Raw genomic sequence first — 114,187 nt, 5'->3', positions numbered from 1 at the left:
TACCATTTATCTGAAAGGGGAAAGTTGTACGAGGCGGAACTTGACCGAGTCCTGCACAATCCACAGTCATCCTTTCCATGTCCGTCCTTTCTCTAAGCAGATGGGGCCACTAAATGTCGCCATTGTCCGTCCACACACACGAGACAGAGCCTTTGCTTCCCACGATCTGGATGTGAACGTCACACCCGTGGAAGTTGCAGTCTGCAGTGCTGTATAGTTGATCAAGCGCTTGGAGGAAGAACAGATTGTTTCTTCAATGTGGAATCAGTTTCATTATCACAACCAATGAAAACTAAGTACTTTGAAAATGGGATTAGCTACAGACGTTTATGCCGCTAAACAGGGGCGGAGTCAAAAATTTTTAAAAGTCAAATTAGCGTTTTTAAATTTTGATAGGAGTCGAAATAATATCAGTTTTAAAAAATTTTATATTGGATAACTGAAATTTTTTAAAATTTACATGTAAATTAAAAAAAAAAATTGAGGAGGGGCTAGGGCCCCTTTGGCCCTCCTTGGCTTTGCCCTTGCCGTTAAGAGTACGATTAAGTCTTAAGTTTTTAAGTGTGTTTTTCTCGTGTTATAAAATGACAATTTATTAAAAGTTAAGGTAGCATTTGGATGACACTCTAAATTAGTGGCTCTACACAATAGAAAGGCTTTGCTAAAACGTAGGCGGCGTTTGGATGCCACTCCAAAACCACTTTTTTGAAAGTGTTTGGATGACAAGAAAATGGGGTTTTGGGTCTGTTTTTACAAAACTGGATTTTCACACGATGATCTAAAACTTGGTTTTTAGTTGGTCATGCAAACATACAAACTAGGTTTTCGAAAAACTCATTAAAAAAACAAAAGTCTGCACAAAACCTGCTTTTTTTTTTTGCGAAAACCAAGTTTTAGAGAGTGGCATCCCTTGATCTTTTGAGGAACTAATATGTAAATAAATGAATTTGTGTGTCCGTATAGCTAGCAAACAAGCCCACACTTAGCTCCGCCGCTAGCTGGTACCAGTTTGATAAGAATAGTCAAGTTTGTCATGTTTACGACAAATGTTGCGAGCAAAAGTAAGGATGGCAGCATGTGATGAATGAACGTTCAGTAGGTTATTAGAATGAGTGTGGATCTTTGAAGGCAGTAGCTGCTAGATGCTCCTTTGATCAAGGCGACGGGCACAAGGGTTTGCCAACCACTGAGCTAGACTGGCATGATCCATCTCCACGCCTTACTTAATTAAAAAAAAATAACAAAAGCTTCAGGATTGGAAAAGATGGCTTCTTCGTTTGTCTGTCTGTAAGGTGTCAAATGAGACTAATTATTGCCGCAATCTGACTCAATTATCTAGACTTAGTCACGAAGATCAAATCTGACTAGTAATTAGATTTGGATTCGAATTAAGACCGTGCGTTTGAATCCGGCTCGTAGAATGCCAAAATCCAGGAAACTTCCGGCCTTCGACGCCGGCTTTTTAGTCCAAAACGTTCCTCTGAAAACCCTACAAAGCAAAGGCTAAAAGCTAAAAGCAGAGATATCAAATTCTAACCGTCGAAGACTTTTTCCACTAAACTTTTTTTCCCACGAGGAAAGCAAAAAAGGCGATTTGCTGTGAAAAATTGAATACCAAGAAACAGAAACAGAGAGAAGAAGCAGATCGAGAACCGGGATCTTCCTTTTAGGCCAAAAGTTGGAAGGAGACAATTCCTTTCAGACAATAAGTAAATACTTCTCTGCGGCGATGTTGCTGCCAGATGTGGAAGTGCTCTGAAAAGCTCAGTCAATGGTCCAAAGGACGGGACGGCGCTCTGATTAACGGAGCATCTGCGAGTTCACACGAGGTGTGCTGTTGAATTCACGACTTTGTGCAGCAAAGGAACGGGCAATGGCTCTTTTCTCCGTCCGCCATTCCAGTCTCCCTGCAGATGCCATTTGTGGACATGTCCAGATCGACCATATTATTTTGCTTACAATTTGCTCCCTTCCCTGTCCACTGGTCCAAGCTTCCATGTCAGTATGCTGAGTTGGTCTTGTTTTCTTGTTCAAATCTGCATTTGACACAGTTGTTTATTATAATATACAAGGGAACAAATTGGAATTGTTTTAGTTCCTGTTAAGTTTTTGTTTCCTAATTATATACTGTTTGTTCGTATAGCAGAAATCAGATTTTAAACGGACGGAATGCATTGTAAGTATTGATGGTTGAAAAATGCATCAAAGTTTGCAAAAGCTTGAAAGAACACGAATAAAGAATATATATGGATGACTTAGAAAGTCTTTGGTCAAGTCGTACGCATTTACACGGTCGAATCGCGCTGGACAAAAATATGAAGACAAAAAAAAAGTCTCAACTAGTTGCATGTACAATCATTTCTTTTTTGTATACATATAGCATGTACAATTATTTCTTTTATATGTAGAACTAAGACGGCAAAGTAAGTCCGTAAAAAAGTGCCCATCGGTACAAGATACACCTACCCCTTTACGCGTGTGAATTCGTGTGTATATATATATAATATGTCATATACACCCAACGTTAACGACATTTATTACTTTAACATTGGTGAAGGAAAGACTATATATGTTAAAATTCAAACTGCAGCACTTGTTTAGTAAAAAGTACACATGAATTACTATGTATTATCGGAAATCTACGTAGAACTAATAGTTTATTACTTTAATGTTCAACACTTAACAAATAACACACACACATATATATATATATATATATAAACTTATTTGTATGTATCTTTTACAAGTGGTGCAGTAGAAGTTTATATGTAGTTTCAGTCGGCTGAGCGAGAAATTTCGGAAAGGGGAGGCAAATATATAAATTTTTAGCTCAGAAGAAGCAAAACGTCCCGTTTTTATTTATTACAAGTATTTTGGCAATCAAGAACCGGATTTGCTGCCCTGGTCCATATGTGCAGGCTCCACCACTCATCGTGATGTTTTGAAAATTGACCATGTACAAAGAAATGTTGCATAAGAAACAAAAACTTGCAATTGGAATCTCAACGCTTGTCGAATTGGATCCATTAATGCGACCAACATGGTGCTTTTAACTGAATATTTAAATCGCCCGAATCTGACCGGTGTGCAGGATCTTCCAACAACCAAATTGAAATAGACAGCCTAAGTTTTTTGACACGAAAAAGAAATATATATCATGTTGTAAGAAAAACGACGATTGAACTTTTGATTCTCATGGACTCAACCTAGCACGCCATTTCCGTCTACCACTTTGATTAAGAGAATCCAAAACAACGAAATTTTTCATAGGAAAACTGTGAAGATAAAGATACACAAAGTCAAATGGTCCTCTTATTCGCCATGGGAGAAAATGTTTATTATAGGAACACCATATTTGGCCTGTGCAGAAAAAAGAGATTTTAGAAGAGATGAAGGCAAGCATAGAGCTGCTGTATAAGGTGGACACCAGATTTTCCCTTGGACTGTTCAATAGTATGTGAAGAAGAACAACACTGCAATATGGAAGATCTTCTGTTTTGCCATATGGGAAGGAATAACATATAGCACTCGCAGACCCAACTAGCGATAGATGTGAACACTTAGGATTTTGGTTTCGTAATTTTAGTCTTCTCGCCATACCAAACTCAAAACCGAACCCAATTTTAAATGTGTAAAGATTATCGGAGTTCAAACAATTTACATCATCCGCCAACCAATCCGATTTAGTAAGTAACTCATCAGTGTTAATGTGTCCAGTTTATTTAGACAAATTACATCAATTCTTCTTTTCCTACCCCAAGCTTACACCTTCATTCTGTTTTTCTTTATGGGCGAAGCATTTTAAAACTCAAGGAACAAATCAGCATGCCAAGAGGAGCAACTTATATCCATTTAAAAACTTCCTTGTGTGCCATGCTCTAGAAAAGACAAACGATTCTACAACCTCTTTGTTGTTTTTTTCCATAGGAAGGCAATGAAATAGGTGAGGAGTGATGCAGCTGTATGACAGAAGCAGCACTTCTGCCTAACTGATAGCAATGAGCAAGCAAACAAGAAGAATGGCATAAAATTTTTAAGAAACGGAAGGGGTAAAAAACGTTTGTTACGCATCAAATGTCCCCCTTTTTCTTTCAAATGTAGAGAGACCATGAAACATCAAGATCAGGGTGGAAGAGGAAGTGAGAAAGAAACAAAGACACCTCTTGACTACTTGATTTGATCGTTTGAGAGTTCAAGAACAAGCAGCCAGAGTACAGTGTGGTTTTTTAGAGTAATCTATTCAATGAGATCTAGAAAGGAGGTAAAAAAAAAAAAAACTTCCTACCCAAGCGGCCACAGCAATCCAAGAGTCTAATGGTACTTGCCTTGTATATTATCAAGCATATACATCTTTTATGACATAAATGGTTTGATGGTTGGAGCGACATAACTATTTGATGGGTGGAGCGAATATTAGGATAAAACTATACTACAACTGTTATGTATAGTCCATTCGACACTGTGCTAAAATTGTAACACCCCAGATGTTTAGTCTCGTATCGAAGATTGTGAGGGATCTTCAAGGGCTTATAAAGGGAGGCTTTAATGAGATGATTGTTCTGGTTCTTAGCTTTTTTAGGATTGGAACCGAAATCACTAGGGGGCGGGTTGGGATCCGTCGAACCAGGGGCCCGAGCCCGGGAGTGGGTCGGGTTGTTATAATGGTATCAGAGCAGTTTCAACACTCGGACCTAGGGTCCCACACGCGCGGACGCGTGTGCCTTAAGGGGGGTGGATTGTAACACCCCAGATGTTTAGTCCCGTATCGAAGATTGTGAGAGATCTTCAAGGGATTATAAAGGGAGGCTTTAATGAGATGATTGTCTTGGTTCCTAGCTTTTTTAGGATTGGAACTGAAATCGCCCTTATATCGGAGTGGGTCGGGTTGTTATAAAAAGTTTTACCAACTTTTGTTTCTTTTTTTATTGTCAAGCTAGGACACTCAAACCAGTTATAATGGACAACTGCTAATCTTTTTATAATAATTTCAGTTACTATGCCTATGTAGACCTATTTACCGTATATCAGACTGGCTTTAGTTATACAGTATTACGTAACCTGACATTGCTAGTAAATATAATAGCGAAAATTGCTACAATATGGCATATGATGCTATTAGAGAAAACGTATTTTGCATGAACCTGCTTGTTCATGTTCATTGATGAGTGATTGGCCGTGATGCTTTTACGATTTGGAAATCCAGCTGCACACATCTTCTCTACTCCCTTCAAACACAACAGCATGCCCTGAACATTACTTCACCTAACGTGCCCGATCACATGAGGATTTCCGTTCCAAGGTTGTGGAATGAAAAGACAACAAAAATTAGCAACTATTTGGTTGATCGTGCATTTTTGTATTCTGAATTGAGGGCAAGCCCCGCCCCCGACCGACAAGCAGTAGCAGGACGGCAGTGTGGCAAAGCAGAGTTCAATATGCGGTTTGGTACCCTTCAAGTCCCCTGCTTACCACCTGTACTGCTTAGATCTGATAAGGAAACTAGTATCTGATTCACAGTCTGGATATGGCTGGTTGTCCATGCACCTTAATTTGCATTAGATCATAGTCATACTCCAAAGTGGGTGCTATTCCTCTAAACTGCAAACAGTGACAGGTGTTACTCTCAAGCTGATGCGAGTAACCGTAGGTCCTGAAGCAGCCTTGGACCCGAGGGTGGGGGAGGCTTTGGCGGTCTCAACCTCTTACCGAATCACGAAGTTGTATGCATGAATAGGCATATTCCGTTCTAAACATTGGAGTCCAAACTTGGGATCAGATCAAGATCCATAACATTGCCACACTAGATCATCTAAATGGTACAAGGACATGAGTGGCGCTCCAGAAAAATCAGGTTGGATAGAAATCAAGATCCACCTGGGTTATGCCACTCTGCAGAATTGCCCCAGTCTGGAGGAATTGACCATCTTCATGTTGGGTGCTAGGATGGAACCTGACCTCTGGATCCACTTCATGGCTTCAAATCCGTATCTTAGCCAGCCAACTATCAGGAACATTCCAACTTCTTCCCATTCCTAGCCAAGCTTATGGTAGTCAGATCACAGCCATTTCATCCCATAGGATAAGGTCCTTTCCGTGGGATAATTTATTTTTCAAACTCAAACTAGCCACTGAACTGGTAGTTAAACTTCTTTACTACCTAGGATCCAGGACTAGGTTCGGTCTAGATATTTTGGGATTTATTAACAAAGGAGTAAAGTGTATTCTGGTTATTTGACCCGTAACCTTTCTACTTACTTTTTATTTTTCCTATTGAAAAAAAGTACTAAAAGACAATTAATATTTGAGCAAATAATAAATCACTGATCAACTTCTAAAATTTAACATATAAATGTTCAATTTTTCAAAGGAACTTTCAAAGAGCTGCCTACCAAAAAAAAAAAAAATCGTGTAAAATGATAAATATCCCTCATAAACAACTATTGTTCCTTTGGCTGAAGAAACGTGCTTTTGTTCCTAGAAAGAGTGTTTTTCTCATTCTGTATAAAAAAAGTTAATGCTTTGGTTCAGTAGGCGGCTTCTTGAGAATTTCTCCCAAAAGTTTGAGCGTTTAGCTTTCAGAAGTTTGACTGTAATTTGTTATTCACTCGAATGTTAGGTGATTTTTCATAATCTTTTTCTTTTCCATTTTATGGTTGAAATGAAGCTGGTGTGAGAGAGACTCGGTACCTGTTCACAGATTACATGAATGCACCTCTTATTCTAAGTGGAGTAACTTTTAGCCCTATACAACACCATTTTCCCAAGAGAATAATTCGTGAAGGCATGTATTCTGAGGTCCTTGGTCCTTGATGCACTACCATGAAACATCATCTTGTTGTAGACCAACTATAAGTTCCATACTGAAATGTGGAGCAATACCCACCAGTTGACATTTTTGTGCATTACTATGCCTTTCAGAACCTCTCTTCCTCGTCCGCACGCTTCATACTCTTATGCTTGAGAAAGAATCCAGGGGGGCATCGACTAAGCAAATATTCTTACATTAATAGCTGATAATTGACAGTTATGAAAATTTTGATGCAGGTACTAATATTGGCATAATTCTACCTTCTTAGCCGTTTGTCTAATTCACGTTACCAGTGGGATCAAGCTCATGATTAAGCCGATCATACTTCTGTCACCTTAGGTATTAATAATCTTACGTGTCATGATCAATCCGATCGATTTGAAGGCACAGATTGGTAGATCCATGCTTGGTAAAAACTGTCAAGAGTATATCCAGGAGCCAAGAGAAGCCTCTTGTAGATTTCCAGCTTGTGCCTTCTAGTCAGTTTGATGACCTTTACAAGTTGCACATGCTAACTTGAGGCAGAGCCTTTAAACTGCTACATGAAGCACTTGCACATGCCTTGGCCCTGGAGTAATTAGGCTTTATAATTAGAGCACATTGTGAGCAGTCCCATATACATTAACATGAAATCTTCCAGTTCCCGTTGAACTTGGGGATTTGGTTCCAACCATTGAGAGACAAACGTGGGCAGGCCTGTGTATTGATCACTGGCTACAGTGGGAACAATTTTAGAAGATATGACAAATTGGAAGTAAGGACTCTCAAGAAAGATTGGAAGGATTTTCCTTTAGACGCACAACTGCCTTTTAAGAACTCCTAGTTCCTATGGCTATACTGATCTTATTTGACATAAAGAAACATTCATATTGTCTCTCATTTAAAGCTAGGGATTAATCCCTTCGTTGAGTCTTTTTTCATTTTTCTGGTAGTTCTGCTGAAGCGAAGAAGGGAGCTTGATGGCCCTTCTTACGCACTTGTTGGAAGCAGTGAAACCATGCACATGAAAGCAATGGACTTGATTATCAACATTTTTGCTTCCAAACATCAGAATGCCTGGTGAAGGCCACAATATGCTTCCGATTGGCTAGTGTAATACCTTGCTTCCATACAGTGCCTAGTGGAATATGCTGAATGTGAGGAGGTTTTCAGTTTGGCTGCATTATGTAAGGAGGAATTACTTATTGGCACCGGCTTAGCCAAGAAAATCAGGCAAGCATACCAGGGTATGATTGGACAGCCACCCACTAATGTCTATATCGAATATTTTCCAATCATTTTCATTGAGTTTGGAAACCACAACTTGCATGTTGTCTAAAAGGGAGATGCCATTTGGTTATCAATCCTGTTCCGTTAACGACAACAGGGATCAAAACACTTCCAATTTCATCTTGTTTATGAACTTCTGCTGTTTCTTCAACTCAATGACTTTCAGAGGTCACCCCCTGTCAAATGAAAGGCGCCATTGGAGGCTCTTTGTAGTTCCTTTTTTCATATTCCCAAGAGTGAGCTGCGGCTTTGTATTTGGAAATTATCCTTAAACTATTATAATCTGAGTTGCCACAGATGTGCAGAAAGGACGGCGTTTAGTCTTATGAGTTATTTTTCGAAGCACGGCTCAGTTGCCTCTTCAGCTATTGTGTAAATGATAATACATCACAAAAGGAAGCTTTCACTGAGCAATTGCCAGACTGGAGAATTATTCTTTTTAACTCAACTTTGTTGTGCTATTGAAATCCATTAATGAGAGATGCTGAGTGTAAGAGACTACGGGCTTGACATTGTTTCCTTAATTGCATTCTATAACTGCCGCTATAAGCACACCCTATGTGCCCTCTTAATTGTAAAGTACTGCTTATGTGGATTGCAGCTGTGGACTGTGGAACCAAAATTTATTTATTTCTACAGAGTTACAGTCCCATAATCATGATTAGCAGATCCTGGTCCTGATTGAATCCACTGTATGATTGACTGCAGAAATAATTGCATATCTCTTAGCTTCTCCAAGATGTAGGCATTCTCCTGGCAAAACAAACCTTGACTGCATTTGGAACAAACCAGACTGAGCCCAAACTATCTTACACTCGCTATTGTTAGCCTCTCTGCAGAACAAGTCGATCATGATCAGATTTGTTAATTGGTAGGCCTACAGACTACTGCAGCCCATGTGAATCTGGAGTCGCACAAGGTTGATGGAGCTTGTCCACAGAGCTTACACGACAAAGTTGGGAAATTGAAGATGAGAAACATGTCTAAATGTTGAATGATATTATGGCACTAAAATGATATAATGCAGTGTTCTCCCTCTTCAACAATTTTCTTGTTTTTCTCTTTTCCTTTCCATGCTGTTGAAATAAATGCGGCTCTTGCGAATGGAAGACTAGAGAAAACAATAAAAGCATCCATTTATATGCAGATCTGTGAATTTTGGAGAAAAGGGTCCATTTTTCATTTAATTAAGTATGATTTGTGGTCTGGAAGACCATGTCTACATGCCCTGCTATTGGATATATATCTGCGTTTTGGACGTTTGGAATTTCTTCAGTGTCATGAAAAAATACATGGATTAACAATATTTATTTTCCGTTTTCTGCATCCTACTCAGTCATACACACCTTGTTTTTGGAATGGCGATCCAAATCCCCATTCCAATGATTCCAGGATCAAAATCTTCAGATGTTGATCCCAAGATTTTGTTCCTGGTGCTGCCAAACACTACCGATAAGTGTTTGCTGGCCGTGGATTCCACTGTTCAAATGATATCCCAGCCCACATTTCAAGGGGAATTTGGTATTACCATCTCTCTCTCTCTCTCTCTCTCTCTCTCTCTCTCTCTCTCTCTCTTTTTTCAGGTCCCTGTTCACGGCAGCTGCATTTCACCTTCATCCCTCGTTGCGGCAGCTGCCTTTCACCTTCATCCCTCGTTGCGGCAGCTGCGCTTCACCTTGATCCCTTTTTGCGGCAGTACCCGGCGGCAGCGAGTGCAGAACTCACCGCCAGGTATTCACCATCCTCTCACCCTCTCTCTCTCTCTCGCTCGGGGCTCGGATGCTGTCAGCCGTCACTAAGGGGCGATGGCTACGGTGGCCTTTATCTGTTCTATGTACGGGTTTTATTTGTTGACATTCTTCTTTCTTTTGCCTGTTAGAGCATCGACTTCACAGATTCAGGATAGGCCTTCTACCGCAGCAAGGGAACATCCAACAACGACCCGCCCTTCTGCTACCGGCCTCCATCCACCAGTGTTCTCCTCCTATCGTAAGGTGCGGCCTTTCTCAATCTATGGCCCTCTCTCACCGGAGCAACTTGGCGTTTCCAGTATCTCAATTACAACAAGAGAATGCTTCAGGAGACATGTTGTTCTCTGATATCCTTTTCTGCGTTTTTGTTTAAAAAGCCATTTTTGTTGTTACTTATTTTTTAAGTTAATTATTGTAGATTGGAATCATGTTAACTTCACCGACTCTTGGAATGGAGTATGGAAGGGCGCCTTTTGCTGCAGTAAAGGCTGAAGCTTCAGCTGCTCCAGCTGTTTCATCTAACGTTGCACACAATCCACTTGAAGAATTTTTCGAGGCAGATTGAAGCGAAGAAGTTGACAAACCTGTTGTTTATGGTAGGATCATTTGATTTTGCTTTTTGTTTTCTCCCCCTTTGTTGATGCTTCCACATCGTGTTCATCTCTAAATGGACGACGTCATCTTGATTGCATTTGGTTGGTTGTGTTATTCTTGATGATTACTTAATTGAAAACTGTTTAATGTATGCAATTGAACCGCTTCACTTTTTCCTGCCTAGTTGGTTCAGCATTACCTTGTAGGCATCGCTACGAGTTTGATTATTGAGTCCAAGTACTTGATGAACTTCATTCTAAACATCATTAGATGTGTACTAGTGTTTGTTGAATATGTTTACCAACATCGTTGGCTGAAGGAATTGTGCATGACATGGATTAACAAAATGACCCGAGGCACTCCTTTCTGCATTTTTGAAGAAACAGGACTCCTGGATCTCATATAGTTCAGGAATCAAAGTTTCAAATGTGCCTCTTGAGGTCTTTGGTTTTAATTAACTTAAGTGTTGAAAAGTGAAGAATATTGTTAGATGTTGCACAATTTCTCGACAGATAATTTCTTAAAAGAAAATTTTCACAGGCCACATTTTATAAATCGATTTGTCAATAATGTCACTTTTCTCTCTCTCTCTCTCTCTCTCTCTCTCTCTCTCTCTCTCTCCTGCACTGCTCCCTGACTGATCGTGGGCTTCGGTCCTTGAACGTCACTCTCCCGTGCAGCTCCCTAACTCATCACCACCCTTAGTCCCTGAACATCAAGCTCCTGCGCAACACCAGAAACCAACATTTGGCCTTCCAATCACTAAATTCCTTTTGCTTTGCTTCAAGTGGTATTTACCTTTGGCTTAGGTGGCCGAGTTGGAAGGTGGGTTGGCTGACAGGCTTGCGGTCGTTCAAGCTTCCGCTGTCAATAAGCTTCTAGGAGACGTCTGCCTGCTACTATTGCTCCCATCAGAAGGTCTACCAGGGTGGGAAAGACTGAAGTTTATTTTAATTAGCAAGCTGGGGTATTAGTTTTCTAGACACAAATATGGTCTGTCCACAATAGCTTCCTATGGCCCACGAGAAGGATAGGGTACAAGTCTATTGTATGGATCTCAATGGATGCAAGGCTTCTTGCTGTTTCATGATATAGAGTTGACTCTTTTGATGATAGTGATTCTAGGTTTTAATAAATGATCTTTCTTCGGGGTGTTCTTGATTGATAAGGTTATTAGTCCCCTATGGCAGCAGGGTTGAAGAGCCTTCCAGATGATGTTTTTTGGGTGACACGATCCTGCTAATGGTCTCAAACCCTCGTTGGGTGAGTTTTTTGCAAAATAGCATTCATGGTGTTGGAATGTATTGTTTCTTCCCAGGAACTATGCTGGATATATGGGAGATATGTTTGTTATTCTATATGGGGTTTTGATAGTCTGTCGTTACCACTACTGTACTTCCTATTTCTGCTTTTCATGGATTTATCCATCCGATGCTTTTGTATGTGATTTTGTTGTTTGTAGCATTGTCACAAAAAACGGGGACGGGTATTAAACGGCGAGAAAAAAAACGAGTATAATACGGTAAAGTTTTATATATCGGGAATAAAACGGAAAAAGTTCGGCAAATTTTTTTTAAAAATTAAACATTTAATACATCTTAAAAATTATAAAAATAATAATTAATAAAAAAAAGGCAAAAAACGGGAAAATAACGTATAATACGAGTATTATACGGGTATTATACACGTTTTTTTATGTTTTTTTCAAAAAAATGAGAATAGTATGGGTATTATACGGTAGAACTGTTTTTGGAGTTAAATACGCGTTTTTTTAAAAAAAACAGTGTTTTTTGTGACAATGTTTCTTTGTAGGAGCTCCAACATCCTGTATCCTGTTGAACTAGTAATGTTGAATCAATCTCTCTCTCTCTCTTTTCGCTTTTCTCTTTTTCTCTTTATTACACCTAAAAGAAAGGCGAAAAATCATGAATAAATTGTGGAAATTCTCCAAGTATTTTCCTTTTTATAAGTGGAAACGGTCTTCCAAGGATGTTTAATTGTTTTCACTGGTGAAGTGTCTGTTTGGGAATTAGTTTATAAACATCCTCCAATATTTTCACGTTTGCATTGAATTTATTAACGATCTTTTTTTTTCTTTTTTTTTTTTTCTGCAGCTCCCTTGCTATTAACCACTTTTAAACATTTTTAGTAGTCCATATTTACATACTTATTTCAAGCATGCGGGCAGATTTATTTTCTCACGAGCTGCATTTCCTGGTTGGACATTTATTCCAATTATAAAACATGTTTATAATTTGTTTTTCCTGGTTGCTTTATTCAAATAGGCCACTTGCTTTTCCCTTCTTTTCTGCCTTCGCGTTATTGGTGAATAAGGCAAGAACTTTAGTTGCATTACTAAATGTTATGTGGATTTTTCAGGTCGAAGTTGGAAGGCCTCTGAATTTGCGTCTTAAATCATGTGATGATCTTCATAAACTATGGTATGTTCTTTTGAAGGAGAAGAACATGCTCATGACTCTGTGTCAAATGCTCCATGCCCAAAACCTCCGATTTTCCAATCCAGAGCGCGTTCCCAAGGTATGGTCTCATCTCGGCTGTTTGTTTTGCTCTAACAGTGTCCAAATGTACTATTTAGACGACTTTGTCTCAATGACTCAATAGTAAAGTGGTGCAAACAAATACTGAATTTTGTGTCAATGATACTTCGTTCATGTTTTAGTTAATTTCTTCATGCGTGTCTCATTAGTTGTATCCCACTTCTGAAGATGATACAGAAGAAGTGGGATATGCCAACTCTGTCTTAAACTGCTGAACATTTTAGACATGTGTCGCTGGCACCTCATCCAAGCGTCCCAAACACCACCTCAATCTCTAGCTTTGTAACGTATATTACTATATCGAATTGCCAAAAATAAAATAGCTTCCACGGTGTTGTTTGAAGTTAGGCTCACATATAGAAACTGCTGAACATTTTAGACATGTGTCGCTGGCACCTCATCCAAGCGTCCCAAACACCACCTCAATCTCTAGCTTTGTAACGTATATTACTATATCGAATTGCCAAAAATAAAATAGCTTCCACGGTGTTGTTTGAAGTTAGGCTCACATATAGATTTGCTGTACTATGTAGGAGAGTTATAGCTACTGCAAAATTTTGATGAACCTTTATGTGATGCCATCTAAGTTCTTTTCAGGAAGTTGTTGGGACTTCATAAAGGCTGTACATTCTTTGTTTTGTTTTAGTACCTATCACAAATTTTGGCGTGATGGTCATCTCTTCAATGATCTCTTGGTACGCCTTTAGTTGAACATCTTCCACAGCATAATATATTTGCATTCTGTAAATAAAAGGTGAATTCTCATCCCTGGCTGGTCCTGTTATCTTTCTGCTACTTCCAGGAAATGTGGTAGTAGATCCCACTAAACAATTCCGCTGCTTCAAATCCCATCCCTTTGGTGGGTAAGAGAAGAGGACTCTCTCTCTCTCTCCCCCCCACCCCTTTCTCTTGCACACACACACAAAACCAGGGTATTCAATGTTGGAGTTCTGTTTTTGGACAATCTGTGTGGAACAGTGAACTTTTTTTTTTTTTGTTCCAGGTGAGGAAGTCGTGTCGCATCAAGCATGTACTCGCAGAGAGGGCAATAGTAGATCCTTGATCTTAGGAGGTCCTTTGAGATGAAAAGGATGATAAATGCTCTATGAATCCTTTCACGCCCCCATATCCTCTTGGAATTGGAAACATTCATGTTTCGTGGAGGTGGACGTTACGAATTCAGACTCAATCCACAGGCGAAAGAAGTGCCTTGCCGAAACTTGCAGTCTTGATCATGTCCGAGTCTGATCTGGCACTAGTTGAGTCAGCCGCTTGTGATCTTGATGGCAGTCGCTAGGCCTGCATCATCTTAGACAACTGCATCATAGCCAAATTCCTCCCGACAGTCGGACATATCTGTTCATCTAATACTGCTAAGACCGTGTTGCTTCCAATTTGCGTGCATGCGTTTGCGTTAATTTAGTTAATGCAATCCAAAGAGACCAGAAAGATCCCCACCCCCTTCCTTGTGTCTCTAGGGTCTAAAGTTACGTCGATCCTGGGCTGAGTTGGTAGATTGGTCTGATAAACTGATACAACTTGATTTTTTTTTTTTTTAATGTAGATTGGAAAAGAAGGAATCCTTAAGACTGAAGAGGGAATCTGCGTGAGGGTTTGCGTCTGGTTGGTGAGGTAATAGCTGAGCAAGGCGATGATCTGTAACTGGTCTGAGAGGATGATGAGCTACATTGGTCCGAACTATGGACCGAAGTCCTATAGGGGACAGCGGTGGGAACTCCTCTTCTCATTATGTTTGGTAGTTGGACTGCCCAAAACAAGGCCAGAAATGAGAGTAAGCTAGTCGGGCCCTAGTGTGTGGAGATTCCATAATTGCTTCCTTCGTTTTTGAGTGCAAGCTTGAAGAGTTAACCAGCACGACATTGTTGAATTCAAGACCCTCAGTTTATGTTGGTGCAATTATATCCATTTAATCGCAGCGTTAAATTGGAGGGGACACCAACAATAAAGTGCCACCATTTGTGACCAAGTGGTCGACAGACCCTCAAGAGATTGAGAAAACTGACAGAATTTTGGAGTTGAAAAGTGGAAAAAAAATTAGATTGCTTGCCAAGTATTTGTTTGTCGTTGTGTCGTTAAAATGACCTTTACGTAAAAGCAAAAGTTATCCAGACAATCAAACATTCCCTGGGAGAAACAAACAACCAGAATTTGCATTAGATAGACCAATGTGGTAGGCACGCACTTTCCATCAGCCACATTAGTAAACGTATCAAGGCCTGATTACACATAACGCAAGGAAGTTCCTATTCACTTAAAAATCCACAATAAGCAAGTAAACGCTTACATAGCTATAAACTCAAGGTATGTGTTCTGACGGCAGATCGGAAGTGCCTAATATGAACCCCAAGATATACCAACAGCGCAATGTGAACTCAAAAACAATACCATTACCATCAGTACTGATACCTGTGGAATGATCACTAGGGGCAGTGGGAATAGTTTCAGAAGAGGTGACGACTTGGAATTATGGACGTATTACCCTCTTTCAAGGAACACTGGAAGTATATTTCATATATGCATGACTGCCTTTTAAGAACTTCCTAGTTCCTGCTCCTACCATACTGATCTTACTAGACACAAAGGAACATCCACTGAAAGAAGGAATTAATCCCCTAGTTGACTTAACTAAGGCCTTCATTACAAAAGCTCTGTTTGAGAGCTCTGCATTCAGATTAATATGCGGTTCCGTGTGTTGAAAAAGCAGAAAACTCCACCAGTTGTTCAAGAGATTTCTTTTATTTTTCTGGAGTTTTGGTCATGCAATGTGAGCTTTATTGGGAAGCAATGAAAGCACTTCAAAGTATGCGGTCGATTGGCAACATTTGCTTCCAAACATCAAAATGCGGCGTCAAAGCCAATCCGCTTCTGATTGCCTGTAACACCCTGTTTCCAAACGGCGGCTAATGGACAATATGAGCTGCTTTGGGCAAGGTAATGAATGTGACGAGGTTTTCAGTTTGTCTGCATCGAGTAAGGACCAACTTCTAGGCGACAGTTAGCCAAGCAAATCAGGCAAGCATACCGGGGTGTGATGTAGACAGTCACCCACTTAAATATCCATATTGAAAATTTTCAATCATTTTCATTGAGTTTAGGAACCACAGCTTCTATGTTCTTGAAAGATAGGTAGATGCCAATTGACTATTAGTCCCTTTTCCATTAAAGAGAACAGCGATCAAAACGCTTCCAATTTGATCAAATTCGTTTTCTTCTAATATTCTACCTAAGAGAAAAGACATCCCTTCATGGGCTTATGTTGTTTTATGAACTTCTGCTGTTTCTTCAACTTTGACTTTCACAGGTCACCTCTGTCAAATGAAAGGCGCCATTACAGGCTTAGCTCCTTTCTTATATTCCCAAGTGTGAACCGAAGCTTTCTGTTTTGCTAATTATCCTTAAACCATTACCCTCAGGAAGCCGCTGATGTACAGCCAGCCATTGATGTGCAGGCAGGACACCATCCAGCCACACGGGCAATTTTTTGAAGCACAACTTTGTTTCTTCTTCTGCTACTGTATAAATGATTATAGATCCCAGAGGAAAGCTTGAACGAAGCAATTGCTAGACTGGAGAATTATTCTTTGGAACTCAACTTTGTTGCACTATTAAAGCTAATGAATGGGAGAAGTTTAATGTAAAATTATTCCGGAAGACTTCCTTTTATTCTTGTTACATAAGCAATGGGGGATTAGGCAAACATCTAATTACAGATGCCAACAGTGACATACTCCGGGTCTGAAATCATGATCAGATCAACTTAAAAAGTTCTCTTCTTTTAGTCCAATCGTCTAGTCAAGCGTATGGGCTTGACATTGCTTCCTTAATTGCATGATTTATGAACAGTTTTTATGTTTGCAGGCTAAAGCACGCAACCTGCCGCTATAAGCACACCCCATGTGCCCCTCTTAATTGGAAAGTACTGCTTATGTTGACTGCCTCTGCGGACTGTGGGACCTTAGTTTATTTATTTCCAGAGTCACAGTTCTCTAATCTGGATCAGCACGTCCTGATCATGATTAAATCCACTGTACAACTGCCTGCAGAAATAATTGCATAGCTCTTAGCTTCTCCAAGATATAGGCATTCTCCTGGGAAAACGAACCTGAGTTCCTGGACTAACGCGAATCTCCAGATTGGCTTCCGGACCTTTCTTTTTCCTCTAGTTTACCATTGAATCAAAGCGTCTCAGTCTTTTACTAGAATAATCAAATCCAGCGGCACATATGGTCGACAGATCCTTATTTGCATTTGCATAAAATCAGAACGGGCCCAAATTATCTTGCAGTCGCTAGTTTAGCCTCCATGCAGATCAAGTCAGATCATGATCAGACTTATTAACTGGTAGGCCTACAGACTGCAGCAGCCCATGTGAATCTGGAGGTCGCACAAGGTTGATGGAGTTTGTCCACAGCTCTTACACCACACAGTTAGGAACCTGAAGACGAGAAATATGTCTAAATGATGAACTGAAATTATGGCACCCAGGCGATATGAATTATTCTTCCTCTTCAACACTTTTCTTCTTTTTCTTTCATCCTTTTCATGTCTTTGTAATATGCACTGGTTCCTGCAGAATGGAACGCTAGAGAAAACAATAAAAGCATGCATTTATGCGCAGATCTGTTATTGTACTGCCAAGAAGAAAGCGACAAATGAAATGACCACCGAAGTTTGGAGAAAAGGGTCTATTTCTCATTCAATTAAGTTTGATTCGTGGCCAAGAAGGCCTCATCTACATGGCCTGCTATTGGATTTATCTGTATTTGTCATGTTTTGGATTAATAATATTTATTTTCCTTTTTCTGCATCCCACTCAATCATACATAACTTTCAACTATTCATGAGTGCGGTTCCAATCATGCACTGCCGCTAATGGGGCCGGAAAATATTGTCGGTGGTTGAGAGGCTTCGGAGTCACACAGTAATACCTATCTTCTAGCTATTACTATGATTACCTGGGACTCCATTACCAAAATGCAATCCTTCTTTCCATACCGTGTCTTCGGCGATCATCCGAGGAGCAGGGGCACTTAGAACCTCTTTTGATTTTCCCTTTCTTCCTGCATCCACTTCTTGGCATCTATGGCTTCCACTTAGAAAACGCCGTCAGGCTCCTTTTTCTTACAATGCAGTATGTCGTCTTGTTCAACGACATCCTGCAAGAAAGGAGATGGATCCCCATATCGGTGGTCGCATCGTGCTTCTGGCGCACCATTGTCTAGGACTACCGGTCGTGCTGATGATGGCGAAAGGATTAGCATCAAATAAAAATTACAGAGAGGCTACAAGTGTGTGGATTTGATCAATTTTTTTTTGCCTAATGGGTAGCCCGTATAGGCCATGCTAAGTGGGAACGATCATTTTTTCTTAGTTTTAAAGTTAAAATTTAGATCTTCAAAGCCGTCTAGAAAAGTTGCGGCTTAGAAAATATTAATTATGTACCGGCCTTTAAGACAAGGGGTCAACTCGATCGTCGACATGTATGAACAGTATAGGCTAATAGAAGCCGACACTGGTAACTTTCTAGCTGCTACTAATCCTTGGATTATGCAGGAAGTAAGTCTGTTTCTTAAGAAGTAATTTAACAGTTAAAAAACATTATGCACGGCGAAGTCTATCCCAGAAACTTGTACTCTGATCATTTCCCTCTCTCTCTCTTATTAAAGTCGTTGTTGAAAGATTCCTTCCAGTCCAATGCGAATGAATGCTTCCCCATACTGAGGAGATTTGTCCATAACTTGGGGAACAGTGCTCCCTGTTATGGTGTATGGACGCACAAGTTTGCTTGATCCCTTTCATGGCTGTCGCCCTTTTATATTGCAATTTGACAAAATTCTCAATTTTCCAAAAAGAAAAAATTAGGCTGTTCTCCTATTTTTAATTTGTTTTATCTTGTGGGCACAACATCAGCAAATTAAAAAATCCATAACACAATTAATTGTAGTTGAACACAAAAGGATTCTACCAACCGATTGATCAGATCCGAAGCCTCCATCATTCTCCACCATTGCCTCAATATATATATCGAGTCTGCTTTCGGTGTCATGGGGTGATCTTTTAACTTGAGTATTGGTATCATCTTTTTACAATATAGGGAGTTGGCGCCCTCAAGCTTCACAATTAAACAATTAAGTAGTAGACATAAAATCAACAGCCAACAAACGAAGTGATTATGTTAGTATTACTGTCATATGTACAAGCTTGAAGTGCTCTCTTAAAACATCACATGACCCATTATGCTGGACTTTTCGAAATACCTGCTTAACATCTATGGGCAGCCATTGACATTAATGCATCCTTTTATGCTTAGCATGAGCGCACACTCCTGCATGCATAGTTGGGAAACTTGCCGATATGAGTTGCGACTCGTTTGAGTTGGCTAGGACCGGATCGTGCACTTACTAGGTCACTAGTGAGAGCCTGCCGAGTCCGTTGGGATCGTCAACTAATTAAGTGATATTCAGATTTATATTGAAATAGATTTCAATAACAGCAATGATAAATCATATCAATATTAAAAGAATATGTATTGTGCTGGATGTTTCAATTTTCTCCTGTGTACACAGAATGGGAAATTATGAAAATCGTTCAAACCCTGAAATGGGCACCAAAACAATCACCAATGGCTCTGTGGACATCTTACAGAAGCCTATGGCCTACCCATCCTAGATGTTCACCTTTCTGAAACTCTCAACGTAGTTCCCTCTTTATTCTCCCTCTCTCTTATCCTCAACCGCACAGTAAATCCATTTTCGAAGATTCCCTCGCAAGGGATATACTCTGAAGCCTTCACTCATATTCCCATTCTCCTGTCCATCACGTGGGGAGCCATACTCTTTGTGACTGACCACCGACTTGCGCTTCAGCCCCCCCACCCCCGGAAAAGGCCGCTTCTTCCCTTCGTCAATGTCCAGTACCATACCACAGAGATTATAGACGGATCCAGATCCTCCCCTCATGAAGCTGTGGTCTCCACTCACCAAACAACTAGACGTTCTCACGTTTTTCCTGCAATATTATTTATGGCATCATGCGGCCGTCATCAAAACTTGAGGTGAAGCTTATCCGACTCTCATTTGGTCGTTTGTTAATTGTCACCTCCCCTAGGGACAGACAACGTCTCCCGAGGCCACAGTAATCACCATAGTTCGTACTGCAGCTTTCTCCTTCAACAGTGCCTCATAAGAAGAAGCACGAGGGGTTGCTTCCCTAAACTTATTATTGAGCTTAGGTCGTCATCGAGAAGGCTCGGCACCCTAGAAGTTTCTAGTTGAGGGGCACTGTAATCTTTAAGTTTCAAATTTTGAAGAACACTTACATACAAAAAGTTAAAAGGTAATGAAATTTTTATCTGTAAACAAAGTCAATTTTGCTACTGCGCCGCGCCACCATGAGCTATATATATATATATATATATATAGATATATATATATATATATGAAAAATGGGATCTATTAGACCCGCATATGTTAGTCATTGAAAATTGTTTGGGTTGTTCATATTTCAACAAAATAGAATAGTAGAAATTAAATTTAAAAAATAGATATATAATTGTACTTTCAAAAGACTGATGAGAGGTTTCATTCTTTTACAAATACAACTAGTTTTTTCTTTTTCTCAATTTAATCTCTATCATATGATCTTTATCAAAATCAAATGACATATCCAAACAATTATCAACAAGTTTGACATACGAGGATTTGGTAACTGCCCATCTTCCCTATATATAAACCACTTTCATAAAGGCCGTTCTAACTAAGTAAACTAAAGAGAAATCCATTCAAGATATTTGATCTCTTTCTGCAATTCGCCGCACTTTAACTAAAAAGGGTCTTGAGAAAAATGAAAGTTTAAGAAGAAGGCTGGCTAATCGGCCGAGCCCAACATCAAATCTACTGTCCCCCACGCAGCGAGCACCATGAAGATGGAGGTGAAGATATTTACAGAGATCACGTGTGGCCGTGGTGCAATTGGGGGCACACACGCGTGGTTGGTGGTTGTGAGGGATGGATGGGAGTACTGCTGTGGGGGGGTAGCTTCACGTGAGGTAGATTAAAACTGCTTTTAATTACAGAGGGACAGGTCCTTGAGCTGTCGGAAGGAGAGGGGAACTCCTTTTTCAAAGCCTATTCACTCGGGTACAATCACTGCTTCCTGATGCCGATCAAATGGAGGGAGAAGAAGAAGAAGGAGAGGATGAAGATGAAGATGAGGAGAAGAGAAAGAGGCAAGAGCCAAATTCATTGATGGGGACAATTCATTCATTGTCCCCTTCTCAAGGTGTCAATTGGCTCCCCATTATTGCCAACTTAATGATATTACTGCAATTCCAGTACCTCCGAGAGGGGAACACGTGTAGAGAGAGAAAGAAAAGGGAGCCATGAATTTGGTACGCTGCTCTCTGCCAACCCTAAAGCAAAGATGAAAAGCAGATGCTGCAGCAGGACCTGACATGGGTCATAATGTCTATGGGGCCTCCACCAGAGCACGACGACCTCTAAAAGGCACAAACCTAAGAAATTAACTGGACCGAATACGCAATCCCTTTGTGATGGAGTTAACGTGTAAACACTGTAATCTTGTTGGGGGCCCATCGCCATTTTCAGTTAGTAAACTGCTTGGGCAGCCAATATTCAACCCTCTCAATATTCATGCCTCTAATTAAATGCGTTGCATTCGTAAACATCGCCGAGTTCTTGATGGCAATGCATGATGGTGATGAATTTTTATGGCGGTGGTAGTCTGCGGCAACATCAAAGCTAGGTGTACCCTCTCATGGCAGCTTAACAGGACCTCGAGGCTTCTACCTACCATCGTCCTGTGAATCTGTGGCCATATAATGAACAATGATACGGATCCAGCAATCTGGCGGATTCTCTGTGGATGCCGTTAATCTTTGGGTTCGGTTCGATGTGAAGAACAGTTAAAAAAGAAAATTACCATGTTCTGTACAGAGAAGAAGTGCAAGTGACGCCCATTGAAGAAGAGAAGTAAATACAACGAAAATCAGAGACGAACAATTTAATTCCTTTCAGTGTAGAAAAAGGGTCCCATCTGAGATTCCCTTTGGGTCTTCCATTGAATGGTAGGACACAGAAGCACATGGATGGTTTATACATAGATGTGTAGGCATAAATCCGGTCCCCGATCTTGAAGTTTACGACGACCACTTTTACATGGATCCAGCTTTCCCCACTTTCTTGAGAGACTTAACTTGGTTGAATCCCTGGATCTTCCTTTACTCGGTTTTCGTTCATCAATTTCGTCTGAACCAAACCATTTTTTCGTGCTTTACTTGGCTGAACCATGCTTTTCAAAACTAAAAAATTTTAAAACTATCTCGAATAACGTGTATTTAGCTCAACTTCAACCGGCTAGAGAAGCCGGATGAAGGAGAAGACACAAATAGAATTTGGAACGGGGCCAAGAGGTAGATCTGGCTAAAATGCCAAAACAGGAACTTGCCTAAGGATTTTTTCCCACCAACTAGGGTCTGACCTGCTCCAACTTTAGTTTGATCCTTTTTGCAATTTATTAGAATACTCGAAATGGATAACTGATCAGTACAGAATACACGGGTTATGATCAATAACTGTTATATATATATATAAGGGAGAGAGAGCACGTGGGCTGGGAAAGAGTTAAGAAGCACAGATTAGATTCCGGGGTGGGGTGATGATATAATATTAACACCCCACAGAGGAAACCAAGGGTGGTACCCTACGTAGAAGGACCGACCCGTCCTCTTGCCTTTGGAAAGCTCGTTAAACATCCATATCTTCCCACTATTCCCCACTCGACTTTATCCACCCCTCAACCTGTCCACATCATCACATCTAATCCCTCCTTCAACCATATCCTCATCTTCTTCCCCCACCCAATTTTTTTTCTAATTTTTTAAAGTCATCCTGTACCACGCTTAACCTTTTTCTCAATTACAAAAGAAGGCACCTAATGTTTCAAGTTTGAAACTAAAGTGGAGTAATATTCATCAAAATGACGTAAACACACCCTTATATTTTTTGCTTTTGCCATCCGCAGTCAAGCAAGTAGGGCTGCACAGAGTCGAGCCAACTTGAGTTCGACTCGAACTCACTCGAAAAAACTCTGCTCGTGCTTGACTTGCTTATAAACGAGCTAAGTTCGAACTTACAATGATACTCGAAAGGATAAACGAGTCGAGTTCGAGTTTCAAAAATTCGACTCGTTTGTACTATACACGACTTGCAAACTAATATTATATATAATATTACCAAAACTGGTTTCACAAGTTATACGAATTAAACGAGTTACACAAGTTACCTGAGTTAACGTTTACAGGAGTGAATTACCAAAGAATAAACGCTTAAACGAGTTAAATGAGTTAAACGAGTCAAGTTCGAGTTCGAATTTGTGTAGTTGAGTCGAGCTCGAACTTGCTATAAAGAGCTCGAGTCGAGTTCAAGCCAAGCTGAAGCTCGAGTTTTTTGAACCGAGTCGAGTTCGAGGTGGCTAAGCTACAACTCTGGCTATGTGCAGCCCTACAAGCAAGCTGGTTTACCATGTGGAAGGAGTTCGGAGCTTGATCCGTTTTCAGCAATAAATGAAAATTTGAAGCATGTTTTTGGTTATCGTCAAAAGAAAGGGTGTAGTTATGAACGTATCTCTACTTTTTTAGTTTCCAAACCCAAAAAGAAATATCCTGCCTGAATTAGAGGGTACGCAATCCAGTAGCCCTTTTTCAAAGCCAAGCAATTATTCCCCATTGAATATTTGTGGAAGATATTTGTTTTTTTTTTTTTTTGGTCTACCGGTGCACATTTTCTTCCGACTCACCTGCCTACTGTGCACGGATCATTCTTCCCGGGGAAAGTTAAGGAACAACTGAGATCACGAAGTCTCAGCATCTCATCCAAACGGGAACTATAGATCAGAATCTGTCAGTGACATGTGCCAATATCTCTTTCTCTCGCCCTCATTATGCTCGGTGGAGCCCCTTTACTCGTGCACCATCATGGCGGCCCTTACCCTACATTTGACCAAATCGACAGTACCGTGCTGTTTACTGTGGAATTATTGACAAAAAAACTTTCTTACTTACGAACCCAACCTCTAGGCCGTCACCCGTTACAGTCTTATCTTTAGCTGGGATCTAGGAATTGTTCATTCGGCTTGATTTGAAAGCATATTCCATTTTTAAGAGGTTGCGGGGAGCAAGATTAGACAAAGCCAATCACAAAAATTGTAAAAATATTGAGATTGTAGGGGATGATCCACAACGTACCGAGCAAAAAATAATATTAACTAACTGTTGATATTGTTTTTCCTTTGCGGTAATGATGTTAATGAATTAACAACCCTTATCCAAATTGCATGTGGACACTATATTATTTCAATATTCCTCCTTATACGCAGATATGTTTTTCTTTCGCTTTAAAGTTGACAAACTAGTGATATCGTGCTAAAAGACGAATCTTGAGGTAGTCTGCCTTCTTGTAGTGATAAGACATGACTGCCACTGTGTTGAAGCTCATCCATCCTTAAAGGATTATTTATTGAACCATTTATTTTTTTATACTTGAAGATTTCGAGTCTGTCTCCCTAATTAAGTCGAGGAAGAAGGTACCCTTATCTGCGACATGGAGAAGATTACTGGTCTCTGTCATATAGCACCATAGCCCAAAGGTGCAACTCAGAGAGAGATCCGATCAAACGGGAAATTTATTAACAAAATTGGCGACAAGCCATGACTGAACGCAAACAAGCCAAGCAAATGGGAAAAAAAACTGGCCAAAAAATTGATGAAGATAGAAGAAGGAAGATTGAGAACAGAGAAAGAGGGCCAGTCTGCAGAACGAAACAGATGACGACCAATCCGCAGGGCGAGGTGAAGATCACTCCGTAGGAAACGGCAAAGGATTGAACGCAGCAAGACTCGTCTATGAACACTCACCTGTTTCCATCTCACCAGCAACTAATGAGCTTAATGGCAGACTAAATTGAAGAGGGCTGGCGAAGAGAGAGAGAGAGAGAGAGAGACAGGGGTTGTCGTTTGCATAAGCAGCGATGTGGGGCAGGTGATGACGGCCATCTTCTTGTCCGCGCCTGAAACGAAGGGACTCTCACGAGAAAAGGACGTACCGGATCTGTGGCCGATTGGAGTTGATGAGGACATCCCATCACCACCACCGCCTCTGGACCCTTCTGTTTCTCCAAGCTTCACCGCGGTGACCCATGTTTAACTGCACCGCGGAGGTAAAAAGTTGCAGAATTTTTAACTCAGACAAGTAAAATTTTGACAACCCAGAGGTGAAATCCATAAAGCTATCGTCTGGTGCGTATAAAGAAGATTAGCAAATAATTACGTGTCTCTGGAATCACCCCCATGTTCATGGCGCTTTGCTCCCTTAGAAATATGGTAATCTCATAAGAACTCAAAAGCTGAGCCCGAACATCGAAAGACAAAAAAAAAAAAAAAAGAGTTATTGGGGAATGATCCCCCGACCACTTTCGCTCACTGGAAGATAAGTTTCCCCTTCGCCGCTGCCACATGGCAAGTTCACTTTCATGCATCCACCAAGTTCGTTTTCATCAATAAAGAAGTTGATAATCATATTGTTTTACAGAGACCAAATTAAATGCAGCTCTCCTTCGGGTAAATAGACAGCATCAGCATGTTATTTCATCTTGGTATGCTGCGGAGTTACCAAGATTTCGTATGCATAACTTCGTCGACGATCCTGTTAAATCTCCATCATGAATTTCCCGGCCCATCGACTTGAACTGTCAAAATATGAGGCCATATTCATGCGTCCACCAATGGAGGGAAGCAATGATGGTGGAGTGCATTAATTGTGAATTTGCAGTGGCAAATGCCTCCATCTTTTTCAAGTTGGTGCTAGAAAGTTCATTGGGAAGCATCAAAGAACTAAAAAAAAAAAGCAACAGTAGGATTGTGGATAAGGGCGTATTTGGGTGCAACATCTTTAGTTGTCACTTTGGATGTCGCAAAATGTTGTTTTGCTTCTAAAACAGCTTATAAAGTAGGCATTCAAATTGAATTTATAGAACTGTAGTTTTTGACAAAATAACATTTTAAAAATAAAGTACGTAACTCGGCCCCTTCATCAAGCTTCACAGAAAATGTTATTTTAATATTATAGCCCACACAAAAAAAACCCCGAGTCTCGGTAACCGGACCGAGTTGCGCAATTTTTGTTTACCCAAAAAATATGCACACCTCAGAGAAAAGGTGGGGCATTTTAGAAATTTCTCATGGTCAATTGTACTATTTGATCTTTTTATTTTTATAATTTATTTTTTATCTTTTCAAAATCTCCCCCTTTAATTTGATGAGGGGTATTTTAGTCATTGCACAGAACTGTAAAAAACAAGTTAAAAATCAGGTTTTCACAAATCATAAAGGAAGTTTATGAAAGTGTCAACCAAACACAACTTAAAAAAGGGAATCCTCGCATAAATTGACAAGCATTAAAGCAAAGTCTAACTTGTATTTTAATAGTAATCATTTTTCAAATGCTTTTTTTTTTTTTTAACAAAGTATAATGACCGGATCTAAAACAAAGTGCATTCTTTGCAGATCAAAATATCCAAAAATCGAACTTTTTGTGTCCTTCATCAAAATAATATGCATTATGTGTTCTTGCTTGCGAACTTTTATCGTTTCAGGCACATCACTCTCAAGCCAGATGCATTTGTCTGAAAAATATTAAAGCCGAAACGCTTAATATTGTAGCAATAAAGATAGTAATATGGAGCCATATTATATGTAATTATGCCTATTCAAGAAATGTTGGTGATTCATGACAGGTTTATAATGTCTTCTTTTTTCCTATTTACAGTTCAAGTGGCTATGGAAATCAAACTAATGATCAGATTTTCACCAATCCGCAAATCCAGCTAGTTAGCCAGCCCATCAAGGCCTACTCTTGAAATATTGACAGCAAGAACTTTCAAATACCATATTTTCAATGGAATTTGTACAAATAATGCAGAAATCCGGATCTGAATACTAGCGTCTTTTTTTTCAATAGGATGGAGGAACTCAAAGTCCGAGTCGATGTTGGACATTTATCTAGAGCATGTCGAGGGTCAGGTGTTTCCACATGCCGCCACCTGGCTACACAACCACATTCTTATTATATTGAAAATTAAATATGAATTCTGCTTTAGTCATCAGACATCACTCCTCTGAAAAATATCTCCTCCATCTCCAATGGCTTTCTACCAACAATTAAAATAATACATCTGCCTCTTTCACACCCTCACCGTGAATACCATTTCTTGCCGTCCAAATGCCAAACTGATTTAAAGTGACGGGCCTTCCTTCGTGTGTTTACGTGAGATTTGACCTGCTAGAAAGGTGCATATTTCTCAGCACGCCGGAAAAATTTTCCGGCAAAAATTGCAGGCCATGTCTTCCTTTTTTGGACGTAATAGACAAAAAAAAAAAAAAAAAAGTTCACCAGTACCACAGTCGCCTTAAAATTATGGGAACATGCATGGGGAGATGCTCGACTCTTGACCTCCTCGAACGGACACCTGGTTACGTGTTCGAGGCATCTCCGTTATGCCAGGAGCCTTTTGCCGGTAGGTCTTGCGCTCATGCTATTATGAATCGGAGGCAATGTTGTATAAATTTTTTGTTTTTCTGGTGTTGTTCTCGACTAACTGCAGCGTAGATATAGGAAGATATGATATGGAAATTGTTCTATATAATTTTATGGTTTTTTTTTTTCTCTTGCCCTTGATAAGTAAAGTATTTGATTATTACATAATTCTTATGTTGGTCTCTATAAGGGTTGTATTCATTTTACCCATAATGCACCGTAAGGCACAAATATAACATCATCGGTTGACGGGAGAATGGATTCTATATTCTTGTTGTGAAAGGTGTATGTGAAACTTAGTGGCTTTTGGCTTGTAGGTATGGTGGAAGTGGAAGAGGGCCCCCAATTTGACATCAGCCTCCACAAGCGAGGATTCTCCGGAGGATCGGAGGATCGATTTCATATACATGGGAAGAATCTTTCACAAAAGTTAGAAGGCCTACAGGAACAAGTCGTTGGACATTACCGTCGACAAGAACAACGCTAGAGTTGTGTTTCTCCGGCACACCACTCTATAACACACATATATATACATCACACAGTCATCTAACCAGAGCCGTCTATTCAAAACAAATGGACGATTAAGAGAAAAACAATGAAGAAAAGATGTGAACTAATAATAAATGATGAAAATGTCTATAACCGTTTTCTCATTGTTTGTCTCTTAACCTTTCATGATGTTGGATCGGATGGACCTGATTAGATGGTTTGGTGACTCTGAAAAGTCAATCTCTCTCTCTCTCTCACCTCAGGTAATCACAGATCCTTGTATATTAGATTGTAATGGGAACTGTATGAGGCATTGATCCATGGAAATCAAGCAGTCGAGATTAATCACAAATGCAAAAACCTAGTTGTTTTTAGAGAGTTCAAAAGAAGGGGGAGAGAGAGAGAGAGAGAGAGAGGAGAAAGTGGGGAAGAGAGGAAAATTAAATGCTTGTCTTATTTCAAACTTTTTGAAAGACAACTTAACTTCTATACCAACAATTTAAACTCCAGCATATGATATCCTTTTAATCTACCACTTAGATGATTCCCATCAGCTCTAGTATATGAAGGTACAATGGCTATCTATTTTCCTATGTGGTTGCTTTGGAAGAATTCAACTGCTCAAAGTGTCCAAAAATATCATTAAATCTGAATGTGAATACATTATTAGAATTTGATGTGTGGATATGATTTTATTGGCTGACAAATTTAAAACCATGAATTAAACTCAGCAAAATTAACCTACCCCTCGGAGTTTCACTAGTTCTCTCTCACTTGTATAAATCTGACATCATAAATACATCTATAGAGTTAGATTTGTCATAAGTAATTTGAAGGGCGCAGAAAGGTCACCTAAGCTAGAGGGAATAGTGCTTCATTGTTGAGAGCAACAAACTTAGTTATCCATAATATGATGCATGTTGCATTAAGACAAAATGTGCTTGTTAACCTTTCAAACATATAGGATGATGAAGCATCTGTGTACATCTAACAGAGAGAGAGAGAGAGAGGACCGGTCCACTTAGTCTCCAGCAGCATCCCTCAACCCAACTCAAAGAGAGAGAAAGCAAAGTGATGCACGTGAGCGAATTTACTGAAAACTTAAATGCAACCAACGTCTTCACAAGCCCATGAATAAATAAAAAAGTATACAATGTACAGTTTAGAACTTATCCTGATCAGTGCATTCTAAGTACTCAGGCTTCCTTTAGTCGCTTGGCCTCTCAAAAGCCCACTGCATTGATGGGTTATTCAATTTCAATAAACCATTTTTTCCACTCAAAAGATGGTCTAAAATTATTTATTCTAAAACAACGTGCAGTCGAAAGAATATATTACTCATTGGGACTCATGCAACCCTAAGACTTCTCTTCGGTTGCTATAAAAATGCATAGTTTGTGCTTTGTGGACATCCTAAAAAAATGTAGTGTTTGTGAAAACCTGGTGTTTGAAACTTGGTTTATGTTTTCAAATCAAGTTTTGACTGTCAATCAAACACGCCTTAAATGTCCTCCGAAAGGGCGTTTGGAGCTGCCACCCAACTCTTTTTTCCGACCACCTCCTCCCTCTTCTCAGACCCAAAACTTTTACCTACACAAGAATCTGTGATTTTCTCCCTCTACTCACTACAACAAGAGTGGTGCCAAAGTTGCCTTCAAAAAGGACGCCACTTGAGAGAGCATATATATATAAGTGGAGACATGTTTGGAGTCTTCCAATGTGCTCGGCAGCCTTTTCTTTTCGCTGGCGACATCGAACTCGAGCTTCGAACAGTTTTACGCAAGGAAAGAAAAAGAAGGGAAAAAAACTTTCTTAAAATCCTTTCACATGCAAAAGTGACTGTTTCTCCAGAACAATCAAGTGCAGTGCTTGCCTAAAAGCAAAAGAACAGGACCTTGTGATGTGAAAAAGATTGGGTCCTACGTAGTGACCAGCAAGAACAGCCAAACGGGACCTATGATATCTACCTGCCTCCAACTCTCAAATACTTGATAGTTTTATAATGAATCAAAAACAAAGGGAGAAGTCCTAAAGCAGCAGACACAAAACCCGCGTACCCAGGGAACATGTTGCTTCATTAATTTGCTGCAAATGCCAAGTTCGATGATGCCTTGAAACGGCACTACAATTAACGCGATTCCTGGCCCTCTTATCTCTTTCTTTTGTCTGGTCTGGTGGATGCTTTGCTTATCTCATCATGGGTAGCGGTTTATTTACTTACCAAAAGATGCAGAAGCGAGTTAGTTGGTTGGTAACTTGTTCCTGTAGAATGGCCATTAAATTTTCCTTACTAAGGCTCATAACTAGCAAGGAAAAAACTGAGTAAGTATACATTATATCAAGCTAGCTTCTCGTGGCGTTTAATTCAAAGCAGGATTTATTTATTTATTTTGTACTGCCGCAACTCCCGACATATCAAAGATTGGAAAACAAATGCTTTGAAAATAATTCATCTGACAGGGATGGGGCCAAATTCTGCGGCAGACTCTTTAGATGCAACGTTCCCCACCGTCTGTTCCTGGTGACTTGGATCCCAAGCAATGTCAGAGAACACACCCACGACTTCTTCTCAGTGAAAAAGATATCTTGCAATCTCAAAGTAATCTCAAAGCCACTAAAAATGCTTATGAAGCTTAAAAAATAAATAATACGGAGATCCATAACTTGCGATACAAAGACGATAAAGATATATTACTTGTTTTTACTTTAGGGGGAGATGAAGATTGAAGACGGGGAAGGGCGCTTTCTCTCATGGGCCCCGCCCCGCCCCCGTCCGTTCTGAAATAGTAAATGGGAAGAGAGCACTAGCTGCTCGTATTCCCCCAATTTGTTCCGTTATCCAATCTAAATCTGCCGACTGGGGAGCTGCGGACCCACGCCCCCCTCAACTCCTGACAAGACCCCCTCAGAACCCTAGAAGCCAGAATACCTCTTTTATTAATTATCTAAGGCCGCCAAACTCCCCAAGAGGGCTGGGCTGGGCTGGGGCCCCATCCCCCCCAAAACCCTCCCGAATCAAACACGATAAGACAGACGGGATTTTGTATTTGAGAGTAGATAGATGTACAAGGCCACTTCAGTTTTCCTTTTTCTTTTTTATAAACTAAAAAAACACTAAGAAATCCTTTTTAAGAAAAAAAAAAAAAAAAAAAAAAAAAACTCCAGATCCCTTCATCATGACTCATCCCCCTCTCCATAAAGAAAGCAGCAAGATCAAAGGGGCGAGTCGATCGGCTTTAGGCACGTGAAAAGACGCGTCCTTCAAAAGAAATCTCAGTTCCTTCCTGCTTTCATTTCTTAGGACAGGCAAAAATAAATATAGAGCTTTGGGACGGACGAAAGAAAAAAAAAGGACAAGAGGGAGAAAGACCACGGATTCTTGCTCCAAGGGCAACCTCTAAATTCAATCTAATCGCTGTCCGGTCCGGTCAAAGGACCGGATGCCGAAAATGCCCATCACACAAATCGCCATTTCCATGAGAAACACAACAGTGCCGGTCCAAGCTCGATCGAAAAGAGAAGAAGCTGGCCATCGGAACCGGCTGAAGCCCGTAACATCTTTTCTTGATGAGATGAGATGACCACAATGCCCCCACATCCTAACAATATTTCCCCAACAATGGAATAAAAAAGAAAAAATTATCCACAGGGCCCCGCAAAATACAAAATAAATCAAATCTTGTCTCCCAACGAAGGACAAGGCGGTGTGAAAAGAAAAATAATAATGCCATAAATCACTTTCATTCTACTCAGGAAAATGCGTTCGATTACATAATTACATTACACATTTAAAAAAGAAGAAAAAAAAAAAGGGAGAAGGGTTGCCAATGGAATCATAAGATCATTTCGGAATACACAAGGGCACAAAAGGAAACAAAATGAAGGACCAAAAACGTGAATAAAGATAAGACAGTTCCGCTGCCGCTGCTCCTCCTTTCCCCTTTCCCGGCAGCCCCTACCGAAACGGGCAATTTACCATCTTGCTCCTCTCCTGTACAAAAATATTTTCAACCTTCAGGCCAAAGCTGCGTGACATTCACGTCCGTTCCACCTTCTATTTACAAATTTAGACAAATCAAAGAGTTTCCTTGAATTTTTCCTAGACCCCCCTATTTCTTTTTGCTTTTTTCATTCTCTTACTATCTATCATCCATCCCCTAGAAGCCGCTATTCACAAAACCCGGGCGGAATACCAACAATATCCAGCCGTCGACCGCCAGAAATCTCGACGGAATACCCAAAAGGGCCGACGGAAAAAGAAAAAACCAGAACAAAGAAACGCTCACTTGACGAGCTCGGAGACCCAACCGACGTCCGGCGTCTCCGGACGCTCCAGGGAATTCTGCTTGCTGAGCCTCGCGAACATTTTCGCCCGCACGTCCCGACCAGACTCCACCCTCTCCGCGGGCTCCTCCTCCTCCAGGTCCAAACCGAGTCCGCCGCAACCGGCGGGGCCAAACTTACAATCCCAGATATCAGGCGCCGCAGCCCAGCCGGTAGGAGTCGCCGGCAGGCTGCTGTGCCCCGGACGAAGGCTGGAAGCGCCGCGAGGCGAGTTCAAGAACTGTGCCGCCGGCCATGCCGTGGTTTTCGCCTTGCTGATCTGCAGATTGCGAAGAGAAGCCAGCATGTCGCACATTGAATTCGTCGGAAGGGTCCGGCGAGGGGAGAAGGCACAGATGTAGGAAGAATGGTTAGGGTTTGAGGCATCAGCAGGGGAAAGCGGAGGGGAACCACAGGGAGACGACGGCGGGGAAATGGCCGGAGGCGAGGTGACTCCATGGCCGACTAGGATGGAGGTCGGGGACGAGATCATCGCCGACTTAGCGAGATAGCTATCGAGGTCGAGCCCCGCGGCGAGCGCCTGACGGAGCGGGGAACCATCGTAGGAGTCGCCGAGAGAATGAGCAGCGAGGCGAGGGGAAGACACGGTCTGAGCCTGGCCGGGCTGTGTCTGAGGCAGGAGGCGCAGCTGCTCGGGAGTGTGGGCGAAGAAACACACCCTCCGGCGGCAGGCGGTTCCATCCTTGCAGGGCTGTGTACGATAGCGCGCAGGATGAAGCCAGCACTCGAACACGCCGTGCGCGAACTCGCAAGCGTCTCCGCGCTTGCAGCTCCCCTTCCGGAAGTCCGGGCAAGCCGTGCCGGAATAGTGAAACTTACGAGGATCCCTCCGCCTCGCCTTCTCCCCAGGATGAGCATAGGGGCACTCGGTCCAGTCGTGGCTCCGGCCACGGACGCAGCGCCTGACCTTGAAGTCGTACATCCGGAACTCGTCGCACGAATACGCGTCGACCGCGCCGCCGGCCTCCGAGCCCTCGTTGTTCGAGGGGAGGAAGCGCTGCAGCTGCAGCGCAGCGAGAACGTCGCCGGACGAGTCCTTGTGAAACCCGCCAGGCTCGGGCGAACCTCCGCCGCCTCCAACGGCGAAAGCATCGTGAACAAGTTGGTTCTGACCGTGAGGGATGGTGACGCCGCTCACCGGAAGGGTGAGGACGCGGGCGGAGCCGGGCGAGGTCCCGGGGGAGTAGGGCTCTGGGAAGGCGCCGGGCTCGCCGAACAGCGACCATGGCGGTGCGTGGTCCATCGAAGCGCTCTCACCCAACATGGTGTGCACTACACCATACACTGGAAGGAGGACGATCAGAGGATGGATGGATGGTGGTTTTAGGGTTTCTGGTGGTGGGGAAAGGAAGGAAGGAAGGAAGGAAGGAACTTCAATGGCGGTGGCGATGATGGTCTTTCGAGGGAGGGGGGGAGGTGACCGTCTGCGCTGCGAAAAACCAACAACGAGGGTCGTCCCAATATATTAGCTCGGAGACAGAAAGAGGGGGAGTTAACCAGATTCCAGGGTTAGGCGCTTAACCATGGTTAACGACGGTGTGGAGTGTTGTTCCTCGGCCCCACCACTCCCTCGCTAAAATATTATTAACGGTCACCGTTTTGAGGTCTTTGAGGCGGTGGATTCGTATATTTACTGCGGGCAAAAATTAAAAAGATTAAATTCGACGGAAGAAAATGAGGGTCCTACATTCCCATTTTACCCTTCAAATTTCTTCTCCGGGATTTCAGTCCGCCCGCTTCTTGACTAAATTCTTTTAAGCACGGTGGTCAGTCAAGTTTCTCGTCTTTTTTCCTACTCACTCAAATTGGCCCTCGACTCTCCCACTTTTTACACAAGCCCAAGGAAAGAAAAAAAAAAAAATCACACTTTTCACTCAAATATATTGAAAGTTACATATGCTTTTCTTTGAGTTAAGTTGGCTCCAAAGCTTGAAGAGTGGAATTTTGTCAAATTTTGCTTGTTGTTGTGAATTGTGATGAAAGCCACAAGTAAAGGGCAAAAGAAGTTAAAACCATGTTTTTGTTAGGTTAATTGAGTGGATTTGCTTAACGTTTAGTGTAGTGAATTTGCGGCCATGGTTGTACATACTTCAATTTTTTCATTTTCTTGCAACGATTGATTTGACAAGAAGGAAGTGCTTGATGTTAGCATTAACCAAGCAAGGAAAAGGAAACCCCAAAAGCTCTACTGACTCCTCAAATTTTTTTTTCTTTCCCCCTCTTCAACTCTTTTCTTTTTTCTCCAGTAAAGACAAAATTGTTAACATCATTCAAGTTATTATATCGTTACCTGTTAAAGAACTAAAGTTAATGCCACTTTAGCGTGTAGACAGACAGCCTCCTCTGTGGATTTATTGCTAATCCGTCACATTAAAAAGAAACCAAATCGTGGAGGGCAGCACCGAGATTTCGTCAAAAGGCGGAGGCCAATAGAAGGAAGAGGAGGTGCAATGAAGGAGGGATGGGGACGTGGGGACGATTTATTTCACAATTTAATTACTTTCTTTAGGGTGAAAAAAAAAAAAAAAAAAAAGAAAGGGGCTGCCGACGTGGCGTCGAGTTAGGGCTCGGCCATGCGACTGCGAGGATGTGAACCGTCGGTCTCCCCTGCGAAGAAGATATGTTGTCACCACGATTGGTCGAAGGGGCCTCCGTATCGGTGCGCCTGCCCTCAACCCGAGCACCGATTCTTCCAAATTGCGATACGGCCAAGTTGAACGCGAGAACAAAAAAAAAGAAAAGAAGGTGGGCTTTGACTCAGGTTTCCGCGTTAAAATGGTCGCCAGTTGACACAGGATCGAATGGCCAACCGATGGATGATAAATTCCAGCTCCGCCGTGGGGTCAGAAGAAAAGACTCGGATGGGGCGAACCGGATCGGTGGAGGGGAGCAGAGGGGCCTCACCCCTCTGCCTCTCTCTCCCTTGGAGATGGTTACACGGGGCGATCGGATTCCCCGCCACCTAAGCTCCCCCGTCACGTGAAGCGGAGCCGGTGCCCTGCATCTGGCGATCGCCCTCTCCTCTCCTCCCGACCCGACGCTCATAGTTATCGCGCCGTCGTACCGGTTTCAGATCGTGCGGCCACAAACCCTCTCCGTACAGCCGATCGACACGTGGCGATCGATCACGTGGGCGGCCACGGGAGCCTCCGCGCCTTAGCCCGTACGCGTGGCGCGTGGGCCCCGGCTTTCCAAGGCCTCCCGGGATGCCCGCCACGTGTCGACCTCGCTGTGGCCCCATCTCGGGATGCGCGTGACAAGGACGCTCCCCTTTTTTTTTTATTTTCTTTTTATATTTTCGGCCTCGGGGTTGGCGAGCTACGCTTCGTGTACGATAGTCTGGTGCCCGGGCATTTATGATTCGGGTCGGGTCGGGTTGGATTTTATTGTGGACCCTGTTGGGGGGAGGGTTCAGATTCCGTGCCGAGCTTCTTGGAGTTTTGCGTTGGGTGGCATGTGACCGCCGGACAGAGGGGACTTAGATTTCTCGATAGCGGGTACAATGGATTTGTCTTTTCAGTTTTGGTGGGATCCGAAGTCCAATTAGTCCCATGAGCCGTCACGGTACTTTTTTTTGTGCGCCTTTCGATGCGCAAGAGCCAAAACCCTTTTTGCTGTCGGAAATTTTCCGATCGATGCCGAAGATTTTAGCCGATCAACGATGGCAGCGAAATGTCAGCTTCCTGCTTTCTAATATCATCCCAAATGCTTATGTTGCCTTAAAAAAAGAACTGTTTCTCGGCTTCTTTCAATGTTCTTGTGGCTTGGATGAATCGTTTATCTAATTGGACGTAAGATTTCTCTTTCAATGGATGAGTATTAAATCAAATTTTCTTTCTTTTTCGCTTACAATGTCCAAAGCTACTGCGATATCAAAATGGAGTATTTCATCTTACCAATCAAATTTCCTTTCTTTTCGGCCTACAGAGCTACGTTGGTATCAAAGTGGTTGTGAGCTGCATTCAAACATGTACATCACTTCCTTCTCTTTAGAACAGAAGTGTTAACACCCCAGTGGGACTAGCTACCTACCAGTCAATGTACCAAGCTGGTTGCGCTACACTCTAAAATTTGTTGCATTACCTTTTTAAGGTTGCATTTGGATGACACCTTCAAATAAATAAATAAACATATATATATATATATATATATATATATACATATATATTTCATTAAAATAAGATTTGTACAATCATGTATGAGTTTTCTAGAGATGGTATATTCGCTTGGGTGATGAGACTACTAAGACAATGTTTTACGTGAAAAACTGGGGGTAAGCCTAAGGGACTAGACGATTCACTCACTTTGGTAAAAGTTGTTTTGTTGAAACTGGGTGTATCTCAAACACATCTTAAATTTTGCGTTAAAAGAGGCAAAACAAAACATCCCTCCCTCTTCCATACCTAGACGTTTCAATGTATATTATATCATTTGGCGCTACCAGCTTACCACGAAAACCATGGGACAAAACATCAACAACTACTACATGCTTGCAGCAAACGAAAAGATGCACTGGACTGTCCCCTCCACAAGCCTTTTCTCCTTCCTCATTCGGGTCTCTCCCGTCCTGCTGTTGTTAAGAAAAGAAAGAAAGTCCTTCATTCAAACATCTCCAACGACGCTTCTTGTTGTTGGCCTCCAGACTCGCAAACTTTCTCATTCGTATCCTGATTTAATTTTCTAAAGATTATTTGTCTCACGAACGGTTATATGCTATTGTTGTGGATCAGGTCATTCGAATTGGCCTGTTTGAATCTAATTGGTAGCATGTCATTTCAATTTGTGGTCCAATATCAAGGCGCCATACGCCATAAAGTGTTGAAAAATTGTAGGGTTATTTATTTATTTTTTTTATTATTGTCATGTATTTTTTTGTCAATTCTTAATTCATTTTTTTATTATTGATTCAATTCCAATTTTTTCTCGACATGCAACAATCATGCTCAAACAACAAGAGTTCATCCTGCTAGATCTCCACAAAATCGACCGCCCTTCTGCTTTCAAAAGAGTAAGACAATGATATAATTTTACAGTATCGATTTTCTTTCGCAACTTTCAATAGAAACCAGCTTCTGCAAGTCACTTGTACGCATACGACGCGTCAAGTTTATTCCAAAGGTAAGACATATGTTCTTGTCAGCGCAATTTCATGTTTGACAAGCAAACACGACTATCCATGTTTTTAGAACATTATGTTCTTAGAACACATTTTATGTACTTATTTTGAGAATCATGGTGTCGTGTGACATTATGTCTAGTAGCATTTGATTGTAGGACATATGAATAACATTCATCATCGCACCATGTTTACCAGCCCAATATTTGCTCAAAAGATAGGAGTCCGCGTATACATGAATACGACCCAATTTTGGCTGCTACCGAACCTATTACAAGCCTAATAATTGTAACCTATATAGGCTTCTGCGAACTCTTCCCACAAAACATGGATCAAAAGGGATAAGTCTCCCCTTCATTATGCATTATGCAAATATTCATTCCATTACATTTGCATGTAAGAGAGAGAGAGAGAGTCTCCAGATTGGTAGCCCATCGTTTTTCTAGTCAATTCCTTTCCAAAGATTCAGCAGAAAATAAATTGGATCTTGCGCTAGATCCGGAACCGGAGAAGTAGGTGTGACCGGGTCCACCCGGACTAAAATATGGTGAAACTATAACGTGACTCTGTTAAACTTGAGTGGGACCAGATGTGTCACCGATTATGCAGGCATCCCTACCGAGTTCAAACTCGTAGGATCCGTCTACCGTCCACGCGCTCCTCAGCCATACCAGATTTGGACAACTACTAAGACTCGTATCCCGATGCAACCGAGCGGATATCATTTCCGATCATTAAAAATTTTCAGGACCAAAAAGAAACGATACTACCGGGTAAGAACCAGGCCCGGTCCAACCTCTCGCCTTCCTTTCCATGAAGTGCAGACCCAAATCCAAATTATGCCAATTAAACTAACTATTATTGTGATCTCTAAGCCAATAAATTGAGATCAAGCCACCATATTTTACGTGCTCCCCTTTCAATAGGGGACCGATGCGGCTCTCCTCTTGCCCCTTGCTTTCAGAGTCTAGAGCTGCTTTCAGACTTGAGCCATATAGTGTAGGCATTGGGCCAAATACCCGACAGGTGTTCGACAATTGGGCAAAACTCAAATCGACTTCATAAGTTATTTCAATAATATTTTATTTATATATATATATCATTGTAATTAATTATAGAAATTAAATTATATAAAAACATATTTTTTTATTGTAATGTAATCGGGCTAGGCCTCAGGCTGGATCATACAAAGTTGGGCCCGGTCGTCACACATAAGTCCGACTTCTTATCACATCGGTTTAGGCCAAATGCCTAGCTTTAAGATAAAGGGTATCCTGCCCTATAAGTTGGTGTATATAATGTATTGGTGAGAGTATAGATATTATTTGTAAGGGGTTAAAAAGAAGTGTAAGAAGGTAAAACGGATAAGAACCGTGCATTGCCGTTCTTCCTTTTTTTTTTCTTTGCTTTTGGTGACAGGTTAGAACCGTGTTTTAAAAGTAATTTTCACGTGTCGGGGGTGTCCTTTTTCGCGTTTTTTTTTTTAACCCAACTCGTGGAGTTAAATGAAATGAACAGAGCAGAAGGACAAGGGGAATCTCCAATGGGCCAGAGCCTAGGAAAATGAGAGGACCGCACCATTATCTCTTCTTTTAAGAGATTAAATGCCTCAAAAACCCTCGCCCCAGGATTTCAAACTTCTACTTTCATTTTATTTGGTGTTTCTATATTTTTTTATTCATAAGGTCTTTACATCGCCACATTGAATTGAAAAGCACATAATACGCCTTAAATACCATATTAGAGAAAAAAACATCTAATGTTTAAAGATGCTTAAGGGTGTCACTCAATGATGCCCCAAAAAAATTGTCTTTTCTCCTTTTAATAGTTAAAAAAAAAAAAAAAAACTTACAAGCCTATGTGTCTCACGTTTGGCTATGAAAATCTTAACATAAAATGCAAAGAACTTGTACATGACATCGTCCTTTTCCTAGCTGCATGCCTTTTCCCTTTTATATCCTCTCAAGACAATTAAATCAAGCAAATTTTGTCATACATTTGGTGCTCTTTCTTGACTTGATAATAATTGGCACCTAGAAATCTTACGCGTGCATCAAATCCCAAAGCTTTTCCTCTTTTCCCTTTAAGCTCATGGTTGATGCGCTACAACTATTAATGGTACCTTTAATCATGCCTTGCATTTTCTATTTGAATAGCCAGAAATTTGTCGCAGCCCATCATAAATTTAATTTCAAGAAGATGGATCACGATTACGGGTGGTGAGCCACCACTAGATTAAAAAGGTCGAAGTCTCTGCCCAACCCTTCATTCTCTTAAGGTATATGGTCTGCTTTCGGTGCTTCAGCATTACTACTATTGCCATATATCAACTTGTTTGTCGATAGCCTCCTTTTGCAGCTTAAATACTCAATGTCCCAGAAATTCGAAATAGTGATTGGCCTACGAGCCCCACTTCATATGTTGCGGCAACCCCCTCGGAGAGAGGAAGATAGATCATGGCGTGCTTTATTAATGCATTACGATCGTGTCCATTTTATTCTTATGGAAACTCAAACTCATCGCGTCTCAATCCTTGAACATCCAATGCTCGCCAGAAAGAGCACCCTCCCTCGTCTCTGCTATCTAAACAAGGAATGTCAATGGCACAAAACTTATTTGACTGATCCGTTTGCTAATCTCATTTCACTGTGATCCATTTTGAACTCTATGTCGATGCTAAAGGTTGTGAAATTAAGCATTCCCAGGTCATTAAATGTGACAATCTGCATCTAAACAGCATTTGTTATGTCTATCGATAATGCAAATATTTTACATACAAGGTTGTTTTCTGGTCGCCCCTCCATGTGCAATATTACACGTATAGTGAAAGTTTACCTAACTCCAGGTTGACTATCTTGCAACTGCCGCTGCTGTTGCTAGTAGTAAAAAATAATAACCATGACAACAACATGAACAATATTTATTCTTGATCGATTGCGCCAACTTTTTCTTTTTTTTTTTTTTCCTTTTTCTAATCAACCACCTAAAACCCTAATTCGACATGCTTGATAGTTCTGCATCCCTCTGTCGTTTCTTCCATTTTAGTGTGGTTTCGAGCTGAATTTTGTGCTGAAACGTTGTGATTTGAATCTTGCTTTTGTTAGAATTATAGTTGGTTGATGACCCATATGTGGAAGCAAACAACAAAATTAGGTCCTGCCCATTTGGAAACTAGCTTCAAGAAGCCCAATCTGTTCATTGAGATTGACATCTTTTGTCTGTTTGGGGGAGAATTTTTTGGGTCTTTCCAAAAGAATATTGAAGGGGCATTCTTTGCATCTTAACAAAAAAAGGTCCTTCTCTTTTCTTGTTCTTTTGTCATTTGCAAAGGGCATGCTTGTAGCTCTTCCACTGACATAGCAAATGCAAGAGTCATTTCTCAATGCAACTCTTGATGCCATGCTTTATTGCATCAATGGAATATATATGGTAGGACAGCCATGAAAGAATGCTCCAGAGAAACGACATTTGAGAAACCCTCAATTCTTGGTCTAGCTAGGTCCATTGGGCCAGACCCAGTTTTGCCTGGGTTCGCTAAATATTCGCAATGACCAGGAGGAGATGACGGCAAGGAGTGCAAGGTCTCTAAAAAGGAAAAATGAACAAGTATGACGTATAAGGCGGACCCCATTTCAATGAGACCAGGATTCATAATGGCGACATGATGTCTAGTGATTAATTAAATACCTTAGTTGAACACCCATAATGCCCTGAAATTATACAAGAAAATTTCTAGAAGTATGTCCGACATGTTCTTGATTGTAAGATCTCAAATTGCAAGGGCGAAGCTAAAATTTTTGTCTTGGGGAGGAGACAGAACCGCTCAATGGACACACACACACACACACATATATATATATATATATATATATATATCTGTGTGTGTGTGTGTGTGTGGCCCTTTACTCGGCTCCTCCCCTTAACAAGAGAGGAGAACAAACTTTTAAAAAGTAAAACTTGTTTGAACAGAAAAAATGAAATGAGTAAACCAAGCAATGTTCTCAACATTGTAAGAAATCGATCAAATAAAACCTTTGAATTTTTTTCACAGAGCCCATTCATTTTCTCAACAAATTTTATAGGAGCCAAGCTAGAAACTGTCAGAACATTTACATGTAAATTTCTTGTCCAAAGTTTTATTTTTGTGAGGTGGGGAGAAGGGCGGCCCTTTGACTCCCCAACAGTTTATATTGATATAGATTATAAAATCTTGGTTTGTCTACAATTCAAGACACAAGACACTTCTTCATTAGTTATTTTAGGTTCAAGTGAAAAATCAAATGTTTGCATATACAAATATTTTTCGAATGAGACTGCTTTAAAGTGCATAACTATAGGAAGCTTACTAAATTCAAAGCCGCTGTGATTGAATTTGTCAATCACAGTAGGGCGACCAAATTAAACATTTCGATTGCTCAAAAATATTGAATGAAGTCAAAAGAAACGCTAAGAAAAGTGATACGAAATCCTTAGGGTGCCTAACAGTAGTAGCATATCTTTTTCTCGAATGAGAACAATAGCATATCTTTCCATGCATGGATATGATCACCTAATTAATCAATTTTCCATGTTACGTTAAGATTACGATGAGTTGATATGTGTTCCATTGATTTGTGACACTCGAGGATTGTCCGTCCAAGTGTATCTTCATCTATTTGGCCTGTTATGCGAGTTTTCTGCCCTCATGGAAAATTCAAAGAACTTAGCTTATTATTAGCAACAACATTAAGGGGCCTCCACAAGATTGACTTGTGGCGCTATGAACTTTTTTGTCAGCTTTCGGAAGAAGTTTTGATTTTATATAGAGAAAATATTAGTTGAATTAAGATAAGATAAAACCTCCATCATGCTACGTCTCATTTTTGTTTGTGCAGTTGTTTTTACCACGTATTATTATGGCCGAACTGTCCTACTTTTCCAAAATTTTTACTTGCGTTCTTCAAAATTTTTGCAAAATCGTGGTATTAATGCTTATCTTGTTTTGCTAATTGAGGTGAGCCCTGAGTAAGGAAAATTTTAGACAACAAAACGATAGGTTTTAAAGTCTTTCGTGTGAATAATAGAAAGAAATATTTCATTCTACCGACTAGTTGAGAGCCGAAGCCTCCGCCCTTCCCTCGACTCCTTTCAGTGATAGGTTTAAAGTCGTTAGCTAGTAGATACTACTGAAAAAATTTGTCTTTGAGAATCAAAGCTGATCGAAGATCCTGTTTATATATATGGGACCTATAATGTAAACAAACACTAGATTAGATTTTGCCGCTACGTAAAAAAGCGGATTTGAGATCCTCAACTTACAGCCAAAACCTCAGAGTTGTTGTTGGATAAGAGGGAGACCCTGACCTTCATTTAAATCCGTGGATATGAGATTCTCAATTATCTCAAATCACTTGAGATATCGAATCCGAGACTATCAAACGCCTCCAAATTGTTTACTTATGTGGATGAAGAAATTTTGAAAATGTCGCATGCGCACATGCTCCATGCGTTCTCTTAATGAACTGCGAATAAAATAAATTCAATCTCATGCTCATATGTGCATCTTTCTTACTAACGAGTAAAAAATGTTATCGTGGAGCATCTTTTACAATATGAAAACATTACGTTCTTATGTTACAAAAACACTATATTTTTGTTTTAAGAAACATGGTATGATTTTGACAGCGTTTCGTTGTTCAACCTAAAGACGACATGCATAAACACATCATATTTTCTACAAAGCGAATGTATTATTTTTAAATTATGTGTTCTAGAAACATGTGCCTCTAGAACATAATGCCATATTTTCAGGTAAATAATAACACTTTTTCCATGTAAAATGAGAAACAATCAACCATATCCATTAGTAACAGGTTTTTCTGGAAGAAAATCCGCGTTTTCTTGGATTCATGCAAGTTTGTCCATAAGACACATGATCTGAGGTGTATAATGATTAGAGTTACCAGGTGGAGGAGTCAAACTATAATTTCAAAATTTTAACAAAGGCCGAAATAAAAATTTTTAAATTTTTTGTATATGTTAACTTAAGATTTTTTAAAATTTACATATAAATTTTTAAAGTTTTAAAATCTCAAACGGGGATTAAGGCCCTGCTGGCTCCCCTAACTAGAGTAAGTCATTTTTTCCAATTTTTTTTCCCAATAAGTTTGTCTCTGCGGATAAACATAAAGATCATTTTCCCCAGCTAGCTGTTAGACACTAACTGTAATAGGAGGATTAACAAACCGGATGGGCGCTATTCTGCAAAATCCGACACGATGAGTCACCGTTTTTAATACAACCATAAGAAGGAGCTCATTTAGCAATACTCCTTTTTTATCAACAATAGTAAACGGTAACAACTAAGAAGCCAGGTCGCCATAAACTTTTACTTGGTGGTAAAATTCACTTTTGCTTTTTCGAGCACTTTTCTAGAATATGAAGCCTGACGCCTCTTTCAGAACGGAGAGGTTGGAGATCAAACACTTTTCTCATCTTATAGGAAGCTTGTTTCACTCCAGATGAAAACTCGCTTCTCCGTTGATTTATCTTAGCTTCATAGTCGACTTTCCTTCTTCTTTTTTTTCTATTTTTCACCTTACTTTTATTATTTAACGCATTCTATATTTGTTTTTCAAATTTCTATTTCTTAATTAAAAAAAAAAAGAGAAAACCCACGTATTTTTCTATGTCATCTTCCAATTATGTTCACAAAACTTGTAAAACATTGAAGAGGAAGGCGAGTCCTTTTCACCAAAGTCAAGGTCAGGTTTATCTTTTTTCTCAATTCACATGATGATGGTACTTGTTGGAGACCTTTATCGTTCATCACTGACCACTACTTCCATTTCTCATTGGAATTTTATGCTCGATTGATGCAAAAGGTGAGAGCATCAAATATAAAAACCAGTGGTTTCATGAGTAAAACCGTGTGTTTATTTCCGTCCCTTCGATGCCAATTCGATAGGCCGTCCCGCTGCTTCTCGCCATTGGTTATGAAGGAACATCATTGAAGCACGGACAAAGATGTGCCCGAAACCAGGGGCCGAACTAAAGCTCTGGTGGTTTCTCTTTTGCTCATTTTAAAGGTGTTTGATTGTAAATTATGGTGCTTTTGACATTGAATCAAGCGATCGAATTTGTTTTTAATCACGGACCACTGTTTGATTTGTATTTCATGGAATACTTCTGTTCTAGAAATCTTACCATTCGAGTGATTTTTTCGTCCATGTCCATCATTCCAGGGTCTAGAACTGCTTTGGTGTCTCAAAGTAATACCTCTAACTCACAATAATGAGAGGTGCCAAGTTAGAATAAATATAAAAGATTTTTCAGAAACACATCTAAAGTTCAGGCAATAATAAAAAACAGACCCAAGTATTTATATTGTTAGAAAAATGCATGAGGTAAAGTATTTTCTATATCCATTAGTTTGTATTAGCCTCCTTGACCATAGTCAATAGTATCAGCACATATTTAAATGTGTCTGCTTGGCGACCCTTTTTCTATTCGTATCTAAGTGATCTTGTTAATTGATGCTAGAAAGTTAGGCAGGACAAAGCTAAGCGTATTCACAAAATTAGGTATACCCTCATATGTCCTCTTCTCAAGGCCAAGCTACCATTATTTTCAATAAACTAGCAAATGACATGAGAAAGATGAATTTATAGATCTTTTTAATTTACCAATAGAGAAAGTTTAGGTGCTGGGCTGATCACAAAATCTTTATGTGGATATCTTTAAGGGGCTGTTTGGCAACAATTTCATGAATACACAAAAAAAAAAAAAAGGACAGATTCATGTTATACTTGTTACAGTGTTTTATGAATCTATGTCATTTTTTGAAGTAGATTAAACTACCCGTTGAGGTTTATTTGGCAAACAACAGTATGTAACTTTTCTATTAGTATAGCTTCAAAATTGAGGTAAATTCATGGAACATGTTAAAAAAAGTTTTATAATTCCGCTCCAATTATTAGGACAAGTTCATGAAATAGTGACAAATTGTTCCAGTTGCCAAATGAGCCTTAAATATGTTTATCTGTAATATGAGGCTTTTGGTTAGCCGATAAAAACAAATTAGTTTCTATATAACTTATTTAACAGACCAAAATCTCACTATTCAAAATTTTTTATGGAAATTTAACAAAACCATGCAAACATTTTGATGGAATAATACAAGCACACTTGACTTTTGTTAACCACATGTAGGTTGGTGTGGGCAATTGCCCACACCCGCACATCAATTTTATTTTGTTTTTTACATTAAGGTATTCAAATATTTATTCTATTATATATGTGAGTGCCCTTTCACATATAAAAACTTTGTGAATCAGTGTCCCTCCACAAAATTTTCTGGCTCCACTGCTAAGCCGCCAACAAAGCAACCTGTGTTCTGCCTTTTCATTTTCATTTTTTTCGATTTCATTATGCTCTAACAGGGTCTTCATCATTTACAGTCAAGGGTATTTTTGTCATTTCATCCCCAGCACCGCACGCTATGTGTATCATTTGAGCTGAAATGGCTGTGAACTGGCAAAACTTATTAAAAATTCGTTTGTTGAAAAAAAAAAACCTAAATATGTAAATATAAACATATTCTAAGAACGAAAACTGTTAAGTTATTTGCAAAAATATAATAGTTCTAAAATGGCACCATGAATTGGCCATCTAAATGACAGACTTGATTTTGCTTTTCAATTGTCAAATGCCTCAAAGAAAGCCAATATCTTTTTTATATGGGACTCAACTCAACGAAGGGGAGTAAAAGGTCGAGAATTGAGACGAAAAAAGTTTTGATAATACAATTATTTTGAGGGAGACGGCCAAAGGAACAGTGTACTCGTAACAGATTCATCATGAAATGCTATAATACATTTGGTTAATATGTTCTCCACCTTCCTTGTGCCCCCAAGAAAAAGGATGTTCGCTTCTGATTTCATGGTTAATGGGCCATTCATGTGTAAAGTTTCATTAATTCATGCAGTTGGAAGCGCACCGACAATACTACCCATTCCACATTCTCAAACCAAATGCAATTTTATATATACATACATATAGTCAGCGATTAGTACAACACTGTTTTGATACATAAAATAAAATAAAATAAAAAAGATACATTGAATTATGTTTAGATCAAAAAAGGAACCTCCCCGACAGTTGATTTTGGTGAAAGCAACGGAAAATCATTTTTTTCAAAAAAAAAAATCTGTCTAATGCTTCAAAAATAAGTCAGTCCTATAAAACTATAAAAAGTCCCGTCATTTTGAAAAAACGACAAAATGAAAAAAAAATTCCAAAAAAGGTCTATAATGGCACGTTTGTTGCTTTTTTTTTTTGCATTTTCTATTACTGTATCTTTTATTTTCACACTTTTTTTTTTACATTTTTAAAGCTTCTCAAGAAAAACTAAAACCAGCAAGCTAGCTATATTTGTAAACTGTGTGTGAAAATACTATTATCTTTCCCGTTTCTGATTGTTTTATAATTAACGATCAGAGCAGAATCCGTGGTTTCTGGTCTTGTTTGATTTAGCTCTTCTCGAACTACTGGACGGTTGAAAATTCAGGTCATATGAAGCCATTGGAAATGCTGCCAGTTGCAACTGAAAAAAAACGAAACCTTATCGCCTGTGCGAGACGCAATATGTCTTGAAGAAACATATTTTTAATTTCTTGTCAATGCAAATCGTACTCGATTACTGATTCACAGTGAGGCTTTTGAAGTCTTTTCCGGAGGTCATTTTCTCCTCCACGAAACGGACAGTGCTCACAATTCTTCCTCTATAAAACGGAAAACTAGGCGTCTGTTGCCTTTTGATTTGAATGATATGTCCAAAATTGGAGAGGCAAACCAATCGATCTATATATTATCGTTAGTCTGCTTTTTCTCTATTTAGTTGTACAAGGTCCATTTATCCGATCTGTAGGTGCTTAGTTTAGTTAAATCCGACTTGTTTGCTTCCCTACCCAAAAGCCAAACCAGGTGTGTGTATATATATCTAAGCACCTACAGACCCCGACGCCAAACATATATATATATATATATATAACTAATTGACATCAACGGACACCAAACATATACCGTTTGATCTATTTGATGAACGATTGAGGAAAAAAAAAAGAGAAAAATGTGTGAACTGCAAGTGTATAACAAAAAATACCTACCACTTTTTTCTTCTTGTTTGTCTTTTAACTGTTTATCGAATGAATGAGACAAACTAGCTTTGGTGCTTTAGGTATCCATTAGTTTTAGAGTCACCATTATATATATATATATATATATATGCGAATGGACCAGTCTTTGTCCTTTAGCTTGGCAACATTTTGCACATCATTTATCAATTAGACAGTTCGTAGATGCATTATTGATCAGTGATTAGGGTTTTAGATAAGTTCCAATGTCACTTCATGAATTCAGAAAGAAATGGGGAGAAAAACGACAAGCAAGTGAATAAATGGGGACGCACAGTGTTAAATCTCGAGAAAATGACTCCCAACTAAACCCTCATATGACTTCTTAAAATCTAGACCTTTCGTTTTTTGCTTTATTTTTTTTTTTTAATGTGAAAATTTGGTGAGTGGAAATTATGATGCACAAAGAGGGAAAAAAGGATCGACTAGTTCTTAGCTGACTGCAGTTCCAAGATGAAATGAAGATTGAAGGCATTGTGGATTAGGGTTTGTAGGGGTCGTTGTTATATGCAACAGTTTGTTACTATTTCCATTGTCAACGGATCTCATATGCGCTGTTTGGGAACAGTAACCCTATGTTTCTACTTGAAAGTATCCAATGAATCTAATCAATTTTTAAATTAAATACATGAGATAGTGCCATAATGTCACAGTTCCCAACTGGTTCTATAGGATTCTAAAATTAAGCATGGCGATCTTATTTTTGTTGTCTCTTTCTTTCATTGTTGTGAAGCTGCTGATCTGGCAAATCTGCTTGAGTGGGTTGTGAACATGCAGAAAAAATATGTTAAAAACTATTTTTGATAAATTAAATGAAAAATATGCATTAATTGAAAATGGAAAAAACCTTTTATAAGTCTTTTTTGAATTGGTTGAAACAAAGAACACTTAAGTCAAGGTCCCGCTTCCCAAAGTGAAATACCTAAGCGAGCTTGTGCCACCATGTTTTGGAGGAAAAGGTCCAAGCAGATGGTAGCAGACATGGAACTTGACTTCAGTTCTGTAAAATGTTCATAGTAAAACCAAGTGCTTAAATCAAGAGCATAAAGACGTAAAAGGAGATCATGAGCTCACATTCTGGATGATGTAAATCATCTCACCAAGGGGATGACCTCCCAACGTTTTCTCTTTTGATCAGAATCGGCCGGCATGGCCCGATTCAAATTGAATCGGAAGTAAACCGATTCAATCCAGTGGCGGAAAAACTTGGAGAAATTGAATCTTCGGCAGTTTTGTTCATGGTTGAAAAATGTTTTTTATAAAACCTAATAGAAAAACGGCGTGAAATCATACCATCTTTATTATATAATTCAGCTCATATTTTGACCAAGGATTCTGGGACCTGTTTTGATTCTTGCTGTTATCTTTTCTGTTTTGGAATGAATGCTAATCTGTCAATCTTTCCCTTCCCCCAGTGCTCTGGTATCTCATATTTAAACTGGATCTAGAACTTCATTTAAACGATCCAAGTTAGATCCTGCCATGCGGAAGTAGTCCTAATTTCTCACAGGTCGAGCAACAAAGTGATTGAGAGTTCCCGATTCCCTCTACTCTGAAAATGAAAATTATGCATGCATGCATATTCATCATTTTGATTATTTCGATCATTGCAAATCTTTAATCTTTGTCCAATGATATAGAGAAAGAATGTGTGTGCATCATTCACGACGTTCAAGAATTTTGAGAAAGGTCTTACGACCACTGCAATCTGAAATCTACTGCACATTTGAAATATGTTATGGGCTCCCCACCTGTAAGTGATTCACATTATTATTCCTGCAATACCTTGCGTATTTGAATCGTGCACCCGTGACTGTTTAAAGGACCACAAGAGCTTAAGGTTCCCATTTGAAATGTGAATCTTGGAATTCAGGTGTAACAGACAAATATAAACATTAGAACTTTGGAAATTTGTCTCCTAAATTTTGGCATGACCACGTAGGTAAGTACTTCCATGGCCAACTTTTTCAATTATCTACGCCTCCAAACTGTCCCGCATGATCACACATGCATTTCTTTCCTATTTAAATCATCATTTTGTTCTTTTGCTCGAAGTCATTAGCTCCCTATAAAAATAATGTATGTGCTTTTGAAAATAGGATATCTTGTGGGATAACTTTTCTGTGAGTTACAAATAGAATTTTGGGTACAAAAAGTTACGCCTGGGTCTGAATATTTGTCAAGGAAGCACCTAGCTTTGCTGTGTTGCCCATTGTTCAAAATTGAACACCCATTAATCCAAGTATTCCAGAGTTTAATGAGATTGGTATCACCTTTCGATCAGGCAGAGTTAACAATCCAAAATCTGTAAAATTTTTGTTTCTCAACTCTTGGCAGCATTGATTTTGATCAAGGCGTGATCTAATTGATGTTAGTATATTTTTTTTGAGGTGGGATGTCTAATCTTCGCTACAATGGATTGAATCACTGTCGTGGTAAAATCTTCAGAAATGGGATTTGCAGATGCTACAAAGTTCCCCTCTAATACAGCTCAAAGGTAAGGACCAGCGAATATCTACTCAGTCTGTTTCTCACGACATGAAGCTTTATCAGTGTATGGAACAACCCTTTAGAATGAAGCTTCATCTGTGCGGGGAAGAGCCCTTCGCTGGTGGAATGAAGGAAGACGATGTTGCATTTGCCCAATCCTAACACATAATAGAAAGCATCAACTGCTTGTTATAGAGAAAGTTTCACACTGGCCACGGATTTGAAGGCCTCGTTTCTCCTTTTGTTGATTCCAATATCACTTTCATCGCTGAAAAGTTGCAGTGCTTGAATTTGGAAGGTTCATATCTTATAATTTTCCTTATTGAATTAAAATTGGTATCTTTGTTGCCTGTACCAGGCACCTAACACGGAGACTCAGTATGTTTTCATTTATTTTATCTTCTTGCTGATTCACTCAGGATTTATAGTGAGGTGCATAATATGCAAAGGTTTCGACTGTAACATCCAATGGTCAAGAATTTTTTGCGCCTTTAGGTTGACAATAACTTGTTATGTACCAAGGAGAAGATTACTTAATGGGTGCTCCCATTCAGTAGTAATGCTCTGGTAATGATCTCCAACCAGCATGGTTTACAACGACAACATCAAGAGAAAACTCCCACTTACCACTTTCCATGCACTTGCCTACCCGACTTGCTATGCTACGTCTTTTGAAACTTTTTTTTTTCCTTTGAAACTTTTTTTTTTAACTGTGACTTCTAATTTCTGGATAGATGCTTAGAACACAATTTCCTTTTTCTAAGCACTGGCTGGTGGAATCTGATAATCGAAATGAGTCCTTGCCATCGTCCTACCAGTCGATGAGTCCACGCACTCGTGCAAGATCCCCGCGTTTCCCATGATTTGAAAACAAAAAAAGGGTCACGATGGTTCCATGGAAGGGCATGGCGACATGGGCGGAGCCAGGTGTGGGTCATGTTTGGGCCATTGTTCACACGGAGCCCAATCTTCTTCTTTTTATATTGATATTTCTGAGCAAATTTTTTCATTTATATATTGATACTCCTTAAAAATTTAAACCTTTGTATCTAGTGCCCTTAACCTCGATCTTCGGGATCCGCCCTGCATCGTGATCATGGTAGCAGCTCCAGTTGCAGGAAATCAACAATGAAAACATACTCATAAAACAGAGAAATATGAAAGGTATGAACTCGAAGGTCTGAATCTAACCATTCTGTTGTTAGCGAAATGGCTATAAACACACTCCCAATGCAAAATGAAGGTGTTCCACATACTTTAAAAGCGAACACAAACTTCGGCAGGCAGAAAGTTCAGGCCAAGAATGGCTCCCCATTCTCCAGTCGTTTCAGCAGGAATGAGAATCAAACAACCTTTTTATCCTCCTGTCTCAGGCAAGGGGACCAGAGTACTTCGGTCAGAGATAACTCAATTGTACTTATGTAATCAGTTTAAGTTTAGACAACATTACCTAAAACTGAGCTTAAGCCCCATCTAGGATGTCCAGGTGAGAAGGAGAGCGAGAGAATTACAACCCACATGCCCACAAATAAAGCATCCCACTTTTCTAATACTTTTCGGGTCCAAGACTACTTTTAGACGGATGGGAGAAATGTCCATGAGAACTGGTAATGCCTAGATTAATCCCCACCAGTTTATACCACACTCAAGGTGAGATGTCAAAAAATAAAATTTTAGTCCAATAAATCGACAATTAGATATCTTTTGTTTGCTAGATTGACTAATAGATTTTAACTAATAGATTTTAACGAGACATTTCGTAGTTTTGGATTTGATATCCATTCATAGGATCTTAAATTCGATTTTTTAGTATAAAAATATAAAATAACAATCTTAAGCGTAGATCTTATGTCTAACCCATGTCCTTTAATTTGATGAATCGTAGGTTTTAGCAACAATCTTGCCACATGTTCATGGATTTCAAATCCGAGTAACCAAACGTCCCATAGGTGTTCGGATATCTACCCCGTACCTGGCATGGGGTGCAGGGCACCTGAAACCCAAAATTCCTCACGCAGGTGAAGGGAGAAGAGCCTGAGAGAGAGATGGCGGGAACACCCCTTCCCCCACCGAACGTTGGTGTTGGGATGGGGGTTGAAGGAGCACCACCGACGGCGCCACCACCTCCCGGGACTGACATGACGGGGATCTGCTTCAGGGACCAGCTGTGGCTCAACACTTTCCCTCTTGACCGCAACCTCGTCTTCGACTACTTCGCCCTCTCCCCCTTCTATGACTGGTCCTGCAACAACGAACAACTACGCATGCGGTCCATCCACCCGCTGGACCTTTCCCAGCTTACGTCAGTACCGCTAACTCCTCCCCTTCACACCCTGCCGCCCATCCCTCTTCCTCCCTTTCTATACTTCCTCTGGACCGGTTTTACTGTGATTGGGTGACCAGCGTAAGGAGTTGAGATTGATAAAAAATTGGGCTTTCCTGCCCTTTTTTCTCCAAATTGTTGGAATTGGATCTGTTTCCCTTTTTTTTTTATTTCCCTCCCTGAGAGTATTTTGCGATTGATTTAGTTCTGTCGTTTCTTTTGCTTTTGTAGCGAAAATAGTGGCAGCGAGTTTTATTATCTTTTCCTTTATCTGCATTGATCTACTTCGATCCAATTCAGAAATTAGTGCCTGTTTGATCTCCTGGTTTCTTTGTTGCCATCCCCTTTCTCTTGTAAATCCATTAAATACGTCTTTATGGAAGTTCGCGAAATAGTTTTTTTTTTTTTCTTTTTCTTTCCGTTCTTATTCGAGGAAGTTGCACCTTGAAACTTATGATTCACATGGCAGGAACTCTCCGTTTTGCTTCTGAAAGCAACGTAACTCCATTCGCAGTTTATGTTGATTCAGGGGATTTTTTTTTTTTTTTGTGGGGATTGTCCTTGTTGAATTTTAACTATGGTTTCTTTAACAGTGTTTTTTTTTTGTTCCTTGAATAGAAATATGACTGGCACGGAGTACGTGTTGAGTGAAGTTTTGGAACCCCATCTCTTTGTCATCCGAAAGCAGAAGAGAGATAGCCCTGAGAAAGTCACCCCGATGCTCAGTTACTACATCCTAGACGGTTCAATATACCAAGCACCACAGCTTTGTAACGTCTTTTCTTCGCGGATTGTATGTAATATACTTTTGCATGGTTTTTTTTTTTCTGGCATCTTCTTCTTTTCCATTTCAATGGTTGTGTAAGATAACTGTTCCTCTAAAAATGATATCTCTGGTCCCAAATTCCTTGCTTTTTGAAAATATTGTTCCTCGTTTTTTTTATTACCAGTTCGATGTCTGGAACTTCATAGAGTTCATCTTGCTTTACTTGTTATCTGATGAATATTTTACACTTATCTTGGGCTGCCAAAATTGCAACTGTCCTATTCTGAAAGATCAAAACAACAATAAGTTCTAATTGAAGAAACCAAGCACATTTGATTAAATGGCCATAACCTCATGCTCAATTACAATGGGGTCTCAGATGAAGCCTGAATCCATGATTCACAAAATGCTAAAATGATTTTAGTGGCCAATAGAATATGTCTAATGTATTTTTTGAATTGATTCCCTGTGTGATAGATGGAGAATTGTGCACCTTATGGAGCTTCAGATTCGATCTGTTGTAGTATCATATAAAATGCTAAGATGGTGACATATTTAGCTTTAGCTTGTCTTACCATGTCACAAGTAGGATGCAGTCAAGTATCATTTATTTGTGAAGTGTGAAAGCAGTCAAACTCCTAAATGTGTGTAATGAGATTAGTGTTGCTGTGCATGAAGATATACAGGCACTTTTATTTGTGAAATGGGATAACAGTCGACTCCTAAATATGTGTAATAGGATTATTGTTGCTGTGCATGAAGGTATACAGGCATGTATATGAAGGTGCAGGTATATGCATTTATTTATGTGTGTGTCCATGTAAGAATTAGCTGCTTGCAGAGCACCAAACTGTCAAATATGATTTACTATTTAAAGCAAACATATGACTGAGTATGAGTTTTTCATGTTCTTTTAGTCTTTTCTTCTTTAGTGAGATCCTGCAATATAACTGAAATCCCAACTAGCGACCGACTGGTCAGTCAAGTCGCTTGTAAATTGACTTATGTTGTCAAAGTGGTGACTAGTTGGTCACAGTATTAAATAGTCAACCTAGTCATTGTGTTCTGCTTGTGGGGGGGGGGCGGGGTTTGGTGTGTGTGTACAACTGACTAGTCTGTTGGGGGCCTTCAACAACCTTTATCTGACTCTAACAACTTAGCCCTTGAAATACATGGTTTGCTATGGAGAAAGCAAATTCATTGTTGTCTGCTTGCCATTGCTAAGTAGTCTGTTGCAAACGGCTGAATGGTCAGGGACCCTAATGTAAGAAAATTTCATGTCAAGAAAGTTACAATCTTACAAGAAAAATGTCAGTGCGTACTGCAAATACCAGCAAATGGAAGGAACTCAGGCATGTGATCCGACTGAATTATTCTAGTTTCAACCTATAATTTCCAGATTTGTATGGTATGAATAGTAGAAAATACTTGTATTTGCAAATTCAGTCATAAATTTGGGCTCTCATGATAAATGGGTAGAACAAGCAGAAGGGATATGCAAAAATATCCAGCACAATAGACTAACCTTGTCTTCTGTTGCTCTTTGTAATTCCTTTTAATATAGTACTTTGAATTATTCAGATGCTTATATTTTGATATTAGCTGTTCAAAAGAGGCTTAAATTCATTAACCATGAAATTCATTCCACAACTTCTAGCATTTTGTCCCTAATGACTTTGATTTGCTATTGATGGTCTTCAAGTATCATCAAGGTGGTGAAAACTTTGCAGTATGAGCTTCAGTTTTGTGCTTATTCTCTCAATTGACAGGCACGGGCGCTTTATCACATACAAAAGGCATTCTCAATTGCTGCATCAAAATTGGAAAAGATCGGACATGGTATTCAAGCAACCTGTACTATGCTTGTTAATCATCTGTTTTTCCCTCTCTGTCCTTTCCTATAGAAATGTTCAATGATATTTTCATTGTTCTGCACCTACTTTGATTTCCTCTGCTTCTGATCAATCAAGCACCTAGTGCCACTTGGTAAAAGCTCAAACTAGATGTCTAGAGTTATGTTGATGGTTCTGTGGAAATGTATTTACGACTTTATATATAAATTGCTGAAGCATTATACTTTATACTCTTCGTTCAGACCATAAATTACATGGGTCAATAGTGGTTCAAGAGGATATTTGGATGTGAATATGAAGTTTCAGTTGCTATCTGGATATCAACATGAGTTCTGCGTTATGTTGTTTGTGCCTTTTGAATGATGACTTCAATTCACTTCATTTGCTTGCTTGCAATATTGTAGTTAAAAGCTTCATTTGGTGCTTAAGGCTTAGTCAATGGCAGATAACACTTGTTAGCATAGCTAATACTCCAAGTGATTTATGAAATCTCTCTCTCTGTCTGTCTCTCTCTCTCTCTCTCTCTCTGTGTGTGTGTGTGTGTGGCCTCCTGTCCAAAAATACCTCTAGAATTTAATTTTCAATATGAAATTTTCATGCAACTATTCTCGTCTGTCATCCAAGGGCACCTAATCTTTCCCAGTGAGCTCCTCATTTAAGTTTGCAATTAACTTTAATGCATCTATATTCTTATCATTTTCAATGATTGCTTTCTCTGTAGTAATCATTCTTCAATGGTTGCTTTCCCATTATATCACTATAAATTACAATTTGGAAATGTCATAGAAAATAACATTTGCTATTTGTTTGGACATTGGAAGTGATCTGCCTATAAGCTTCCGTTCTGCAATTCCTTTGGTTCATTTATTTTTTCTGATCTTGTAGTGCTAAATAATTATGTCTTTGTTGTTGATAACCTCAGGAAATTGGCTTTGGATGTATCTTTTTTCTTTGCAGTTGATTCTGAAAATGACAGCGCCATTGTGGAGCCAAGAACCACCGGGAAAGATGCCATTGACTTGAAGGAAGTTAAACGTGTTGATCACATTCTTGGATCTTTGCTGCGGAAGGTATCTTTTCTATCTTATTCCGTTGCCTCTGTTGGTGCATATTGACTATCATGATTCCAAAAGGGTACGACAGAACTAATGAGGTCCTTATCATAAAACATGGATGGAACTTGTGGTGCCAGTTTCATATCCGTCTAGCTGCTACAATGTTTGAAAGTAACTGAGCTCTGTCTCTGTGTGTGTGTGTGTGTGTATGCAGCTGCCTCCGGCACCTCCTCCACCCCCATTTCCTGAAGGATACACTCCACCACAAGCCTCCGATGCAGAAAAAGGCTCTGAAGCACAGCAGTCGTCGGATTCACAGTATCCTCGTGACCCAATAATTGATGAAGGGCCATCCAAGAGACCAAGACTAGAAAAGTAGAACCACAAAGGCTGTCCCAAATGCCCAAGATCGAAAAGTGAAGCCCTTTATTCATTCTATAGCAATTCATTCAGGCTGATTTTGATCAGGCAGGTGTTTAAGGAGACATGGGTCAGCATGAACCGCTACCCATCCCTCTGGTGCTTGTTTGGACCATAGGCATCTAGTGGATTTTAAAAGCACTAACCATTGACGTAGAATGAAGTGTAACAATGTTCAAGTTCGCTACATTCATTTGGATCTCACTTACTTTTGGGTTTCTGTTGTTGGTTTGAGTATGTACCCGATATTTGGACCCTTACAAAGCCAATGTCTGACTCCGTGAGTTTATGATATTTGTAAATAATGAAAATTAGGATGAGTTTTAAGTAACTTTAGCTTCCATTGGCAGTAGTTAATTTGCGTGTAAATCCTGTTTGACTTTATTTGAATTTGGTGTCGCATGATTTTTGAAGGTATTATCTTCGAGTGTTAAGAGGTTCACAGCTTTTACTTCGTGCATTGGGCCTCATGACCTCAGCCTGTTTTTTTCAGGAGTTTCGATGCTCAAGCGTTCTTGAATGGTCGAAACGTGCCTCTTACCAAGGAGGCTTAACCCCAAAATGTGTGAGACGATTCAAAGTGGTATGGTGAATGCAGTTACGCTTCAATATTTTCACTTGAAACAAAGTTCCTGGAAGAATTGGAAATGTAATGGAAAGCTTCATTGAGCTGAATATAAAATGTCTGTCTTGTTAAAACGTGCATAGGTCTATCTTCTTGACATTTTGGGATATGCTTCCGGAAAAAAAAGGGACGGACGTAAAATGCCGAAGATTCTTCATTTGTGGCCGACTGAGTCGTCTTCAAGCTCCTTCATTTCCCTTCTTACATTCTCACGGTGAACTAATAACATTTAAATTTTATGTTTCTGTTATTCATTAAGTAAGCGACCTTTTTGTATGGGTGGAGCTCTCCTCAATTCTATGATGCATCGAATCGTTCAATATCGAAAGGACGATCAGACTTTTAAGGAATGTATGGCACATGCTCTCTCATGGTCATTTTTTATCAGGGTCGATCGTTCTTCTTCTAGGTACCCAACACAAATAGCCTGGTCACCAAAAATGTCAAATTTCGTTCCTACTGGCAACACCCGTCACCCATGGTTGGCAATCGGTAAACTTCGAAGTGCAAAAATAAGGATTCAGTCTCATAGCCGATGGTTAAGAAGCAATTCCAAATTGATGCAGCAAGTTTCACTCTTTTCTGATTTTTTTTTTTGGTTCATCTCGTAGTAAAATTTAGAACTTTACAAGTGCGTATCAGAATAGAATTTGGAACCTTGATTTCTAGCAAGGATCTGAAACCTTCTTTGATAGATGCATGGATATTTCATGAATTTATAAGCTTTGCAGCATTTCGATTCAACAGGTTCTCAATTTAGATAGCCGATTATATCTGAATTATTGCAGTCTTATTGGTCACGGTAGACTTGGGAATGAGTAAATTGGTGGTGGAAAATAACAAGATGAACAGAAGGATGCACAAGAAACGATATCAGAAGACCTTTTATTTCATGAGCCCATCCGCCAAACAAATCAAATTTTTAGGAGCTCAAACGCGAAGACAGAAAGCAAACATGAAAACCAAATCCCCGTGTCACCATCACCGCTCGGATCTTTCCTCTCACCATCGGAGTTTTTCCGGGAAATACTGCAAAAAAATAAATCACAATCTTTTGCTACAATGAAAAGAGAGGGAGAGAGCGAGAGAAAGAGAGGGAGAGAAAGAAAGAGAGAGAGAGAGAGAGAGAGAGAGAGAGAGAGAGTACCTTATCAATTAATGACTGGTAATAGGGCTTGACATCCTCGAGGTTGACCTTCACTTTGCTCTTGCTATAAAGATCATATTTGCTGCAGAAAATCAACAAGAAACAGTTAATGCTTTCAGTGACCAAATTAGAGTAAAGAAAAAGGGACTGGGGTTCAACAGGCTACTTGAATATGAGGACCCATTTAAGCATCTCCTTGTCTTCATCATTCATGAGATATCTGTATCCTCCACTCCGGTGCATTGCTGGCCAGAGGTTTTTCTCTCAAGTCAGTTCGCAACATGAAAGATGAAAGACCCACTACTCAGTCTCAAATCCAGAAAGACGAGCAGTGAACTCCTTACCATAGAATGAGTGGAACCTGATGATGAAAAGAGCTTCTGGTGGCAATCTGGTGTTGTTCTGCTTCGCCACCTGTTACGACAAGTTCGATGTGTCAATGTGACCAAACTAAATTTGGATGAACAGAAGTTTCAAAAGGGAAGGGATGGTGAGCAATGGCGTACCCAGTACATGTACTCGTCGTGGCCCCATGTCATGGTGACCTTATCAAGGCCACAGTTCTCTGTGTATACACCAAGCTTTGTGCTGTAGACAGGATGGTTATAGTCCGGGTTCTCCTTGAAGTACTGCACCATATTGAGCCAACGCAATGATGTTAGTCAAGTTAGAGCTAGCTAACTATAGAACCAAACAGAGGAGAAAATTTTCATTGTCTTCGCTCTGACCAGCACCTGAGTGATGGGCCTGGTCCTGGTCAGATCAGACCAGTAAGGTTCTAGCTCAGTAAGAATTGTTCAAACGAAATAGTTACCTTGGAGTAGACTATGTTCTCATCAAAAGCACACCCAAGTGGATAAGTATCACCTGCATTAACGAAATTGGTTATCCGCAAAAAGAAGATCACATTCCAAGAAAATTGTTCTGTCAATAGCCATATATCTTACCAACAACACACCATTGCGGCTGTTCGCCAAAGGTAGGATGAAGCATCACCTTTCCAAGATCTGGCAGAATTGAGCACCAAAAAACAAATGAAAACTTAAACAAATCTAAAGCTTGATGTATTAAATAAAGCTTAATTAATGGAACTAAGAGGACCCACACAGAACCAAGCCAAGACCGATTCAAAATTTCAAGGGTCACTATGCTTGTGCAGTGCCGCAGCAAACGGTTCTTACCATGAATAAGTGCAGTGAGATGAAGCCAATCTTCATCAGGATAATCTCTTCGGATGGCTTCTGCTGTTTGAAGAAGATGCTCAATCTGTGGCTCGTCGAGATCAGGGTCACTCTCATCAACATAGTTGTGAAGGAGCTCACAGCATTCCCAGATGCCCATTACTGCTCTGTCCAGCTCTGCAAACTCGGCCTTCTTCTTGTTGGCCTAATACACAAACGGGGCAGCAATCAGAACCCCCGGCCATATCATTTTGCCAACATGGTCTTGTGACTTGGTTCAGAATAGCTAACAAGAACTGCTGGATGCACCAGCTACCAAATCTACCATATCAATTTTCTGATTTGAAGTTGTTGCTGAGAACCCTAGAACAGCTGAGTGCAGAATGGGTGTAGACCTAAAGCTGAAATCTAGTTAACAAATTACTCGATGTCAATTCAGACTCAACTAGGAACTGGGATTAAGCATGTTAAGCAATGGATTTAAATCCAATGTGGCAACACCAGACCCATGTTAACTTGTTGCAGCTTCTATATAACCCCTAAAAGGAAGCCAAACTAAAAGCCAATGAAATTATGAATTATTAATTTACAAATTTTCTTTCAGCTTTTCTCAACCATCAATATGAAAAAAAATAGAAAACCAAAAGGAATATATATATACATAACGAGAAAGAAAAAGTAGGTGAGGTAGTATGAGAGAAAAAAGGTCAGCCCCGGCCTTGCAGTATGATCTAATATGATTTCAAATAAGAAATTATATTCCATTTCTTAATTGGATATATATATATATATTTTTCTATATCCAATTTTTGTGGAATGGTTCGGTTGGACATCCAATCCAAATCAAACATATTAACATGTCTATCGACTAACTTTTGTCAACTACTCACAGCAATGGGCTGGATGTCAACTTCCATCCTACTTTCTTTCTTAACCTTCTTTCTTTGGGCCTCATTGTACACTAACTACTTCGAAGCCCTACATGAATTAAATGTGAGATATTTCTAAACAACTGGTATCCCAAATACAAATGTTTGAACATACCACAAAATTACAAAAGCCACCCAGCCTTTATGTATTTCCTTTTAATGCCTGTCCTTTTTCCGGAATTTGTATGTGGGAGCTAAAAAAAACCCTACAACCATTTTGGGCAATTTTCGGAAAAAAATACGTACTTAAATTTTTTCTTTTCCGAGAGACAGCAGGTACGGAACAACTTAGAGAACCGAATGAAAAAAAAAAGAAAGGAAAGTTAAAAACTAAAGAAGGAAGAGACAAGAAGGCATACGAATTCATAAGTCTGGTAGATGTGGTTCTTTCTGTAGAAGTTCTCTACAATCGCCTTCCTTTCGCTCTCCCTGTCGTAATCTCTGCATGTGCAAACCGATTCTTAGTATAAAAGAAACAAAACTGAAATTCTATCAGAAAAGCTTCGAAAATTTTGAAAAAAACAGAACTATCATGGTTCATCAGCAGAGAAATCGTCAACCGTTCTTATCGTCCAACAAGAGGCGTGGCCCGAATCTATCTGCTCAATCCAATTCGAGGAAAATGCCACCAATTTTGTTGGATTTCTCAACCAAGGACTGGCCACTAGGTTTTCCAATTATTTGGCTGTTCGTTGTAGGCTGTACTGGCCTATGAAGGAGACGTGTTGCTCCAGTATTGCTTTTTCTTTTTCTTTTCTTTTCTTTTTTTTTGTCATGCAAACAAAGAGAAAGAACATTCATGAAGAGACAGAAAAAAAAAGTAAAGGTGCATGTGAGTTGTTGGTAAAAAGGATCCAAAATTCATTTTGGTGAAACTTGCCAGTTGCAATGCATGCATTCAAACAAAAGCCAAGCGGAAGAACACATCATCGACACGTCGGAAGACGTCGACATGCCCCACATTTTCAGGAAGACCAACAAATACGGAACTCCCCATTAATCTCCATCTTCCAACTCCAAGATGGAGACCCCAAGCCGTGAAAAACAAAGATCAACAATAAACAACAAACTCAGATCACATCAACACAGTAACATAATCAGAAACTAAAACGCCAACCTCGGAAACAATACAAATAAAAAGAACAACAATCACAATACAACTGCGATACCGCAAACAGGATGAATTAATTAACTAACCTGAAGGAGTTTCCAAACGCGTTGTTCTCCGGCACCACGAAACCTCCGTCAAGAACCAGATTCATCCGCATTTGCGTGGACGACTCATCCTTGCTCACCTTCTTCTCTTCCTCCGCCCCATGAACAGGCTCTTCATTCCACACCAAAAAAATAAATCTATTTCAGAATCTTCTCACCACATAAGAAAAAATGGGCAACAGAAAGTTATATATAAGTGCATACCAGGTACGATGACCGTCATTTTGAGGGAAAGCCAGAAACGAACCTAAAAAACAACAGGCAACAGATCAACGGAGCATCTAAGAAACGATTACACAGAACGAAGAAAAAAGAATCGCAGCTCCATCGCGATAATCGCCATCGACTGTTCATTTTCTGGTCAGAATGGGATAAGAACAGCATTTTCCGTCATCGCCATGAGGAGCACGGTCATTATTAATTTAGTGTGTTTCATTATATTGAATTGTCATTGTTATATTTTAATACATCCATGATAAGAATTAAGATAATCAGGACATAGAACAAACAAGATTCGTAACGAAAGAATACAAAATAACTATCCAAAGAAAAAGAGTTACCAAGAAAACGGGGAGTAGAGGACGGCCCGAACGGCTTTGGCGTGGAGATGGCCTCGGAGGAGGCCGCCTTTTATAGCAACCGATACTTCCTATTTGCATGCGCTCGAGCGGAGTTTTACCAAACTGCCACTATTCTCAATTGGCCTAATTGCCCTTCCACTCTGGTGTCTCTCCTTACGCTTAAATGAAAGTTTACAACAAATCAAATCGATGTGGACATTATAGGGATTTCGGAGTTAACCTTATTTTATTCTGCACGCCAAACAATGAACTCGTCCTTTTAAACTTTGTTTTCACGGGAAATTAAAACAAAACTGTCATTTACGTAATTGGTAAGGGTGGTATGGTAATTACGAGAGGGTCGTCGGTGTCATCCTCATCCGTTTGTCGTTTTCTTAGATCTACTCGTACTATAAAAGGGGGCAAGTTTCAATCGTCCGCGTCAACCTGACGTGGAGGACCCACAGGGTGCCTGCCGAGGCGTACGTGGCATCCTCATAGGCGACCACCGGATTATCGCCGGTCTTCCGATATCCCATTTTTCTCCGGTGAAAAATTGGAAATATCTAACCTCCTTGCCCATGTTACTTGGGTCGGATCTAGACAAGTTGAAGGTGAAAATTCGTTACTTGCTTTGGAATTCCAAAGTAAACCAAATATATAAAGTTAGAACTAGATATTCTCAATTGGATGAGATGCCAAACTTTGACTAGAAACGTTGAGGAATACTTTCCATGTGGAAGTATATGGTTATGTGAGTTGGTTTTTTTTTTTTTTTGATAGATAGGAGCGGTTTGAAATCGTATTAATTAACTATAATACGTTTAAAACTGCATTAACTAATTATGACACGAGGTCGAGTTACACCAATTACATCATCATCAATCAACCGATGCAGACTTGATGGATTGGTAAGAACGGTCACTTTAAAGGATTCTTGAAAGACACACGAAGCAAAAAAATCAGCACACATATTAGCTTCTTTATGCATATGACATACGACACACTCACAAACTCGTCTCAGCAAATCTTGACACTGCTTCACTATCTAGAATAAAGGATCATGAGAGCTGCATTTCTTTTAAAACCTTATTCACAGCTAACAAAGAATGTGATTCAACAATAACTTTATAAAAGTCAAGTTTCCAAACTAATTTCAAACTATTTAGAATAGGAATAAGTTCAACCTTGGTTATATGACCATGACAAGTGAAACCAAATAACCATTTTCCATTATCATTTTGAAATAAACCACAAGCCGCTAAGTCTCTTGGATTTGTTCTAGCAGTCGCATCAATATTCAACTTAACAAAACCCAAGGGAGGTGACACCCATGCAATAAAGGTATCAACTTTTCATTGGGGTAATTGAAGTTGGGTCATATGGTTTCTAAACTCTCCAATTTTCTTTCAAATTCAATTTTTGATGTGTTTATATGCGTTGGTGAAAACTATTTGCATTTTCCTCATACAACCCTAAACAGAAAATTATAGAGTTGGTAGGATGTCACGAGTTCAAAACCGACAAGAAACACCTATTGCCAAAAGAAGAAAAATGAGCTATAGTGGTTTGGATAAGGACGCCTCAAGAATTTTACCAATGAGAAAAAATCCTGCTAGGACTGGCTGTTAATTGAGAAACACGAGAGTAACTTTTTTACAACTTGATTTATATAATTCCCTTTGCATGTTCTCCCTATTCATTAAGCATTATGGGCGAAAAAGTAGAAGAAAAAAAAAAAAGTCAGGGTCTGTCTTGTTGGAATTTAATTTTATTCACGGTGGTAGCTAATTCCTAACATCTATTGAAGCAACTCAAACCGCTGCATTTATTCTTCCTTTCATTAAACACTTAACAATGAGTTTTTATGAAGAGAGAAATGAAGGAAAATGTTTGAGTTATATCAAAAGTAATCGCTCGCACATAAATGTACGCTCATTAAATTAGCAATAAAAAAAGTGATTATCGTAAATGAGAAAAGAATGTTTCGAGGAAAAGAGGATATTAAGTTATAACACGAGAAGAGATCTTATAACACCGTGGCTTCATAGTGATTTAGAAAAATAAGCAGTTGCTTCCTACAAGAGTTTCATTCACATTCACACCAACCAACTCCTTCAAAGTCATAAATTTACAAGACGACTCGCCTTCGAGGTCAAATCACCTTTATCTATATTAGAACAGAAAGGTCTCGTAGAAAATGCATCCTATCTATGTGGATCTGAGTGAGGGGCCTTACCTGATGGCTATAGGCCGACGTTGTTGTAATTGTGTTGGTTCACCGACAATCTTTAGGCACCCATTAATCACGTGTGTCCAGATGCATGCATCAACATGTGTGTTATGAGAGGCTGGAAGATTTTTCCTTTCAAATTTGGCCAGGACAATTTAATATAGACATATATATATATATATATATATATATATATTACGTCGAACTTAAGATCTACTTTTTAATTATTAAATTTTCATGTGGAGCCTCAGGCCACAAATATCTGCCATCAAAGATATGGAATCTGGACCCAAGATCCTTTATTCCAAAAGGCATCTTAAGATGAGGCATAAGAACAATAGAGCGGTTATGTATCTTTTTTTTATTAGAGGTTAAATGGATCGTCAGTATGTTGCAAATGAAGAAGAAGAGAAGAAGATCCGCCTATCTTGCCATCTCAAAATGAGGAAACCCCGTAAGTTTGGTCTCGAATCCATCTGTCCTAAATGTGGGCTTCAACTGATACTCCATGAATGAACATTGGAAACATTTTACAAAAACACGAGTAACTTGTTGAGAGAATTTTTTAGTTCAGGAAATTCTTTTACCATCCAAAGGTTCAAGTAACCCTATATGCCAAAAAATACTCAGATTTAATTTAAAAGTATTTTTATTCGGGTTTAAATATTTGATAATAGTAAAAGGAAAATATCTACCACGCCTACCTAACCAGTTAGATGCTGACTCATCAGCTGGCCCACAAGCAGCAATTAGAGGAAGAGTCGTAAAGTGAGAGGAGATTGGTCTGCTTCCCAAGAATATGCGGGCCCACAAATGCATCATGCGCAGTTGGACTTGGACGACGACCTAAAAACCGTGACCGAACGCGTGTCCGTCGGGCTGGCTGCTTCTGGGCCTGAGGCTCAAGAAAGTCGGGGTGAGTCTGATGTCTTGTCGGTGGTCCAAGTTTGATTCAGGTCGAGTTTGATCATCAATTTTAATTTGCTAATACTCGGCTCAATGTCTTTATATTTAAAACCTTTACTATTTCATATTTAAATATCTCATAAACCCCTTAACGATGTGCTGAGAGCTTTTAAGAATGTCATTGGCGACATATTAAGAGTTTTTAAACACATGAAAAGTCTCTAAAAGAGCCATCGTAGATGCACAAAAGTTTTTAAGTAAGTTGGTTGCTAATGTCATATGTCAATGAATAAGTAAGCTGTGTCGGCCCCCAATACTCAACTCGGGCCAGCACGGTTCAGCAAATTCTTTTAATCAGATCAGCCTAAAAGTCAAAGAACCAGCTCATCACGAGCCAGAGCCAGGTACCCAACTACCCATCGGGTACCAGGCCCATTACTCACCCTTAAGTATAATGGATCTGAGACAAATCCAATTGGCTGAATTTGTTTATTGTAGATACCTCCAATTATTTGGTTCAGGGCATGGGTATGGATCATCGAGAATCCATTTTGACATAATGTAGCTGGTTAGATTCGCAGACCAATAAAAATTCATCACTAGTTCAGTTCACATGGCTCGTAGTTGATGACACTATAACAACCCGACCCACTCTCAAGCTCGAGCTCCTGGTTCAACGGATCCCAACCTGCTCCCTAACAGTTTCGGTCATAACCAGAAAAAAGCTAGGAACCAGGACAATCATTTCATTAATGATCCCTTTTATAAGTCCTTGAAGATCTCTCACAATCTTTAATACGAGACTAAACTTTTGAGGCGTTACAGTCCCACTTTTCACCCAGATTTTAAAGCATTCCTGAACTCAAAAAGTAAAAGAAAAGATGCAACTTTGACCTTCCTCAAATCACCAAACAAAGGCCAAGCAGCTTCCCACTCCAAAATTGTGACATGTGAATCTGCAATTTAAATGAACCAGTTGTGAAGGATTTGACTTGAACCTATCTGTTACTTGTGCATCAAGTGATTCACTGGAGCAGATTATATGTTATGGCCTCTAACAAGTGACCATGAGTTGAGTAAGAAGTGATCAAAATATCCCTATTAGTTAAATGAAACTTAAAAATTGAAACATGTTTTCTCATATTAATGGTATAATATGAAAAGTGCCTTACTAATTCACGGATACATTGCAGTAATGTAGACGCCAAGTACTCAATGGCTTTCCCTTCTAACTCTAACTTTCATTTTTGCCAAATTTAATTCCATAATCGGCCTTTCTTTAAGATATGAACTTCATATTTTATCATTTTAGTTAACCTTTGCACTAGAAGCAATTTTTTATTTCTGTGTCAATAACGCACTTGGTTGGTCTGTCTAATCAGTAAATATATTTATAGTTTACAGCCAAGTTTCAAAATAGATATGAATCTTGAACGTTTTTAAACTTATCGGAAGGGGGCCATAGTCCATGGATTGGATGGATCGAAGAAGACCACAAGAGAAAAAAAACAAAATGTAGTTGCACCTAACACTACATTATAGGAAAGAAGTGTTATTGAAGACGCTGAAGCATCGCTAACAGCTTGCACGCATGCTGTGAAGTCCTTATCAACAAGGAGATATCATTCTTAATGTGGCACACTATGTACCATTAACTGGCTTTATGTAATTGCATTTTTGTGAACTTTCATGTAAACTCTGGTGCCAACAATTTGATTGAAAGAGTTTAAAATGTTGGCTGGATCAGTAACAGTTTGGAATATTCATGACTTCTTAGTGGTATAAAATTGACATTGATTCAAGGCAAGAGGTAATTAGTGGGCTGCTATTTCTTGAAGACTCGGACATGCTTTCTTTAATTCGAATGGCGCTGAGAATTGACCAAATAGTTCAGCAAGCTGGTGAGCTCAACACGGGTGAGAACAGTTGAGCTCATGTAAACTCACGAAATCCAAGTGAGGTTTGTGACACTAATTAAGCTCAAGTGTGTTTCATATGAACTCACAGGTACACTGGGCTTGCGGTACTGCTAGTTCAGCCCTCATTTGAGTTCCAGCTCAGGTCATTCTACTGACAAACTAACTGTTCGTGAGGCAAGGTGAGATAGGCTAGATTCATTACTCAAACCAGCCAAGCTTGATTCCTAGCGAACACGAGCCGAGTTTCGATCAGCATAATTGAATTGATGAGGCCGAGCAAGAAGCACGTCTCATTCCGTTTTTCGGCCCGCTTACCAGCCTTACCTAACCCAGGTGCTTTAACTCTTTATTTATTCGACTTTAAAAAGAAGAGTTCTTAAATCCAACCCTCACACCCTACGAAAGGTGTAGAATTCTTCCTTACTTTTAACTTAAAGGGTTATAGATGAAACTCTCCAGCCAGATGAATGTGGCTCTTTTTGGCAACCCGGAAAATCGCTCTCACTTTGGAAGAAGCATGCTTTGAAGGCATCCCGTTGTCTCTCTCTCTCTCTCCACCTCTTTTTATTTTCATTTTATTGTGTGATTGTCCTGCTCATTGTCTTCAAATTTTGCTATGAATTCTCATTTTATCGGCTCTCTCTCTTTCTCTCTCTCTTATTGTAGTCATAATACCTGTATATAATTAAAAAGAACAGGGCCTAGAATGAGTGTGAACCGGAAATAAAAAGGTTTCCTTAATATTCTTCTTAGTGCTAGCTAGCTTGTACTAACTGAACACGCAAACCCCACTAGATTCTGAGTGCTGGCATCTTATGTCATATTATTTTATTAAAAAAACCATTGTACTCTGGTCACGCCTAGTGTCATGTTGATAATGCATCCTTAGTTTGATTCTCATGGGTGCTATTTTTTTAGACTGCAAATGGTAGCATGTGTAACATTCGAGCTAAGGGGTTTATTGGATCACCACCTAGGTTCTGAAACAGTCTTCGATTCTAAGGAAAATGAGGATAGCTTCGCCTCTCATGAACTACTATTTAAAATTTGTAGACAATTTAGTAAACTGACTTAAAGTCCTCGTATTGGCAAGAAACCTGCACATAGCCCAGCACAGAGCTTGCTAGAGATTGACTCGCTTAGCCAAACCTAGCTACAACCCCAGAAGCACTCACCTATCACTACCAGACCACCATTGGGACCTACTTGTGCCATCTCAGCCACTAGTGCGACCATGTCCATGGTTAGTTCCAGAACACCACAGTTGGTAATAAAGAAAGAGGGCATGGTAAAACATGGATTATTTTTAATGTCAAGTCAGAAGATTCGAAGGTAAGTTCGTTGTAAGCATTGTCACAAGAAATGTGTACAGGTATTATATAGTGAAGAATTTCTCGAGTATAATACGGCAAAGTTATATATGTCGAGAAAATCTCAATGAATTTTTAAAAAAATTTAAAACATTTAATAAATCGTGAAAATTATAAAAAATAAAAATTAATAAAAATATGAAAAATATGGGGGAAACACGTAGTATACACGTATTATACGTGTTTTTTTGTGTTTTTTATTTTTTGGCATTTTTTTTTAAAAAAAAGGCATTTTTTGTCACGTTTTATATGGCTGACTTGTTTTCCACGTTTTATATGCCTTTTTTTTTTAATAGAACGAGTTTTCTGTGACAATGTAATTATTGTAAGTATGAACTAAATGAATCAAAAGGTGGAGCTGGCTTTAGACTTTCGGATCTCTCCAGCTAAACAGGTAATAGAATCAAGTTTACGAACCTTCTAAATGGAAACAATGTTAGGAGTGGAACTCAAATTAAGCTTATTATAGCATTTTGTACATGCTGTTTGGTAACAAATTATATTATACATATGAAATATTAATGTTGTTTGTTAAAGAAGGTTAAGATACTAGCATCGCTCATCGCGTCCACTGAACCACCACCCCTATATCTTCAAATGGATCTGTAAAGGCTTAATGAGAAAACTGCTGAGTCTTCCATGATATATATATATAGAGAGAGTCTACGTCAGGGAAAAGCAATTAGGAGCTCACTTTTTGTCGTAATTCAAATTTGGGCTGAATTTTCTGAAATTGTGGTTTGCAGATATTTTCATAAGTATGAGAACTATGAAATGATCTGATAATTTATGGAAACGAGAGAGCTGGTCATTATCACGCAGGCTAATATATTATTCCCTTAGGAAGTGCCTTTGTGAATCAAGCTAATAGCTCATGTTTACTTAATTAAAATGGGACAAACAAACAGGTCATTCGATCTATTTGATGGAATAGTTCGTACTGATTTAACAAACTGTCTTGTTGTGGTTTTCATGCCCTATAAGCCAATTTTTTCCAAGCTCAATGTGCCTGTGAATTATATTATATTATATTATATTATATTATATTATATTCACTTGGTTTGACTCACGTTTTTGGCTTGGGGTAACTTTTGGGGGTAAGCCTGTATGCTTCTCCCCACAAAAAAAAAAATGCAATAAGCTTTAATCTACAAGGGAGAAGCCGGATTCCTTCGGTCGGGTTTGGCCTGTTTCATTCCCTCTTTTTTTCCATCTTGGTAGATCCATCGTTGAGGTTGGAGACTATTAATTAAAAATGATTAACAAAAACCGTTAATTTGACTAAGAAATAAATCGTAATTTCATTTGAAAAATGATTTTTAAGGTGCATAAAAAAAAGCGCAATGAATTGAAAAATTAATTGCACAATACATACAATTTTTTTGACAAAACTAAGAACAAAAATGACATTTCCATGTTGAGGAACCTAAATAACGCAAAAATTCATTTGAACCCAATGTTGCGATGAACGAAGAATTCTGAGACGCTATATTTGATTTATTAATGTGGTTCAAGCTGAAGCATTTGGTTATACTAAAGAATCTGAGTAAAAGACTGAAGGCAGATGGAATAATGGACATGTTCATGCGTTGACAAGATTTGAGAAAGAAAACTCGAGGAAACTCATTACCCCGCTTCGTAATCCAAAAGTTTCCAGAAACAAAGGGGCTCCAGCCTGCGACGTGGAAGCGTACCTGGCACAAAAAAGATAAGGGAAGCTCCTCGTTATATTATTTTTTTTCTTAGACGACGAGAGCGAGGGGGAGAATGAAGGAGCAATAGAGATGGGGCACTGGTGGTGGAGGTGGGGGAGGATGAGGCCTCTAAATTTATCCACCCATCTTGGTCTGCACAAGAGATGGGTGTTGGGTTCTTCCAGAAATGGAAATGGGTTCTCCCAAATTCATCTTCTTCCTTTTCCACGAGCACATCTTCATTGGCAACCAAACATAATTCTTCCTTCTCTTGTGAGTCATTACACAGTGCTCCTGTTTTATCTTCTTTTCCTTCTGGTTGACTGTTATTTCTGCAATACTGAAAATCAGATCTCCTTTTGGTATTTCATTTACATGCTTATGTGAGTCAAGCGCTTCACGCCGGACCACTCTGGATTTCCTTTTTTTTTTTCTTTAAGATTCGGGGAGTTTATCTACTTTGTGAGCATAAATATCGTCAATTTTTGTAAGTTCATCTCTAGCACCAAGGCATTGCAGAGAGCCTAGTAAATTGTTGGACGACTTTATAGCTAAGAATCTATTTCTTCCTAGGTTGCTCCTTCGTCAGTCACTATTGTATGAAGATGCCAAAATATATATTTTGGAGATAAACTGTGCTCCCTTTTTCTAATCTTTTCTGAATTGATATGGATGCTCAAATATTAACTGACATCTTTTTTACATGAGAATTTCTTTTTATCTTCAATGCGTAATGCTGGAGAGCTCATTCATCAAAAGAATACTACCGTTGAATTATATTCGCTCCTATCCTCACGTTCCAATCTACACAGATAGTCATATCAATTGACAATTGAGTTTTTCATCCCAGATCAATCTCTAAAAATTCATTGGTACCAATCATGGGATTTGACAGCAATCCAGATTTTACAGTTTGTCGTCTGATCGAGGAGTCTAACATTTTCGCTGGCATTTATTTTGCAGAAAATAACTAAATTAGAAACTCTAGCTGTTAAACGTTGTATGAATTATTTGGTGAAGCCAAAAGAATCGAAGCACTATGTTAGACTCAATGGCTGCGTAATGGGCAATAATAGCCAATGCTTGTAGCCTTGTACTGCAACTTGTACTCTTGTTCTGAAGCTTCCCACACATATAAATAGGAAGATGGTCTCTGTAGTTTCTGCTTAGTAGTCCACCGACAGAGCAAAATATTGTTCTTCTGACATTAACAGTTTGGACATGATATGCAGGGAAAAGCAGGGAACCTTTGTTCGAGTTGGCTAGGCTTTCCATGCCGCACATTGCAACAGAAGAAAGTACAACCCTCTATAGAGAATCAATAAAGGCTTATTCATGTTCACTTGGACCGATACAAAAGGTTCACAACGGTTCTACTTTTAATGAAGACAGCAAGGTTAGCTTCTAGCTTCGCTTAGTCCAAAATAACCATAGATACTCTCAATTTCAGATGTCTTCATCTGGCGGTTCAATGCCATCTAATATTGAATACTGGGTGGTTTCTTATTATGGCAAAATGGCATCACCTTAACTTGGTGATAGACATAAGCTACCCTTTCCTTTGGAGCCTCCATGAGGTTATTCCATGTCTTTCCAACTTTGCGGATTGGTCGATCGCTAATCTTGTTCAATGAATTTTTTCTTGTTTAATATGTTTCATATGAATTCAATCTCTACATCTTCAACGGTAACATTAAAATATACATTATTGCATTCTTCTTGTCCAGATCAAGGTTTCTACAAGAGCATCTCAAATACGGGACTGCATCAGCAACACTTGTTTGCATATTGCAGAGGATAAGTCAGATGGCACTGCAGCTGACTTCACATTCTTGATAGAAAATCTTGAGAAAATAGAAGGCTTGCTTATAAATTCTGATTTGATGGTGCTGGAAAAAGAGATTCTGATACAAATTGAAAGGCTTGGCGCTCTGAAATTGTTTCATGCTTGTCTTTTAAAAACACTTGCTGCAACAGACACCATAGACGTGGGTGTATCATCCATTCCTCAATCCGGAGATGGTTTCTCAGAAACCATGCGAAGCTACAGTTGTGGTTATGTTGCTGTGCAATCAGGTAAAAAGAAAGAGAGGAAAGAAAGGAGAACTAGAAGAATGGCTAAGCCTGATGTTTCACAATCGTTGACTTTATCATCAAGAATTGACAAGTCTAGGATATCTATTCTCTCCATCAAATCAGCAGATTCACTAAAATCACGCAGAAGGAGACTGGAAATTGCCAAAAAAGAGTCAGATATGACAAGTGGTGTTCAGGTAACGTTGCAACTGCATTAGCATTTTTGAAGTGCGAAGGGTCCTTGAATTAAGCAAATCGGGAGTCATCGGTATAGGTGTCCGAGTCTAGAGCTAAATGGAAGCTAGAAATTCATGACCAATGTAGGGCCGCTAAAGGGAGATCTTCTGAACCAATGTTGCATCACTCTGAGTTGATCTAGTTATATAGATTCCACAGTTCATACATACCTGGACTATGTCATCTAAAATCACCCTTCTAACAAATTGGGTTACTAAGATTATTTTGGTCTGTTTCTTTTTTGAGTTGATTTAATTTGAAACGCAGGAAATTTCAAGGTTGGAAAACGTCCGAATCAATTTGGAAGAAAAACTGGGGCACAGAGTCAGCTTGTCTGGGTGGGCTGAAGCAGTTGGTGTAGATGAGAAGACGTTAAAGGACCGGTTATATTTTGGGTGGCAATGTAGAGATAAGCTCCTGAAAAGTACTCGTTCACTGGTGATTTATCTTGCTAAAGGATATCAAGGAAGGGGGATAAGCTTCGATGACTTGGTTCAGGTATACTGTAAAAAATCATGCTATATGCACAAAGCTTGGGGACGGGTTGCTCAATGCACAGAAACACTCTCATTCGTCATTGACCTGTGTGAGGGGAAATATTTGTTGGTGCTTACCATAGAATGGAACATTTACAAACATTTGTTTATTTTAGCTTTTCATTGCCAAATAATAGATACTGGACGGATTTGTTCTGCGTACTTCCAATACTGATTGGAACTTTGTGTGTTAATCAAATGATTGCTTCTTCACTGCAGGCAGGACGGTTAGGTGTCCTTCAAGGTGCTGAGAGATTTGATCCCACTAGAGGATACCGTTTCTCTACCTATGCACAGTACTGGATTCGAAAGTGCCTGTCAACATTTGTGGCCCGTAATTCTCGAGGGATCCAACTGCCAGTGTGTAGTCACTTCTCTGCTTGCAGCACTTCATGAGTTACTGTTTCTATAATATGGTGTGTGACAATATCTCATCTTCGTGCTTATATGTCCATATGTAGGCATCCCTGAACATTCTAGTAACGAAAACTCAGAAAGCTAGAAGAGCTCTTCATCGCAAGCATGGGAGGTATCCATGTGACAATGAGATAGCAACAGTAACTGGATTACCATTAAGTTCTGTATTGCTGGCAAGGAAGTGTTCACGCATTCCCGGATCCATAGATCAGAAAATTGGCGAACATCTTCATGCAAAATTCTTGGTCTCTCTCTCTCTCTCCGTTGAATGCCATCATCAGATCGTGAAAGTCACCACCTAACCTTTTCTTTCCTTTTTTCTTTCTTTTTTTTTTTTTCTTTGGTCTCAGGAAGTCACAGTTGATACATTTGTAAAGACCCCAGAAGAGATGGTTGTGAAGCAACACATGATCGATGAAATTCATGAAGTTCTAGGCACGTTGCATCAGAGGGAGAGGCAAGTGCTTATACTAAGATATGGTCTCAACGATGGTAGGTACAAATCCTTAGAGGAGATTGGAAGGCTGCTAAATGTGACCAAAGAGTGGATAAGAAGGATCGAGCAATCAGCGTTTACAAAGCTGAAGGAGGAGGAAATTCAAGGTAGGCTGAGTCCCTTCCTGAGGCTCTACCGTTGACGTTGAATGACGGCCTCTCGCAAATTATTTTTCTGTATCAAGTCCCACCCAAGAGAAAGGATTCGTTAAGGATCCAATTTTATTCTTTATGGATGGGTATATGAAGGCAGAGAATCTGCAGTGCATCCGGAAGCAGTGCGGCCACCAGAATAATGGCCTCAATCCGGAAGCAGTGCATAAGGTATAATGATGATGATTCACCGGACTCAAATAACAGACCAGTATCCATCAAATAACAAGATTTTTCTGTGTAAATTTGCTCACATTGTGCCTGAGATTTGTACACCAACCAATTTCTCCGCTTGCTAGCATTTCCAGTTCATGAATTGTGTGGTGGTGATGCCGGAACAGAGAGGTATAGAGAGCATGGAGCTAAATATAAATCTACCTTAATTAGCAAGTTTTGTCTTTGGATACAGGAATAATATCATCTGGTCTCTAACAGCAACTAAGAAGCCTTTAAGTAGCCCATTCGTTCTTTATTGAGCAGAGACTCAAACCTCGAAATTTCCCAAAAAATTGTTCTCAGCTGCCCATGGTACTGGGATAGCTTCAATTTACCATGTTCGAGAGACACTGTAACCCAAACATGATCAGGGTCGTCAAAAATGTTTGAACCTACCCAAGCACATTGCTTATTTTCCTTGAAAACAAGATGCAGCGAGGGTGCGTGAGAGACCAGAAGGAACCGACATATTAGAAGACTGTAACGGGGGACCCATAGTTCAACTCCCTTGAGTGACACAATCTCCGGTAATTAAAGCTGGATCTGTCACCTGTAATCTAAGCATGATTGATGCTATAGCTTTATCACTACAGTTGATGCCACTAGGGTCCGAGATTGAGTTTCACGGCCTTTCATGTGAGACTGGATCCAACAGATAATTCAAGTGATTGGCTAGGAAAGGTGGGACGCTCATCAACGACGATTACAACAAATCCGAATAGCCATGATTACCATTAAACTGCAACTTCCATTTGGCATACTCCCGACTCAAAAGCAGTTAAATTCAAATATACAAAATCTAGGAAAATTTCTACAGTCAGCCCTTTCGAGTTACACTAATAACAATCGCTACAAAATCGCAAATCTGTCAACGTTTTGCTTCTGGCAGCGCTTCTGAAATTGGACACCTCCCCTTAGAAGTAAGAATGGCTTCTGCTCACCTGGTTTTCCTCATTTTTGACTTGGCATATCTGGAGAAAGTGGCATGAGACAAAATTATTTTTCATGCTTCTGAAAGAAAAGGAACGAAATAAGAAAAGAGTTGGCAGTTGTTCTGGGAAGGATACTCTATATGCATTCCTCCACGGTCAGAAGATGCAAGAAGACATCCCTGAAGCGACCTTAGAGCCTCAGTTGAACATGATACGTCCTGCAGCATACAGGATGCAAACGGTCAAGCATAAAAAGAAAGAGGGCTCGTAACAGACCAACCAAGACACAACTCGAGAACTAAATCTTGCCTGACTTCTTCCACTCAACTAGTTATCGAGGTTGAGTTGAGTGCTTGAAGGTGTACCATTTATTGTATGTTATGTTACGTGCTTGAAGGTATACCTTGTATGTTATGTTACCGTACATTGTTCGAGAACATGTAATCATGTATTTATGTCTGAAGGGCACCCATGAGTGTGGAAGTATCTATATATTCATGTAAGCGATAAAGTTCATAGGTAAAAGCATAGAATGGAAAGCTCCACTCATACTTTAGCAATTTAGATTTCAGGACAATGGTTATTGCAAACAGAGTAATAAAGCAACTCACAGACTACAATCAACTGAAAAACTTTGTATACTTCGAAGGTAGCACACTGTACCTGGAAATCAGCAAAAGCAACAGGCATTCCACCTTTTGACCGCAACTTAAGGACTTGGAATCCCGGGTACCTTATGGCAGTAAGAGAAAACGAGAAGAATCATTCAAAGATCAATAACTCGCATAAGCCATGAAAGTAAATGAGATACAACTGATAACTGCCAGAAATTACAAACCATATCATGTAGGTAGACTATAGAAAAGCATGACCTACAGCTATTTTCCAAATTTTCCCAGCGGAAGAGTATTGAATATAGCAGCCATAATGTCAATCAAACAAAAATTATGCAAAACTTACTTTGATAGGACGGCAGTAAGTTCTTGCTCCGTGCAAGTTGGGCCAAGATTTGCAATAAACAACGTAGAACAAGGTGCAGCTTCCCCTAATGCAGGCTTATCCTGGTCGTCATGTAAACACATCAGAAAGAGCTCATACCAACACATGCACTTACGGCAACTGTACCAACACATGTTTCTATGATGGGACCACAGCTATCAATATTCAATAAAGAAAAAGGAGCACTTACGGCAACTGTAGCTGAATTGTCCTGAAAATTAGCAAGATTACCAGTCGCTTCTCCACTGAAAATGTAACAGCAATCAATACCAGTGACTATAATAAATGGATTTTCATATATACTACAATTGCACAGTATGGTAAAAAAAACATGAATTTTAGACGGGAAAAATTCAAACAATTAAACAATTTTGTGCAATCTGAAGTGCAATCAACCTCTGTGCTGATGGTAAACCACTCTTGTTGCTGGAACTAGTGTTATTCATGCTCGATGGGTCATCAGATCCGCCATCTCCTGAGTGTGAAAATGTGCCAAAAATGTGTGAAGAAAGATACAGAAGCAAGTTGTGATGAGTGTCTCTCTACGTGAAACCAGTGTTTTTTCCAACAACTGCATAAAAATGATAGACACAAAACAGCTACTGCACAAAAGCTACGACCATTAAAACAGTAATCAAGCCATTTTTGCCACATTAGTAAAATCCAGTCAACAAAAAGTACATCAAATAATTCCTGTGGCAGCAAGCTGTAAAAGGCCATGATGATCACATACCATCATTACCCCAGTCGTCCTCAGCACCCTTAGAATCCTTAATTCTCTTATCAATTACTGTGTAGGCGCTACTACCTGAAAAGCAAGAACCTCCGCCAATCATTTTGCACCAATGGACTAGTTCAATTTCATATGCAACTCACAGCAAGCACGCTTTCACCAGAATGAGGATGCAGAAACAAGAACTGTGGTTGCAATCTAGTACCTCTTGGACGCTTAGTTCGTGAGTTTGACCTTGCAAGCTCAATATGTAATGTTCCACCAGTAAGAGGATCAAAAATTGTACCCTGGAAGTGGAAAATCAGCAATTTATCTTTACTTGATCAGCTCAGTGTTGTGCAAACAATACAATCAGGAAGCGATAGAAAAGGATAAGACAAGCCTCCCACATTTAATGCTTCCATTGCTGCCATTGCAGATTGATGGTCGAAGAATGTCGCAAATGCAACAACCTATGCAGAGAAAATTCTTTAGATTTTTTAGGAAAGCATAGGAACATCATGAACAAGACTAAGCCTCTTTCTGATGCGCGCAAAGGACGTTAAAAACAATAGTCTCACTTATCAATAAGTGCACAGAAAAGATTAAACCAATGTCAGCATGCAAGCGCAAGGTGCACAACTTAAACCAATAAAAAGAAAAAGACACAGAAAAAACTAGGCCTGCAGGTAAAGCAACACAATAATCTCCGTACTGGATAATTTGGAAGTGGCATTAAACTGCATTTTCTAATTCTACCTATGCAGGATGAATCAACTCAGAAAGGGGCCGCCATCTATAACTATTAACTCAAAACTCAGGTCCTAGAACGAAAACTCACCTTGATATCATTCATTTTCGGAAATACAACAAAAAATGGCTTGCAAATTGCATTTATAGCCAGGAGACCATATTACTTGTAAAATAAACGGGAGAAAGAGAAGGGCAATTCACTCACTACTTGCGTGTCGTACCCTTCAATTTTAACCCAGAAAACCCTAATGTCACATCCACAACCATAACCAGACAGAACAAGCATTAGAACCCTCAACAAGGAAAGAAAACAAGCGCGACAAGTAACCCTAACAGCGGCCGCAGACGGAGAATTCTCAAGAAGGGAGTGCCAAGGACGACTAGGGGCACGGACTCAGGGGACGAAGATGAGAATGAACCTGGTCGCCCCGGCCGGTGTACTTGAGCTGGCAGGACTCGAAGCCGTACCGGCGCCGGAAGAGGTTGTGGATCTCCCGGGGCTTGACGTCGTCTGGAAGACCGGAGATGAAGATGGTCTTGATTGGTTCCTGGTAGGGATTCGGGAAGTACCCGGCGAGTTGCTGCTGTTGGTGGTGAAGATGAGGATCGAGATCGAGGGGGCCGCGACGGCCAGGCTGCATCACCGGTGAGATGGGGTCTACTGCCGGAGGCGGGAGGCCGCTCACCCCTGGTGGCGGACCAAGGGGACCCGGGTGGAGGATCCCCGGCGGCTTCAGCTGATGGTGCGACGCCATCGCTGCCATCGCCACCGCGTGCGCGCTATTCGGGTCCATCGTCGAAGGATTCTCTCCCGCTCTCTCGCAGTTGCAGGGTCCTGGGTGAGCCTGTTAATGTGTCGGATTGATCCAATAATGGTAGGTTCGGTTCATACTTTTCCATCTGCCTAAAAACTAATTAATAATATTAAATCATATCATTTAATAAAATTTAAAAAAAAAACTTCTTTTAATTTTCATTTGCAATTTTTTAAATTTTTTAATTTTAATTGGAGAGGCCTTAGAGACGCCAAATGCAGACTTATGTCTTGGGAATGAAGAAAAGATAAATATTCCTAGTATTAACCTAACTTTTAAGTGAGAAGTAGCAACCCTTAGCCCAATTAGGTGTATCAAACACTTTTATATATTGCATATCAACAAATGCGGCTGAATTTGATAGCTTACATCCCTATTCATTAACTTCCATAATTCATAAAAACTATTCCCAGTAATTAGATTAAGTTCAACCAAGAGACTACTACTAAATCAAAGTCTAGCTCTCATTCATATATTGAAAAGTTTGTCTCGATGCGACATTCAGTCAATTGCTTTTCATGAGTTTTTCAGATTTTTTTTCGATGGAATTGAGAAAGCACTGCCAATTTTTAGCTGTCAATATAAAGAGAAGGTTATCACTTCTCATGATTTCTTTTATAATGAACTCAACATTTGTTCGTTTTTTTTTTACTAAACGGGTGTTTGAATGGCTAAAAAAGTTACCCAATGTACTTTTGTCCCTCATAATTTCATGGATCTACATGGGCTAGTTTGATGGATAAGAACTGGAACGTGTTTGAACGACACACTTAAAGTTTCCAAAATAAAATAGTGTTTAAATTGTGTTTGAGTATAAATAAAATGATGTTTTCTAACGAGTAAACCCTAAAACATTGTTTTGTCCTGTTACTTAAACATACAAACCAGGTTTCATAAACTCATTAAAAAACCAAGTTGTCACAAAGCCTGATTTTCACAAGCATTGTTTTTTGAGAATGACATCTAAACACAACTTTAGCATTTTGTGATATTTCACCCATTTCGCGGTTTATCATAGAATATAGAGGATGCCAAAAAAAAAAACATTCTTTGTGTTTACATGGTAACAAGTTCCACCACATTCTCATGTCCATTGTTTGCATATACTTGATGAACTTTCCACAATAGAAGTGAATACCCAAGAATGCTAATCAAACATCTTTTAGGTTGTGTTTGATAGCCTTGGATGAGACTGCATTAAAAGGTGTTCTGGAAGATCCTCAACATGGATTTTGAATCCATTATACGCGTTAAAAACCATGAATTTACGGTCAAATGGCAGGGGAGGTGCCCGACCTTAAATTCATGGAATTTAAATCCTAAGGATCTCAGATCACCGCGAACCTAAGATCCAGGGTGAAACAAACTAAATGGGCTTTAGAGCCATTCGTGTAGAAGTTAACAATACTCTTGTTTGTTTATGATAAAACTTGAGATATATTTTTCATGAGGGTTTCAAAATTTTAACAAGAGTCGAAACATAATTTTTTAAAAATTTTATATAAAGTAAATGAAATTTTTAAAAAATTACATGCAAATTTAAAAAATGTAACACAAGGTAAAAGTATCACAAGCAATCACTCGGGCATCAACCTGAAAACTGCAACCAGTTGTCTGAGCACTAGAAAAAATGAGGCAGCTCAAGATAAATTCACAAACATTGGAGACCAATTTACTTTCTTCCCACATTTTCATTGCTATATATTTAAACCAATACAATGTCTTCACATCAGTTCATGTGCCCATAATTCAATGCTGGCATTATTCACATTCTATGAAGGAGAAACTCATCACTAACTTTCTTAAATGCCACTCCACACTCGAAATCATGAATGAGAGAGAAGAGAAGAGAAGAGAAAGAGAGGGAGAAAGGAAGAAGGAGCATCACACTTTTTGCACCTTGCAACTGTCTGCTGCAGCACCACAAGCGTTTCAACTCATAAAAGCAATTATTATGCAAAATAAAGATGCATGGTGTGCAGATCCTTAGCCTATTATTCATTAGGGAAGAAAATGATCGAATTTGGACTCATCTTATTCTCTTCCAATAAATTTATCATAAACAACAGTTTCCAAAACAACCACTTCATGTTTATATAACCTGTGGAGTGTTTTTGACACCCTATGTTCTCAAATTCAGTCACTAAAAATGCTTGGTTAGGAGAAATATTACGACATCTTCTTAGATGCAAAATATTGGGAAAAAACTATCACATAACTAAATAAAAGCATACACAACATTGAAGACGAGATTTTGCTTTTTCAAGTTAAACTCTGTGATGAAGAACACAAGTTTTCAACTATATTTGTTTATTTGAGTATATGCAATCAGAAAGAAATGAAAAGCGTGTCAAGTGAAGACTCTAAATCAAGCTATAGAGCCTTCACAATGACAGGACCTGTAGTTAATCGAAGTCAATCAAGGTGCTGACAAATGTAGAAATCAAATCCAACTGTGCTGTTCCAACCATAAATTGGCAACCTTTTCTTGTATGTCGACCAACCAACTCATGTGAGATACTACTACATGGAAAATTATCATATCGCAACTGCCATAATCTTATTTTTAAATTTTATGTTTTTAGGTACATGGCAAACTTGTTCGCGGTCTTCATAGAAAACCAAACATTATGTCTTATATATATATATATATATATATATATATATATATATATATATATATATATATATAGAGAGAGAGAGAGAGAGAGAGAGAGAGAGAGAGAGAGAGTAGAACCTTGAGTAATGGTTAATAGAAAAAACAGGGAAAAAAAAAGATAGAGTAATTTAATATTAGTTGACAATTTTTTCTCCTTAATTTTTTTTCAACATCTTGAAAAAATGGATAACCGACATTATTAGGTAAGGATCTAACAACTAAGGGTCCGATACTTACCAACATGACATGGATTTCTTCGGGCATCTGATAAAAATATACAATTGAAGCTGAAATCTTTCAGCCATCTTGACGTTTGTCCAATCGTGGCCATGCAGATGTGACTAAATACACTGCCTGCATCAGACAATATGCTGTGAGGCCGGACGATAGAGAAATCCATAAACCCATATATAATTTTTATTTGTTATTAATTTATTTGTTATTTAGAAACTTATTCGAGTTGGTAGAAACTTACATGATCTAGATTTTTTTGACACAATATTCTCTGTAATCAAACTCTATCTTAGAATCTCATAATTGGCAATTTAGACAAACAACATTATTAAATTATTTCTTTAATTGAATTTAAGATCAACTCAGCCTAAACTAACTGTCTAATGATTCAGATCCGGTTAAGGAGAAAGATGATCCGGTTGAGGAGAGTCGGCGGATGGATTAACGAGCCATCCTCCGTTGCTTGGTTGGGTTCGCTCGTCTCCCAGCTGTACCAGTACCACGACCCAGGGATGGCAATTTCGATAACTTTACATAGAAGATGATTCTTAAGTAATTTCATAAGAGTAGTGCACTTCCAAATCTGCCCTTGATATAAGCGTCCTGCTGTCCTAAGTCCTGCCTTTGGTTGGCCGGAAACCACCACCGTTTTCCCGCGCCCCCTCCTCCTTCGCCGTCAAGATGCGGAGCTTTCCCTCCGGGTCTTTCTCCCGCCTCTACCCCCTCGTCTCCCTCCTCCTCATTTGCTCTTTATTGTCCTCTTCCTCCTCCCTCCGTCGCCCTCTCGCCGGCGATGATCAGCCGGAGGCCGCGGGGAATAACGCCACCGCGAAGGAGGACAGCTTCGCCAATATCATTGATCGAGCGCTAGAGAGGGAATTCGCCGAGAGTGAGCAACAAGGAGGTACGTGCAGATCCGATTTCTGACGCCTCTCCCTTCGGTCCCCGGCTTTTTGTGAGTTTGTCCTTTGTTTCCGCAATGTCGCGTGGAGTTGATGTTTAGGGTTTGTGGTTATTGTGTTTGAGCGGAGTCAGTTTTTACACCGTCCGGAGGCGAGGTGGGAAATACTTGAGGGCTTGCATTTTGTGGATCCGGCTGATTTCAAGTGAATTGTCGTTTTCAGAAAGTTTGCAGTGAGAGAATTCCATTTTTATCCATGTACTTCTGAAGATCGGTGTAGTGTTCGTGAATATGAACTCGGATTTGATTTGCACGAGTTGAATTTAATAGAAGTGAATCAAGTGATAATGCTTATTTCTCTTTCACAGATGCCAGAGTCGGACAACGTTCAGTCTATTTATAATGCTGGAACTAAATGAGGAAACCAGTTTTGCATTCGTTATTTTAAATGGAAAGGTGGAATACACTTTTCTGCTAAAACATTCTTGATATTATTTAGTAATTGATAGCTGACGTTTGTTAAAAGAATTTGTTCGGGTAAATGTGATCTGAGTAAATGAACGCCGTCGAATGATTCAGGCTTTAGTTAAGCTGCCGAAGTTTTCAGTGTTTGAGTGAAAAAGGAAAAAGTTTACGGGGTAGAAAAAGTCAGCTTCACTGTCCATTAGATATACCTGCTTTACATTAGGCTGTCACAGGTAGGCTTCACATTTTGTTTAGCAACCTTTTGTTCCACGAGCTAACTCCTTGTGATTGACCTGTCTACTTGTTTCTTGTTGTACCAGTTTAGTCGAACGCAACAAAATATTCAAGAGCTCAACAATTAATAACCTTTCAATAACCGGATATTTCAGCATTTGCTAATTTTCCATTTTTTGCATGGCCTGGACAACTAGGCACCAGTTGACAGATATTTCCCATGAATGTGTCGTTTTTTAGTACGAATATGCTGTCTATGGCGTTTGGACAAGTTAAAATTGTTAGCGGGCTTAAGTTCATCAAGTTGACTGCATATGACTCTGGCTTCCATTCCCCCACAAGCCTGCATGTTTCCATATAAACTTAATCTGAGGGAGACCTCTTACTTCAACTGGTAGATATAACTTAACTCAAACATCCAACAAGTTACAGAAATGTTTAAACTATGCAATAATGATTAAAGTAACTGACTTATGAAATACTTTTGTATGTAGACTGTTTCTCAACTGCAAATGTGAACCATATTATCTGAATTCTTCATCAACAACGTTTCTGCCATATTATGCAGTCATATTATTGATTGAAATATGTGATTTGGATCCTTAAAAGTGACATGTAAGTCAGACATGGTCTTGCACCCAATGTTGTAAAAAGCGTATCGTAAGCCGTATCGATCTGACTTTAAGATACGTTGTATCGTAAAATATCGTAACTTATCGTTTTCTTAAAACAAAAATCAGAAAAAATATAAAAAATTCTCAAAAAATAATAAAAAATCAATAAAAATTACCACATTGTACCTGTATCGTGCCGTATCGTAACTGTATCGTTGCCGTATTGTAACCGTATCATACGATACGGTGCCCGTATCGTAAATGTACGATACGGGGGTGTATCATATCGTATTTTACATTCGATATGATACGTATCGTACAAATACAGCTCTGTATCGTATGATACGTACAACACTGCTTGCACCCAAACTTGCATATATGTTTCCAATTCGTGTTGAATGTACTGACATTTTTATTTTAGCATTAGTTTGGTCTTTCTCGAATTTTTACTGTAGGGAAAATAAAAACAAAAAACTTACCTAAAGAGGTTTTGTTGTTAACATTGAAAATTATAAAAATGTTTTTTCTTTGGTTACTGAAATATTTAAAGGCTCACTAAAATCTTGCTGTTTATATACCAACATGAGAATATAACAGATACTATATGCTTTCAAGCTTTGTCTATAAAATTTTTGAATGTTCTAGAAACCTTTGATTTTCTTAATTCTATTTAAAGTTCAAAGTTTAAACTGCCCTGCAAATACATCCCCAAAGTAATGATGCTGATTCGTCATGTTTCTATGGCAAGCTTATATTGTTATAGGATTTCTGCTGCTGTCAGCATAAACTGAACATATACTTTCTTCACTTCAAGGCTTGCCTTCTCACAGGTTGGAACCATTGTCACCAATATTTTATCAATAAGATTTTTCTTTGGCAATTGGGAAGCTTGTTTTTCTCAAGAAAATCTCGAGGGTTCAAAAAATTAAGAATACAAAAATGTTAGATAAATATGAAAATTTGAGTTTTTCAAAGAGATTAATGAAATTTGGAAATTTTTAATACTGTGTTATAAGAAACCTCACAAAATTAAAATATATTAAAGTTCTTTTTTTTTAAAAAAAGGTGAAAGTGCAATGGTTTGTTTTGACTTTTTTTCTTTCAAATATTGTGTTCCTCCCTCTCTCCATTTTCCTTTATTTTCCCTTCATTCGTATTTTGTTGAAAAAGTGCTGATATTTGTGACAGTAGTTGAAACATACCTCATCCATCTTGGTTGTATTGTTTGTCATATAAGCACATTGGGGGCTCTTTTGCAATGGAATAGTTTCTTGTGTCATGTTGTTGGAAACAACAGGTGCTTCATAAGCAATCAAACATGGCCATCGTCATTCTTATGATGACAAGCTATTGTCATCCTCATCATCATCAGTGCTTCTGTGATTGTTGTTAGTGATTATGATTACTGCTAAATCTGGCCATTGCCATTGCTATTGTTATAATTATAAGCAGTTGTTCTTCCTCATATGCTGACTTTTAAATTGATGATTTGATTTTCATTTCTTGAGGCTATTGACTCGTCTATTCCACTCCTTCCTTGCCTACTCCGTATCCTCAAAATACGAGCTAACCATGTGTGGTCCTTTTGTTGAATGTGCCAGAAACGGATGCAGGTAGCTTTAACAACACTGTGGCTGAAGATCAGGTGATACATGAATTCTTTGAAGGTCCACCATTATTTATCATGTCTGCATATGTTTTATGAGTGATATGAGACTAGCAAATGCTGATGATGCTTGTAAAATTTTTTAGTTTAACTATATTTGCTTGTTAACACCAACCATTTTTAAAAAACAAAACCAAACCACACCAACTATGCTTTCATGAAAATTTTTGATGGTGAAGTATTTTATGTTCACAAAATTACATATACGTGTGCTGGATGTTTAGTGAATACTAAAAAAGGACAAGAGATATATCAAAATATTATCAAAGGTGACACATGTTACTGATGTTGCCGACTCTTATCATCAATCTTGTTCCCATATATGACATAATCACTGGTCTCTATGGGGTAATTAGTACATACTTGGATGACATGGAAAATTATATCAACTTTGCATTATGGGCTGTTGGGATTTTGAAAGCATGGGAGGATTGGATATTTTATGTCTAATATTGGTTCCTTTAGTGAAGGTTTCTGAGTATTTCATCAGAAGAGGACATTAAAGTTTTGCAATTTAGGCAGGTATTTGAATTAAATACAATTATTGGAACATTGGTGGGCTAGTGGCTTTTGAAAATAGCTGATAAATTTGGTTTTGAATTGCTTGAAAATGAAGTTTGAAGGGATTAGAACAAAGAGCACCCTCTTCCAGATGTATGTTTGTGTCTGTATGTGTGCTTTCATGTCTATGTTTGTGTAGAAATATGCAACGAAAGAGAAGAAAAAGGAGAGGCACACGATATACGTGGAAAACCTCAAGGAGAGGTGAAAAACCACGGAGAAGCTCTAACCTAGGGGCAAAACCGCAACCCTAGGAGAGAGAAAATATATTCCACTTCATCAACAACACAACACTAAGTGGGATTATAAAGGAGGAACCCGCCTAGGGTACCGAGCCACCCTCGGTTCTCGTGCCCATGGAACCGGGTCCATATCCAGACCCGGTTCCCTTACACAAGATATTCTAACACTCCCCCTCAAGCTTGGCATACATGTCAAACATGCCAAGCTTGCTCACATTTTTCTCAAACTGAGATGTACATAAGGATTTGGTTAAAACATCTGCAATTTGATCTTCAGACTTCATATAAGGCAGGATCAACTCCTTAGAATCAATGCGTTCCCGTATGAAGTGGCGATCAATCTCCACGTGTTTGGTTCTGTCATGCAGGACGGGATTATTTGCAAGGTTAATCGCAGATTTGTTGTCGCAGTACATCTTCATCTTCTCTTCTATTTCAATTCCAATATCTGCTAGAAGGATCTTCAACCATAGCATTTCTGTAACTCCCATAGCAACTGCCTTGTATTCAGCCTCAGCACTGGATCTAGAACAAACTTCCTGCCTTTTACTTCTCCATACAATCAGGTTACCCCCTAGAAGGATGCAGTACCCTGCAGTAGACCTCATCGTATCAGTGCACCCTGCCCAATCTGCGTCAGAGTATCCTTCAATATTAAGTTGGTCTTGCTGAGTATACAGTAATCCCTTCCCTGGGTCATTCTTCAAATACCCCAACACTCTTTCTGCACTCTTCTAGTGACAATCAATAGGAGCATGCATAAACTGACTCAACACATTCACAGCATAGGTGATATCAGGGCGAGTGAGGGTAAGATAGATGAGCTTACCAACCAACCTTTGATACCGACCTTTTCCTTCCTCATCCAGGATGTTGCCAGTCTTGATGCTTTTCTTCGTACCAGACTCCATTGGAGTTAGAAAGGACCTACATCCAAGTTTACCTGTCTCCTTTAAAAGATCCAGGGTGTACTTCCTTTGGCTCATAACAAGCCCTATCTCTGATCGAGCAATCTCTATCCCCAGAAAGTACCTTAGTTTACCCAAATCTTTCAGATCAAATTCAGCAGCTAACCTCTCCTTCATCTTCTTTTTCTCTTCTTCATCGTCACCTGTGACAATCATATCATCAACATATACAAGAAGGAGACTCACCAAACCATTTTTCTGCTTAATGAATAGGGTGTGATCACCATTTCCCTGTTTGTACCCATTAGTCTTCATCACTATCCTCAGTCTTTCAAACCAAGCTCTAGGAGACTGCTTTAGTCCATACAAGGCTTTCTTGAGATGACAACATCTTCCGCTTTGGGCATATCCAGGGGGCATGCTCATATAGACCTCTTCTTCTAGACGGCCGTTCAAAAATGCGTTCTTGACATCAAGCTAGTCCATGCTCCACTTCTTTTGCACAGCAAGTGCTAAGATGACTCTCACGGTTTTCAGTTTGGCAACAGGGGCAAAAGTTTCAAGATAATCAATACCATATTTCTGACTGAACCTCTTTGCAACAAGGCAAGCCTTATACCTTTCCACAGTACCATCAGGTTTGTACTTCACACTAAACACCCACTTGGAACCAACTAAATGAGTGGCCTTGGAGATATCAACAACTTCCCACGTGTTGTTCTTTGCCAAGGCATTCATCTCCTCTGTCATGGCCTGTAGCCATTTAGGATCCTCTCTGGCATCTTCCACACACCTGGGGATCACAGACTTAGACAAGGATGTAATAAAGCATTTGTAATTCTTACTAAGTTTCGCATAAGAGACAAATCTCTGAATAGGGTGAGAAGTACATGACCTGGTTCCCTTGCGCAGGGCTATGGGAAGCTCTTCATCTACTGGACTTGGGTCATCCGGGGAACTCACAGGATTGGGATTGGTTACATCAACACCTTCAACCACATCTGTCTTCTTCCTGACGTACACCTGGCCGAACAGATGATCACGGGCTGTGGGCTGATCATCCACAGAGCTCCCTTGCACAGGGCTGTCGCTATCACTTCTGACTGTCTCTGTCACACTGTGGCTGACCTTGTATTCTAAAAAATCCATAAACTGAACCAGCTGGTCTGAGGAATACTCTTCCACACATTTCTCTATACACTCCCCCTGAAGAGGATTCACAAGAAAATACGCCTCATGTTCATGAAAGGTAACATCCCGAGAAACATAAATTTTGGAGGTAGTAGGGTCAAGACACTTATAGCCTTTCTGAGTTGGAGAATACCCCAAGAAGACAGCTTTGACGGACCGAGGATCAAGTTTCTTAAGGGTTGGACTATGGTCATGAACATAGCAAGTACACCCAAACACACGAGGAGTAAGAGGCCAAGGGTTATGAGTGGGCCTAAGAACAGAGTAGGGAGAACGACCATTCAACACACGAGTAGGCATACGGTTAATCAGATGGGCACTAGTGAGAAGAGCATCACCCCAGTAGCGCTTAGGAACATGCCTATGAAACATAATGGCACGGGTGACTTCTAATAAGTGGCGATTTTTTCGTTCGGCCACGCCATTTTGAGGAGGTGTGTAACTACAGGATGTCTCATGAATAATACCCTTGCTCCTCAAGAAATCATCGATAGACTGGGAGACATACTCCCGAGCATTGTCGGTGCGGAAAGCTTGAACAGAGGTCTGAAATTGAGTCTCAACAAATGCAACAAAATTTTTGACAATGATGGGAACTTCACTACGTTCTTTCAACAGGTACACAAACGTACAACGGGAGTAGTCATCAATAAGAGTCATAAAATAATGAAAACCACGACAAGTGGATACTCCCGAAGGACCCCAAACATCAGAGTGAACCAAAGCAAACGGACGAGTGGTTTTATTGAGAGAAATAGGGTACGAAGCCCTGACATGTTTAGCCAACTGGCAAACTTCACATGAGAACGAATCAACCGAAACATAAGTAAAAAGCCTTGGAAACAACTTCTTGATCAACTGGAAAGGGAGATGCCCAAGACGCTCGTGCCAACGCATAATGGTAGATCTGTCTTCTAGGCCTGACAACTGTCCACTAGTGGTTGAGATCAAGGCAGACGCAACTTGCACGGGCAGTCTGTAGAGTCCATCAATAACCGAACCAATCTCAATCTTCTTCCCCGTCACCAAGTCCTGCAGGGAACAATGATCAGCAGAAAAGATTAGATTACAATTGAGTTCTCTGGTAATACTGCTGACAGATAACAAGTTCACAGGAATATTGGGAACATGAAGAGCATTATGAAGATGATATTTATTCAACAAGGACAAACTCCCTTTTCCAGCCACAGAAATAGAGGACCCGTCAGCCATAGACACGCGTTGCTGCCCTGAGGACAATTGGTATTCTTGAAACAGCTTAGGATTCCCTGTCATATGATGCGTAGCCCCACTGTCAACAATCCAATCACCAAGTGAGGGATTACCTTGATCGCTTGTGGCTACAAGAGCTTGAGCTAATTTAGCTCCTTCGGACGTGGAAGTTTCCTCTTGCGTAGTAGACAGCCGACTGATATAAGCTTGTAATTCCTTGATTTGATCGGAGGAAAGTTTTGATTTTTCAACAGTTGAGGAACTACCCTGACTAGAGTCAGGAACAGAAGAACCCCGCCGACTAGAAGGAGGGCGACCACGAACAAGTCTCTTCTCAGGATGAATATCCCAACAAAAATCCACAGAATGCCCCAACTTGTTACAATGACTACAATGTCGAACAGAACGCTGTCCAATCCCAGAGGCACGGCTAACAAACGCTGAGGGAGAGCTCCCATGGCTGGAGTCAATATGCATAACTTGACGACGTTGTTCCTCAGATTCTACTCGGGCATACACCTCCTCAATCCCGGGAATCTCGTCACAATTAAGAATTTGGCTCCTAATGGATTCAAATTCATCACGTAAGCCTCCAAGGAAAATAAAAGTCTGGTCCATCCATTCTTTGTCCCAGTACAGGGCATGATCAGAACCACAATGCCAATCATCATTCACATGGTAGTCTAGTTCCTCCCATTTAGTCTTCAGGGCTGCAAAGAAAGAAGCTACAGACAAGTCACCCTGTTTAAGAGAGTAGATGCTACGTTTGATTTGATACGCACGCAATACTCTCTTCTTACGGCCATACATCCTCGCAAGCACAGTCCACATGTCGTATGCAGTCGATTTACGCAAGATCAGAGGCTGAATATCTGCAGAAACAGAACTAATGATCCATACTTTCACCTGACTGTCTTCCAACGCCCAAGTCGCCCATCGCGGATCCGTTTTTGAAGGTGCAGGTTTCTCCCCAGTAATATAAGGCAGGCGACCACGACTGGTTATCCCGATTTCTACGGCAGCAGACCAAGAGAGATAGTTGTCCTTGTTCAGCCGGATGGAGGTGACTTGAACAGGCAAGTTCTCGCTCTTGGTAATGTTGCCCGTATCTAGGGCATCATCGATCTTGGGAGTCATCGCTTCGGCCATCACAATCGCTAAAGAGAAGCAATGCCCAGCACCAGAGACAACAGACAAGAGGCAGCGGAGGCGGAAGAGTTACTGGCGGTGATAGCAAGGACGGCAGCGATGGCGACAATGACGCCAGGCGACGGCTCACGCCGGCGATGCAGGAAAGACGACGGCGCTGAAAATAACGCCGGCGACGGCGCTGGAACAGGCGGCAGCGCTGAAAAAAGAACGCCGGCGGCGGCGCTGGAACAGGCGGCGGCGCTGGAAGTGGCGGCAACGGCGGGAGACGAGCAGCGGCAGAAACGATGAAAACGCACGATCACAGAGCAAAACCCACACACGGTGTCTCTGATACCATGTAGAAATATGCAACGAAAGAGAAGAAAAAGGAGAGGCACACGATATACGTGGAAAACCTCAAGGAGAGGTGAAAAACCACGGAGAAGCTCTAACCTAGGGGCAAAACCGCAACCCTAGGAGAGAGAAAATATATTCCACTTCATCAACAACACAACACTAAGTGGGATTATAAAGGGGGAACCCGCCTAGGGTACCGAGCCACCCTCGGCTCCCGTGCCCATGGAACCAGGTCCATATCCAGACCCGGTTCCCTTACACAAGATATTCTAACAGTTTGCATGCACATACTTTTCTGTGCCTGCACATGCATGCATGTGTGTGCTGGGCAGGTTAGATTGCTGCAAAGTCATGTGGTTATATGTGAGTGACTGAGTGTTCCAGGTATCTAGGTCAGGCATTTCTGTTTCTTCATTTGCCCCATGGGCCTGCTGACTTGTTACAGGCCAGGGCTAGTTTTCCTGTCGCATGGTTATCAGCCTGATAATTGCAAGGCCTTACCTACTATGTGCAGGCCATTAATTATACAAGGTCGTTCACTTCTTATTGTTGTGATCAGCCATCCTTCTGCGGAAGATGTTCATCCTTATTTTGCAAGATATTTTGTGCATTCTTCTTCCATGTTCTTTTGAAAGAAATGCCTTGCTTTTTCACTGCACGTGTAATTCTGAACCCTATTTGTTAAATATAATTTGTCCAAATTATGCTATTTCAAGATGTCTTACATTTATTTCAATAAATATTTCAGGGAGTGCTAGAAACAGTTGCTCGAGTCACTCGTGACAAACCAAAGAAAAATGATACCAAAGAAGAGAAGTATTAGTCCTTTTCTCTTGTAGCGAAATGATTTTTCATCCTTATTTTAGGAATATCCAATCTTTTGATGAGAATAATGATCTCTTTTATGGTGTCTTTTAACTCCTTGTCAAATTGACCAGGTCATTTCAACTGCATGATGTCTTCAACTTGGATAATGAGAACAGGGCAGATGACATTCCAACTTTGATAGACAGCAAGGTTTTTCTCAGTTAAAGACTTTGTTTCCATCAGTTTGTTGTAGAAAAAATGCTATTCATGTTGTGCCAGCTTATTCTAATTAGAATTTCTTATTCTAATAATGTTTCGCAATGAGAATCCATATACAAGTTCTACTGCAATTTTTTCAGGACAATGTGTTTATTATATCAAAACCCAAGTCAAAGTATCCAGTTCTGCAGCTAGACCTGAGGTGGGGGAGTCAGATCTTTTGCACACAATCCGGCAAAAAAAAAAGTTCAGAGTGGAGTACTTATATCTACTTACATGCAGGTTGATATCAGATCTGGTAGTGGTCATAGTATCTGCAACATGTGGTGGCATTGCATTTGCCTGTGCTGGTCAACCGGTCAGAACATCACCTCATGTTTGATGATGAATTTTTAGACATTATGTTTCTTGATATGTTTTCTGTGAATCTTGTCTTAGCACAATTCAGGTTCAAGTGGTGAATTTGAAAAATTCATGCAGAAGGAAAATATATATTTTTTTTTCAGGTTATTACTGGGTATTTGCTGGCTGGATCTGTCATTGGGCCTGGAGGGTTAAGCTTTGTAAGCGAAATGGTGCAAGTAAGGTCCCTGTTACTGTTGGGTCTACATACTAACATTATGACACTTTATTTCTCGTCTTAAAGTTGATTTTCACTTACTTGCTTTTAATGAAAACAAAACTTGAAAAAAAGTTATGGAGAAGCATATTCTGCAGAGTACATTTCTTGGAAAATGTCCCATATATAGAAAGATGCTGAGTTCTCATTCTTTTTTTGTTAAAATGGATGGGGTTTCTCCTTTGACGCAACAGTAAGTGCATATAGATGGTCAATGGTCCCAATGGACTTAGGCAATTTCGGTATATAGATTAGTCTCCTTTTAGTGCCTTTTTTTATGGACGTTTAAGTGTTTTACTTGCTTTTTTGGGCTTGTATAAACATAATGAGTGCTATATCAAATTTGTTAACACCGACTTGGTGCTGAACAAAAAAAAAAAAGTCAATGACTGACAAGATATACGTAGAATTAAGAGAAACAGGAGTTGAGGCTTTCAAATGACTTTTATTGCCATGGCATGAGCCAAATCTTGCCTTGTATGTCCTAATTGTGTTGATCTGCTGTACTTATTTCAAGATGTTTCATAAGAATCAGAATGAGATTGCTTTTGTCACGACGTTGGTTATGTTCCCATTTCCCTCCCTTAAACTGCTGAATTTTCTTGCTATATGCCTTACCGGAATGAAATTTCTAGCTGCAAAAGAATAATGCTTCAGAGAATTGAAAAGAAGTATAAACTTGGAGATTTCTGAATGGATTGGTCAGATGGACAACTGTATTGGAAATTGGATTATTGATTTGGAAGCTTATTAATTTTTTTTTTTATGGCTTTCATTTCCAAGAGTGGTCTGTGATTGTAGAACCTGCAATGCATTTAAGAAAAATGTTCTTTTGGATTGTACTTCTAATGTGTCTGAGGTTCTTGTTTCGGGACCTGTAATGGATTTGCAACTGTACTTTGCTGTATTGCATAACATTGTACCCTCTCTTAAACATTTGTCAAAAGACTCAAAACCATTTGGCTTAGTTAGTTGCTATCTAATCAGGATAATCTTAGTTACATTTGTTGTGTCTGTCATAATTCTTGCTATAACAATTTTCATGGATACCAACGTTTCATTTCAGTTTTACACACTTCTAAATCTGGATGTAGGTTGAGACTGTTGCTCAGTTTGGTGTAATTTTTCTTCTATTTGCATTGGGCCTTGAGTTCTCCACCACAAAGGTTAGATGCTATTTACAGATTGATATTCCCTTTGTATCTTTCTAGAGTTTTCATCTTGTCTATTGGAACTGTGAATGAACTTGATCATTCTTCTGTAGCTTCGGGTTGTTCGAGCAGTTGCTGTACTTGGAGGGATACTGCAGATTTTTCTTTTCATGTGCTTATGTGGTGTAGCTGCCTCTGTATGTCCGGAGCACTTCAGTTATTTTTGCAAATTTTCACTTTGTCTAATAATTTTGTGGTGGAGTTAACCATGGGATGATTGTATTAAGTAGAGGTTGCAAAAATATATAGTCTTCATTTATCGTGAAAATTTTGGTATTTATGCTAGAATAAACCTTTCATGTCAAGGAACTCCTTCACACTTGAACTCTGTGAATGTTAGATGTCACTGTTAATTGCAGCCTCTGATTTCAGTTTTGAATTTGTGTGTCAAGCTGATTAAGTGAAAAAAAGGAAACATGAGAAGTTTAGCATCATCCTGACTGAAATTGTTTTTAAATTTTCTTAGTACTTATTAAATCTGGATCATGATTGATGGATGATGGTGGACAAAAACTTGTCTCAGTTGTAGTTTTTTTCTTAATGAAATTTTGTAAGTTTTATTTTGAAGGTTAAGTGTTCTTAAACAATTCTATGAAAAGGAAAAGAAGCCATATGTGACAAGCATGGGATCTAAATGAATTTAAAATAGTTTGAAATGTCCTGCAACTTTTAAATACTTATAGATGCTGGCGCCTAAAGTTTAAAGTACCTATGAATACGTCCTGAAGACGACTACAGAAGATTGTATTGAGTTAAACAAGTATTTCAAAAATAATCATCACTTTTAGTTGTAGTTCACAATTTGTGAGATTTAGTTCTTAGAACGTAGAAGCATAAGCTACAGCTTATTAGTTTTATTTTTTAAATGGTTTCTCCATGATTTGTTTGGCGGTGCTATTAATGGAGATATTGTTAACTGTCTAGGCTTCATGTATCATGAATGTTTTGCCATGTTCTCTTTGATGTTGATAGGTGGAAGAACCTTGCTTTCTTCTGAGCTTTCCTTGTTCTGACCACTAACCATATCTATGCACTGAACTATTCTTCTCTGTTTCCTTTGCAGTTATGTGGTGGCAAACCTTCAGAAGGAGTGTTTGTAGGCACTTTTTTATCTATGTCTTCCACAGCTGTGGTAATTTATACAATCCCCTATGCTGTATGTGTGTGGGCCACAATTTAAGTATTTAACACTGATCATTTTGTTCTAGAATGTTTATTGTATATACAAGTCTTGTGAACCTCTCAAATATGCATTTTTTGAAATGTTTGTGATTTCTCTATGAGAATGCGAAAGTACATTCTGGCACAGATTGGAAAAGTCACCACTCATTAAGTTTCTTGGTGTATCTGGAACAAGTGCATTTTGTTTCATTAGTAATTTGCTCCCGCCCTCTATTCATAATTTATTGCACCATTGTAATAGAATCCAGTGAAATTTGTTGATGATTCATTTTCACTATTCTATCTCATATAACAAATTTGAGTGGGTTTGGGTCTCTATTTTGGTTTTATTTTCTTCCCAGCTAGCAAGCATATTGAGATTATTAAATTTGCTCTATCAACTTTCTAGGTTGGTCACTTTAAATTTGCTACTTTCTTCTAACTGGTACCTGAAACTACAATCTCAATGTGTTTGAGCTCTGGCGTGCATTGTCTTTCTGCCTTTCAGTTATACTGACCTAGAGCCTTACAGTTGGTAGTGGTTAGAGATGTTCTGATGACAGATATAAAGAGCATTATGCTTGCAGAATTCTGGAAGATAGTTTCTTAGCCTTCTTCATGGTGATAACAAATGAATGCATATGATTAAATTGCTAGTGAATTAATTTGTGAAGCTTGTGACCATTTCACCATTGCATTGTCTTGAAATCACCTGCTTTATTGTGGACTATTTGAGTCCTGCAAATTTTTACCAGATTTCTAAGTAGAGTTGTCAGGGAAAATTTCAGAATGGTGGGAAGGTATTATTTTGCATTTACAATTGAGGACATTTTGGCCATTGACCAACAGAAATATTTTCTTTCTTTTTCAGGTTTTGAAGTTCTTGATGGAGCGAAACAGCATCAGCGCTGTTCATGGTCAAGTTACTGTTGGGACCCTTATCCTCCAGGTAGTGGTTTTCTTCCTTTTATGTATTCTTCAATTCATATCTTGAAAGGTATTTAGAGAATGTTAAGAGCTATCCTTGCAATCTAGGATTGTGCTGTTGGGTTGCTGTTTGCACTTCTTCCAGTTCTGGGTGGTAATACTGGAGTTCTACAAGGAATAATGTCTATGACTAAATCGTATGTGGCTCACACCCTGTCTCTCCACCTTCTTTCTTGAGCGTATTTTGAAAGAAGAGATGCTATTTCATGCTTGTTAAGACACTAAGTGCCTGTTATAACTGCCAAGTTTTAGATATGTTTATTGACTGCTGTTACGTTAACAAATAATAAATCTTTAGGATTAATCATGCTAATGGTTTTAAAGTTTCGATTTTCAACTATGTATTATAATTTATAATCGAATGTACTTTACTGTGTTTTTCAGACTAAAATCAACTGGATCTGTTTTGTGGTGCTAACAGCTCATTTTGGATTGGTAACATAAGTAAATATAGATTCTTCAAAATGGCATTTGTCCAAAAGCAATTTATTTAAGTGGTAATTTTTTGTTGACTTTTTTACATTTGAAGCTTAAGGAAAAAACATTCTGGCTGGTATTCTTAATTTTTTAAATCTTTCAGGCTCTAATGTTGGGTCATGCTCATTGATTTGGAGCTTATGCCATTGAGGTCCAAGAATGTGAGAACTACATTTAAGTTGGTAGTAACGAACTTTGTCTTGTTGAACCATGCCACTGTGACCATCACAAACAAGAGGCCTCATTTTCAGTTCAAGCTTTATTATTTATGTTTTGGGTTTGTAGTGACGTCTTTTTCTTTTCACAATTATTGCAGATTTTACTGGTTTGAGGATTTAATAGCCTGATTTTGATTTTTTAAAGTATTTTAGTAGTCATTACATTGATGAATGATGATACATAAACATGCAAAGGTTATGTAATATTTAGTGCAGATAGAAAATGAACTGACCAATATATAGACTTTGGCTTGCAGTGCAGTGTAATAGTAACAGTTACTCGATAAATGGTGTTAATGGCTCTTCTAGTGCCTGGCATCCTTCCTTGTTTGCTGTTTTCCTTTGAAATGTGTTCCTCTGAGTTCAAACATTACACAATGAATAGCACAAACGGGCAATCATTTCCAGCTCCTTCTGTGTGCTTTTTATGTTGGAACATTGTTTTCTCATGTTAGACTATTTTCTGCTGCTATTTTGCCAATATGAAACATAGCACCTATTTCATTTTGTTGATTTGTAGGGCCATCCTATTGTGCACATTCTTATCTATTTTGGCCATGTTATCACGAACATGTGTGCCTTGGCTTTTTAAGCTGATGATAAGCTTATCCTCAGAGGTAATTGTTTGTTTAATGGATATATTTTTTCAATACATCTATGCTTCTGCCTGTACACCAGACTGTAATACAATTTAACTTTTTTGAATTTTACGTCTTGTTGGTCTACTGACTTTTGAATGTAATTTATTTTGCAGACCAATGAACTTTATCAGCTGGCTTCTGTCGCTTTTTGCTTGCTTGTTGCTTGGGTTTGTTCCTTAACTTTCGTAGAAAATTTAAGTCTTTAGTAAATCATTAATTCTATTTTCCTTTTTTACCATATGGTACTCTTGGTGAAAGTTTAAGCTCCTTAGTTCTAAGCCCTCTTTGATTATACTTGTGATTAACCTAGATTGCTTTGTTTAGTGTTGTGCTGCAGCAGGAAGTTTAGTTAATTGTAACTTCCTACAATTCCCTTTAAATGCTTTAGATCAGCGATTGCAAGCATTTATTGACTCTAACCATGCAAATAGTTCAGGGCTACCTGTTGCCATGATACAAATGAAAAGAAGAAGACTTCTCAGAGGAGCATGAACATCTGCCATATATTTTTGAGAGACATTTTTTTTGTGAATCAAATGCTGAATTGGAAAGCACCTGATATTCTTGCACTTCTGGTCAAAGTACTTAGTTAGAAAAGGAAATAGATTGACTCACACTAATGAAACAGGAATAATGAAATTGTGAAAAGAACAGCAATGTTCACTTTTTCTCCTTGAATGAGTTTCTGCAATGAGTGTTTATGCTTATAGTGGTCTGAACTCTGAAGTGCAAAGTATTCTGGAGAGCATCCTTTTGCCCATGTGTTTTCATTTTATTCACCGGAGTTGTGCCTTTGATTAATCTTGCCAGCCTTCATTCCAGCCTTTGTTTATACATTGTATTTCTGGAAAATTCTTAAAGACTCCAGATAAACACTTCATTAGTAGCATTATCCATGTGGTAACAAGAATCCTAGTCCCCACTCTGTAGTGCACATTACAAGCCATCTTATACAACCAGGGTTTTGCATGCTTCTTGCTATTATATACTTAAGTAGACTGCTCCAAAATTATTTGTGCCATTCCAAATAATTCTCACTCTGGAAAGACTGTCACCGTGTGCTATCAAATTTTTGAAATTTATAAGGATAAACATGTCTCTGTTTTTCCTGTTTGTTGTGCTCTTTGCTGATAGTCTAGTTTTTATTCTTGACATTAGCATTGATACTTTTTTTTTTTTACCTTGAACCTTGTTTGATCAAAATAATGTTCTTGAACTGGATTATATTTTTGGGTATATGCACAGTGTAGTGATAAATTGGGTTTAAGTCTTGAACTGGGATCATTTGCTGCCGGGGTGATGGTATCAACCACTGATCTTGCACAGCATACACTTGAACAGGTATGGATTGCTTTCCTGTGTTGACACGGTTGATGTTATTGACTATATGTGTGTTGCTGTCTATTATAGTGACTTCTTTGGAATTGCATGTGTCGGCTACTTGGTTCTTCTGTTACTATACTTAATCTCTCATTACCTAGAAAAGGCCATATGAATTATCGTGATCAAGCTTAGTAGTATAAGCATTCTGCATCATTTGCATACCTGAAAATTTTTCTGTATGAACTCGTTTTGTACTATTGGGACTTCTTTAGGAACATTTAGTCACAAGACACAAGGAGTGTGCTTGATAGGTCTCTATTTCCCCAGAGAGCCTAGTCCATTAGAGCAGAACCCATCATACAACTATTCATGTATATCATGTGCATGCTTTCTTATGTGTCTATGAATGACATGTATGTAATAGGTGCATTAGGCAGACCATTTTGTGTGTGTATGTCTCTGTCTGCATGAGAGAGAGAGAGAGAGAGAGAGAGAGAGAGAGATTTGTAGTTCCTTTTGATTATTTGAAGAACCAGTAGAATGAAGGACTTGGCTTCTTGGCTTGAGAACACCATCAGAAGCTCATTTGCTCTATATTATCTTCATAGAGAGAATCTTCACCTAGAAAGTTGCCATGTTTTTGTAGCCTTTTTGGATAATCCGTTTTCTACTCTTTCAGCTCCACCTCAAGCGATCATTTAACCAATGCCTCTCGATTGCCTCAGAAAAATAACTATTAATTGCATTTATTTAAATCTTTCATGCCTCCCATCAATAGGGCAGACCTAAATAAAGATGTTATACTATTAAGCAGTTCATCAACCATTCATTTTATTGCCCTGCTTGCTTTATAACTCAAAATCACAGGATGAAGGCACTTCCATTCTACAATGCAGCTGATTTTTGTATGAAGCAAATTTCAATATTTTATTTTCTTGTTTTGTTTTCAATCTGAATAAAAAAATAAAGAAAACTTAGACAAGACACAAACTTCGTAGGAGCTTATATGGATTCATTAATCCTTAGAGTAGGACACTTTTTTTGGTATAGTTGCCACATTTTTTGTCTTTCCACTCGCTCATTTATAATTTCTGATTACACTTATAGGTTGAACCCATCCGCAACTTTTTTGCTGCTTTATTTCTCGCGAGTATTGGAATGCTGATTCATGTCCAGTTCCTGTGGAATCATGTGGACATTTTGTTAGCAGCTGTCATTTTGGTAATAATCATAAAAACAGTAGTTGTCGCTTTAGTAGTCAAAGGATTTGGCTACAGCAACAGAACTGCTTTTCTGGTGAGTTCATTAATTCTTTGTCTTCATAACTTCATTGTTCTGTGCTCCTATTTACCTTTATTTTGGGAGGCTAAAACCTTTGGTTTGATCATGCAGGTTGGCATGTCTTTAGCGCAAATTGGAGAGTTTGCTTTTGTGCTGCTTAGTCGTGCTTCCAATCTTCACCTTATTGAGGTTTGCATTGGAACTCCAGTGTTAGTTTTTGGTTAGATATTGAAGGCCAACTGAATGAAATGTCAAACGCTTGTTAGTCCTATCGTTCTTACGAGACAAGAAAAAGGAAAATAGTAATGATGATTAATCTGGAATGTGTGAGCCTTGAGGAGGTGTGTCATAGTGGAGCAGGCCATCACCGCTGTTTGGGCAATCAAGGGCTTGAACTCCATGGGTGCTCACCCCTGCATAAGCCAAAAGAATTGGTCCTTAAACCAAAGTTTAGGTCCTTATTCTGGGGGCAGGGGCAAAGAGCCACACGATTTTACACACTCTTGACCTGAGCAAGTGACAACAGCTCTCAACAAGCATTGTGATATTAAATGTAAAATCTAAGTGATACTGGTACAGGTGCAAGTATTGGGGGGGTATGGACACAGCAATTCTAAAATTTGCGGATATAGGGATACAGTGAGGTATAAATAATACATATGTGTGTGTAAATGAGTCCACGAAAAATATGAAAAATTGATACACAATAGGAAAAAAATGCAAAACAGTGAAAAAATACATTTTGGAAAATTTATATGCAAAGATAATGTTCAAAACTTCAAAATTAGTATGAAAAATGCAAAAAATAATGTTTTTTTTAAAACGCATCCCAGTGTGTTGTAATACCAGCGTCCACATGTTGGAGTGTTGACATGGACATGGCAGCCATTTGGCCATAACCATGTGACTTACTGTAAAATTAAGAAAAGAGAGAGAGAGAGAGAGAACGAAGGTCCATTTCATGTTTTTTCCTTCTACTGGTTATAGTGTGTTTGTGTTGTAATGTTGGGGATGCTCTTTGCTTCCTTTCCTTATCATGACAGGATGTTAATTATAAAAATTTCCAAGATAATGAACCTTTCTTCACTTTGACAGGGTAAAGTGTACCTGCTGCTTCTGGGCACAACAGCTCTTAGTTTGGTGATTAATTTGACTTGTCTTTTCCATATATGCTCTTGATTTGTTCCTGTCTGATAGCTCATAAAAAGAAATGGTTCAGGTTACAACGCCATTGCTTTTCAAGTTGATACCTGCTGTTGTACACTTAGGAGTTCTTCTGAGGTGGTTCTCACCTGACAATCCAAGCGAGGTATGGTCTCCATGCATTGCTTTGTTCGTATTCTTCTCCCTCATGCTCCTTTCCACGAGTTTTTTCATGCCGTTAATTGTGGATTCAACTCCAGATGGGATTTAAAGGTGAGAGCATTCGTGCGGATAGTGCTAAGCGCATCACACTGTTGGTCCAAGAAACTCATGATTCATGACGATAAGAGGAAAATTGAACTTTAAGAAAGAAGAATTCCCTCAACTGTTGTGCCTCACAACCCTGTCATGAGGAAGGTCATCAAAGCATCAGATGGAGAGAGTTGCGACTGCATTTGTAGTGGTGGTGGTTCTTCCGTTCTCATCTTCTCCAGGGCATACACTATGAGCCACCCACGTGGGGATCTCAAGAAGACGAGGGCCCAAGGCGTTTGGATTCTCTTCCATGGGTTGGCATGGCAGCCCAACCTTTGGCAATTTTTTTTTTGTAAAATATCTTTTTGTATTTTGTTTGATCTTAATTTTTTTGGGGTATTTTAATTTCTTTTCTTTGTTTTTGGGGGTCACTTAATAGAAAATTCACTGCTTGATCGATATTGTAGCATAAGAAATCTTGTGGCTATTATACGAGGAACCAGGAATATTTTGTCCTTCAACCATTTTTGCACTGTTCAATCTTTGTTTCTTTGTTTCTTTTTTTTTTCCTAGTGCAATTCAGTTTCTCTCCTGAAAGAATTTCGTCCCTTGTTCTCTAGTCATCCTTTCCTCCTATTGGTTTAGGTGATCTCCTGTTCTCGGCTATATCGAAAGTTGAGCAATACTTTTACTTGGGAGTTCGAAGCAGTTTTGATCTTGATTGCAGCACGGCAGTGTCGCAGAGAGTCTAAGATTGATTCTGATCTAACCAAGAAGAGCCTGATCGAAATCCCCTTTTTCTATATTCCGGATGACAGACTCGACGGAGGCCGGCACGCATGGATTCCCCGTCTCTGATGAAAGTGACAGAAGTTCAATAGACTGAGGCTGTATAGGATTCCAACACATCACAACCCAGACAATGATTCTACATGAGATGAGATGGAACTTGAACGCACCGCTGCTGATTACCTGTCCCAGGTTTTGGTCGCCCACTTTTTGAAATCAACATACAGGTTTCCAGGCGGATCGGATGATACGTGTATGTGGTTATGTCACCCTTCAGCAGAACGTTTGTGCATGATCGCGAAGCTATCTGGGGCGCGCATGTGGGGTACCTTTTCCATAGGTCCTATTCCTTGCACCAGCCAAGTTTGGGCTTATCTATTGGTATTGGGAGGACTTTGTAGGTTTCTATGGCTGCTCTTATGACTTATGAGTGACTGAAACAGGCTTTCCATGTCAACATCTGAAGAATGACGCTATAGTTGTAAATTAGGTGTAACCCGTTTGACCAATCTGACCTGTGATCCTATTCAACGAGACTCATTTCCTAAGATCTGCATTTCGATATATATTACTAGAAGACTCAACACTAACAAGTGTAGCCAGCTTTTTTCGTGGGTGCATGAGTGCAAGCTTGTCGTGAAGAATCAAGGTGCAACATACTGTTCTTTATTCATAAAATATCATGCGCAGAACCTTGCTTTAAGGAGTTCTCCATGCAATGTCATTGATGAGATGCTTACAAATGGAAATCCTCTCTTCTTGGTCTCTTTCCTTTTTCCAAATTCAAAGTTTAAGCCTACCTTTTAGCCAGGCATGTTCAGTCCTTGCACGCGAAAACTTGCAACATGCAGGGGTTATTTGGTGACAGGAAACAGTAACTTATTGTTCCACGAATCTACTTATGAAATACACCAAAACCCCTGCATAGTGCATGAAAATTACATTTTTCTGGGCTTCATGCGTGTTTTTAAATATATTTAAGAAACGGAATGGAACACAAGTTAATTTAACAAGTTAGAAGGCACATGACCTTTTCATCCTTTGCACTCTGCTCCCAAGCTCTTACAATCAGCATTCTTTCCCCTTTCTCTCAACGTCGAAATAGGAAGTGTGGCACACCACCGCGCAGAAGACGAAAATATCCACACAATCAAAAGAAAGGAAAGGCAATATCATATTGATACAGGACACGATATTACAGTCATTATAGCATAGAAACAGATGCTGATGACGGACGTATGAAGATTTGCCTATTGAGTTTTGACCGCCTCTGCCTCTCTAACACAGGCTGAAGCAGAAGTACAGGAAATTAATGTCCTTTCTAAGTTGATATATATATATATATATATATATATAACAGATAAATTCTACCAGCAAACAGCAGCATAAGGTGTCCCTGCATACGCTCTGAACTGCATTAGACGCCAACAGCATATTAGAAATCAGTGTACATTGACCATTCTCTAATCTGCTCACGCTTATGGCTCCTATTAGCAGGGTATTGGGTGGCGATTTGCTTTGATCAGTAGGGGAGGAAAAGCAATGGTGAGTTCCAGATCAGGTGGTTGTAGAGGTGTAGGCAAGGTCGAGGATTGACGACTCAATCCCGGAGATGAACCAAGTGGTTCCTGTGATGAGCAACTAGAACTAGAAGTCACATGATCACAAGAAACGCCACTAATTTTCAGGTCGACTTCCGACATGGGTTCTGCTTTTTCTGCCTTGTTAAGATTGATCAGATGCGCATCGTCAAGAATTCCAGGGGAAATTCTACTAAGAGACAGAGTAGGATCAGGTAAATTGCACGAGCAGATTTGAGCGTTGTCCATCTCCAAAGCATCGCTAATGGAGTCTTCATGAGCACTGCCACTACCTCCGACCTGCAACAAAGTGGTTTACAGAAAATCCATATTCCATGGTAAATCCTGAGATTGTAGGCGACGCAATGAAAATTGGATTGGTTCAGGAAATCACCATGTCGAAGAGGCTCGATCGGCGTTTCTTCTTGTTAATGCTAGCTTGTCTAAGAAAGTACTTCTGGGCGTGACTTGCCACCTGAGTGGGAGTCCTGGTAGTCACGTAATTCCTAGATATTCCTCTCCAGTCACCTTTCCCAAGCTTCTCCAGCCCAGCTAGAAACGTCCTATGTTCTTCCTCAGTCCACGGAACTCCTAAGAAAACACGTAAGATATTAGGCAACGCCCAAAAGGCCAAAAAGTGCGAGTAAAAAGAAAACCCTGATGAACAAGATGCAAATGAAAAACCAAGTTAGCACACGAAACAGATGCAAATATCAAGCGGCCCTCGTGTTTCTGATCAACTTAGCATAAATTTCCTACTCAAGAAGAAAAGAGAAACACAGCACCCCCGAAACAGGACCCAACTGCAACACTTGGCATGAATCCAGCCAGGCATCTCCAATCGGAAGAAAAAGTGAAAAGGGAATGAGGAAAGGAAGACTAATTGTGAGCCCAGCAATTACCAAAGAGAATATTGATGATAAAAAGGAGAAAAAATGCAAGAATAAAGCAAAAAAAAAGAACAGAATTTTGTCACTCACCCTTCTTCCTTTCATGAGCTCTGCTACACGAATGCACAAGACCATCAGATAGATAGCCATTATCACCACTTCCATGGTTGTCCTCCACAGAAATCGTATGAGAAGGTGACGGCAACACCTCCATGCTAAGGCTCTTCCTCATTGGAGGAGCCACCTGCAACTGAACTCCAAACAACCTCAACCCACCCCCTCTGTGATTACCACAAGTCCTAGAATTATGGCCATTGTTCCCACAATGCGAGCACTTCCTGACCATTCTCACCCAAACATCCACAGCACCCACCGACAGAGAAAGTCAAGTTGGATAGGGAAGGAGAAGGGGTTTGCTTATATATGATGAGGCCGAAGCAGAGAAGGAGAAGGATTGGTTGGACATGGTTTTTTTTGTGTGGATATTTTCTCGCTGGGCTTTGTGACAAAAGGCAATGCCGAGGGTTCATGGCTTTTGAATGGTTCGATGGACTTGGGATGTCATGTGCAGGTGTGAGAAAAAGGATGGCCAATGATTTGAAGGGTTTTTGGTTGGGCCGGGAAAGGGGCGGCCAATCGCATCATGGTTGTTGGGTAGCCTGAATTTTGAAGATACGAAATTGAATGCACCAATTTGGTCAGAAAAAAAAAGGAAATGTTGACATTGTATTTATGTGTTTTGTTTATAGATGGTTATGAGGAGTGCCTACCTGAAAACGTAAAGAATGCAAATACCTTACCTCAAATTAGGTCTTCTTTTTCTCGAAAAGTTATTCAATTATTGGTTTATAAGTTGTTGGTCACATCGGCCGGAGCTACGCCGTTCCAAGTCTTGACAATTTGGATTTTAGGATCTAAACTGCATTTTATATGCAAACTTCTCTCTCTCTCTCTCTCTCTCTCTCTCTCTCTCTCTCTATATATATATATATATATATATATATATATATATATATATATGCTAAGTCAATTTTTTGAATTAACATATTTCTATAGTAATAAAAAAAATGAAACACTTATGACATCAAAATTTTCAATAGTAGAAAAATCAATGTTTTTCTTAAAAACGGCGTGAAATAAGACGTATTTTATATTGAAGTACATAAACACATTAGAATCTTTACATGTCGTTTAAAATATTTTTTAACAAGAATTTATATATGGTTCATGTTCCTAGTCTAAGCGGTTTGGGAAGTATACCAATTTTCTCACACACACACACGAGTTAGGACCCTTTATATGTTGTCTGCAACAATTTTTAATTTATTCCAGAAGCTTTAGCAACCTAGGTAAATAAAGCCCTCTTGGTAAACGAGAATCATAAACAAAAATCAGGAAGAAACAAAGGAAATTATATCCACCTCGACTGGGAAGTGGATTATACAATTGAGTGGAGAAGGCAAAAAAGTTAATTGGAGGGGCACCTATTAAGAAATATTTATATCTAAAAGAGCATTTATTTATATATGTATAAAAGTAACATTAACTTTGTGGATGCAAAAAAAAAAAAAAAAAATTAAAGAGCCGGTGTGAACAGTGTGGGTAGGCCAATGATACCATTGCCTTACTAGAAAAGCAACTAGTTCAGGCCATGTTTGACATCAGCAGCTGCCCTTTTTCCCAAAAAAGATGATCGAAATATCATACGTACGAACCTGGCCATATCAATCTAGGTGCACCTGGCCGTAGCAATCACGGATCCAGATCCCTATGAACCACTTAATCTTGCTAGACTCACGTTGCTTGCATTTACTATTTTAATGAAGTTGCATTTGAATACATGGAACTAAATACTCAGTATGTTACGTTTTATGCATCTGCCTCAAAAAAAATAAAACAGATTCATATAACACTTGTTAATTTCTCTAATAAATCTACCAGCTTTTCAGTTAGACATACAAGACACTAACATAATATCCATATTTCCAAATAGCCCCAAGTTCCACATGTTTAAGTTGCATTTTAATGCATGTACTAAAGTCCCATAATGCCTCCAAAACTCCGTGTTTGTCGACAGCTGGAACTTTCCACTAATTTGATGTAAAGTTTCACGTATTCAAACGGGCCCTAGGTAATCCAGAACGCATATCATGCAACATACTTGTATAAAGTATGACAATAGTAAAATTTAAAATATTTAGATTTAATGTAAATTAAATTAAATAACATTCAATTGGCTTCAGGTAAGCGAGAAGCCAACAACCCACCGCCCAAAAAGAGCATCCCTAGGCTTTCCCAGGGTTCAAATAACCTTCGGTAGATTGAAAATGATAAAAACAATGTTAATTTATTTACGTTTCTAAATTCATAATCCTAACATTTTTTTAATAACACGTTTGACTTTTTATTTATCTTTAAAGCGAAAGAGTCATCCAACCCAAAACCAATGCAATTTAAAGAAATCCCTGCTTGAAGGTTGTTCTGGTCGCTTCAATAACCGGTGATTGCAGCAACATAGCTAATTTTGAATTATATATGTACCTTTCTCTCTCTCTCTCTAGAATTGACCTTACAAATGTGATTTGTAGACTTTGTTTAATAATATATCTAATTTAAATTATGTACCTCTCTCTCTTTCTCTCTCTAGAATTGGCCTTACAAATGTGGTAAGTATACTGTTTAATAGTAAACGAGTTGAAGTTTGTAAATGGGCCTGTATGCAGGTTTTCCAAGAAATACATAAACCGCACAATAAACTTAAAGTGGGTGTAACTTAAGCCAACAAAAACGACTCTTCATATCTGGAGAAGCCACTTCTGGAACCCATTAGGTCCAAAAAGTGATAATAAAAAAAAATACGAGTGCGAAGACCGAAAAAGATGTTCTTGTCACAAGGTGGAGATTACCCCAAGTCATATTTTCTTAAGTGGGAAGAAATTGGCAGTGGATGTTGAGACCAGAAATGGAAAATGGAAATGATCAGATTGCGTTGATGTAACTTGCACCTTTGAGTAGACACTTTTTTTGAAAACAATGTGCCCTTGGTGATGAGAACTGTTTTCCCGCTTTTCTCATTCTTACTGATATTGTAGGGCATCTGTGGCACGAACACTGCATGGCAGTCGGCAGATGAAGTTGATAATGCAACTTTCTCCTCCAAACTATATATATTTCTACATCAGAGAGATAGAGAGAGAGAAAGAGAGAATAATGACTCTAGATAGTAAGTTGACTCACTCGTGAAGGCAGGGCGGCCCGGAGGTGTGGGCTACCTGTGAGCAGTTGCCCACACCAAGCCTAAAATTTTCTTAATTTTGTATTTATATTTTTGAGTGATTTTTTTTATTTACATGTTAGTGCCTCTTAAAATTTAAAATTTTATATTTGGTGCCCCTTAGCCAATATTTTTTGGGTCTACCCCTGCATGAAGGTCATCTAATACATGGCCGTTGAGAGAAACAAAACAAAAAAAATGTGAATTAATCATATTTTTTTGTTCATTGTTTTCTCTCAACCATTTATCATGATAGATTGAACAGTTTTTATGAGTGATCTAAATGAATCTATATAACCAAAGTGACTATATATATATATGTGTGTGTGTGTGTGTGTGAACGGTCCTCATTTACACTTCATTAGCATCTAAGAAGGCAACAAGAACCAGCATCAACCTTCTTCTTTCTTCGTCATGACCAATACTACTTGAAAACCATTAGGTCTCAAAATTACGTATGTTACTTATGAAAATCCTTTTCACCTTCTTTCGTTCTCAACTGGTGATCTTTGATAAATGAAAAAATGTGAAGAAGCATTTTTCATGATCTAGTTCATACATTTTTCTAGTTATTTTTCTTTTAACCATCAATCTGCAAAAAATTAAAGGTCTACAATGTTCTTATCTATTTAGCATCTAAGTGTTTATCACATACCAGTATTTTTTTCCCTCTCTCTCTCTCTCTATATATATATATGAATGCTGTTATTCACTAACAATGCGAATTTCTTGGTGAACTTGTAATTGTGGTGTTCAATATTCACTTTCCACTAAGAAGTGGTGTCATATCAAGTCTAAGCGGGTGGCGAGGGATTCATAAGCAAGTTTTTCTAAAAGGGATGCGCATATCCTAATGCTGAACTTGTTTAGTCCCTTATACTTGTGAAGTGATACTCCAATAAAATATTTCCGTCCGCTTGTCAGCCATTAGAGTTTTCTAAACCCTCGTAATCAAGAGATTATATATTTTTTTAAGAGGAAATCATTTAACTTGCTAAGCAGCTGTATCGCTTATAAAGTTGCAGTATGTTTTTCTGGGGAGACCGCCAATTCTTTTTCTAATTCCTGACTGCCTCCTCATGCTTTAGCTTATTAATTACCTTCAGACAATATTGCACCTATATGAGTGGTTTGGGGAGCAGTGTTGGGGTGATTGAATTGGGGTTCTACTTGCTAAATTCAAAATTGAGCTCTTTATTTTCCTTATTTTAAAAGATAATAATAGATTTTTATTTTTATTTTAAAAAATAAGAGTTTTTAAGGGGTGTTGGCATGATAGCCAAAGTAAGGGTTGGTACGCTCTCAATTTTGGTTGCAAATTTTTTTGGACATTAACTTTCTGTACTACAAATAAAGGTTACTTACATGCAAGTTAAAATACAGCAGAGGTAGCACGCCAAAGCACAAAGCTCCAAACATATGTCATGTATCATATCGAGATAAGGGTTTAGGTGAAAGTTTCACATCTCCTTTGAACAGTAGAATGAAAGACTATGCTTTTCTGGACTTGAGTTTTAAGAAAAGTAAAAAGCGACAAATGACAAGGCTTTGATTTTGAGACAAATGACAAAAGGTGTGGATTATTTCAAAACAAGCAAAAAAAAAAACCAAAGGCTTCTTTGAAAATTATGACCAAACGGTGCTTCTCAGTCAATTTGTCTTCCCCCCATCTATGAAAATGAATGTACAATGGATCGTTTGATTATTTTAGATTTGAAATCAAGGATTTGATGTGGGCATGATGTGATATATTTTTGTCGATGTGACAAAAAATCTATGATCAGATCCAGGGTTCATTATACAAATATCTTTAACACTTGAAATCCTTATTTTACTTTTTTTGTATTGAGACAATGATAGATTTCATGTTAGAGAGCGGAATAACTTACCTTAAATTCATGTTTTTCAGGTCCCAAGGATTTTAAATTGGGAACATGCCTACAGTGGCATGATCAACAATTCACATCATCCCTGTTTAACTTGATTGTGCATTATACACATACACACCATATAGAGAAACATTGCATACAACATGCCTCATGATAGATGATCAACAATTTACATGCATGATTTACGTTAATTATAACCTGCACGTACACACACACACACACACATATGCTTACATACAATCACACGCATACACACACTCTCATGCGCGTGGCATGCACTAAATATTGTGTTGGTGCCACTTGTTTTACTTAATTGAGATTATTAAAATCTAAGCAACCAACTTGCATGCAACAACATGCCTTTTAATTTGATGGTCTCCTAATCCACACCCAAGTTGCATTACTTAAGTCTCATATGCTTGGAATTAATACAAAAAGCAAGTTCCATGGTCTCGCATGCCACTTGATCAGTTATTATGCTGACAAGAATCTTTCCATCTTTACATGAAATAAAAAGTTGTCAAGTCTTCAAGTTCAGCTAATTTTCTATAATTGTTTGACTTTAATTTTGGGTGACATGCATTGCCCCACAATGAGGTTATTCTGTTAATTAACCTCCCAAAGAACATATTCATTCTCTTTTAAAAATTTATCCGAATGGAAGGAATTCTTTCGAATTGACCAAGCCCACGTCTAGGTATCTCTCCAAAGCCCATGCTTCTATAATTCATCTAACAATATCAACCGTCTTATTCCAGTTTTCTTAATATATGCTTCATAAACACAGTATTACATACTATATCTCATGGATTAAAGATAAAAAATGCAAACAAATAAAGATTAAAGGTCACCAGTGAACATGCTCAACCTGGACCTTTAGCAATTGTCAACAAATTTCCTTTTGATACATGTAATGCCACAAAAGCTTAGTTATGTATCTAAAAATGTAAAGAATCTCAAGAGATTTATGAAGAGTTGTTAAGTGAATGATTGTTATATATACTGGAATAGAAGTAGTTAAAAGGGGGGTTGAGATCTGCCTACCGGGTCATTATAATGGCGTCAAAGCCGATTCGATACATAGACCTAAGGTCCCACACACTCAAACACGTATGCGTTGTCATGTTTCCTACCATTCTTTAGGTTGAAACTTAAGCTAGGGGATGGGTTGATCCGCCAACCATATTGTTACAATACATGAAACGGTGCATGCATGCATGTGGGTCACGAACTCATGATTCTTAAAAATAAAGTTACAGATTTTGGAAATTAATTCAACTCAAATAATTCAAGGGTTCTCTCTTTCTTACTCGGTATATATCTATGTGTTTGTATTTGTGGAGAGAGAGAGAGAGAGAGATTGCAAACCGTGAACTTTCCTTGCAATGATGTGTTGATTATTGGTCATTTTACGACCAATGTTTTGGTTTATTTGACAAAATGTCATGCAAATTGACCAGTATTTAAGTCTTGGGCATGGGATATTTAATGATCAGGTACTTTATTGGTAGCTCAACTAAATGAATTATGCCATAATATATAAAGTTTGATTAGTTAAAAAGAGCACAAAATTGTAGAAAGAGGTGGTTTGGATAATGACCATGTCTTGTCTATCTCTCGTATGATCTTGTGTTATTTTCACGCACTATTTAACCTAGTAGATTTTATTCATCAAAAAGCCTACCAATAAAAAAACTTGATTTTTTATATATGAATAGGATTTTTAAAAAGGACAAAATCAAACATCTTAACTTGATACAAACACCTAAATATTTTATGCGTCCGAGAGACGATAATAGACATTATATTTGGGAGGTCATATTCTTAAGTCTTACATTCATATGTATATTCGCCTTTATATTTACGTAACGGAGCTTCAGTCTGGCATACACTTACACAACATTCTTTAGTTAGATGCTTTTGGGATGACACCAAGTTTATATCAAATAGTGTAAATGGCATCATGCCATCATCCAGTATCGGGTTGTTTTTCATTTTTCTTATTAAAAAAAAAATGGTACAAGACCGTTACGATTTGTGGCCGATACGACGCGTATCGGGTATAGTAATGACAAAGGCTAGCTGTACAGCGGCGGGATCCACTGAGGATTCGCAGATGGTGACGTTTCAGATTTTCGCCGCAAAAACACAGCACCAATAATTACTCGGATAATCAAAGAGAAGCGACAAGTCGCTCTCCAGATTGAACGCCTCGTCTGATAAGAATGTCTCCCGCACAACAGCTGGCATCGAAAGAAAGGAAGGAGATAGAGTTGCCGATTTCTCTGGTCCTCGGTCATGGCGTGATAGTCTGGTGCAAATTAAGAGCGACAGTGAAACCATTCGTGAAAATTATGTGCGGATCATTCTTTACTCTCTTCTCATCAAGTTCCATTAAAAAATAAGTGCCAGAAATGTTAGATCGCAATGCATTGAGGCTCATCCAGAATGGCTTCCCCCCAAAATATTAGTCCCTACCTTCCTTGTGTGATGCCCCCGTAGTGATTGTCCTTAAATGAGTCGAGCTCGAACTCAACAAAGACTAACCAAGCTGAGCTCAACAAAGACTAATCAATCTGAGCTCGAGCTCAGCCTGTAAAACTCGAGCTGAGCTTGAGCCAAACAAAAAATGTGTCCAGTCGAGCTCGAGTTAAGCCGAACTCGAGTTCATATACAACCCAACTAGCAGATAAGTAGATTTGGTGGAATATTTTAGATCCATTGATGCCTTATATGGAAGTCAGGATTTAATGCGTTCGAGTTGTTCTTTTTATTTGTCTAGTAGTTTAAAAACATCGTTTTTTAGCGGCACATTTGGCTGAAAGCAAAACTCATCTAAGATATGTTGTTTCACCCTGGATAATCTATCCCTGCTGTGGGAAATGTGGAGACCATTTTTCTCGAACGTGTATATGTGAACGGGCATAGCGACACGAGATTTGCAACCGAAAATCTCGCCCGGGGAAATTTCTGCTCCTAAAAGATGGACTGTTCTTAACTAAACAATACATGAGGAGAAAGAGAAAAACAATGTGAACTTGAAGACCTTAGATGATCTAGCCTCACTCTATTGCGATTATGTAATCATAAAGTTTGCGCCTACAAAAGTTTGTCCTTTTAAAAACTTTATCATTATTTAAAAGTTTTTTGTTTTTTCTTTTTTTTTTTTTTAAGGGTGAGTGGTTCATTCCACGCCCCCTAAGAGAGGCCACTGGCCCCCTCCTGTGCCCACCTTTCTGGGTTTTTACATAGCATGCTTCGAGCCTTTTTACGGGTCAGAGATAAAGCGCACTGGGACATGACAGTGACAACTCCAAGACTTGAACCTGAGTCCTTAGAGAAGCCGAACCACCTTGCCGATCTATAGCCACATTCAGAAAGATAATTGATACGCCATATTTCTTGAAATGCAAGTGCTCCAAATGGGGTTTCTAGGGTGAGTGGGGGAGACAAGGAGTTGGGTATGAGCTTTAACTCTCTGTTCGGTAGCTCTAGATGGAGTTTCCTATCGTCACTTCAACATGGCAATTTCCTCCCAAATGTTGCATTATACAATTCAAATAGTTGGCAAGTGATGAGGATATCAAAGCCTGAGGTTGGATTCACTTCCTCATATTTAAGGCTGCATGCTCATTGGGTTCGGTGATTAAGCAGGCCTTGGTTATTTTTGGCTTTACAAGATCAAGTAGTAACACAAATCATACATCAGACCGGTCTGCATCCCCACTCTAATCAATACTTTATCTTATCCTCAAAACATGTTCCTATGGAGTTCATAGATTTAATTGTGGGGCCGGAAAAGCACACTGTATTAATGGTTGGTGGAGCGAAGGATCGGGTGAAGGGTGCTGACCACGGATGAGCACATCCTAGGGATGCAAATGGATCTCGTGTACTCAATTACCGATTCAATTTTGAATCCATTTAGTTGGATTTGGTAAAGAAATTCAGATCTGACCAACAACTGAACTCACATTTTGTACATGCATTATCATTACAACCGAACCTGAATCCGCGTCTGATACCTGAACTGATTCAGTTATTGGATCTCAGCTTCATACGGAAAAGAGTCTTGAATCGGACATCCATTTTCTTTAGTCCCGTTAAATGATATAAAGCTTAGACCAAACCTGTCATTGCGTCCCAAATTATGCCTTTTTCTTCAATAATTTTCTGTTTTTCATTATTGCTCTACTTTGAGAATGAATACCAACAAGAACTTGGTCATCATGACTAGAGAATTGGATATAAAAACCTCCAAATTGGAGGAAATGGGTTCATCTGGTGATT

The 114,187-nt window shown here is 39.2% G+C and overlaps 8 protein-coding genes across 9 annotated transcripts; 4 read left to right on the top strand and 4 right to left on the bottom strand.

The window, feature by feature from the left end:
- Positions 1–9,435: 9,435 nt before the first annotated feature.
- On the top strand, positions 9,436–10,663 carry LOC116245764 (uncharacterized). Its single transcript, XM_031617309.1, has 4 exons — positions 9,436–9,535; positions 9,577–9,808; positions 9,957–10,164; positions 10,247–10,663. The coding sequence occupies exons 1-4, from the start codon at positions 9,436–9,438 to the stop codon at positions 10,391–10,393; spliced, it is 687 nt and encodes a 228-aa protein (XP_031473169.1). The 3' UTR covers positions 10,394–10,663.
- Positions 10,664–31,806: 21,143 nt separating this feature from the next.
- Positions 31,807–33,891, bottom strand: LOC116245760 (zinc finger CCCH domain-containing protein 2-like). The gene is made up of 2 exons (XM_031617299.2): positions 32,386–33,891; positions 31,807–32,090 (listed from the first exon to the last, which is right to left on the bottom strand). The coding sequence occupies exons 1-2, from the start codon at positions 33,705–33,707 to the stop codon at positions 32,072–32,074; spliced, it is 1,341 nt and encodes a 446-aa protein (XP_031473159.2). The 5' UTR covers positions 33,708–33,891; the 3' UTR covers positions 31,807–32,071.
- An 18,274-nt stretch (positions 33,892–52,165) lies between these two features.
- LOC116246018 (mediator of RNA polymerase II transcription subunit 6) lies at positions 52,166–56,969 on the top strand. The gene is made up of 5 exons (XM_031617691.2): positions 52,166–52,523; positions 53,163–53,337; positions 55,080–55,149; positions 56,121–56,233; positions 56,433–56,969. The coding sequence occupies exons 1-5, from the start codon at positions 52,267–52,269 to the stop codon at positions 56,595–56,597; spliced, it is 780 nt and encodes a 259-aa protein (XP_031473551.1). The 5' UTR covers positions 52,166–52,266; the 3' UTR covers positions 56,598–56,969.
- Positions 56,970–58,120: 1,151 nt separating this feature from the next.
- LOC116246329 (probable inositol oxygenase) lies at positions 58,121–62,409 on the bottom strand. Its single transcript, XM_031618158.1, has 12 exons — positions 62,296–62,409; positions 61,940–61,982; positions 61,718–61,847; positions 60,880–60,961; positions 59,592–59,796; positions 59,358–59,417; positions 59,225–59,277; positions 58,917–59,039; positions 58,755–58,824; positions 58,577–58,655; positions 58,411–58,492; positions 58,121–58,292 (listed from the first exon to the last, which is right to left on the bottom strand). The coding sequence occupies exons 1-12, from the start codon at positions 62,392–62,394 to the stop codon at positions 58,266–58,268; spliced, it is 1,053 nt and encodes a 350-aa protein (XP_031474018.1). The 5' UTR covers positions 62,395–62,409; the 3' UTR covers positions 58,121–58,265.
- An 8,062-nt stretch (positions 62,410–70,471) lies between these two features.
- On the top strand, positions 70,472–74,576 carry LOC116246398 (RNA polymerase sigma factor sigC-like). The gene is made up of 7 exons (XM_031618260.2): positions 70,472–70,690; positions 71,650–71,813; positions 72,145–72,690; positions 72,998–73,228; positions 73,486–73,626; positions 73,728–73,928; positions 74,034–74,576. The coding sequence occupies exons 1-7, from the start codon at positions 70,582–70,584 to the stop codon at positions 74,319–74,321; spliced, it is 1,680 nt and encodes a 559-aa protein (XP_031474120.1). The 5' UTR covers positions 70,472–70,581; the 3' UTR covers positions 74,322–74,576.
- Positions 74,577–75,250: 674 nt separating this feature from the next.
- Positions 75,251–78,806, bottom strand: LOC116247943 (U2 small nuclear ribonucleoprotein B''). Of its 2 annotated transcripts, none has more exons than XM_031620434.2 (10): positions 78,363–78,806; positions 77,601–77,663; positions 77,417–77,498; positions 77,212–77,286; positions 76,875–76,950; positions 76,669–76,723; positions 76,440–76,540; positions 76,143–76,212; positions 75,615–75,697; positions 75,251–75,518 (listed from the first exon to the last, which is right to left on the bottom strand). In XM_031620434.2, the coding sequence occupies exons 1-10, from the start codon at positions 78,735–78,737 to the stop codon at positions 75,485–75,487; spliced, it is 1,014 nt and encodes a 337-aa protein (XP_031476294.2). In that variant the 5' UTR covers positions 78,738–78,806; the 3' UTR covers positions 75,251–75,484. The 2 variants fall into 2 exon arrangements, with proteins under 2 accessions (XP_031476294.2, XP_031476301.1); XM_031620441.2 differs by having other exon boundaries at positions 76,875–76,953; positions 78,363–78,805.
- Positions 78,807–82,262: 3,456 nt separating this feature from the next.
- Positions 82,263–102,015, top strand: LOC116260082 (K(+) efflux antiporter 4-like). Its single transcript, XM_031638169.2, has 20 exons — positions 82,263–82,555; positions 85,467–85,510; positions 91,882–91,949; positions 92,072–92,150; positions 92,300–92,361; positions 92,442–92,517; positions 92,666–92,740; positions 93,873–93,944; positions 94,043–94,126; positions 95,053–95,121; positions 96,022–96,099; positions 96,186–96,274; positions 97,353–97,449; positions 97,587–97,640; positions 98,719–98,814; positions 99,904–100,092; positions 100,189–100,266; positions 101,173–101,217; positions 101,297–101,386; positions 101,481–102,015. The coding sequence occupies exons 1-20, from the start codon at positions 82,333–82,335 to the stop codon at positions 101,559–101,561; spliced, it is 1,749 nt and encodes a 582-aa protein (XP_031494029.1). The 5' UTR covers positions 82,263–82,332; the 3' UTR covers positions 101,562–102,015.
- A 1,405-nt stretch (positions 102,016–103,420) lies between these two features.
- On the bottom strand, positions 103,421–105,266 carry LOC116250682 (transcription factor KUA1-like). The gene is made up of 3 exons (XM_031624502.2): positions 104,825–105,266; positions 104,239–104,435; positions 103,421–104,144 (listed from the first exon to the last, which is right to left on the bottom strand). The coding sequence occupies exons 1-3, from the start codon at positions 105,078–105,080 to the stop codon at positions 103,755–103,757; spliced, it is 843 nt and encodes a 280-aa protein (XP_031480362.1). The 5' UTR covers positions 105,081–105,266; the 3' UTR covers positions 103,421–103,754.
- Between the last annotated feature and the right edge of the window lie 8,921 nt (positions 105,267–114,187).

This window comes from Nymphaea colorata, chromosome 1, assembly GCF_008831285.2.
Source record: "Nymphaea colorata isolate Beijing-Zhang1983 chromosome 1, ASM883128v2, whole genome shotgun sequence".
Classification (NCBI taxonomy): Eukaryota; Viridiplantae; Streptophyta; class Magnoliopsida; order Nymphaeales; family Nymphaeaceae; genus Nymphaea; species Nymphaea colorata.
This window is presented reverse-complemented; position numbering and strand designations above follow the sequence as displayed.

Coding starts and splice junctions, on each gene's coding strand:
- LOC116246329 (XM_031618158.1), bottom strand. CDS start 62,394: ATGCAAATAGGAAGTATCGGTTGCTATAAAAGGCGGCCTCCTCCGAGG. Junction 61,983..62,295: donor CTCTACTCCCCGTTTTCTTG/GTAACTCTTTTT, acceptor GTTGTTTTTTAG/GTTCGTTTCTGGCTTTCCCT. Junction 58,825..58,916: donor ACGACGAGTACATGTACTGG/GTACGCCATTGC, acceptor TTGTCGTAACAG/GTGGCGAAGCAGAACAACAC.
- LOC116246398 (XM_031618260.2), top strand. CDS start 70,582: ATGGGTGTTGGGTTCTTCCAGAAATGGAAATGGGTTCTCCCAAATTCA. Junction 72,691..72,997: donor ATATGACAAGTGGTGTTCAG/GTAACGTTGCAA, acceptor TTTGAAACGCAG/GAAATTTCAAGGTTGGAAAA. Junction 73,929..74,033: donor ATCTTCATGCAAAATTCTTG/GTCTCTCTCTCT, acceptor CTTTGGTCTCAG/GAAGTCACAGTTGATACATT.
- LOC116245764 (XM_031617309.1), top strand. CDS start 9,436: ATGGCGATCCAAATCCCCATTCCAATGATTCCAGGATCAAAATCTTCA. Junction 9,536..9,576: donor GCCAAACACTACCGATAAGT/GTTTGCTGGCCG, acceptor ATGATATCCCAG/CCCACATTTCAAGGGGAATT. Junction 9,809..9,956: donor AGTGCAGAACTCACCGCCAG/GTATTCACCATC, acceptor TTTGCCTGTTAG/AGCATCGACTTCACAGATTC.
- LOC116245760 (XM_031617299.2), bottom strand. CDS start 33,707: ATGTTGGGTGAGAGCGCTTCGATGGACCACGCACCGCCATGGTCGCTG.
- LOC116246018 (XM_031617691.2), top strand. CDS start 52,267: ATGGCGGGAACACCCCTTCCCCCACCGAACGTTGGTGTTGGGATGGGG. Junction 53,338..55,079: donor ACGTCTTTTCTTCGCGGATT/GTATGTAATATA, acceptor CTCAATTGACAG/GCACGGGCGCTTTATCACAT. Junction 56,234..56,432: donor TTGGATCTTTGCTGCGGAAG/GTATCTTTTCTA, acceptor GTGTGTATGCAG/CTGCCTCCGGCACCTCCTCC.
- LOC116247943 (XM_031620441.2), bottom strand. CDS start 78,737: ATGGACCCGAATAGCGCGCACGCGGTGGCGATGGCAGCGATGGCGTCG. Junction 76,724..76,874: donor GGTTTACCATCAGCACAGAG/GTTGATTGCACT, acceptor TTACATTTTCAG/TGGAGAAGCGACTGGTAATC. Junction 76,213..76,439: donor CTTACTGCCGTCCTATCAAA/GTAAGTTTTGCA, acceptor TACTGCCATAAG/GTACCCGGGATTCCAAGTCC.
- LOC116260082 (XM_031638169.2), top strand. CDS start 82,333: ATGCGGAGCTTTCCCTCCGGGTCTTTCTCCCGCCTCTACCCCCTCGTC. Junction 92,151..92,299: donor CAACTTTGATAGACAGCAAG/GTTTTTCTCAGT, acceptor CAATTTTTTCAG/GACAATGTGTTTATTATATC. Junction 97,641..98,718: donor TTTGCTTGCTTGTTGCTTGG/GTTTGTTCCTTA, acceptor GTATATGCACAG/TGTAGTGATAAATTGGGTTT.
- LOC116250682 (XM_031624502.2), bottom strand. CDS start 105,080: ATGGTCAGGAAGTGCTCGCATTGTGGGAACAATGGCCATAATTCTAGG. Junction 104,436..104,824: donor AGCTCATGAAAGGAAGAAGG/GTGAGTGACAAA, acceptor GTGTTTTCTTAG/GAGTTCCGTGGACTGAGGAA. Junction 104,145..104,238: donor GATCGAGCCTCTTCGACATG/GTGATTTCCTGA, acceptor ACTTTGTTGCAG/GTCGGAGGTAGTGGCAGTGC.